Here is a 127,500-nt window from a genome sequence, read left to right on the forward strand (position 1 = left end):
ACTATACACCTGGAACTGGTGCTATTTCCTGCCCTGTTTGAAGCTTGTTGGATGATAATGACTTTTAATGACTTTTAATGACTGATGATACTTTTTAAGGTGCCCGCCCCTTTATTCTAAGGGCGGAACTTAGGTCATTGCTCTGCACCAGACCGTTCTCTGTTTTGACCACACCCCTCCGGGATCCCTGTGTCTTGGTGTGGTGGGGGTCCTGGGGGGGGGGGTGGGGGGCACATGGGTCCTGGACGCACCCCCAACTCTCAAGTGGGGGGGGGGGGCAGCTGGACAGATTACAGGCTCATAGCAGTGGAAGTGAAAGCAGGCAGGGTGATTATATGGCCAGCGTGGTGTGGTCGACTGTGACCTTGTGATAAAGTAAACCCTCCATCCATGCACGGCCATGGTTGTTGACTTCGGGGGCGTGCTGAATATTCTGATTGACTGCTCTACTTTCCGCCGTCTCTACCACACAGACTGGGGTTCTGTTCCACTGGGTTCTCTGATGGTCGACAGCACAAAGACACGCCGCACACAGACTGGGGTTCTGTTCCACTGGGTTCACTGATGGTCGGCAGCACAAAGACACACCGCACACAGACCGATTCCTCGTCTGGCTCAATAAACCTCTGTCTTTTGAAGTGAGCATAAGGGAGAGTCACAAAGGCTATGATGGAATGTCTAAGCACTGGTGTAGCGATAAATCCATGGATGAGTTTGAAAGGTTTTGTGTGAATCTTCTTATTCCGGTTTAATTAGGTTTGTTTGTCATTTGTACAGAGTACAGGTACAGTATAATGTACAAAGAAATGCCAACGTGAGCTTCTCACATAAGACAGTCAATAATAAATTAAATAAATACAAGTAGATAGGCCAATGGAGAACTATCCTTTTCCAGTGCAACTACATAGTATTTACATAGTAATTGCTAGTAGAGTTACCAAATTATTTTAGATGTCCATGCCCACATGATTGTAATCCCCCAATTTGTTTTTGAAGGCACCTTGGGGCACCACCGGTGGCTCACAGGTTAAGGCGCATACCGCAAAGGCCTGGGTTCGAATCCGGCCCGGGCCATGTGCTGCATGTCTTCCCCTCCTCTCTCTCTCTCTTGAATTTCCTGTCTATAATCTTCACTGTCCTATCTAATGAAGCAGAAATTCCATAAACAAATCTTTAAAAAAAAAAGAAAGAAAAAAAAGGCACCTTTGCAGATTGCATTCCTCTCACCAGTTAAGTTTTATATGACTGAATAATTTTCTTAAATGTTGCAGTTGTGCGTCGTATTGGTTTCATGGTATCGTTGTAGAACAATGAAGACGACGGGTCTTTCTCAGGTTGCTCTGCTCTGCAGTAGAGAGATGGCTCCGGGTCCCCAGGGCCCTCCTCCGGCCAGAGTGAGAAGCCGATGGCCCCGATGCAAATGACTTTCCAAGGTCCTTGTGATTGCTCATTAACTTTCAGCAGGCATACGTCCTAACTTTATTATTGACTGCACAGAATACACAATCCAGCGACCTCTGCCACCTGCAACTAAATCTCTTCCCGGCCGATCTATCGCACTGATTTCCTCATCGGTGCCAGAAAACCAGAGCCAGCAGTTTAGCCGGTTGTGGTGTTTACATGCACACCCCTAGCCTGAGAGCTGCTCACACAGAGGAGCTGTATACAGTACAATTCAACCATCTTCCATAAGCAGCCATTTTAACCTCAGTGGTCTCAGCTAAATTATGTAGTTATTAAACATCAGCAAGATATTCTAAAATAAATCATCGCTAGGCCTATGGAATGTATTTAATGAAGAACAAATCATGCATCTGAAGAAAATCGTGAATCGTTTGTGTGTCTTTTTCCCTATCATTATCGTATATGTGTGCATCCCTTCAGCTGAGGTCAGTGGACCAGACGGAGCATTCCAGAAGCAGGCCCTCCAGAGTGGCGTTTGGTGACACAGGAAGTGAGTTTATTTATTCCCCAGCAGTGGTCCATCCTGCTCAGCCCATACCTGTTACATCAAATATTTACTGAAAGCCGGAGGAATTTCCATCCTGCCATTAGACGTCCCCCAGACCGGCCCAGACCAGCTCACGCCTGGCCCTGCCAGCGGTTATGGAGATGAGGCGCGGTGCATCAACATATTAAAAGCAGCTGACATTTGTACTGATATATTGAATCGTTAGCGCGACAGAATCACTTAAGGCGGATCCACTAACATCAAGTTTCCTGCCGCTATTGACCCTCGCGGGCCAAGCCTGACAAGGAGAACTGCTGCAAAGTTCATTAATAATGTGAAATAAATCAATTGGTCTGGAAATAGTGTGGAAGGTGCAGACAGCAGTGAGGTGTCTCAACTGCGGCTTTAACGGTATACACTGCTCTGAAACTGTGACAGAGCCTGCAGCCGATCTGCTGGAGCCCACAGCTGATCCGTTTGAAAAAAACACACAAATCAAGTCATTTACATCATGATTGCATCATGTCAGACAGCGTATGACTCCGTCTGTGCTGATCATCCCTCAGGACACGTAGCATTAGGATGACATCACCTGTTGTGAGACACTGAAAGAGACATTTGAAACCCATTGTAGGAACAGACTGTTCTGTGTGATCACATCTTGATTGGGAGAACTCTAGAGAGCCCCTATAGACCAGGGGTCAATTGAGTTTCGATTCAGTCAATTCAGGAAATGAGATTAAGTTCAATTAAAAATTTCAAAAAATAAATAAATAAAATTGATGCCCAAAGTTTCTTCTTATCAATCTTACACAAAAGCATTTGAAATAATTACTACCTACCATATGGAATTACTACCACTTATGGAATTGTTATTTGGGTTTTGAATTGACTGAATTGAAAGTGAATTAAGCCTGACCCTGCCTCAGGCAGTGGAAAGCTCTGCTCTTTCACTGATATGATGGAGGATGAATGGACAGACTGTTAAATGGGTTAGAATGAATAACTACAGAGAGGCAGCCCGGTGAGATGTTGGTAAAAACGAGGAGCGTTCCAGAACTTAATATTTTGTGTTTCTGGGAGGTGGGGTCATTTCTCAGGACATGTGGTTTCTCTAGAGACAGAACATAAACAAAGCCTCTCACAATATGAAGACAAATAAGCCATGCTTGCCTGGCAACCCACCAAAGGGTAGTTTAGAATTCCATATATGCATCAATCATTTCCCTGTCTGGAAAGCCCAGTTATGATAACCATTCTCTCAGGAAGAACATAGAATGTATTGGTTTTTCATATATAGTAGCCTACCACTCAAGCAAACCACTTTAACAAGACTTGGTGTTAACATTCAAGCAATCAAACGACTATGAAAACAACATTTTAGTACAATAGTTTACTGTATGATTTGGTAAAGCAGTCTTTCAGCTACGGTAGCCTACTCAAGAGCATCAGACTCACTGATAAAACAAATCAAATTCCGATTCAAGCTCCAGTGTTGAGCCTCTTCTCTTAAATTAACCTGTATAATTCTATTAACCAGAGACAGATGTTCACTTTTCTAAATATCTAATCGCTTCCCTTCTTTCTGCGTTTCGGTTTGAAGTTTCATACCACCGCAAATCCGACACGTTCATTCTCTCATTCTCTCATTCTCTCCGCCTGTTCGTCTCCCTATCCTATTTCTTCATCATTCCTCGCTCCATCGATTCCTCCTCTTCATCAACTGCCTACATGGCGACCAGACCTCTCACACCTTGGTAACGATCGCCGCGGCGATGGCAGGCGGAAGTGCAGCGTCAGCCAATCGGGACGTCCTTCGAAGGCCTCTGTCACAGCCGGGGAGAAGGTCAAGCCTGCTGGCTGGGGAGAAGGGAAGAAAACTCTGAATCACCTCATTTGCCACCTGAATTAAGGACCAAACCTCAGCTTTGGCTGGGGTTCAAACGTACTGCATTGCAGTAATAAGGCAGTAATTAATCTAATATGTGATCTACTATGGGATGTCTACTATGGGATGTCTAACAGGTAGTTTCTCCACTGTGCCACCTGGTGGATTGTGACAGGTTTAAATTCCCAGACGAATGGAAAGTCTTAACCAATTAAAAACGTGAGGCCGTTATGCTATGCTATATGTGTCCGGTTCTGAAAAGGAAGTCAAAACCAAAGAGAGGTAGGAATTTCCTGGGGTGATGTATGGAGTTTCTTCTGCAGAGTTGCAGGCTCCGAGTGGCTTCCCTCTGCATTTTTCATTTGTGTGTTTTTGTCAGTCTATTATCTATTCAGTATCTATTCCCTCCAGGTTATCTGTTATTGGCCTTATTGGACTGGCTGGGTTTTAAATTCAGACCATTTCATCAATTGCATAATGGTAATTACATTATATTCAAGGTAATTTCATTGCTCTGCACAAAGAAGTGGATCATTCCAATCCTTAAGAGCTGCTGCCTCAGCTATCCTCCCTCCTAACTCTACCCCCCCCCCCCCCCCCCCAACGTTTGACTCAACTCATTTTGACCAGGCGCTACCTTGCCTGGTGCTACTCATTTGCTAATTGAAAACTGATTGACAAATCAGGGCCCATTGCTCCATGACTGGGAATACCCTCAGCCAATTAAAGCTTCCTGTAAAGGGAGGGCCCCTGGTTTATCCAGGCTCCGGGAGATGACGCGTGTCGGGTCTCTTTACGAAGGCAGCTGAATGCTTCACTGGGCGTATACCGTACATCACATTTGGATGTATGTTTCCATATATATGTCTACATTCAACTGAGCACGATCGCATGCAGGTGCCTAAGGATACGGCCATGGAAACATATGGAGGGTGGATATGCCAGCACAACTCAGATCCTCCCCAGGCTCCTCCCCCCTCGGAGATCTGATAACCAACGGACGTCTCGGTGAGACCGTTGGAGACAATAGATGGTATAAGCTTCGCTGTTTACGTTTATTTGTCATTATGGCATCCTTGACTTCTGGAGTTCTTGAAAAGTAGGTGTGAAGTCTAGGCCGGGAGTTATTTTGACTGTCCACGACAGAGTGTGAAGAGGTCCTCCGAGGACAATATGGACGGTGACAGTTTGGAATCAGTCATCCGAGCCTGGTGGACGTCAGTCCCGGAGAGAGGGAGAGCAGAGCCCCCCGGAGCTGGAGCTCAATCCCCGGTTGCAATCCCCTCAGGAGGTCTCACCCCTCCGGTTGAAATGTTTTCTGTCAGTGCCTTTGAAGGTGAGCACTAACAAATCTCCGACCTAATGGCCAGTGAATTAAGCCGCCATGCTGGATCTGGAGTCTGTTGTGAGAGTGGAGGGCCCAAAGAGAGGGATCCGATGTCCCCTCCTCCCCTCCCCCCACAAGCTTCATCCCCCCCTGTCCCGTCGCCTGTCCGAGACACCAGTCCACAATTGATGGAGACAAGCCCTTTCACAGCAGCAGGGGGGGTGCAACGACGCACCCTTCATCCCCCCCTTTCCACTATCTCTGGGGACCCCTTTACTTCCTGTCTCATAGTTGTCAGCTCTAGCAGAGGAGGAGCTCTACTTGGTTAGGGAGAGTAGATCTTAATCGCAAAACACTAGAGGAGACACAAGTCATAAGAGAGCCTATGCACTCAGGGTTGATCAGAAGACCTGGGGTCACAGCCTAAGACTTGACACAGGGAGACTTATTATAGCGCTCCAACAATATTTATACCACAACTCAGCAGAGGGAGAGAGAAAGAGAGACATAGAGAAGGAGAGCGAAAGAGAGACCAGGAGAGAGACAGAGTGAGGGAGAGAGGAGCTTTTTTGCAGGCATTATTGAATAGAATATACGGTACGGCATATAAATGGTCACAATTCATTCCACTAGATGCGCAGGATGTTCAGAAATACCCAGAATGCCGAGGGGTGAGAAAAGGTGAAAAGGCAGATAAAGAAATGTGTTCTACACTGTTTGTAGCAAGACCCTCCCCTGCATCCTAACCCTTGACCCCACCATTCAACACAGACTGGGTCTGAGGATATGACCAAACACTGCCTTCCTGGTGGCTAACGGCTGCCGTTATCTGCCTGGCATGTATGCTGCCCCCCCCCCCGCCCCCCCCCAACAATCACTCTCCCTCTACGACCGTTAATGAATCCCGACTATCGTTCCTGCGAGGTAATTGTCCCTGATTGAATGGCAGCATTTACGGTCAATTTACCAGAATGCTCTTATCAATGGACGCTTTACATAGCCTCCCCCTGATTTAAAAGGCCTAATTAGCTGGAAAATACATGACAAGTCAATTGTGAGGATGGAGCTTTGAGGCTCCAGCAGCGATGGGGTGTATGTCTGCCCGAGGCAGATACACTTGTTCTGGAGCTGCTCGCTGTCATGGTGGCTGACGACGACTAACAGCACACAGCTCAGTTAGGAATAGCCATTCAGAGCCTCTTATGCTTAAATAGCAAAAGGTGGATAGGATCGCCTTTGAATGACTGACTCTTTCCCTTCTCTTCTCAACGTCTACGTTTTTTACATTTCTCTTGGTTAAAGAGCCTTAAAGCCATGATTCAGTTGTGGTTGAAATGGAGCTTTAAGTGTATAGTACCGTACATATGCGATTCCTCTTTCATCTGTCTGACTCAGCCTCTTTCCTAGTGCTCTCATAGCTGGACTTCTCCATAGAAAACAAACGCCAGCTTGGCCATTCCTTCAAAGGGTCTTCAGATAATGAGACCCACCACGCACAGCACCAGCAGCCAGGCTCCGCCACTGCTGGGATACAGCGAGGTCCCGGTGGGAAGAAAACACAGGCGAGACCCAGGCTTCAACAGGCCCGTGTTTGTTCTAGCAGGTGCCGTGGGCCTGTGTGCTGCAGGCTGGACATCTGTTTGCCATATAAAACTGCAGGACTCTATCAACCATTTACGTACATAAATGATGTGGAAATATAAACATTCAAACTAAACACTAGCTATTTGGGGAATCAAAATTCAATCTACAACGTTGACAGGTTATGGTAAGAATTAGGTCAGTAAAAAGCTGTATAATAATGTAGGTTTAGCGTTGAAAATTTACAGTATTTCAAGTTTTAATTTTGTGCTTGTTTACTAAAATGTTACAGACGAACATAAATATAAAATGTCAATAATCAGTTCCTCTCCATCTGAATTATAGAATTATTTTAGCCAGGTAGGCTTTCCAAACTTAGCAGTTGCCTACTAGGGGTTTGTTCTGGACATAACACTGAATAAACAACAATAGACAGGGTACAAGAACAGGACCGGACAGTGCAAATAAAATAGGGTAATAAGCAAAGGGCAAATACAGTATGATGTACAATGTGTTTGTGTACAAAATACAGTATGTGTACAATATACAGTATGTGCAATGTGTTTAAGTATGTGCAGTGTGATCCTATGTTCAATATAATCAAAAAGGCATGTGCAGCAGCAGAGTCAGAGGGGGACAGGCCTTGTTGATGAGGCTGGTACTGGAAATGGTCAGGAAGAAACTGCAGAGAGGTTTTTGGTCCTGATGGACCACAGTCTCCTGCCGGAGGGGAGTGATTCAAAGAGTTTGTGTCCAGGGTGGACTGAATTAAACGACAAAACAACACAAAACAGAGCACACCAACTTGCAGACGCTACCATCGGATGCACCATCTTGGATAGGCTACCATCTGCCATTGACCAACGGACGTTCTTTCTGTTCTTTCTCTCATTTTCCTACCAACATGAGATAACATCTAAAACATTCACTCAGATGTCTGAATAGGGGGGGGGGGGGGCATGAACTGTTGCTTTTGGCAAGGTCTACAGAACCAGCCATAAACTACTGTTAGTGCTGTTTCTGCTTTCGCTTTTGGTGGCAACTGGGAATTTATGTGTCCATGGATCCATCTGCCCATCTGCCCAGAGCCGCCTACTGGCAACCATTCCAGAACATTGCAGATTGCTAATGTGGCATCGAACAATAAATGGATGAAATGCTATTCCTTCAATAATTGCTCCAACCCATCAAAGTCAGCCGCGGCATATTGTCATGTTCTCCCCAAGTTTGTGGACGGTTTACTTCGGGTTGTTTGTTTGCTAGAGGAGGGCAAGCGAAACGACTCACGAACACGCCGACGTAGGCCTACAGGTTCGTTTTACCCCCAAATAATATGAGTCTGACAGAAACCCGATACAAAGAGACACTCACTCCCGCGTCAAAAGATTTGCAGAGCAAACACGAGTAACTCTTGGATGCTTTGAAGGAAAAAGCAACAGAGGCTTGGGGCTGGGACTCCGTGCGGCCGTGCCGGCGAGGCGCCCTGCGGAGACCGTGTTTTCTCTCTACACACAGGGCTCTGTAGCGCGTCCCTGCTCTCGCAGGGCTGACGTGAGCTCACTGTGCCGCGTTTATTTTTACTGCGTCGTGTGCGGCGGCCTGAAACTTTCTTTCATCCAGCCTGGTCTCCATAGACTACTCTGGAGTTTTGGGCTTTTTCAAGGGGATGGACTCTCTGTTGAGCTATTCTCAGAGAGTTTGTTGCTGTTTCTCTATAAATGATTAAGACTCTGAATTTTGGGGGCAAAATCGGAGCAAACTTAGCTAATGCTGAGAATAGAGGGGAGATCACCTCAAAAGTTTGTAATATCACTGATAATGTGACATTTTTGCGAATGTTAGCCTATACTTCCAAAGCATAGAATTAAGAGCATTATGGTCAACTTTGTATTATGGTCAACTTTGCTCTGGTCTCTGGCCGACTTTTCTCCAGTTATTATTATTTCTTCATTTTTAGGTTGACCACATGTTTATAAAATTAGGAATGACCTTGGGGCACAAGGTTGCAAAAGAAAGTACACAATGTCAATACAATCATGTCTTCAGATGGTGAAATGAGATGATTAACAGGGCCAGCATACAGGGCTATCAAACAGCTTGGGGCCCCCATTTTCCTAGAGCATGCCCCAAATCAACATCTCTGCATGTTTTTAACTTGATCTTCACAGGTATTCTGAACATAGAGAGAATGAATGGAGCTGAGGCTTGAGCCTGAATGAACCACCTAACTGAAGTTAAACCAACATTTCCCAATACTACAACAACAACAACGACAACAACATCAGGAACCCTGAACTATTTCCAGAAAGTCTCTACCAACCTGTTGAGAAGCAGTTGAATGAGTTTTGTTATAGCTGTTGGGTTTCAGCAGCTACCTTCCAGCACTTTCCGTCAGGCCCTGCGAGCAGCCCGGCCGGACGCTGGGGACCGTGGGGTCAGGGGCTCGATCGTCATCATCCTCTACTTTGCCTAATTACAGAGAAGAGGAGAGGTTTCTGCCTGCTGCAGCAGTCTCCTGAGAGGAGTAACGTGGCAACACTTCGGATATGGAAATCTTTAATATTTAATACATCGATTAACATTAACAACCTAGGCAGAACTGTTTCAACAATTCCATTATTATTTGATATCTCTCCATAGAGCCATGATGGGAGGCCCAATGAAAGGTGGATCTCTATTTCAACCTTGAAGGGGTTGGGCGGAGTGCCAGTAATGAAGACGTATTAAACCTTAATGTAGCTTAATGTAGCAGGTGTCATATATATAATGTACGGAAGCTCTTTCTAAAGCATTATATTCATCGCTACTACCTTAAAAGCCACTAAATCTTCTGAGCTAAGTTAGTCCGGCTATGATTCTCCTCCTATTAATCGATAGAAAAATTGTTAACACACCTTAACTGGGATCCATTAGAGTGTCCAGGGGTAATAAATGTGCAGCCGTTGCAGGGGGGGGGGAGGGCAAACTGCCTTCTGCACTCGGGTTAATGGGCAAAGTTGAGCGAAGTGACCACTAAATTTGCAAGGACACCACATTCACACTGGCTGGGGCTCTATCACTGGCAAATGACCATGCCTAAGAGCTCAGCGCTAATCAATTGTCTCTGTGTGTGCGTGTGTGTGTGTGTGTGTGTGTGTGTGTGTGTGTGTGTGTGTGTGTGTGCGTGCGTGCGTGCGTGCGTGTGTGTGTGTGTGTATGTATGTGTGTGTGTGTGTGTGTGTGTGTGAGAGAGAGAGAGAGAAAGATAAAGAGAAAGAGAAAGAGAAAGAGAAAGAGAAGGAGAAAGAGAAAGAGAAAGAGAAAGAGAAAGAGAAAGAGAAAGAGAAAGAGAAAGAGAAAGAGAAAGAGAAAGAGAGAAACAGATAAAGTGAGAGAGGAGAGTTGGAGAGAGAGAAGGAGAGAGAGAAAGAGAGAGAGAAAGAGAGAGAGAGAGAAAGGTTGCCTTCTATGGGAGTAGTCAGGCTCCAAAGAGACTTGAGAGCGGGTGTCAAATATGATTCATTTAACCTCAGTGTGTATCCTTACTAAGGCGGCTTCATATAGGTTCAGGTTTGGTATTGATACAAAGCCCACTTATCACTGTCCACTGGCTGACAGAGGAGCTTTACTTTGATGTATGGGTCTAGTTCTCTGGAGATGACCTTCCAGACCTCTAGGAGAGAAAATTACAAATGTCACTGACTGTATGTACCTATCAAAGTTCATCCCCTTACAAATTATATTTCACTCTCTATCAATACGATGTATTGAAACAGAAGGATATTTGGCCCTGGCTTTTGGTACAGTATATAAGTCACAGAGAAGATAGGTGACATGCTCCCCCCCCCAAAAAAAAAAGAAAGACCAAAACAAAATGGAACCACAAACCAAACTTCATGAAAAAGTCTCTCCTCGCCCGTTTACCCATCTCCGTCGCTGTCCGTCCACCATGTTGGTTCCTGTCACTGCAGCCGGCTGTGCCCATTCCCAGCAGCCCTCGGCGTCGTCCTCATAATCACATTACGTTAACTGGCGGAGACGGGCCAGATTCTCTCCGCCCGGCCCCTCTGGCTGTTAATGCCGGGATGACTCAGCTCCGACGCATCACTCTGCAGAGAGGGCTCGGAGAATATCAATGGACACCGCTCCACTTTCAGACGCACACTTTCAGCTGCGCAAAAATTAGATCATGGAAGGGATGGGGGGGCGGAGTGGGGGAGTGGGGGGGTGGGGGGGGGGGTGACAGGGGCTAATTAAGTGCTTTGGTGTAGCCGGTCTTGACAGGAGGACAGGGAAAACGCCTGAGGTAATTGCATTTACTTCATCTTGTAATGTGGCCCATCATAACTGCTAATTCAATTGTACATTCATTCTGCCAACTCCTTGCCATTAAGCACACATTTAATTGCTTCCATAAAGCTTCTGATATGCAGCACACACCAAGCAGAGGGACGTGACATCGGCCTGGCCACCCGGTCCACACACAGATGTCCTCCCCTCCGTCACCACGGAGATAGGAGACGAGAGTTTTGGGCTGTGGTGGTGGTGTGGGGGGGGGCTGGGGTAGTGTGTGTGTGTGTGTGTGTTTGTGTGTGTGTGTGTGTATGCGTATGCATGCGTGTGCTGTGTGTGTGTGTGTGTGTGTGTGTGTGTGTGTGTGTGCGTATGCATGTGTGTGTGTGTGTGTGAGTGTCTGTGTGTGTCTGTGTTAAAGGGTGGAGGGAGGGGGTCTGTCATTGGCCAGCCCCCTCCTGTTCCTAATACATCATTATTAGAGGAGCGTTTAGGGCCCATTTCACGGTTGTAACTCAACCAGGGCCCTGGCACAGGAAGAGAGATGTCATTTAGCCCTGACAAGCTTGCTATTGTTGTATCTCCATACCCACCGCTCGTAAGGAATGTCTTATCTTGTAGCCAGGCGAGAGCTTATGGCTGCCACAGCGAGACACTCTGAGATAAGAGGACACGTAGAGAGAGAGAGAGAGGGAGGGAGGGGAGGAGAGGGGAGGAGAAGAGGGGGAGGGAGGAGAAGAAAGGAGGGGGCGGGGTGGGTGGGTGATGATATCCTTGTTCTGCCCTGTCCATCCTAGACAAGCAGAGACATTCATAAAAGCCAAACAAAGCGAGAGAGGAGACAGACCATCAATACCGCGGGATGTACACCATCATTACTGCTCAGAAACAAAGCCTCGTGTCAATTGCGCTGGTTTCATGGAGCGCCGTCCCAAATTAAAACCTTGTATCAAACCGCATATCTTGATGGCGGCAGATATTTAGAGGCCATATTTTACGGCGGGCAGCGCCAATGAAAAGCAATAACTGTTTTATTTAATGTATCTGCCGCTGGCAGCTGTGAGAGAGAGAGGGGGCCTTAATAGGAGCTGTCCATCAACGTCAGAGGGTCCCGGTTGGCCCCAACAAGGGGGCTGTCTGTAATAAACATGAGATAACACCGGCTGGGCCCCCCTGGATGATCACAGCAACGTCAGCCAGACCCCGTTTGTCATCTTAGTTTGTAACACTCATCATTTGTCACGCAGGATGGTTATCATGAGGGCTGGCTCATGTCACCCCGTCTGTCTGTCTGTCTGTCTGTCTGTCTGTCTGCCTGTCTGCCTGTCTGCCTGTCTGCCTGCATGCCTTTCTGCCTGTCTGTCTGCCTTTCTGCCTGTCTGTCTGTCTGCCTGTCTGTCTGTCTGTCTGTCTGTCTGTCTGTCTGCCTTTCTGCCTGTCTGTCTGCCTGCCTCTCTGCCTGTCTGCCTGCATGCCTGTCTGTCTGCCTGTCTGTCTATCTGCCTGTCTGCCTGCCTGCCTGTCTGTCTGCCTGTCTGCCTGCCTGTCTGTCTGCCTGCATGCCTTTCTGCCTGTCTGCCTGTTCTTTCTTTATGCACCCCCAGGTGGAGGGAGGGAGAAGGGAGTAAAAACCTGTAAATAAGTAATTGTGCCGAAGCAACAGGAAATGAGGAGGAGGACGGTTTTGGTGTGAGACACATGTTACTCTCTGTGACTAGCTATAGTGTGCAGTATGTGAGGGAGCGTATACTGTATACTATATCCATGTATATGTCTTATTTTAAGGGAAATGATGTTACTGGATGCAAAGGTGGAAATCTGTTGCATGTCAGATCTGCCGGGGGCTTTCAGGTCTTGTGTGACAGGTGTCACACCCAGGTGTGGCCCATCAGTATCACTTCCACCTTCATCCCCTCGTCACCGGGCGCCATCTTGGACAGACAGACATCCCCTCCTCACTGGGCTCCCTCTCGGACAGACAGGCATCTCACCGGGCGCCATCTCGGACAGACAGGCATCTCACCGGGTGCCATCTCGGGTCCTCTGACTTACAAACACAGGAGACCGCCTCCCATGAACACTGGTTTAGCCAGTGTAGCAGTTTAGGAGTTTATTACTATGGGAATGACTATGACTAGGTCTAATTTATTATTATACCGCGGTTATCACAAATATGAAGGAATATGTATTTAACACATTAAACAACTCGTATGGGGCACCACCCTGTTCTGTACAGGGAAACAAGATAACCTTTATCAATAGTCTAATTTATCAATCTCAGTCTGAAAGAGGAGATCTTGACTCAAGCAAGTGACCTAGAGACCAGTTGATGACTCTACAACGACGTGAATAAAGCGTTTAATATTTATTGAAGTATACTAATCAATTATCAAGACAATATGAAAACACACAATTCAATAATAGATGGAAACACAGATAGGTAAGGAAATGAATGATATCATAAGATTGCAGCCTGTCCTAATGCTCTAATCTCAAAACAGCATAGCACCACAGACCACATCAAACGAGAACGTTTGGGCATTGGACCTTACGGTTTGTGTGCGCACTGGCTGGCTCGGCTGGGCAGCACTCGTTGGAGTCTAGAAGACCCACGTGACCAGCGTTGTTGGGTTAGTCGCAGGGCGTCGCCCGCCGGCTCTTCTTTCAATGCAGCTTTGCGGTTCAGCTGTTTGGCGAACGTTGGGAGTCGCAGAGACTCAAGAGTTCAGACCCGGCGCTCCGATTTTTACAGAGTACACTACAGAGTCTATTCCGGCGCTGGATGGTGTACAGCCAACCGAAATGGTTCAGAATTAAGTTGCAAAAGTCTCAACTGCTCCACTCCCGCTCTTGCCGAGAGTTGGATCCAATGAACAGTTCGTGGATGGTTTTATTTCAGTAGATGCTCAGCGTGTCAACTCGCAGGTACCTAACAGGCTGTTTCCTTGCAATTCCACGGAGTGGGAGTGGGAGAGAGGGTGATGGGAGAGAGGGAGTGGGAGAGAGGGTGATGGGAGAGAGGGAGTGGGAGAGAGGGTGATAGGACCAGGCCCGGCTCGTAAACCGACCCACTCCAGTCCTTCGTTAAAAGGGGAGACTCTGTCTCTTTGATGGACTGGACGCCAGAATCTGTTGACACTAGCCCTCTAGAACAAAGGAGAGAGTAATCCCAGTAATCCCAATCCCCCTTAGTGGTTTCACTCAGAGGAGAGGATCAGTGTAAAAAGTCTTACAGTATCTTGGGGGTCCATCCGGCTCTGCCTCACCACAGACCAGGGAATGTGTAATGTCGGTTTTGACTGCGCATGGCCCCTCTGCTACACCAGCTACACCAGCGGAAAGACTGCTACTCCATGGCGCCATGGTGGGCGGTATTTGTAGTGAATAGGGATTTGAACCAAGTCAACTTGGTCACACTTGGAGCTCCCAGTGGTTATTTACTTTCTTCTCTTATTGCACAGCAGAGAGACTTGCAATTAAATGATCATAACAACAGACATTTCATCTGTCATTATAAACCTTCAAACACCTCTTGACCCATTGCAAATCGACCATCAACATGAATAGGATCATGGATATATATATGCGTTTGTGTGTGAGAGAGAGAGAGGTAGAGAGGTAGAGTGTGAGTGTGTACATTAACATGGGTGCATGTGTGTGTGGCATGTTTGGGTGCCTGTGTGTGCATGTGTGTGTGTGTGTGTGTGTGTGTGTGAGAGAGAGAGAGAGAGAGAGAGAGAGAGGTAGAGTGTGAGTGTGAGTGTATACATTAACATGGGTGCATGTGTGTGTGTGTGTGTGTGTGTATGTTGAAATTCTTTATTAGGAGTTACCACTTGAGATAAACTATCTCGTTTTCAAGGGGGTCCTATACATACATATACAGACTCAGAGTACATACATAGTATACATATATACATAAAACAAACACACAAACCCCAACACACACACACACACACACAAGTGCAATGAGAGCTAAGCATAATGTCTTGTATACAATACATATGTGAAATCACAGGATATACCCATGGAAGGATCATGTCAGTGATACTGAAACTTTACAGAAGCTATACATAATGAGACATTTTACCACAAATCTGAGATCAGAAGCACATACAGCTGTTTGCATAGTATGATGATAGTGCCACTTTGAACCGGTAAAAGGATATTAGAGATCTTATGTTGGCAGGCAAATTATTCCAATCGGATGGAGCTTTAATCATAAAGTATGTGCCTGTGTGTGTGTGTGTGTGTGTGTGTGTGTGTGTGTGTGTGCCTGTGTGTGTGTATGCCTGTGTGTGTGTGTTTACATGTGCTTTGTGGTGTGCAGGCTCCCTGGCTGTACAGCCTCCTTGGTCTTGATTAGAGGGAGAGTGATATGGATAATCGTGGCGGTGCGTTTCGCCTCTGCAGTTTTAATCTTTATAAAAACCTTCACCCAGGCCTCCATCCCACTGGAGGCAGATTAAATGCTTCTTCACATTAGTAATGTCAGCACAAAATGATTATCTTTTCTGAATAATTTATCCCCCCACCACAGTAATTTCCTTATCTCTCTCTTCTTGCCTGTTTCGCTGTGCAGGAGACGGTAAATGGTTGTTAGTCTCCAGAAAACCTATGGATCGCCGTTTCCATCAATCAATTAAAAAACACTTACCTCACACTCAACATGATTTATATCTTGTTAATAGAATTGTCTCACTATATCCCTATATTATTATACTCTTAATCCCATTAGCTATTTGCTTAATGCTCTTTTTAAGGCTGACCTCCAAGAAGAGAAAGATAGAGGGGGGATTAGTCCAATACTGGCCAGAGAAGAGGGACTCTTTCTGGGAACAGTGGAGGTCGGGTCAGGGCATGGAGAGAGGCTCCTGGTCAGATAGCTTGAAGCTCAGCAGCGATGTCTCTGGATGTCGTGTCCACAGAACATTATACTGTACTGTTTTTAATAATACTTTAAAAGAACCCTCTGAAAAAGTTCCCATAGGTTCCAACGGTTCCATACAGAACTGTTTACAGGTGAGGCGGAACCATTTTGGGTTCCAAACGACACTTTAATGCACCTGAAAAGTTATGGGTTGTCGTTACAAACACTTAATACACAGCACCCGTCAAACGCAGTGCTACCGTATCATTTAGTCAGACGCCCTTGACACACTTCCGTGTGAGATCCATTTTAAATATTCATCATGTGTGGCCCCGTGAAGCCATTACTGTCCTCTGTCCAGTCCCCAGGGGAGCCGGCAACACTGCCTGAAAAAGGAGGAGTTAAAAACTACCAGAGACTGTCATCAAATAATCAATCATGTGCCTCCACCCTGATTGCAGTCATCTATTACTTAAGCATGTTGCATAACATTTCAATACATTACTCAGGGAATGAATAGCGAACACATGGGGGTTTTGCTGCTTTTTGGATTTACAGGAACAGATGAAGTCAGTGGCCCCCAGCTAATGAGGATCATATCTTTGATACAACCTTTGATACCAAACATCCTGGTTCGGCAAGATCAGACACGAGGGTCTCGCTGTGCCCCTGAGGAGGAGTTGGGGGGGGGGGGGGGTGGAAGGATGGAGGGAAGGCCACAGAGAGAGAGAGAGAGAGAGAGAGAGAGAGAGAGAGAGAGAGAGAAGAGATGTGTCCTACAAGGTCAGTGTGCTAGTGTAGCCGTCAGCTTATCTGGGAGGGTCACACAGATCTGGGATGATGTGTACAGCACAGTAGCTGGTGTGGTGTCTAAACCCCAGCCCTGGCTCCAGCCCAAGCAGTCAGAGGATCCCTATACAATATCAACAGAGAGAGAGAGAGAGAGAGAAAGAGAGGGAGGGAGGGAGAGAGAGGGGGGGAGGGAGGGAGGGAGGGAGGAAGGGACAGACAGACAGCAGCACCCTGTGGTGGAGATGCTAGGGTTTCCCAGACTCCAGCCAAAGCCAGGGTCCACTTATTAAATTAGTCTAAATCTTTATGGCATGATCAATAGCAATGTGTTTATTTTCCTGTGCAGTGTTATTCATTAGAAATTCAAAGAGCCTTAAAGAGGCTCATTAGGGCCGGGGGCTGCTGGGGCTCCTGAGACGAATGGGCCCTTTGTGAGGGAGGCAAAAGGCCAGGGTGATAGGGGAGGGCAGATGGCGTTCACAGGCCGCTAAATATAGCCCTCCCCGAGAAGCCTGTGTTCAGCCTGCGTGGTGCGGAGTCCCCCTCAGGTTCTTCTGAGAAAGGAACACACGCACACACACACATACTCGCACACACATGCTAGTGCACGCACGCACTCACACACACACACACACACACACACACAGATACACATACACACACAGAAACCTACACACCCATACACACACGCATACACAATCCCACTCCCACACAAACACACATGCACACACATACAGTGCGTGCGTACACACACAGACACACACACACACATGCAGAATCAAATAATCACACGTTTATTTGAAGTGCATGTTTATTTAAATGCATGAACATGTGAAGCGGAAACATCATTTTGCAGCATTCTTTGAATTTGGTTTCATTTGTATTTTTCCCCACAATTTTTTTTCAATTTGACCTGTATTGTACCAGGGGAGCAATGGTGCCCTGGTTACAAAGCAAAGCAAAACAAAAAAACATCATACATAAATATACATAATCTACACATTAAAATTGATTGAATAAATTCAAAAACACCACACATAAAAATAACACCAAAAATTGGATTAAAATAAATAAATTGAAACAAAACTGAGGAAACTGATGAAACTGATAACATTATTTTAAAGCAAGCAAAAACCTCCACCTCCATTTTACTGTTTGAAGTCCTAAAATTATTTTTTTATATTAATGAATGTAAATCAAAATAATATCCTTTGCAAGCATTAGATTAATTAGAAACATCTGAGCATATACTTCAAACATCTTCTACTTACACTGTTTAATTTCCTGAAAGCATAGGGTGAATTTGCAAATCTACAGTAATGCAAAACAAATCTGTTCTGTCATTATCACATTATTGAGTTAGCACTATGTGGTTTACAGCAGCCCGGCCTTCCAATAAGTCAGCCTAATTGAATGACAGTGCTCCGAGCTGGTCTGACCCAGGAGATGGAACATTAATTGACATTTGCTAAAGCCAAACAAAGGACAGCAGAGCAGTCAGGGTCACTTAACCATGTTAATCCACCACCATAAATCCTCCTCTTTTTCCCCAGTAACTCTCATTGCTTTGAAAATAAGTTAAATGAGGAATCAATCTAGAAAATGAAGAATGAAGTGGATGGCTGTTCCACTGGATTTATGTGAATAAATTTTAATCAATATTCTCTATTGTATGATTGAAGCAGCACCGCATCAGGCCAAAGAGGACAGAGATGCTCTTTTCCTACAGGAGGTGGTGAGAATAGACAGACTTTCCTTTTACCTCTACCTCTCTACCTCTCTCTCTACCTCTCTACCTTTCTCTCTCTATACCTTACTCTTTACCTCTCTCTCTCTCTCTCCCTTTCCCCTGGCCCAGCAATAGATATTAAGAAATCCCACTGCTCCATCTCACCTCCGGCTGATTTTAAAGACAGTGTGATTGTGGGGGTTTGGGATGAGGGGTTAAACTGGTAAGAGCATGTTTGCTAAGCCGTTTGAGGCCCATTCTCATATGGGTGCCGGCAGTGATGGGGAATGGGGGGGGGGGGGGGCGGAGAGGGGCACGTCTTGCCTTTCCATCTCGGTGCACCTGAGTGCATTGATGGAATGACCTGGACTTGATCTTGGAGGGCAACGTGCCTGATGGTTCCTGCAGATTGATAAATTGATTCAAAACTATTACCATGGCAAAAAAGCAATAAGGTCATAAAAATTGCATCGGTCCGGCTGGCTAAGTAAATCCCAAGGTTTTTTTTTGGGGGGGGGGGGGGCTGAGTGAGAGAGAGAGAGAGAGAGAGAGAGCGGGGTGGGACAGGAGAGGAGGACAGCGGGACATGAGCAGGAATGAGAGAGCGAGAAATGACTTTGAAGAGCTCATCATCTTCAATCTATTTTTCCTGCCTGTGCTCCATGCCGCAGCATACAGGCACTTCATTACAGGGGAATAACTGTACACAGCAGGCACTGCTCCGGCCAGCCTCCCGCTCCCTCAGGACCCCCGGCGGGCCAGAGCTGGTTAATACCTCATCACTGGCTTCATTGAACGGTTTAATCTGCACTCCCGTGATCAATAGAACCCCCCTCTGTAAATTAAAAGGGCCATTCCGTGTAATCAACCCTGTTAATTCTCATTCTGAAAACCATTATTTGTGGAAGGTATTTAGGGGAAAATTGCCACAGTGACAACCCACCCCCCCATCCCCACCCCCAGACGCCACCCCGATCCTTCCAGCCCCCACCTAAACATGCTGACAAAGATTATCGGAGGACGAGGTTTTGGAGGGGATGAAACAAGGAGGTGTGTGTGTGGGCTACGGAGCGACGGAGAGGAGGAGGATGGGTGGAGAGGGGGGATGGAGAGAACGGACAGAGAGAGGAGGAGGAGGAGGAGGACAGAGGGGTTGAAAGCCTTGAGAGCGGGAGCAGGATGGAGAGAGACAGTGAGCTCGGGGAGAGAGTGGAAATGGAGTGGGATGGGGGGTATATGTGAGAAAGGATTGAGAGGAGGAGATGGAGGAGAGGAGAGATAAGTTAGGAAGGAGGGAGACGCGCCCCGCCCGCCCGCCCATGCCTCCTCGCGTACACACACACACACACACACACACCCGATGGGGAAGAAAATGAAATTTTCCAGCCTGCTATTTCTGCAGCAAATTCAATTACTGTAGGCGCTTGTACAAAGAGCTGTGACTTCCTCTGGTCGTGAGATTGGAAAAGGCTGATGGCTGAAGACAGTGAGCAGCAGCTCGTACCCTGACAGGACAGGTGGGACAGGACAGGGGACAGGGGACAGACACTCACATAGACCTGCTACGGACAGGTGAGACAGGGGACAGGGGACAGACACTCACATAGACCTGCTATGGACAGGTGGAATGAAACACAATCCAAATAGAGTCCTGAGCAAAAGAGATTAGGAAACGTTACAACTTACCCCTGATACGAAGCTGCATATGACTGAAACGTAGCCATGATAAATCACACATACTGTACTGTACTCTGGTGGTTGACAGAACCCTCTCTCCATCCCATATTAGTCATCCTCCTTCACACACCACTTAAGATAAACACAGCTCAGATGAAAAATTGAACTCAAGACAGGGCAGGATATTAACCTCACAGAACACACACACACACACACACACACACACACAACAGTACATTTCTGTATGCACACCACATACACCGGATGCACACACACATGCACACGCACACACACACACACACACACACACACACACACACACACACAAACACACACACACACACACACACACACACACACACACAAAAGCACACACACAAAAGCACACACATTTTACTAACAGAAAATGAACCAAAGTGCAACAAAGTTAACTTGACTCAAAATGTGGATGAAGTAACCACTGCATTAAAATACTGTAGTATTTGTCCCAAGCAAAGGAGTTGACTCTTTCTTATACTACATCACTGCATTCGTTCTACTGAGACTAATTCATGCAGCTTCACATCGCGCCACGGAAAACCCATTGATGTGGTCTTAGTCAGGCTTTGTCTAGCTTGGCTAGCTGCTGGAAAATGACTGGTCTGTCTGGTAATCCTGATCTCCTGCTCCTCTTCTCATTGTGCCGCTGTTTAATTTCTCTTTTTTTCTTCAACCACAAAGCCCTCGGAATTATCCAGGAGGAAGGAGGGATCTCTAGCGTTTGATTCCAATTCCAACTCCAAGCCCGGGGTGGGGGTGAGGGGGGGGGGGGGGGGGGGCTTTGAGTGCAGCAGCAGCAACAGCCTCTCATGTTTTAGATGCAGACAGACAGAGAGGTGGAGAGAGAAAAGCTATTAAAGTTGTATCTTAAAAGGTCAATAACATTCGGCGTAATGACTCTGACTATTTAATCCAAATATATGGGTCTGCGGCTGAACCCCCTCCTGACATTGATAGACTTGAGTGGCAGTGAAGGATCCCCCTCTGTCAAAACATCCCCAGCCGCCGGGGTAATGAGAAACGCCACTTGAGCGTAAACTCTCAGCGGCCCTTAAGGATACGATAGGTGTCACAAAAGACATGGTTTCTCCTTCTAATCAACGGGATTGTCTGAGCTCAAGTGGTGTGTGTGTAGTGTGTTGTGTGTGTGTGTGTGCGTGTCTGTGTCTGTATGTGTTTGTTTGTGTGTGTGTGTGTGAGTGTGAGTCTGTGTGTGTGTGTGTGTGTGTGTTTGTGTGTTCCTGTGTGTGCAAGCATTTGTGCATGCGTGTGTGTGCATGCGTGTGTGTGTGTGTGTGTGAGGGCGGGGTTGTGTTTAGGAGTTGGGCGGATATGTGCCTGGGTCTGCCCAGGGCCTTGACACAGTGTGATATCATCTCCCGGAGACCTAATGTGATATTTGCTCTTGCTGTGGCCCCGGAATCCGGTGCCAGAACATGCATCTCATCTGCAATGTAAGACAATTTCCGCACGTCTGAAAAGACACTGTCTCCAGTCAATAGACTATAAATTGCTCTTGGAAATGGGATCATCTTAACTAAAGGCTATTTGCTCTCCTCAAGAGGGGTAACCCCGCCTTTTTTTTTTTCTTTAAAAAAAATAAAATAAATTGTATGTTTAGTTGTTCGGTCAATCTCCCCCTGCACTTGTGATGCATCATCCAAGAGCCCATCAATCAGATTCGGCCCGACAGAAATCTCCTGCAACAATATTGCTGGTTATTAAAGGGTGATGGGAAGGTGGCTGTGTGTGTTGGCGGGAGCCTCTCTTCTCATCTTCCAGCCCGCGGCCCGGCGCGTAATCTACTGATCGTCCCTGCCGTCCATGTCAACAACCCAGACTCCCTGCTGATGAAACGCCCTGTTCATCTCAACCTCTGGCAGCAGCCTGCCAGGAAACCAGCTATCCAGTAAGTCCAGCCAGCCAACAAACCAGCCAACCAGTCCGCCAACCAACCAGCCAGCCATCCAGCCAACTAGCCAGCTAGCCAGCCAGCACTATTAGGTTACAGTCAAACAATTCATTCATCTGGATCAGATTCACCTTGATCTCATTAATTTTGTGACAACACAGGCCTAATCTTAAGCATAACAGCCAACATTTGCTCTTAAGATGTTCCCATATAAAGCCATTACAGAAAAATAGTCTGACACATTTTCTTAAATACAGTAGGACCACCAAACATATAGGCTTCACTAATAATACATGTGAAGAAGACAGCGTAAGGTACAGCACAAAGAAGGCAGTGATCTAAGTCAGTCTGAGTGTGCTGTTGCTTTACTGGGTGGCTGCTCCCATGTGCTGGTAGAGTCCTGATGAAATGGGATTTTACTGGCTACCATCCTGGACAGAGGTAGCCTGGGAAATAAAAATGGGCTTTTACACTACTGAATCTAAAGAAGAAGAAAAAACTACACAACACATTTCATGCTCTTTCCTATTTTCTTTTGTTACAGCTACCCTGTAAACAAGCACATCATAACACTTGACCTCTATGTATCTGAAACTCTCCAAAGCAGAGTTCACACAACAGCCAAGACCGCAAAGACGTGTTGAATCTTTAGAACTACTGTTAAAGAACACACTTTAGAACTACTGTTACAGGACAGATTTTAGAACTACTGTTACATAAGTTTTAGAACAACAAACACTTTTAAAAACTATCCTGGCTGTTGCATGTGCATGGATCTTAAGACATTAAGGGATTTGAGAGACATCTCCCTGTCGAGTGATAGATGAGTGGCAATTCACCATGATATTAATTTGTTGCGATACAAATTAGTTACATGATTTATATGATTCAATTGAAAAGCCGTGATTAGTCTTAACACGACTCTGTCATCACAGGTAAAGGGAGATGAGATGAATTGGAATCATAAATGATCCGTACGGCAATATCTTTTTAGAAGATTTATGATAGAACTTCACAAGTTTTCATTAGCTCTGTGCAAAACATTACTTTGATTAGGATTAGTCTGCACACAAAAAATAGGAAAATGAATGTCTTTATTTGAATTGAAATAAAGTGTTATCATTTGGTATTTAAATAAGACAAATGGTGACAGGGATGAAGTAATGACTGCCTTTGTGTTGGCCTCATATTGCTATTACATCTTATCTCTGCGCAGGATATTAATAATAGAATTATGCAGGAATTAATACTTTTAATCATTAAGAGTTCAGAGAAGAATGACTGGGTAGGTAAGGTAATGCCATTATAAAGGGTAAGGTTGTCATTAATAACCATCATAAAACCTGAGTTAATGAGTGATAATGACAGTAAATGGAAAATAAACAAACAGCATCTAGACATCATATGGTTTTCACATGTAGTCAAGTAGGTATGTATGTATGTATGTGTGTATGTGTATGTAATGTATGTATGTATGTATGTATGTATGTATGTATGTATGTGTGTGTGTGTATGTGTATGTATGTGTGTGTGTGTATGTATGTATGTATGTATGTATGTATGTATGTATGTATGTGTGTGTGTGTGTGTGTGTGTGTGTGTGTGTGTATGTATGTATGTATGTATATATGTATGTATGTATGTATGTATGTATGTATGTATGTATGTATGTATGTATCAAATACTGCATCAAATGAAGTAAGACGGCGTATCTCAACAACTGAAAATGTCACATGAGGCACCCAAATAAATAAAACAACAAACCTATCGATTCTATTCCTGAGGTGTTGACTATCCTCCGCCCTGAGCGACCGTCTAGTGAGCCTTCCATCCAGGCCAGAGTCCCTGATAGATTTATTAGAGAGGAGCAAAGTGAGACGATGCCACTGGCGTTCCACTGACCCCATGCATCATGACCTGTGAGAGCACATATTAAGTGCTTTTCTCATCTCCCATGCCCATTAAAAGTAAATAATCTACAAAGAATGGGGGATTTGTTAAGGAGGAGTCCTATTCCTCGCCCTTGACAGCTATCTGTTTATAGCAAGTCTGCTAGGTGTGCTGGGAGAGAGAGAGAGGGAGGGAGGGAGGGAGAGAGAGAGAGAGGGAGGGAGAGGGAGGGAGGGAGAGACAGAGAGAGGGGGGGAGAGAGACAGAGGGAGGGAGAGAGAGAGAGAGGTGGGGAGAGAGAGACAGAGAGAGAGGGGGGTAGAGAGACAGAGGGAGGAAGAGAGAGAGAGAGAGAGAGGTGGGGAGAGAGAGGTGAACAGAAGGGATGATGTACAGTAGACTGCTCAGAATAAGGGTACACATATATGTCCAACTCTCTACTCATAGCTGCTGCAGATGAAAAAGGACCAGGATGTGCTCATTCTGTTTGGGACGTACTGTAGCTGGACTGCCACATCAAGGTCACGCGCACTGTCCATGCATTTTTATTACTGTAGGTAATAACACAAAAATGAAATGGTTAGGGAAAACAGTCTCCATTCAGTATGGTATGTTGATGAGGAACTCTAGACATCACGGAAGGCTCTGGTGAAAACACCACAAGGTTTATTTCCAGCAGATGGGCCATTTTCTAGGCCATTTACTGGCAAAACCTCTGAATTACAAGCTCAAATACAAGGTAAGAGGCACAACAATATTAACTTCATTAACTTAATTATATTTTCGATAATGAGCAGAAAGAAAAGGGTACCAATAACTAATTAAGTCCCGTCATCACATTAGAATAAATGAACATTATGCAGCTACATCACTTTCATGTTGTTGCATATTTATTAGAGATAAATTAATTTCATATCCCCACATAAATCATGCAAATCTATGAACTGAAGGTTGCGTTTTATTACAACATATTCTGTCATGTTCAATGCAGGAGGTGGTGTAGAGATGAGGCAGCAGCCAAGGTTAGACCTGCTTATTTACGGCCTGCTTGTCAGCCCACTAAGCTGTCTTTTATTACATCATTATGTGTGTGAGCAGAAGCTCTGACAGGAAGATCTTCTCCGTCACTACTGGACCTGGGCCTGGATACAGACTACACTTCTAACTGTTGTACAAATTGGTAAAATAATAATCATAATACCATGTATTTGTAGGGCAACACACTTTAAGTTAAATCCACATCAACTATTATGTAACTGCAGAGCATACATGCTGTAACAACATTGTAGTTACTGCTATAAATTGATATTATAAGGCTTAAATGACACTGATTCTTGTTTTAGAAACACAAGCTTCAGCACCCCCCCCCCCCCCACACACACACACAAACACACCCTGTTCCTGTTGAGTAATAAAGTGGCAAAGTGGTACAGGTAGGCCTAATAACCTGTACCGCTACACACCATGCAATAACATAGCAGTTGTTTTGTAAGTACATCATTGTTACTACAGGTATAACTATGTAGTTACACAGTAATTACTCTAAACTTAAAATTCTTAGATAAGATTGTATATAGCCTAGGTTTGAGGTAATCAAGAGATGATGTCATGATAATATGCATGGCTTAAACAAACAGGTGTGGATAGGCTACAGTATCAGCGAAGCACTGGACTGAGAAAAACAACTCACAGGTCAAAGTATTTCCTGTGACCCATTCATGTGTGGAGGCGAGTCACCAATAAAATATGGACGCAGAGGATCTACGGACAGCCGTGTCATCTCTGAGAGAAAACACTGCTATGATATTAAATGAGCTAATGTGGAATGAAACGCACGCAATGTCGGCTGGACGGGGTTAAACGCTGAGCAAATGAAATCCTCAGGCGATCTCTGTTCTCTCTGGCTGTGTCAGGAACTTTAAACATGAAATTATTCTTAAAAACTGGGCTTAAATGACTATCCTGTTGAGCACGACCCCTGGCGCAGGTTTGGAATGGCGAACATGATTGCACCTGGTGCTCTGAGGAATATTCAAACGCGGCTTGATAAAGCCTGGAGTGAAGAGGTCGCAACACCGCGATTGTTCCTAACTAGTGTCGGTGCGGCGCGCGGGGAGGGGGGTCATTTCTCCGTCGGTAACGAAGCGCTCGCGCGTTGCCTGTACAGTGAGAGTGATCCAGACGGCGCATTCGCCGCAATTTAGCTGAAGTAATAGATGAGGGTCACGCCGGGTCACTTTCAATTTCCACTCTGAGGGGAGAAAAATGGAAACAACTCATTTGCACAAATTTGAATAATTCGCTCACTCAAAAAAATAGAGGAGAAAAAAATGAAAATACCAGGATGATGAGTGTGAAAAGAGGATAGAGGAAGAAGGAAGGAGGAGGAGGAGGGGGGGGGGTGCACTGTTGCACCTTGCACCGTAATGATTCACAGCTCCTTGGTCTGCTGGCACAAAGGCTAATGATGAATATGAAGGATATGAATCCAGATGCGGGAATAAAGCAGCCTTTTTCTCTCTGCTGTCTCAGTTGGGAGCCTCCGCTGCCTCTAGTGAGCTTTTAAACTTATCATAAATGTATTAAGATTGCACCGGGCCATGAAACAGCTGTAGACAATTAATCTTCTGCAAATCTTATCTGAGGAATTGGTTTCTGCAAAGGAACATCTGTCGCGGGGGGTGATTATTCATGAGCAACACACACCCAGCGCACTTTTATGCATGGGGCACGATCATTGCCAATGAAGTAAAAATTTATAGTTTTCCCTGTTCGGTAAAAATAACATTCTGCAGCATTAAAGCATCATCCATCAACATTGTCCAGGGGCCCAGGGCCCATCTCAGACAGAGGAATTACTAAAAACTATTCTTTTTGGCTTGGATTGCTCTGCTGAACTGATATTTGTTTTGTTGCCGTAGTAGAGAATGAAATTGGAAGAAGGCGCGGTTGTGTATCATGGCGCTGTTCACTCTCTGCTTGGAAGGAGGGTGGGCCTCACCCCCCAACCCACCAGGGACCATGGCAACCTTTATCATCAGAGAGTGCCATGTTGGGTGACATTTGGTCTGGAATGAGAGTATCTGGACTTGCCAAACATTAACTACTGCAGGAATAAAAGTGAGGTATTTCACTAGGCTATTTTACGGCAAGTGTTGTAACAGTGTAGTTGTTTAAACATGGAAGAAACCTTGTTAAAACACCTTCATATGAAACAATACTTTGTAACACCATTGCATTGTATTGGTTGTTAGTCTACTAGACAGGTTTAGGCCTACAGCAACATCAGGGGGAACTTAATTCATTCATTCATTCATGCATTAATGCATTCATTCATTCATTCAATTTATGTGTAATTGATTTAACGGCATGTTCAATACGGCCTACAGCAATCAGCGTAAAAAAGTTATTTGTTGTTGACTTTTGTTCATTTAGGTACTGTATTTTCTATGGAGTAACTGCATGGTGTTGCTCTTTAAGCTTGATGTTTATGCAGATCCCAGGACTGCGTCTTTATTTTCTCTCCATTAATTCCATTTTCGTGTCTTCGTCCCCCAACTGCCGCAGTCTCACAGATGGCAATATTATTTACAATATAGGCTGTCGGCTGGAGCCAAGCCAGATGCAATCTTAATAGGAATTTGATCATCTGCAACTTTGGCTGCCAGTCAATGAGTTTGTTTTTTAACAAAGCAAGGCAAACGATACTGCTGCCATTAATTATTTTTGGAGAATGTTTCTTTTTTACTTGTTTTGTACTTGGGGAAACTTCAATAAAGAAACCATGAAATATGAAAAACATAAAATTATATGTACAGTATCAGATAGCCTACAAGGGTATCAAGGATATATCACTATTCAGAGAGAGCAAGACAGAGAGGACGGGAAGAGATGAGAAAGACAGACAGACAGACAGACAGACAGACAGACAGACAGACAGACAGACAGACAGACAGACAGACAGACAGACAGGAGGACAGACAGGAGGACAGACGGACAGACAGACAGACAGATAGACAGACAGATAGACGGACAGATGGACAGACGGACAGACAGACAGACAGACAGACAGACAGACAGACAGACGGACGGACAGACAGACAGACAGACAGACAGACAGACAGACAGACAGACAGACGGACAGACGGACAGACGGACAGACAGACGGACAGACAGACGGACAGGCAGACGGACAGACAGACAGACAGACAGACGGCCATAGAGTCATTTAAGATTCAAGATTCCTTTATTTGTCACATGTAATGTACGGTGTACAGTCACAGTGAAATGTTCCAAGATTATGCTTAGGTTACAGATAAACTCTAACAGGCCTACTCAATTACAAATTACACATTTACAAGTTACAGGCTGTTTAATTTAACACCCCTTGCTGTGAACACAGTAAACCGCATGATGACTTTTGTCCACAAAGGCCTCTGTCCATCTATTCCACAACCAAATCATAAAAGGTAGGCCTACTAAATGATTCCCTGCAAATCACGGTGCGTCCCGCTCGCCACGCACCTCAGCACGTAGGCCTATACCTCGCCTGCGATGAGAAAGCTATCCTAGAGTTCTGTCACACTGAGACCCACAGCCTACCTGCCGCTCCGCCATTCCGGCTCCGTGGAGGAGATGATGTTTAAAACCTCAACATGTATTGTTCAATGTGACATGCTCAATTTATCATTAGTTGTGAAAAGAGAGAGAACGGATGAGTACACTTTCAATTTAGTTCCGCTGCGTCCTCCATTCATCATGTCTCTCTGATCATCCATCATTTCCCGCCTTTAGATTTGTACAAAAACACACTTTGGTAAGTGTAATGCAATTAATCACCGGGCTAAGATAATTTCATATTAATGAACCAGGGCATTGATTCGATTATTTATTTCATGAACTTGCACAGCGAGCTTCTCCGTAGGCTATGAGATCAGATCATCTCCATAGTTCACGAAGCATGAAAGTGAGCAGTTCTGAATGTGTTTCTTTTGTATTGTTTCTTCTGGAAGGTTTATGTACATGTTTCCAGAGAGCAGTCCGCCATCAGTACTCACCAGCCATGGCTTTTTATCTTCATGTAACAAGTCCTAAGAAATTGGAAAAGTTGCTGCGATAGATAGGAGGTGACCTGGAAACCAAAGCAATCAGGCCGAGGCAGCTTGAGACGGGGAACAGTGCCAGGTCCGCCATCAAGGTGAAATTATGCTACTCTGTCAATAAAAGGAGAAATACCTTTTGAGGCACAGGGCCGAGGGCAAAGTGTAGTCTGCAATTACACACCTTCATGTACCTGCCTGAAGGACATTTTTCATCTGACTCTTCGCTTCCAGTTCCCACCCGTACAAGGAACTTGCTGGTGTTTTGGTGTGTGGGGGAGAGAGAGAGAGAGAGAGAGAGAGAGAGAGAGAGAGATAGAGAGAGAGAGAGAGAGAGAGAGAGAAAGAGAGACAATTGCAATCAGGCTATGTGAACAAGGCTCTGTTCAGTAGCCTATCTGATAACTGCATAAGAACATAATTATTTCCCAAACTAAATAATCTTGAATTTAACCACAAATCAATCAACTCTCCACTTGAGGAACTTCAGACTCAATTGTAGCTCAATCAAAAAAAAAAAAAAATCAATTCGGACCAATTATAGCCTGTTTCATTAGTGTATGCAAATTAGACAAGCCTTTGACAGGACTTGTCTTATATTTCCCCCTCCTGGCCACTATATCACTGAGGATAGCTACTGGGGAACACACACACACGCACATACACACACGCACGCACGAAGTACTGAAGTGTATAGTCTTCTTATGAAAGATTCATTTTGTTCTCAAAACCAACTGACAACAAGAAAAGTCTCAACTTTCAACTGTGTTGAAGAGTAGGCTATTTTTATTCATGTTTGGTTCTGAGGTGCATGGTGTGACGCCGTGTCTGTTCACCTCAGGCTCTCTGTGAATGGCAGGGTGTAGATTGTCATAGGCTGCATATCAAAAGGGGGGAGATCGCACTCTCGAATATGTTGTAACTGCTTTTAATTCAGCAGGACGATGGCCGGAGGGTTGAAACGAGTTCGTTGTCTCTGTATATATGCATTAAAAACAGTTAAAAGGTATTCGAGAGTTCGGATTTCCCCCTTTTGGTTTTTCTCTGTGAATGGCACCATTTGATTTTGTCCTGGGAGCTCTGCGAGGTGTCAAAGCGCCGTGCTCACCCCGTGTACAGCAGAAACACTTCCGACAGAATTTAAGGATGTCATAACTTTTTAGTTATCTGCTAAACAGACAGACATCCTTTCATCCATACAGGCTGTTATTACCATGTTATTACCAAACCGATTAAAAGTGCCATTGTGTTATTATCCTTCCTCTACATCTGACTTTCTGCAATAGACATAAATTATAGATAGATAGATAGATAGATAGATAGATAGATAGATAGATAGATAGATAGATAGATAGATAGATAGATAGATAGATAGATAGATAGATAGATAGATAGATAGATAGATAGATAGATAGATAGATAGATAGATAGATAGATAGATAGATAGATAGATAGATAGATAGATAGCCTACTTTATGTGTCCCCGGTCGGAAATGTTGTGTTACTGGCACAAAACTCATCTCTTCAAAAAGTACTACCACCATCCTCTTAAGCACCTATTGCTATTTTAGATTGCTATTCTTGCCTTCAGCACTAGATTATGCTCTTAGTCACTTGTTTTAGAAAGGAGATGCACTGGCAAGTAGGCCTAGTAGCCTAGTACACTGGCTTTATAGCCTACGTTAAATGTAATTATTGTAAGTCGCTTTGGATAAAAGCGTCAGCTAAATGACTGTAATGTAATGAAACAGCATAAAGACAACAAAAACACTAAAATATAGCCCACAAAAAAGGCAATACAATAATGTGCCCCATGTGTGCCGTCTGTGTGTGTGTGTGTGTGTGTGTGTGTGTGTGTGTGTGTGTGTGTGTGTGTGTGTGTGATTAATAAAGTGATGAAACTGAACAGTGTTGTGCACCGTCTCCTCGTTCTCTCACTAACCTAGTGTGAACCGACCAGGCCACAACGGTTGGACAACATTCTAACAGTTTTGATCTGAATAATAGCGAGAAGCCCTGAGAAGGAGACGGTGTTATTTGGGGGGGGGGGGGGGGGGGGGGGGCAGCCGCAGAATCAGTCGTTTGCTAACTCAGCCCACAGTTGACGGATCTGTCCCAGAATGTCGATGTCAGAAGTGGGATTTGCAGGTGGGCGGATGAGCTGCTAGGGGGAAGGACAGTGGAGGTCAACTGATCTCACACATCCCAGAATACTCTGTCCCCCTGGTGACTGGACAGCTGCGGATGCCAGTGATGAATTTGATGTTGTAGCATCTGGCCAGAGATATAGGCTATAGTATGAACACTAAAAGCCATAATAGAGTTAGGCTACTTGACGTTTGTCATTTTAACAATAGAACAACAACTATGAAAAAGTCTTAATTTTAAACATCAGGTGCTGTGTGGAACCCTAAATAGTATTTTTGACCTGAAAATGTTGTATATTGTAGGCTATACTGTACTGTACAATATAAACGCCTGAGTTGAAATGCACAGGCTTGTATGGTGAACCTCCGGGGAGGCGGTCCCAGACATTCTTCTCAATGCTTGTATTGATTTCTGTCTGTGAGTCGCATTTTGCTTCAACATCACATACATTAGAGAGAGTTCTACTCCAGCCACATAATGGATGGCGGAACAATGTATTTAAAGGCATTATGTTGTAACTAATGGCAGGTCTCAGACAGAGCCATAGTCATTTAGTCTTGTGACTGGTCAAGCTGTTCAGTTCCAAGCAAACTGTGATTTAAAATATCCCTCATGAACTACATTCTCCCGGGCAAAATAAAAAAGATTAAATTTGGCAATTTATTCATATTTACTGAGTGTACCTGGGTGCATTACATTTGTATGGATCACTTTCCATGAGTAAAACTGAAATTGAGAAAATCTAATCAGCATATTGAGACGAACTGGGCAGTTGTATAGAGTCTGCAGTCAGGCAGGCCCTTACAGAGGTCACTCATGCCTTTTATGATGTCCCTTTGAAATCTATCTGAATCACATTAAATTGGATATAAAGATGTGCAGACACATACATCACAGTAAATGGTGTAGCGTAGCATCGCTCGCCAAGACTCCCACCTCAACAATTGGGTTATAAAATCGGCTTCAGATCCGATTAATAATTCACAATCCTGTTAGAAGAGAACAAACATTTCTGTTCAAGCAATTTAAGTCGAGGGGGTTGTTATTATAGCCTAGGTGCTTGAGTCGGCTGGGAGATGCTCTCGTTGAGGGGCAAGAGAGAAGCTGTGGAATTTAAGCGTCCAGCTCCCTTTGTGTGGAAGAATAAGTCAACGCTATTTCACAGTCTGTGCTTTCTTTATTAAAGCACCGTCACAGCAAACATGTCTTGCCCACGCTCACCTGTGCCAGCTTTTTATTTAAGATCACGCAACCCCTTCACTCTCTCCTCCAGCACCCCCCTCTCTCTCTCTCTCTCTCTCTCTTTCTCTCTCTCTCTCTCTCTCATTCTCTCTCTAACCCCCTGGTGTGCTCAGGCCACTGAGAGGCTCTGGGGATTCTGAAGGGACAGCTGGTCTGGATCTTCCCCTGGTGACGGGGTGAAGATATGTTTCCATCCGGATTGCTCTTATTAAATGAGTTTGGCACGTGGCTATCAAACAGTCAATCATTTGCCCTTAGTGACTTGGTCTGGAAATGGCTGACCCAAGTACTTTTAACTTCTTCTATGAAGTTCAATTGGAGGTTTTAAAATAGTTTTTGTTTTACAAAAACCATTTAACCTGAAACACATCCATACATTTATAAGAATATAAAAGTACATAAATGAAAATACCTCACTAGTTCCATTGTTATACATGAGTCTAATCATAATCACTCCACTGAATTAATTATGTTCTCCCAATAAAATAATAATAATTGGTCAATTTCACATTTATGTTGGCCTCTTTTTGAAGACATAGAGGTGTAAGAGAAATTGCAGCCTACATCAACTTGTGTATATGAAAATATGATGGGATTAATTTTCTCCATTGTCCATTTTTGTTTGTTAGTCTTTGATGGACAATGCAAGTGTTGCAACTTTCTTTGAAATCACAAATAAATAAAGACAATATTTTGGTAACTGTCCATAGCTGTTGAATGGTTTTGTTGTTTTACAGAAATTGTAGGCTATTTTATAAAAATGTCAAAAAGTCTTTCAAAACCTCGGTGGTTCTGGTATGGTCTGTGGTTACAATCATAACCTCACGTTTGCATGATACTGCATATAAGACTTCAAACTCTACAATAATACAAAGCGTTTGTATTTATATGCACCCAAGAACTTTCAGATTTTCCGATGATGTCTCTCCCGAGCAGTGAGATTATCAGTAGATCCATGAGGTGAGTGGAACTGCCGAAGAGGAATATAATCTATTTTTAGTTGGTAAACACTGCCCCCTAGCGGCACATAGATCATCCTACACCATATCTCCTCCATAGCTCATCAAGCATGAAAGGATGCATTTATGAAATGTGTTTTCTCTTGCATTGTTTCTTTAGGAAGGTTTAAGTAATTTTTTCCAGAGATCAATCCACTGTGAGTGCTCAGTCACCAGCAATGGATTTTTAAGTTGCTGTGATAGATAGGAGGTGACCAGGAAACAAAAGCCACACCTGAGTCTGCAATGCAACAGCCAGCCAGGATGCTAACCCTAACCCTAACCCTCCATGACCTTTAAGACATTATGGTACCGTAAGAAAACCACGATACAATCTCAGTCTGACCATGAAGAAGAACCCATTGAGGATGAGAGCGTGCCTGCGCTGGGTCTGCACTTTGACCCAAAAGCAGAAGTATAAGAAGGCATGAGTTTAAGACTATAAATCAACATAATGAGTAAAGCCGACTACAGGGTAGTTACAAGAGAAGCAGGACATGCATTCTCTATAACCTTTATGCTATATTGTGTTTCACATGGAATGTTTCATCTTTAAAACAGCTCATATCAACTCTTTCAAAAGTAAAAATTCACGAAATAAGGCGTTCTGTATCAAACAACACCTTTAAACACGGAATGGTGATGGCATCCGCAACACAGGAAAAAAATCCAGTCTGTGTGTGTTGTGGTGTGTGTCGTCCACAGTAGAACATTGCCGTCCACTGACAGGGATTGTCCAGAGATAAAAGCCGTGGTCATTGTCCATCTTGTGTCTCAGACTCCGGTGAATCGCCACCGTCATGTCCACTTATCATACTGCTGTAGATCTTCTGTTGCTGCTCTTTAAGCGTCTCCTTCACCTTGTACCTCTTCAGACTACCGTCCCTGTAGAGAGAGAGAGAGAGAGATGGACAGACAGACAGACAGACGCGCATCAACACAGAGCACAACATAGCACCATATAACACCACACATCACCTGTTTGAGACCACTGTGTAGTATTTCAGCACCTTAAATAGTGCTAGAGGTATGTGCGTCGTGTTCAGTGCACTCAATGAATACGAAAATACATGTTCTCTCTCTAGTCCCACACAATTAAATGGAACATGGGGAGAATTAAGGTGGATGCCTGAGTAGTTTCCTAGACAGGTGTATAGGAGAGACAGGCAGGTCATAGAATGAAAAGGCCTCCCTTACACAGGGGTGGCTGTAGCTCAGTTGGTAGAGCGGGTTGTTCAGTGATCGAAGGGTCAGTGGTTCGAATCCCAGTTCTGACTGTCCACATGTCGAAGTGTCCTTGAGCAAGACACCTAACCCCAAATTGCTCCCAATGAGCAGGTTAGCACCTTGCATGGCAGCTACCGTGAATGTGTGTGTGAATGGGTGAATGAGAGGCCATTGTAAAGCGCTTTGAGTGCTGCTAAGGTGGAAAAGCGTTCTATAAGTGCAGTCCATTTACACTGTTCTGGCTGGCACAAATACTTGCTAAAATGTTTTAATATGCAAGCTAAGAGCCGTTAGAGGGCTCAGGTTGTCCCCTCACCATGACAGGTCCAGGAGACCTCCTTGATGAGCAATGGCGGACTTGACTCTGTTGGCGAACTGGACGGCGTCCTCATTCTCCTGCTCCATACAGACGGCGGGAGACAAACAACGATGCGTCAGGTGACACGAAGCCATCAGGCTGGAGTTGTAATGGGTCAATGACTCATACACACATCTGATAGTTTGTGTGTGTGTAGAGATGTACGTTTCATACCATGATTATATGTTATATACAGTATAAGATATAATTATATATATATTATATATATTATATATATACAGTATCATTGTGGTATTGTTAAGTAAAGTAAGTAAGCCTTTGAGAACCAATGTTTCTCGGGCCTAGTGGCCCATAGGGCACGACCCTATCTCCTGTAGCGTGAGGCAGCTTGATGTACAAGTACACCCTCTGGACATGACACTATGCAGGGAGGCATCGAGTATACCATTTTTATAGTCTTTGGTATGACTCGGCCGGGGATTGAACTCACGACCTCCCAGTCTCAGGGCGGACACTCCAACTGCCCTGAGACTATAAAGGCCACTGAGCTGGTTAATTGTTAGATTGTTAATTGCTGGGTATTGTTAAAATGTGCTGAAAATGTTGAAAAACTACTGAAACACACTGAAACCATTTCACCAAGTTTTATATTGAAACCCACAAATAAAATTAGCAGCACTGTGCTCCTTTTGTTTGCATGAACATTAAAATAATGCATCTTGGAGACTGATCTTTGGTTGATGCTGGACAGTATTTATAGTGAGTTTTCAAAGCGTCGTAATCAAACACGGTTTTAGTGATAATTGTAATAATTGTAATCTGATTTTATCGTAGTTTATCATTATACCGGTTATCGTTACATGTTCCGTGTGTGTGTGTGTGTGAGAGAGAGAGAGAGAGAGAGAGAGTGAGGGCGTACCAGTTTGGTCATGGGGGGAAGGTACCAAACGTTGACGACGATAGCCCAGCTGGTCATCATGCGGAGCAGGTAGCTGACCATGTTGTACTTGGCACTGTTCCAGAAGGCGTCGCCAAACCGGGGATCATACTGACATTACAAACAAACACAGAGACCACACAGACTGACATTACAAACACAGAGACCACACGGACTGACATCAAACACAGAGACCACACAGACTGACATTACAAACACAGAGACCACACAGACTGACATTACAAACACAGAGACCACACAGACTGACATCAAACACAGAGACCACACTGACTGACATTACAAACACAGACCACACAGACTGACATCAAACACAGAGACCACACAGACTGATATTACAAACACAGAGACCACACAGACTGACATTACAAACACAGAGACCACACAGACTGACATCAAACACAGAGACCACACAGACTGACATCAAACACAGAGACCACACAGACTGACATTACAAACACAGAGACCACACAGACAGACATCAAACACAGAGACCACACAGACTGATATTACAAACACAGAGACCACACAGACTGACATCAAACACAGAGACCACACAGACTGACATTACAAACACAGAGACCACACAGACTGACATCAAACACAGAGACCACACTGACTGACATCAAACACAGAGACCACACAGACTGACATCAAACACAGAGACCACACAGACTGACATCAAACACAGAGACCACACAGACTGATATTACAAACACAGACCACACAGACTGACATCAAGCACAACAGACCGCACAGACTGACATTAAACACAGAGACCACACAGACTGACATCAAACACAGAGACCACACAGACTGATATTACAAACACAGAGACCACACAGACTGACATCAAACACAGAGACCACACGGACTGACATCAAACACAGAGACCACACAGACTGACATTACAAACACAGAGACCACACAGACTGACATCAAGCACAACAGACCGTACAGACTGACATTAAACAGCACCAACCAGACGGCGCACCACACGGACCGACATCATACACACAACAGACCAGACCATGTACTCTCTCAGGAAAAAGGAGTGCTAACTAGAACCGTTTTCAGGTCAAAACAGTCATTTTGTGTTCCAAAATGCATCTTTACAATGTTCTAAGGAGGAATGTAAAACCCCAAAAGGGTTCTAACTGACCTGGAAAGGGTTCTACCTGGAAGGTATTTTTCCAGAAGGTTTCCCTACACTGACAAATGCTTCAACACACAATAGCAGTCTTGTCTGAGAGTGAAGAACAAACTTTATTACCCATCAACTGACGGTCAATAGAACAACACCTAAAGACACTTCAGATTCACACAGTAGTATATCACTGCTACTTGATTAAAGGTGCCATACATCACATTTTTATGTAGACGAATCATAAAAAAAAAACTATAACAAGGCTCATGAGACAATAGTATTATGACTCTTGATCGATCCCGACAGATACCGCATGGTACCAATGATGTAATACTATTGTCTCACAAGCATTGTTAGAGGTGAGAACCAAACCTCAGACGTCTCAGAGATAAACACAACATTCATTTCAGACCTGTCAAAACTGCAAAATGATAAATTATAATCAATATCTTTTTTCTTTTCTTTTTTTTTGGCGGGGGAACTTCTAAAAGCTCTGTGGATGTTTTTTTCTCCTTTTTGATTCATATACATAAAAATGTTATCTATTTCACCTTTAAAGATTTTTTTTTTTTTAAAAGACCAATAATATAACTGACAACCACTGCTCACAGAGTTGTAACACCAATAGCAATACAATACCAACAATACCTTGATTGCAACTGGATATATTGTCCCTCCGATTTCAAAACTTCCCTTCTTGAACATCATGACTGATGTGTTGTTGATGCAAGTTCCTGTTGCAGACACAGGAAGTAGCACACACAGGTTAGCGTACACCGCCACAGTCCCCAAGACAGCATACTTCAGACTGACGACAGCTACAGAGGGACCAGGCAGGATTCAGCAGAAACTTGCCTTCTGGGAAGATCAAGATGGGCAGTTTTGTCCTGGCTGCTACATGATCTCTTAGTCTGTGAGAGAGGTAAGCAACAATGACCAAATGATATATTATTACAAAAAAAAAACAGTATAGGTGATATAAATGTGAGCTTTAACTATAAAAAATGTGTACACTGTATGTACATGTTAACGTGCGGAAGAAGATAGCTGAGTAAATGTCTTAGATGTATGAAAGAGACCAGGGCTGAGTTTCCCAGAGGCATCGTAGCGCTACGTTCATCGTAAGCTATGGCGTTCATCATAGCGCTACGATGAACGTAGCGGTACGATGCCTCTGGGAAACTCAGCCCAGTATCTCACGCTATACTGTAGCTGCTGGTGTCTTTTCCCCTAATTTCTCCGTCTCACCTACTGGTGACGGTGTGACGGTCCCTCATCTCCGACCTCTCGAACCACACGTGGGGGCAGGACCTCAGCATTGACCTCTGCATGACCCCCATCAGGCCTCCGTGGACCTGTCCCACCTGGGGGTGACGGGGAGAGGGGGGATCAGGACAACGACGCCGGACCGCTGGACGAAACGTCGGGCCTGCGTGAGGCGCCGACCGTTGTCTGCGTTCTTTACCCACCATGGCGTAGCATCCGTCGTTGGACAGGATGACGATGTCGATGGGTGATGTGTGGTTCGCTACACATATCCCACCTTTCTGGGGCTTATTCTCTCTGTGAGGAGAACAAAAGAAGACTCCCGTTTACATAAAAACGTGAAATTGGAACGACCCAAAGCGATCTACAGCATGGAATTAACTGAAATGATCTCCATAAGTCAAAAACATCATAGGTAAGTCGAAAATGAGGCCCTAGTTCAAAAATTCCAGAATATCCCTTTAATCTGATAAGAAAACACAAAACACAAAAGTGTCTAGTATTAGGAAGTATTAGGAAGCAGGAAGAGCTGGATTTGGGTGTAATGAAGCCCTTTAGAGGAACCCTGACCTGTTGTGGTAGTGGATGGTGGCAGAGAGGCCTCGGGCACAGATCCTATAGCACGTCAGATGGATCAATTCACTCAGCCAGCTCTTCCACCTTCATCAGCAAAGGTCACCACAGATCACCATTAACACTGTGTGATTTCACAATTTTAACCTTTTGTAATAAGATTGTTATTACCATGTTGTAAAACGCACTTTAAACTGAAATAAAGTGGAACTGGAAACACATCAATACGAATCACAGATCACCATCAACACACCGAGACAAACCACCACAGCCCCAGGAATCTCACGGCATGTGTATGACTGTTTCATGGTGGGTGTGCAGCTATTACCTGCTTTTAGGTAGAAACCCAACCAACGTAGTCCCAACTACCAATGTGGACATGCCAATGAGCGCCAGAGTTATCCTGTAAGACAAAGAAAACACAACGAACATAAAATATATTCGACATCTTGAAACAGGACATAGAAATTAACTGTCACTCTGTAACAAACTCTTAAAGTCGCACAGAAACGGACGTTTGAGATCATCTAACTTCCGTAGTTTGACGTATTTCCGACGCAAACAAGCTATGAGGGTGGGACATATGTTTAGAGGAATTTGATTGGAACATTGACAAGTGGACGGGTTTTAAGAACTTTAGACAGATTCGATAGAAGGATAGTGTTGATTGACGGGTGGATGTCATGAGATTATTGGCCTAAAATCTAAGGTACCTGTTGTCGTCATTGCACGTGACCTACCGTTTTCCAGGAAGTAAGAAATTATATACTTTGATATAAGATTACAACAAAAGTAGAATTTTGTATTTTTTTGGTATACATTGTTGAATAGGTGAACACTATGACCAATTATGTGAACCAAAATGGGACAGAATGCTTTTTTCATTTCAGTGCAACTTTAACAAACAAGCGAACTACTGGGCACTCGCTAATGCTGCCTGCGCCAAGTGTCCATCTGTAGTCATATTCCTCATACGTGTGTGAAAATGCACTTGGCAAATACTGACTGAGTGACTGATTCTGATTCAGAGGTAGGAGGTCAGAAGAAGGATGGTGGCGGGGGGGGGGGGGGGGTCCAGTGGTCACCACATATGGCAGGGGTTCCCAACATTTCTTCCCCAGGGCCCCCCTAACTTACACCAGATGGAATTTGTCCCCCCCCCTGCCAAATCTCTGTGAACGTCCAGTCTGTGTGTGTAAATTCCATCAGGTGTAAGTTAGGGTACAATAACGCGCTTCGCCAGTGTAGCAGTAATATTAATGTTGACACGATTCATAGTCTCAGATTAAATTGTTGAATTTATATGGTATTGTAGTGCCGTAAATACAAGGCTTTTTGACCCTTCATCAGATAAGATCATGGATTTTGTTAAAATTGTTGGGTGACGTCAATAATATGCATTATTGATCATCCTTGACAAATATTTGTCTACTGTAGCTAACATTAAGGCCTCAAATCGTCTGAGGCCTGGCCTGGCACCTGGTCCCCCCCCCCCCGCCCCCCCTGCGATCATTGCCCCCCCCGGACCCCAGGTTGGGAGACCCAGGCACACGGTACTCACCGTAAAGGGCAGAGGACACAGTAACGCATAAACACCCCCACGCCCCAGATGACGGTGAGGCGGAGGCTGATGTAGCAGAAGTTGCAGTTGGTGCGCGTCAGGAGGTTCCAGGAGGCCAGCTCCTCGGAGGAGAAGCGCTGAGTCACCTGGTCCTCCACGATGCTCTCCAGTCCCTTCCGGTAGAAGTGGAAGGCGTGGCTCAGGGTGAACTCTCTCCCCATGTCCGCCGCCATTTCCTGCTCCATGGAGCCCCCCTCCCTCTTGATCAGGCCTGGTCGGCACAACCACAGACAGACACAGACGCAGGCATGACAATCACAGGACACACAGACATGACAATCACAGGACACACAGACATGACAATCACAGGACACACAGATATGACAATCACAGGACACAGACATGACAATCACAGGACACACAGACACAGACATTACAATCACAGGATACACAGACATGACAATCACAGGACACAGACATGACAATCACAGGACACAGACATGACAATCACAGGACACACAGACATGACAATCACAGGACACAGACATGACAATCACAGGACACACAGACATGACAATCACAGGACACACAGATATGACAATCACAGGACACACAGACATGACAATCACAGGACACACAGACACAGACATTACAATCACAGGATACACAGACATGACAATCACAGGACACAGACATGACAATCACAGGACACAGACATGACAATCACAGGACACACAGACATGACAATCACAGGACACACAGACATGACAATCACAGGACACACAGATATGACAATCACAGGACACACAGACATGACAATCACAGGACACACAGACACAGACATTACAATCACAGGATACACAGACATGACAATCACAGGACACACAGACATGACAATCACAGGACACAGACATGACAATCACAGTACACAGACATGACAATCACAGGACACAGACATGACAATCACAGGACACAGACATGACAATCACAGTACACAGACATGACAATCACAGGACACACAGATATGACAATCACAGGACACACAGACATGACAATCACAGGACACACAGACACAGACATTACAATCACAGGATACACAGACATGACAATCACAGGACACACAGACATGACAATAACAGGACACAGACATGACAATCACAGTACACAGACATGACAATCACAGGACACAGACATGACAATCACAGGACACAGACATGACAATCACAGTACACAGACATGACAATCACAGGACACAGACGCAGCCATGACAATCACAGGACACACAGACGCAGACATGACAATCACAGGACACACAGACATGACAATCACAGTACACAGACATGACAATCACAGGACACAGACGCAGCCATGACAATCACAGGACACACAGACGCAGACATGACAATCACAGGACACACAGACGCAGACATGACAATCACAGGACACACAGACGCAGACATGACAATCACAGGACACACAGACATGACAATCACAGGACACAGACATGACAATCACAGGACACAGACGCAGCCATGACAATCACAGGACACACAGACACAGACATGACAATCACAGGACACACAGACACAGACATGACAATCACAGGGCACAGACACAGACATGACAATCACAGGACACACAGACATGACAATCACAGGACACACAGACATCAATCAATCAATCAATCAAAGCTTTATTTGTATAGCGCATTTCATACCCAGAGGCAACACAATGCGCTTTACAGAGAACAAGGGAGGTGGGCATACGACCCACTCTCTACATATTCCAGAGGGAAGCAAAAAAACAGTAATCACCCGGGGGCCAGATAAGTGAGCTGTAAAAATTCTTCCCTGACCCCTCTCAACAAGGCGATCGAGCAAGCTCCAGGAGTATGTTTGTCTACCGGCTAAGAACATTTATAAAGCAATACATTGACATGACAATCACAGGACACACAGCACCCGACAACCGCAGACAGCAGGGTTAGTAGCGGTGTGGGTTCCATCTTAAACTTCAAACTTACTCTTAGAATATGTACTGTAGACAAAGGGCATACAAGACAACTGATAAACAACAGGGAGCACAATAGGGTCCAAAAAGGTTATACGCAATCTAATCCGGATCTACAGTACAAAGAGCGAGGTGATGGTGGGAGGTTGATACAAGCAGAGTGAAGAAGGCCATGTTTTGATTGTGCCAGTTGAGGTTTTCACCGAGAGCAGGGAACAACGCTCTCGTGATCAGCAGGCATCACCAGGGGAACATTAGCCCCAGAGAATGGATGATGCCTGGAGATAAACGTCTGACTCGTGTCATGATTATGATCCGGGGTTTTGAATATCATCAGGTTCTTGACCAAAGTTTTATTGACTAAGGGAGGTCAGGATGTTTTGTAATGTTTGCTATTGCATAACATCACAATGATTGTTTTTTCACAGAGAGACAGGTCTGTGATATTTAAAGGCATATTTAGTAGCTTCTGTAACTTGTGCTCACAGATATTTGACTGCTTTGTCATTCATTTTAGGAAAATGGACTAAAAAGGTCGATGGTATGCTTGAGAAATAAGAATGCTATGGCTCCACAATGGCAGTTGAAATTCAAAAAGCTTGTCTGTTGTTAGAATGCATTATTCCTGACAGACAAACTCTCTCCACAGTCTAAAACTTAACCAAAACCTAAAAACAAAACACTGACAGAGTTGCCGTGGTAGATTAAGACGTCATGTGATAAATATCCTAAACTAAAAGCTTTACGTCTCTAATTCAGAATGAGTTGGATGGTGAGGATCATACAGACTGCAGTGGGCAGAGGGTCTTCATGGCCTGGTACTACAGTATATATTTCACAACCAAGCAGTTGGGGGCGTCAGTGAGGAGCGAGCGGTATTTCCCAGCATAACGGTCTAGCGTTAAACACAGACTTCTTTGGTTGAAGTTATGTAAGCTGCTATTGCATCATCAGACTGGGATGGGGCTTCTCAGCGTCCCCCGCACCAGCCTCGTGAGCTGACCAATCACGAGCCCTCACACTAACATACAACTAGTCACATGTGCAAGGTCAACCCTATCCAAGCGCTCAAATAACAGAACACTATGTTCTAAGAGAGAAACCAAGAATACAGATTCACAACTTGTGATATTTGCTCTGTAAATTCATCTATCATCTAGAGATGGGAATCAAGTATTAGAGATTGATATCAAAGAAACATGTGCTTAAAAGGATAGTGGATGGTTTCCTCTAATATAACACGATTATAACACATCATATAGCTCATGCTGTGTGGTAAATATATAGGGGAGCATGGGAAATATCACATGTGACACTCATTACATGTGATATTATTGTTGACCCACAATAAGCCACAAGGGTCACAGGGTTGTCCAAACCTCAAAATTAACCTAGTCACTGCTGAGTCATGGAGTCGTGTGGCGGATGGACTCACTAACCATTAGCTGTTAGCATTGGCTGACTGGGCTGCTCTCTGCACCCTCTCTGAATCCTGATGGTGGCCCACTGTCCAGCGAGAGAAAGAGAGAGAGAGAGAGAGAGAGAGAGAGAGTGTTTACTTTCAAATGACCTCTCACACAATGTCTGCTGCATACTGCCATCTTTCCTAATGGTCATGAGCTGTCTGCCCTAAGGGGAGCAGAGGGCAGGAAGATTAAAAACTCACCGTTACAGGAGACAGCGCATACCAAGATTATTATTTTTTATTTTTTTTATGTATTTGGTTGCAGCCTAATAATGACACACAATTAGAGTAGATGCAAATTATAGGCTATATACATCAGCTTTAAACGTTTCCTTATCCATCATAACGCATATAATTATGCATCATCTTTTGGTAGTTCAATGTTAACACCTGTTGCGGACAAACTAAGACTTTATTCCAGTACAGTTACCTCGAGGGTCTTGATCAGGATCTTGATGTAGACCGACGTCACCCCGAGCGACAAACCGAACATAGCGGGCAGCATGATGAGCCCCACCACCACAGACAGCCACACCTGGAACAGCACCAGGGCTAGACTGTCCTGGTCCCCCATCGCCTCACAGACTCTCGCAGGTCACCCAGCAGTCAGACACGCTGCAGGTCATGTCATCTACAGAGGGATATCGCTCTGGAATTTTCTATTCAGCAATTTGGGGTTATGACCGGAGAAACTGCATGAAACCTCATACACTAAAGATAATAACGCTTCACAGAAGCTGAGTGTGGTCGGACACATTTATTTTAAAATGTAATTAAATCAATCAGCAAACACATTAGTAATTTGACATGACATTCTCTTAAAATTAATGAAATCAAATAGCAAACCTGGCGACCTCCTCGCTGTCTGAGCAAGTTCCTCATACTGTTATTCTTATTACTTCCACACACAACGGTTTGGAGAAGCGGTATATTCTGTAGACCCGCCCGGTGGTCCGGCTAAAACGTCGCCTCTGTAAAACCACGCCCCCGTTGGCAAGCAACAGTATCCTCAGTCCAGTATTGGGTCCGTTGGCCAAAACGTGCTGCGCAGAAAACGTGCAGCTCCTGCGCAACCACAGCGCAGCAGCAGTCGCTTGAAGATACTGACATTGTCAACAAGAATGGCGGAGTCGAGCCCGTCTGTGCGCGTCTCTGGATATGTTTTGGGTTCATTAATGTTTCAGCATTTTAATAGTGATTCTGATGTTGTAAGTACAAATAATTCATCAAGCTAACTTGCAAGCGGCTTACTGTACCTTATTAAACCAAACTCTCTGGACAATACATAGATGGCTATCAGGAAGCTAGGCTAGCTGGCTACAATATTAGCTGCTAGCTATACTATCCGTACGAGCTTCTTATAAACTAACTAGTGCTATCAACTTTACAGGAAGGGCTCATTCTTGGGGAGAGCAAAGCTGAAGAGAGAAGCAACATCACTGATTCTCAAATCGATCAGATTCAGTTCGAACATACATTAAGTGAGTGTTAATCAATTGCTAGCATTACGGCATCCACTTGTATTACAACATCTCAGTGTTTTCAACGATTTAAACTGGTACTTGCTCCCCAGATATACAGAAACACATTACCTGTCGCAAGCTGAACAGGTAAGCACGTTTTGTTTTGCACCATCAGCTCTGTGTTAGCTATCTGGCTCCCACAGTGGTGTATTTGAACAACAGAAACGATCTTGTCATTGATTGATAACAATTACACACAATTGCACATGTAGCATGCATGCCCACTGTAGTTTTTCTCCCTTTCTCACAGTTTCTACAATGCACTAGGAGACGTGGACCGGAAGAGCATAGAGCACATTTTGTCCAACAATAAGGAGGTAGGTAGAAACAAAAAATGAACTGTACATTTACATTTTATTAATTTAGCAGACCCAAAGAAACTTGCAATAAGTACATTTCGTCAAGAGTAAGTGACTGTACATCCCACTCATCGTCAGTGCAAAGCCTTCTATAAGAACAAGTGCCACCAGCAGTGACAGGCCTAGAGAAAGGAAGAGGACTAGTCAAATAAGTCAATTGACCAGACTGTGGTGTGTGAACACAGCTGTCAAGGTGCAACTGGCAAGGTGCAGGTCAACAGGTTAGCCCTGGGAGATGAAGATGCCTGTGTGCCTTATACTTCTTTATTCATGTGTTGTGACTGTATGATTTAGTCAGTGCATCACACTGGTTACATAGTCATGCAAGCATGTCCTCTGTGTCTGACTCGCCAGGAGAATGTGATTGGTTGGTACAAACAGCGGCGGAACACAGACCAACAAATGACCTTCATAGAGCAAATAATCCACCGGAACTTGAAGAGGGTGCTGTCCAATCACGAGCTGATCTTCCTGCTACTCACACCCAGTGAGGTCACGGCATCAGGCTCCACCCATCGATTGGAATATGGCGTCTTCCGAACTCAGGGCAGGTGAGTGAGAACACTGAACATCCCAGTGTAGAACCAGGAGTAGAGCATACCCAATACTCAACTTGGACTGAAATATGAGTCAGTACTCTACAGTACTGTTATATATATATTTAGGTGTTGGAGCTCCACAGTACTTTTGATCTGAGGTGCAGGAGCTCAAGCTTCGAAAATTTGAGGTGCTGGTACTCGGCTCTGCTGAGCCTCCTGTACGAAGTGTACCCACTTAATTTCCCATGGACAGACAGTACACATACCCTCTTCTTTACCATAAACTGATGAACAATCTGCACCATTTCTGCAAATTAGGTATTGGACTTTATTCTTCAGTCACCACTACATCACTGTGTAGAAGCTAATGGTCGTGTTCGCAGCAACCAAAAACATGCAGGCGACCCAAGGCGACTGACTGATCTACAAATCATAAGGGTTGGGAAATGAGGATGCATGATGATTGGTAGATCAGTCAGGTGACCCGGGTGTATTCTGACCACTGGTGAGTGGGGGACACGCAGCTGGACTCCCAATGTGTAGAAGCCAATGTGCCGGTTGAAGCCCCGCTCTCATTCATGCCCCCCCCCCCCCCCTCCCTCCCTCCGAGAAGTCAGCTGTACAACATCCCGGTCCAGGTCAGTAACCTGGGCTTGCTGGAGCAGCAGGACTACTGGAGGGTCTCTGCCGCCTGCTCCTCCCTGGGCTACAGCCGGGCTGTGAAGAAGCACAGGTACCATACAGAACTCTGGACGAGATGTTATCGATGGGACCCGTTTATTCGCTTAACGTAAATCTAATGAGGGAAATAGACTGAGAGAACGTGTTCTCTTTTGCAGCAACGGCCTTGGAATAATATCTTAAGGTAGCATTTATATGCAGCTATACCAAGGCTATGGCACAAAATAATCTAACACAGAACAACATAAAAAAAGTGCATCAATTAGTCTCAAAGTCTGTGCATGAATAACAGTCAGTGGGAGTGGTTTAACCGCGCGCTCCATCCTGTTCATGACTTGGCCTCGTCTTTTTCCACCTGAGCAGGTCCAGGTTCTTCTCCTCAAACGGGACCCTGTCCGAGGTGGAGGAGGTCAACGACATGAACGACTCCCTGCTGGCTGAGCTGAAGGTACGGCCCAGGAGGACGCCGCCGCCGCGTCGGACGTGCTGCCGTGCTACGATACAGACGCGGGATACGGGGGGCAGGGAGAGACCGTCCTGAATGGCGTCCGCGTCCCCCGCCGTTCCCTCACTCTCTCTCTCTCTCCTCGTGGTCTTTCCATCCAGACGGCGTGCCGAGACGTGGGGGAGAGCGAGCGCCTGGTGGAGAAGCTGCTCGCAGACGTCTCTGCTCTCAGGAGGACGGTCAGAGAAACGAGACAGAAAGAAGGTAATAATAACAACAACAATAATAATAATAAACTTTATTTGTATAGCACCTTTCATACACCTTTCAAGTGCTTTACAAGTGTGTGTGCATGCATGGAGTGCTTCACATAAAAATAGACATAAAAGAAACCGAAAACAGGAAAATAAGATGGAAGATAAAAACACAATAAAAGATAAAGATAATAAATCGAGTAAAATACATTGTAAAGGTATGACATCATAATCCCATGCATTGTATTGTATCTTATTTTAACCCACCAGAGGTGTTTGTTTATTCTCACAATGTGTGATATTTCATATCATAGACGATATTAATATATTATAATAATTATGTATTATTATTACTACATCCCTCTCAGCAAAAACGTCCTCCTTGAAGATCCCGCCCCAGGAGAACGAGCTGCTCTGTGAGGCCATGAAAGCTCTGTTTCCCGGGTCAGCCCTCCTCCAATCACAGACCCTGACCCTGCAGGGCTTCCCTCTGCCCGAGTTCTGCTGCACCACAGACCACGGCATCGACATCGCCTCGACGCTGCCTCTCATCCTCACCCAGACGCTCCCCAAGGCCAGGAAGGGGAGGCGGCTGGCGAGAGGGCTCCTCCTACCCTGCAGGAAACGCCCTCTCCCGGATTCCTCTCAGGTCCCGAAGAGGAGGAGGAGGGGCAGGGTGGAGGAAACCGATGAGTCTTCACCATCACCCGCTGGGTCACAGACAGAGGAGCTGCCGGCCAATCAGAACGGTAGCGTGGATATGTCCAAGTCGCCCAGCTTCTGAGCACAGCCGGAAATCCAGCCTCTTCTGTGATGGGCCTTGGTTCTTCAGCTGTGTGGATTACAGGATATGAAGGGCAAGCCCTCCATAGTTTTTGAACTATGTAATCGAAAACGGTTTTATACACTTATTCCAAGTTGTTTGTTATTGAAATTGTAAATGATTAAATAAATTATTTTCCCTTAATGTGCAGTCTGTTTACTTCAAATCAAACTAGAAATGGTGCTCAGAGCGTAGACCTCCGCCCCAGAATGCATTTTGTGGCTCTGTGCACGGCAAAATTTAATGGGTTCTAAATTGACCTGTGCTACACCCCTCCACACCACATTCACTGAGCCCCTCTATTCAGTTTGGGGTTTGAGTTGACTCCTCAGTGTCCCTGTGTCAGGTAGAAGCCTCCTGTGTCCTGGAGGACCACCTGAGTTTCCAGGGAAGTCACACTCCTGTTCAAACACAACTGGGCATGGTGTGTTTCAGTACGATCATGACTACATACACTGTATGTGTATGTACACACACTCTCCCACACACACACACACTCTCCCGCTAGGAGAACACTGTCTCTCCATCTGTAGCAACTACTGTACCTCTCGCCCTGCGCTGTTGCTGGGGTAGAGATAATCAAACTTTATTTGTAGAGTGCATTTCATACACAGAGGCAACACAATGCGCTTTACAGAGAGCAATGGGGGGATGGACATCCTACCCCTAGATTTTCCAATTAAAATAGAAGGAACCAAACTATCTTCAAAGATTACACTTAAGGTTGTAAATACAGTAGACGGAGTGTGAGACCAATTAGGCGAGCTTTCTTTAAAACAAGAGAAAAGATTAATGAGGCAAAGTAGCTTCAGGGACGAGAAATATTTTAATAAACAATTCATATAGACAATTTACATGTGATAATTGGATTCCAGTAGATGATGCATTAATCAAGGTGCCTGATGTCACAGACGTTTGGATCTTTCATAAACTGGGGGTGCTTGTGGGTGACTGACATGAATCCTGTGAGGAAAATAAGCATTAATTAAAGGCACAATTTCACTATGCTGATAACAAAGAATTAGTGTTTGTATTCAAATGTGCTCATGGATGTCAAGACTTACCCATGGACTGAGCTTTCTTGATGGCTTTAGAGACCTCTCTCTGTTTCCTACCGCATAAACCTGACACAAGGAACAGTAACTTTACTACAAATCATTATCTGGAGTGATGGATATTACTTTTTAAAACTTGGAACAGTTCCTCACCTGTTATGTGTCTGCCGTAAATTCTACCAGTATGCGGTGATACGAACTGGGACAGCAACTGAGGAGAGATGGGTGTCAATTTCAGCAAGTTAACCTTTTACAGATGGTTATATAACACACTGTGACCCTGCAGTTGGTGTGTTACTTCTGCTGACCTGAATATTCCTGTAGTCCACTGTGATGTTGTTGAGAATGCAGCCCTTTTCTGGTTGCTTGTAAGGATTCTCCATCCGAACAGGCTAGTGGGCACAAAATATAGGCTTCAACAATCTGCGAGTTGGTTGCATATGTCTACATTTATAGATACATAACGTTAGCTAGCCGTGTACATAGTAAGTAGCAAGCACCGATTGATAACAGCTAACATCCGTGATCATCATTACCTTGTCATTGCTCTCCTGGGCTACATGTGAATGTGATGCACTTGATAGACTTCTAAGACAGTGGTCTGAAAGGAGAAAAAGGTCAGTCAATAAGCGTGTGTCTTCCACCAAATGGATAGCTTTAATCAGAGTTACACTGATCTGGCTGGCTGCTTGACGCCAGGCCCAGCTGGCTAGTCAGCTAGCTAGCTAGCTAACGTTAGCTAGCTAACCCGGTGTTAGCGTTTGCAATTTGGCAAATTGCTATGTATGTCAGTAACCGCGCAATTGTCATCGACGTATGTTTCATTATCCATAGCTAGCAAAATCGTTGAATGAAAAAAAAATCTTACTTGTAAATCCATGCTGATAAAATACGTTCCTTAAAGCTCGAATGCCACTGACAACAAGCATTTTGACCTGCCAAGCAGTGTTGGCTGACAGAAGGCACAGGATGTTGTTACGCGTCATATCCTGTGCTCGCGTGTTGGCCTGCCCTGTAGAACACGATACACTAATCCAGTTCCCTCCCCAAGAAATGTCCTCGGTTAATAATGTCTGCATTATTTGAGAATTAATTTGACTTGACAAAGTAGCATGCAATATGAATTACTGTGTGCAAAATGGCTACAGTCACAGGGTGTATCGTGGCTGGAATAATAAATTCTCTGTGATCGTGAATCATGGTGGGGAAGAGCAATACAGCCATGAGAGGGCTTTTTCCATATCTGTCCTAAGGGGGAGGACAAGGGGAGAAAGACATTGGGAGGAGGACACCTGCTCTTCATCAATGAGAGGGCGATGTGTGTGCATGCATGTACAAGTAGGCCTACTGCAAGCATGTATCAGAATCAGAATGTGTGTGTATGTGTGTGCGCGTGTTGCTATCCAAGCCTGACTATTCTTTATCGTTTGGCTGGTCCCCTCTCTGTCATCCTACAGTAATTGGTTGTTATTGATCCGCCCACACACACACACTTTTGGCAGGCTTTTGAAATAAGAAGTTATTACCCTAACCCTAGAAGATCAATACACACTGACACACTCAAGACGGATCCAAGACGAGAGGTGAAGGAAATTGGGCTTCACAATTTATTAAAGTGGACCAAAAAGCAATCAGTAAGACAAAAACAAACAAAAGTTTCAGTTTCAATTGCAAAACATCTGGAGACAGAAAATACATCTTCCTCTCGTCCCTTAGTACAAACATTCAGGCAAGGCCTGGTTCAGATACATCTCTCGCTCTCTCTGTCTGAATCTCATTTATGCTAGCACCCAATGTGTTCATACTGAAAGCTCAGTATAGCGTATAGCAGAACCTCAGAGCAGAACCAGCTTGTAGGAGAACCTCAGAGCAGAACCAGAGAAGGAGCACCTATGGGGAAGACTAGACCTGAATTTGACTCAACTCGCAATGAAGGATCTCCTCATAATCGGGGGTACGTTACAGTTACGTTAGCAGTAATTCATCCCATACTGTAGGTTTTTACCTGGTGTTTGGTTGTTGCCACTTGTCCTTAGTCTCAGTCTTATTGCTCATAGACATTGTACAGTTTCATGGTCAAAGCAAAATTTTGCATTGTAGTGTTTCTATTGTACTGTATCTTTCATACATATACTGTAGATGAATGACACTATACTATAGATGGAATAAGGCAGAGCTCCCTGCATAAAAAGACCTACAGTTAAGCATATCCACAAAACATACATTATAGTGTGTTTGTATAATAGTATGCCAACATTGAAATGTCTGGAAGTTTTACTCTTTACAATAAACCGACGTTGCACGATGTGGAACTGTCTGTTCTATCAGTTAGTCTAGGGCAGTTCTATGAAATACAATGAACTGAGGGAGGAATACTGCAGTATGAGTTTATAAGCATTCAAGCGTTCCCTAAATCTACCAAGCTTTGACACAAGGCAGGCACATACAGTAGACACCATGGGGTTGCTGAGCAACGTCAGAGACACGGTCAGTCCGTTCTATTCAATCCAACTGTAAGATGGATGGAAATAAAGGGAGACTCATTCAGAACACATTCAGGTGACACTGGCCTTCACAGCTCTCTCATGGACACTAACAGCAACGTTGACATTCACAATATCAAAGTCATACAAAAACCACAAACAGGGCTGTTCAAAATAGAGCTATCAAACCTCTTCATTTTTCATTTCATAAAAAGGAGGACACTATCTCTATCTCGGGGAAAAAACTGAAAAACATCAGTCATACACTTGAATAAAATACTTTTTTTTTTGTGCTAACAGAAATACGACCCCCCCCTTCACCCCCCCCCCCCCCCAACAAAACAAAAAAAACAGCATGCATTCATTTCTTCATCTGAAGTGCAGAGGACACCATTTGCATTTTTGTGTGGGTTGATTATGGGTGAAGTAACATGCACATTCTGAACAGGTCAGCAATACTTATAGATTGATGGATTGCATCGTGAGTAACAGGTGCCAAGATTAAGACGAACCCTGTTGATAAGGGATACCAGACAGAGCTGCAGCACTAACATCAGGTGTGATTCACTACCCTCTGACATCATAATAAAGTATTGGTGAACAACATCACCACGTTGATTATCAGTAGAAGCTGTGATTGGCTGAAAGTCTCATGGACGGATGTTGCACATGGCCAGTGTGGGCGTGTTATAGGAGACTTGGCATTAGGCAGGAGACTATGTAGTAATTTTTTAAGAAAGTGTCAGAACACCAGTGATTGGTTAAAATGATGTCTGTAGAAATCGGATATCAGTGATTGGTTAAAATGTTAATTGGACACACGTGATTGCTTAAAATGGAAGCTGGTGATTGGCAAGGAGGCAAGTTCCTGGTCCCCTAGTGTCTCTGTGATTGGCAGTGGAGTGGATGATTGGATGGCTGCTCTGCTGTTGGTGTCTAGCCTCAGCAGCTTCCATGGGGAGCAATGAGTGGATGAGTAGATGAATGGATAAATGGATGAAAGGTCTCAGCAGCTGCCCTTGGCCTGCGTTGGCATCTTACACATCATCAAGATCTGCTTCAGGGCCTTCTGGACATCCTCATCCATCTGACCCTGGAGGAGAGAGATGGAGAGATAGATAAATATGCCATCAATATGGGTGGGTGGGTGGGTGGATGGATGGATGGATGGATGGATGGATGGATGGATGGAGGCTGGATGAATGGGTGAATGGATGGATGGATTCATTCATTCATAACCTTTAATTAACACTAGGATATAAAATTAGGGCAAACCCTCATTTCCAATGTAGCAGAGTTTACATAAACGATAAAAAGGCAATACATTAACACCATAAATAAAAGCAATAATAACAATACAAACAATAAAACAATCAATAAACGCAATTACAGTTAGAACAGGAATGTTCAATAATTGAGCTCTGAACTGCCCATAGAAAGGTAGAGTGCTTTATTGGAATGTGTTTTGCAGTTCATTCCATGAGGAAGGAGCAGTAAAAAAGAAAGCTGATTTCCCAAGTTCAATGTTGGCCTAAGTACAGTATGTTCTTTGAACGGGTTGAAATAAGGACTAGAATTCCATTCCAGCATAGAGGAAATGTAAGGAGGAGGCACTCCTGAAATGGCCTTAAAGATGAATAGAAACCAATGTTTATCATGTCTCTCTGCCAAGGAGGACAAGCCTGTCCTGTCATAAAGGACACATTGGTTGGTACGAAAACTACCAGCAGTGACAGATCTAAGGCAGAGTGATAGACTGTGTCTAGACACCTTAGAGTACACAAAGCAGCAATTCTATAAATGATGTCACCATAATCCAGGACTGAGGAAAACTGCCTCAACAGTACTTTTTCTGCTACATAGAGGGAAACATGATTTGTTTTGAATGGGATGGGATGACTGAAAACGTACCTGGACTGCATATAGGAGGTGCATCCTGTAGACAGAAATAATCTCGTGGTGTTGCTTCTTAGACTCCTAGACAGACAGGAATGTGTTAGTGTGCCATCCAGCTACCACTGTCCAATCAACGATTATGTTACAACTTAACACCTTTGGGCTATGATTAGGGATGGCACAGGTAAGGAGGTTAAGCACTCTGGAGCTTTTCATAGTAGTAAAAATATATTTGCGGCTAGCTGACACCACGTTTTATAAGATAATATCCTAGGAATACTCTCTGCTAGCTGGTACCATATTCATTATGATAACAGTAGTAACACACACTGCTAGCTGGTACCATATTAATAATGATAACAGTAGTAGATCACTGATAACTGGTACCATATGTATTATGATATTTTTTATGATAAACAGTAGTTATACTCACGGCTAGCTGATACTGGAGCTGTTTGACCTGCTGCTGCACCGTCTCCAACTGTTGGTTCTGCTGTCTCTTAGGGGAGGAGCTTGAGCTGTAGGACAGCTGTGATAGGCTGTTTAAGGCATCCTTCAACTTTCCCACTTCCCTCGACAGATCATCAATCTAAGAAACAAAACAACAACAAAAACAGTGAATTCTGTGCGGTCTGCCAATAGATGAATATATAGACAGATAGATACATAGATTGGGGGGTTGACGGAAAGATTGATTGATTGGTTGATTGGTTGATTGATTGATTGTCGGCCTGACCCACCCTCTTGTTTTTCTCTCTCTCTGAGCTGACGTGGTTCTCCACCAGGTTCTTCAGCTGCGACACCCCATCCTGGGCCTCTGCCAGCCTGGAGCTCAGGACCTGCACCTCCTTCTCCCTGGCCAGGAGCTGCTCCTGCTGCACCTCCCTCTCCGCCCTCCCCTCCCTCACCTCCTGCCAGGCCGCCGCCGCCTCCAGGGCCATCTCGTCCTGCTTCCGCAGGGCCCCCTGGAGCAGCTGCGTCAGGTGGCCCACCTCGCCCTCCAGGCCCTCCCTCATCTGCTGGTGCTCCAGCCTGGAGACCGAGTCGTCGGGCGTGACCTCCTCCTCCGCGGTGAGGCGGTTCTGCAGCGCGTCCACTTGCAAGGCCTTCTGGGACAGCTGCTGCCGCAGCGCCTCCGACTGGGCCTCCAGCTCTTTGATGGCGCTGCCCAGCGACGCCACCACCTGGGTGTGGTCGGCCAGGGACACGGAGCTCTGCACCTGCAGCTCAGCCTCCTGCCTGAGGGAGGCGATCTCCCGCTGGGAGGCGGCGCTCGTCTTCTCCGCCTCGGCCAGGGAGGCCTGCAGCTCCTCTAGCCGGCTCTTGAGCGCCCCCTGGAGTTCGTCCTGGTCTGGGGTGGGCGGTGCCTGGCTGGCCCTGGCCTCCTCCAGCTGGGTACGAGTGGAGCTCAGCTCATTCCTGGTCTCACTGGGTGGGGGGAGGGGGACACACACACACACACACACACACACACACACACACACACACAGAGAGTTAATCTGTCCACATGGACTAAATAACGATCAAATGCAATCTCTTGTATATGCATCTAAGTGTCCTAAACTGCTCCATATGCACACACTAACATCATCACCATCATCATCATCATCATCGTCATCGTCAAGAGACCCACCTGTAAGAGTGTGAGAGCTCCAGCAGGCGGCGCTGTAGCCCGGTGATCACCTCGTTCAGCTCCTCCTTCATCTCCTCAAAGTCCCTGGCGGCCGCCTCCACGGGAACCGTCCCCCGCAGTGCTTCCTGTAACATCCTGATCTCCTCCTGCGCCTCCCTGTGCCGCTCCCCGAGCCCCTCCTCCAATGCCGCCGCTGCCGCCGCCTCCAGCTCCCCGACTCGCCCGTCCGCCCGCTCTCGCTCCGCGGCTGACCGGTCAAGCTGGGCCCTCAGGCTTTCCACTTCCTGTTCCAGGTCACATGTCCTCCGCCTCTGGATTTCCATCTGCTCCTCGGTCACGTCTGCCCCGCCCCCTCCTCCCCCTCCTCCTCCTCCTCCTCCTCTCCCCGGCTGTGCCCTAAGCTCCTCCAGCTCCTCGCGGACAAGGTGGTATCGCTCCTGCGTCTCGGTCAGCTTGGCCTGCAGCTCCGCCAGACTCTCCAGCACCTCCTTCTCCTCCCTGCCTCTCCCCCTCTCCTCCTCCCTGCCTCTCCCCCTCTCCTCCTCTCCCTCCCTCCCCCTCTCGTCCCCGGCCGCGGGCCTCAGGAGGGCCTGGAGTGACCGGTTCTGCTTGCGGCTCTCCAGTAGTTTGGTCTGGACGCTGTGCAGGGTCAACCTCAGCAGTCTGATCTCCTCCTCCCCTCCTGCTTCTCTCCCTCCCTCCTCCTCCTCCTCCTCCTCCTCCCCCCCCTGCTCCCTCTCGGGATCCTCCGGCTCCCGGGGTCTCGGGGGCGTGGCCTCACCCGGGAGGGGCGTGGCCTGGGCGGCGGGGGGCGGGTCGAAGCCCTCGTGGGTGGAGTGGAAGGAGGAGTTAGAGGCCATGCTGTTGGGACGCGACCCCTCCTGCTCCTCCCCTCCCTGGGGGGGTGGACGCTTCTGGAGAGAGGGAGGGAGAAAGGGAGAGAGGAGGGATGGAAGGAGAGAGGAAGGGAGAGAGGAGAGGAGGGAACGTCACACAGGAAAGTAGAAAGGAAAGAAGAAAGATGAAGAGAATGGGGGAGGTACGGAGAGAGTGAGAGAGAGAGAGAGAGAGAGATGGGGTGTTGGAGGGAGAGAGAGAGGGAGCCATGGAAAGAGAGAGAGAGAGAGAAAGATGAACTAACTCAGTTATCAGGCGTGAGAGGAAAAGCACTTCTTACCCGTGTGTACAAGCTGTTGAACAGCAGCACAAATATGAACGCCAATCGGAACACAGATACACACTCTGAGTTCGAACGAGTGAGCTCGTCGTGTTACTGTACCTTCAGGATCTGGACCAGCTGTTGGTTCTCCAGGGACAGAGCCGTGATCCTGGACTGCAGATTCTGGACCAGGGCCGAGGCCGCAGAGCCACTCACCTCTGCCTGCGTGCGCACACACACACACACACACACACACACACACACACACACACACACACACACACACACACGCACACACGCACACACACACACACACACACGCACACACGCACACAGGTCCCAGCAAATAATTACAACGGCATCAAACGAAGTAGCAATAGAACAGAAAAGAGCAAGGAGGCAATAGAACAGAACAGAACAGAACAGAACGAGGAGAACCGCTTTTTATCGGACCACCAGCCGCTAAGGAAAATGTGTTTTCTGTCTCTGTTGTCATCCCCCTCAGAGTCAGCATGTTCTGGCATGTTCTCAAGTCAACGGTGCATAGCACTGAGCTGAGTTAAACAATCTGAACACGAACACACACACACACACACACACACACAAACACACACACACACACACACACACACACACACGGTAACCAGATGTCGTGGTGCAGAGAATGGCTGCCTGCCTGTCCACTAACGTGCTTATTTACAGGCAAGTCGGTACCTGCTGCTGGAGCACCAGAGAGGGGCATGTTGTCTCAGGCCAAAGGACAGAACAGAGAGAGAGAGGGGGGCTTACATGGGTCACCGCTCTGTGTTTGTTTCTGTCCGGTCCATAACGCTACTCTGCTGGGTTCAGGTGGTGTGTGTGTGTGTGTGTGTCGTCATCTCCAGTCTACTATCACCCCACTCCGCTCTGCTGACCTCGGCCTGTGGCTCTGTCCCAATGCCCTCTCAGGGTTCCGTGTGTCCGGGTCCGCCCCCGACCCCATTCCAGCTCTACTCACCTCGGGTCACCCCTGGCGCCAGTCAGCCCGACCCCCCAGCCCCTCCCTCGGTGCTCACCCCCCCCCTCGGTGCTCACCTTGACCTGCGTCCCGGCTCCAGATCCAGATCCAGATCCAGCTTCCCCGGTCTGGTCCAGGACCTTCCTCAGGTCCTCGATGGTCTCCAGCAACATGCTCTTCTCCTCCTGCAGCCTCTCCACCTCCCCTCTGAGAGACACGCCCATTCCACTCAGCTCCTCCTCCTGGGGGGAGGGGGGGGGGGGGTTAGTGGAGAGAGGGGGAAGGGCAGAGAGGTGTTACATTTCCATGTTTGCAACATGTCCTGTGGCTGCTACGTGTTTCATATGAGCCATGAATGGCAAAAGGAAAAGCGTCGTTTCTTCTCGCAAAGAATGGCTAGAAAAGCTTTGTGAAACCTGAATCTTGTACCTCGAAATTGAGTCTCTTGGAGGCGGCGTCACCCTTGCTGGAGAGAGGGGTGCCGGTGGGGGTAAGGTAGGGGGGAGAGGCCAGACCTGATGTCTGAGAAACACAAACATCACAACATCATCATCAACAACACTTCAGCTACTGTGGGAGGAACATAGAGACACAGGGACGCTAGAACACATGGACACATTGAGACACCGAAACACTTATTCCCAGGGGTTAAATTGGGATTTGTTATGTGGGGGGGGGGGGGCTGTGTTAGCAAGAGTGCGCATGGGTGCGGGCAGTGGCAGCAGTGATGGTGACGCTTCATAAATATCGAGCCTTTAATGATCTATCTATCATTGAAATTAAAGTATTCTTGATTAAATACAATTCTAACACTTTTCTTCTCAACCCTATGCTGTGCTGTTCCACCCTGCACTGCATCACTCTGTAGCTACTGCTGGGTTTGGTGACTCAATCCTAGACTATATAAAAACACTGTACAGTTGATCAAACTCAGCCTATGATAGGCTAGATTAAGCCATGATCAGATTACTTGAAGCTAATTTAACTAGCTAAAATAAATAACTTCTACATTCCTTAAGCATCTGTAAGTTTTCTCCTTTTAACTCCACCCTGTCTTGTTGCTGTTTTAGCTTTTAAAATAATGTCACTTAAGAAATGAAAGGAAATTATACATTTCTGCGTTGCCCGAGTAGGAGCAAAACATAGAATAATTTAGCCATCTTGCTAATGGTAAACTATAGGCCTACCTACCTAGATAACGTGGCTGATGTGATAGCTTGCCATGTTAGCACTAGGCAGCTTTATTTAGCTAATGACTAATGTATATCTAGCTGGCTACCGTTAGCTAGTTTGATAGCTTACCAGCGATTCCTGGCAGACTAAAATCTCGGTGTTGTTAGAGAAAACATTGTTTAATTGGAATATATAAAAAAAAATCCAAGGTATGCTCATTCATGAAATGATCAGAGGGCTCCCTATCCCATTCCATGAGTTCACAGTGCTTCTAATCTGACAACTGACTGACAAGTGGAGCGAAAGTGAAGAGTACCCAGGCCAGTGAAAGTGATGTCGCCATCTTGAAAAAACAGTAACTAAAATTAATTGTGATTTATTTTAATGGTAGACACAAAATGGTTGCATTATATTAACAATTAAGACCAAGATTATTATTTTTTTGTAAATGTTGAAGATAGATGTGCCGGGGTTGAGCTCTGGTTGATGACGTTTGGGAACCTATGTGCCGGGGCTGAGCCCCAGATACGCCCGGCCCAATTTAACCCCTGCCTATTTCCTGATTTACATGTGAACTGGCTACTCTAGTGACCGCTGGTCACACATAGAGGAACAGAAAGAATCCAGAAAAACTCACAGGCAGGCACGCCGGAAGAGATGAGCAGAGAGACTGAGAAGGAGAGAGACCAGCAGAGAGACGTTCAGACATAGAGGTGTTGTTACAGACTCACCGAGACAGGAAGGCAGACAGACTGAAGCAATCAGATGGACAGAGACAGGCTGACAGACAGGTGGACAGAAAGACAGAGAGACGAGCAGAGAGACCAGCAGAGAGACAGGTGTGTGTTTACCTGCAGCGGGCTAATAGGAGGTGGAGGTGCTTTTCGTTTTTTGGGAGTTGTGCTTCGATCGTCACTTAGCCTAGCAGCTTGATCATGCTGGGGAGTGAGTCAGAGAGAGAGGGAGGAGAGGAGAGGAGAAGAGGAGCGAGGAGAGAAGAGGATGGAGGAGAGAAGAGGAGGCGACAGTAGGAGAGAGGAGGAGAGGAGAGAAGAAGAGGAGGGAGGAGAGGAGAGAGGGAGGAGAGGAGGGGGGGGAGTGTAGTGAAGCAGAGGGTGGAGAGAGAGGGAGGAGAGGACAGGAGGGAGGAGAGGAGAGAGGAAGGAGAGCAGAGGAGGGGAAGGAAGAGAGAAGAGAGGGAAGAGAGGAGAGGAGAGGAGTGATGGAGACAGAAGTATGAATGTGGACAGATCCAAGTGTTTTAGTTATGTTAGTGAAAGGGATGAATCAGCAACTTTTAGAGTTTCTACTCAAAGGAGCAGAGCTGAAAATATCAATAAAGATGCGTAAACGTTCTAGAAGCAACTTTCAGTGAAACAACACGACTAAGCAGAACATTCCTCATTCAAGTTAAGGTGGTATTATTCAATCAACACTGCAGTTAAGGTGCTATTGTTTGCAGCTTGAATGTCTCACCTCTACAAGGAGAAGCTGTGTGTAAGTAGCTTACCTGGGGACTTCTGGGGGATTTGCTATCTGTGAAGGAGGAGAAGAGTGGAACATGAATATTGCTTACTGGATGTCTGAACACACACACACACACACACACACACACACACACACACACACACACACACACACACACACACACACACACACACACACACACACACACACACACACACACACACACACACACACACACACACACACACACACACACACACACACACACACACACACACACACACACACACACACACACACCTAATGCAGTTTGACTGAAGCAATAGCTGAACCCTGTGACTCGTAGTTGACTCTGTACTGGCCAGCAGGGGGCAGTGTTGAACAAGGCTAGTATTAGCAAAACACTGACATGCTGCAGTTCCACGCTCGACCACACGGAGGCCTCTAACACCTCAGGATGGATTAGGAGGATTTTATAAGTAAAATAAAATAAAATAAATAAAAAAGAGTTGGGAGGGAGGGAAGAAGGGATGGAGGAGAAAGAGAGGAGGGCAGAGAGAGGAGAAAAAGAGAAGTAGAGAGAAGGAGGGGAAAATAAAAAAGGGGGGAAGGGGGTGAGGAGAAAGAAATGGAGAAGGTCTCTCCTCATACTGTAGCCTTTAGGTTCTATTGGCAGAATTAAACTGCTGGCTCTTGGCCAGGGTTCCAGCTACTCATATTAAAACAGATGATCAATCATGACGGGGCTCTGGGATGAATCCCAAACGTTTCCCTCACTGCCTCTCTCTCTCTCTCCCCCTCTCTCTCTCTCTCTCTCTCTTTCTCTCCCCCTCCCTCTCTCCCTCCCTCTCCCTCTCTCCCTCCCTCTCTCCCTCTCTCTCTCTCCCTCTCTCTCTCTACTGGGACTGTGCTTCTATATGCAAACCAGATAAGGTCAAGATGATGGGGGGCTGAATTTTAAGAGGCAGAGAATCGACTTTCAAATAAATAAATTCCATACTCCCGCACAAACCTTTTCTCTGCTTTATTCTATCAACGTTTCACAACGAAACAGCGAAATAATGTGTGTGGGTATATACTTTTTTATTTATTTTGAAGAGTCTATCTGAAGGGACCAACTCCCAGCACCATACACATATTTGAAAGTGTGCATGTTCACTTGGAGAATCAACTTTTATCTTCGGTGGAATCTCTCAATTCATCATACTGAACCGTGTGTGTGCGTATGTGTGTGTGTGCTTGCATGCATGTGCATGTGTGTGTGTGTGTGTGTGTCCTACCTGGTTCGGGGCGTTTGTGCAGCGTGGCGTTGAGCAGGGCCCTGACCTGGCTGCTCCCAGACAGCTTGGCGTAGTGGAGAACGTCGTGACCCAGAGAGTCAGCAGCCTGCAGGTCAGCCCCTCTCTGGACCAGCATCTCCACCACCGACACACTGCTGGACTCACTGGCCAGCATCACTGCTGTCCTGGAACACACACGCGCGCACACACACACACACACACACACACACACACACACGCACACACACAGGCACAAACACACACACATGCACACACACACACACGCACGCACACACGCGCGCACACACACACAAACACACACACATGCACACACGCACACATACGCACGCACACACGCGCGCACGCACACACAAACACACACACACACACGCACACACACACGCGCACACACATGCACACACACACATACACACACACTTATCATCATCATCATCATCATCATCATCATCAACATCATCATCTTATATCTGTGTGTGTGTGTGTGTGTGTGTGTGTGTGTGTGTGTGTGTGTGTGTGTGTGTGTGTGTGTGTGTGTGAGAGAGAGAGAGAGTCAGGTGAAGCCTTGCCTGCCGTTGTTGTCACACGCGTTGACGTCAGCCCCCCAGTCCAGCAGAATACTGCACACCTCCCTGGGGGCGTGTCTGGCAGACAGCAGCAAGGGGCTGAGGCCCTCCTATACATACACACACACACACACACACACACACACACACACACACACACACACACACACGCACGCAGGATTACACACAAAACCAAACCGCCCCAATGCATACAAAATGGCACACTCATTAAAATAACAAAATACCACTAAAGATCTATAGACTGCGTCAGTTAAGTGTCCAGGAGGTCCAGAGGACCTGGTCATCAGCTAACAGTGTCCAGGAGGTCCAGAGGACCTGGTCATCAGCTAACAGTGTCCAGGAGGTCCAGAGGACCTGGTCATCAGCTAACAGTGTCCAGGAGGTCCAGAGGACCTGGTCATCGGCTAACAGTGTCCAGGAGGTCCAGATGACCTGGTCATCGGCTAACAGTGTCTAGGGGGTCTGTGTTTGATCATCAATCAGCTGTGACTGTGGCGTGGTCTGGTCTGCAGCGAGAGACCAGCAGCTTTGGGATTGTGGTTACAAGAGAGCTTTTAAGACAACAGAGACCTCGGCTGGGCTGGACAGGCTCTGGCTGGCTTCACCCAGCACACTGCTAGAATACAAACAGCTCATTAGAGAGAGAGGGAGAGAGAGGGAGGGAGGGGATGGAGAGAGAGAGAGAGAGAGAGAGAGAGAGAGGGAGGGGGTGGAGAGAGAGAGACAGAAAGACGGAGAAAGAGAGAAGGATGGAGGGAAAAAGGGAAATACACACAAATGCACAATGTTACAATATGCCCTAATGCACTTCCTACTACACCCCTCCTCACACACACACACGCACACACACACACACACACACACACGCACGCACACACACGCACGCGCGCACACACACGCGCGCACACACACGCGCGCACACACACGCGCACACACAGTTCAGCTATGGGTTGTTAATCAGGCCAAGGAAACTAACACCTCATCAATATAAGAGCCAGGGTCAGCGCTGACAGGATATTACACACTGGGTGTGGAAACACACTTCCTGTCTCACTGGTGCATGATGGGATAGGTCAAACCTCTGTGACTCTGCCTCCATAAAGGGTATGGTTGTACCAGCGCGTTGACAGACTGAACTGTATTAACCAGAGGCCAGAAGGACATTCCTTCCATCCAAACCCCCGGTGTCTGCATCTCCTGAGAAACACCTCCATTAGGGCCCACATACCATAATAACCCACACGTTGACACGGTGACGTGGGAGACTGACTAGATGCTGAGTATAACCTCTTAGTGTGTGGTGAGAGTTCTGACAGACAGGTGACAGAGAGGGAGAGAGGGAGAGAGAGAGAGAGAGAGAGGGAGAGAGAGAAAGTGAGAGAGAGAGAGGAAGAGAGGGAGAGAGGGAGAGAGGGAGAGAGAGACAGGGAGAGAGAGAGAGAGAGAAAGAGAGAGAGGGAGAGAGAGACAGGGAGAGAGAGGGACAGAGAGACAGGGAGAGAGAGAGAAACCACAGGTATGGTGTTATGGTGAGGAGAGAGAGAGGGGGGAGAGGGAGGGAGAGCAGGAGGCAGAGAGGAGAAGATGGAGACAGAGAGAGAGAGAGAGAGAGAGAGAGAGAGAGAGAGAGAGAGTTGAAGATAGAGTCATCCAAACAAAATCCAATAGTATGGTCATAAATTAATCTGGTCTTATACATGGCATACACACTACTTGGGGTGTGAATGTCTGCATCTGACTGAGAAAACAGGAAGTCATCCTTTGGGAAAACGATGTTCACCGGAGCTATAACCACCAGCACTGAAAATCTGGAGGAACGTTTAATGTTTTACAGTTACCACTGTGACATGCCACACAGACACGCACGCGCACACACGCGCGCGCACACACACACACACACACACACACACACACACACGCACACACACACGCACACGCACACGCACACGCGCACACACACACGCACACACACACGCACACACACACGCACACACACACACGAGACCGCAGAGTGCAGATCTATTACATGGGTTTTTGTGGGCTGAAGTCTAATGTCTTTACCAGCCTCTTGGCTCCGGCGTGTTGTGCTGTAGAAACAGCCGCCAGACAGTAGTCCTTGTTTCCTTCTCGCTGGCACACTGAGCAGCCAGTGTGTCTGTCTTTCTGTTTGTATGGGTGTGTATCTCTCACTGTGTGCGTGTGTGTGTGTGTGTGTGTGTGTCAGAAGTGAGTGTGTGTGTGTGTGTGTGTGCGTGCGCGCGCATGTGTGTGCATGCGTTTCTGTCTGTATGCGTGTATACAGTATCTCTCACTGTGTGTGTGTGTGTACGCGCGCATGACATGCAAATTGGACAGGAGAGGAGACAAGCGCCATACCTAAATGAAGCCAAGATGACTGCTACTGATGACTACTACTCACGCCTCCGTTCATGGTTCTACTTCAAAAAGGACAGTTTGCTCCACAGTTCTTTGGAGCTTATTTACAGACACACGCTAACAACACAGACAAACTCCTCCCACAACATTAAACCAAACCAGGCTGCAATTACTGTCATGTACTGACTGTTCAGGGAGTTTGTGAGTGTGTGAGTGCCAGAGAGAAAGAGAGAGACAGAGAAAAAGAGAGGAAGAAACATATATATATATATATATATCTATCTGTAAATACGTAGAGAGAAACAGAGGCAGCCGGAGAAAGACGGAGAGTGAGAGAGATGGAGAGTGAGAGAGATGGAGAGAGAGACAGAAACCACAGGTATGGAGTGACATCCTAACAGGACACCGTAGGTCGTCGGTATAGGGGCCACAACACACAACACAGTGTGACCCTCGTAAACGCATCAAACCTCTTCATCTCACACACACACACACACGTGCGCACACCCTCACACATGCTCCCACACACAGTAGGGCAGAATGTGGTACGTACAGCGTCTCTGAGGTTGGTGGAGCTCTTGTTTTCACACAGCAGCTGGACCACCAGGACGCTCCCACTGGCGGCTGAGGAGGCAACAGGACACACAGGTCAGGTAATCATCGACTGTACCAGCACAGCCCAGCAGCACACACACTCATCTCTGACACACACACACACACACCTCTGACACACACACACACACACACACCTCTGACACACACTCACACTCACACTCACACCATCTTTCTCTGGCTGCCTGTTTCTAACTATTTACAGGTATATATATCTGTTTCTCCCTCACTGTCTCTCTCTCTCTCTCTCTCTCCCTCCCTCCCTCCCTCCCTCCCTCCCTCTCTCTCTCTCTCTCTCTCTCTCTCTGACACACGCACAAACCCTCCAGCGCTCCACCACTGCTGGTATGTTTAAGCGCCGCAGTAGGAGTGTCTCTATCGATCTCCATACCCCCCGACCCCCCTGACCCCCCAGCTACGAGGACTGCTGCAGTCAGTGAAATAATCAGAATTATGAGCTAGACACATCTGTCTGGTGGCCCCCCAGATTCAGACCAATCTCAGACAGCATGAAAGGCGGCTGTAATGGGTCGGCTGTAGCTCGGTAGAGCGGGTCGTTCAATGATCGAAGGGTCAGTGGTTCCAATCCCAGCTCCGACTGTCCACATGTCGAAGTGTCCTTGGGCAAGACACCTAACCCCAAATTGCTCCCAATGAGCAGGCTAGCACCTTGCATGGCAGCTACCGCCATTGGTGTGTGAATGTGTGTGTGAATAGGTGAATGAGAGGCCATTGTAAAGCGCTTTGAGTGCCGCTAAGGTGGAAAAGCGCTATATAAGTGCAGTCCATTTACCATTTACCATGAAAGGAAGACAAAGTCACACTGACAGAGAGAGTTCCAGGGCGTCACCGCCTGTCTCACACCCACTGACATCCCCATTCATTACCACTCCGCCGCCTGTCTCACACCCACTGACATCCCCATTCATTACCACTCCACCACCTGTCTCACACCCACTGACATCCCCATTCATTACCACTCCACCGCCTGTCTCACACCCACTGACATCCCCATTCATTACCACTCCACCGCTTGTCTCACACCCACTGACATCCCATTCATTACCACTCCACTGCCTGTCTCACACCCACTGACATCCCCATTCATTACCACTCCACCGCTTGTCTCACACCCACTGACATCCCCATTCATTACCACTCCACCGCTTGTCTCACACCCACTGACATCCCCATTCATTACCACTCCACTGCCTGTTTCACACCCACTGACAGAACGACAGAACAGACAAGCCTTTCATTTCACAAAGTAGAAAATGATACAAGGTCAGTTTCCTGCATCGTATTGATTCCCGATGACAGATATAAACGCAATCAAAGACAAATGGAAGGAGCTCAGAAAACTTGATGGACTCCACTTGAGTAGAAGCAGAAGTACCAGTCAGAGAAATTACTTGAGAAGAGTAAAAAAATAAAATAGAAGTAGCTAATTAAATAGTAAGTAAAACTGTTTTTGTACTACTTGGGGAAAATCTTGGAAAAGGCTCATCATGTATTGATACTTGAGTAAATACGTTTTCAGCTCTGAATGTAGTCCGTGGTTGTGTGATTCTTACCTGCATGGTGAAGGGCCGTCTTCCCTGTGCTGTCCACTGCGTCCACCGCACACTTAGCCTGGAGAAGAAACACACACAGGTAGACCTCACCAACATGGCTGTCCTCCTGTCTCGTTATCAGAATGGCACTTAGACCTCACAACATGGCTGTCCTGTGTCATTATCAGAAAGACAGTTCAACCTCACCAACATGGCTGTCCTGTCTCATTATCGGAAAGACAGTTAGACCTCACCAACATGGCTGTCCTTATGTCTCATGCCCATCCTTATCATAAACACAGTTTGACCTCGCCAACATGGCCGTCCTGAGCCTCTGTAGATACAAGCCGTGGCCGAGTCAGACTGTTGCTCTGACTTGCATAAACTGTCCAAATGCCGAACGAACGAACTAACTAACTAACTAACTAACCCTCCAGGCGGGACCCAGGGATACTGGCACGTGCCGACAGCTCCAACCTCACAGCACACTGGCTTAATGGGACTCAGGCTAGTGCCAGACGAGAGGGGCCTCTAATACTGTATGTATCCCGAAGGCCTGCAGCTTCCAGCCCCCCAGGGGGGGAAAATCACTAATCAGTTCACTGGGCCCCGTCTGACTAGCTAGTCCTCTGAGCAGAGCACACAGGACTGAAAGACACATCAACCAAACAGAACGTAGCGTTGGTGGAGGAATGGAATTGTTGGATTCCGGAATGTTCTGTGAGTGGTGTGTGAAATGCAGGGGGGTCAAGTAGAGGAGGAGAGGAGGAGAAGAGGAAGGAGAGAGGAGTGGGGGAGAGTAGCTGAAAAATAGGTTGTGTGTGTGTGTGTATTGGGGTGGAGAGAGAAATGGTCATGGGTTACTTCATACTTCATATTTCACAGGTCAGAAGACACAGCAGGACAGGGAGGAGGAATGTCAGCTGACTGAACACACACACACACAAACACACACACACTCTAAGTGCTGTCTCCGGTCTCCAGCTGTGTGTGGTACCGTACCTGGATCAGCTTCTTGGCGCACTCCTGCTGGTTGTTCTTGGCTGCGAGGTGTAAAGCAGTAAATCCTGTGGAGATGCATTATGGGTAAAGTAGTCCAAGTTAGATATTTTTCTGTACGGGGAAAGATGGTGATTCCTGGAAACGAGGAGGAGGTTCGGACCTGAGGCGTCAGTGATTGACAGGTCGGCTCCGTGGGCCAGGATGACAGACAGGGACTCCACCTGACCACGCATGGAAGCAACGTGGAGACTAGAGACGACAACAACAACAACAATAATGTCAACAAACACATGATCATTACATAAACAATTCAAAGTGACTGTAATGATTGAATACCTATGGTGCCCTGCTCAAAAGGGAACCCCTAACCGCGCTACGATCAATATCCAATGTTCAGACCCCCAGGGAGCAGAGCACAGAGCTGGGAACAGAACAGCGGCCATGTTGACCTGAGCCACATGTGTTTGCTTTGCCTGATAGCATTGATGCAGGTGCACATTAGTGTGTGTGTGTGTGTGTGTGTGTGTGTATGTGTGTGTGTGAGTGTGTCCATTGTTAATTGCCCTGAGTGTGTGTGTATGTGTGTGTGTATGTGTGTATGTGTGTGTGTGTATGTGTGTGTGTGTGTGTGTGTGTGTGTGTGTATATGTGTATGTGTATGTGTGTGTGTGTGTGTGTGTGTGTGTGTGTGTGTGTGTGTGTATGTATGTGTGTGTGTGTGTGTGTATCCTTGTGGGACAGCAGGGTAGGTCAGATAATGTGTCCTTTGGGTGAGAGGACATGTCTCTTTCAATGTCATCTCATCCAAAAGACAAATCTAATGTGTGCAGTATACAGTATCTGAACTCTGCTCTCCCACAATGATACATACACACACGTGTACTGTATGTGTGTGTGTGTATGTGTGTGTGTGTGTATGTGTGTGTGTGTGTGTGTGTGTGTGCGTGTGTAATGATGTGAGGCCCAGTGAGTGGATGTAGGTCAGTGGTGTAATGTTCCAGCAGTCAGAGAGAGGTCAAACAATAACACAGTCTCTCCATCTCATAGTCAGAGAGAGACAGGGAGGGAGAGAGAGAGAGAGAGAGAGAGAGAGAGAGAGAACAAACTCACATATCTGTTAGGTGAAGTATCCCAAGATTTGTGATCTGTTGCGATAAGAAAAGGGCAACTCCCCTGTAAATACAACTACCATTTATACCACACATGCACGCACACACACACACTCTCCTCCTGCCCCCCCAGACCCCCCAGACTCACGCTGACTTCCCCTCGCTGTCCAACTTGACGGCGCTGGCCCCTTTCTTGGCCAAGAGGGCGGCGACCTTGTCCACCTCGCCGTGCTCCACCGCCGCCAGGAGACGCTCATCATTCTTACTCCACTCGTGGACCTGAGGTACGGGAGGGGGGCGGTGGGTGTGTGTGTGGGGGGGGGGGGTTGCGGGGGGGAGAGGAAGAGAGAGAGGGGGAGGAGGAGGGGGGAGAAAAAAATATTGCACAGTGCCCTTGGAGCAGTCATGGTTCTTCTGCACAATCTATCAGTCTATCAATCAATTTATCAATCTATCTATCTATCTATCTAAAATGGACATTTTGGCTCCTAAGCCCAAGTCCAAATGAATGGAGGTGAATGAGTGGCCGTGTTCGGGCGGGCGTGTGGCGCCCCCCTCAGGTCAGAGCCGGCGGGGGGAGGGGGGGGTTCAGTACACTCTGGGCTCTCCCCCCGCACCCCCCCAGTCCAAACCCCATGTGGGTGGTTGGCTTCGCTCAAACTTTTGTTATGGATGTTTGACATTGCTGTGTTCTTTACATTGAGAGCTTTCGGCCAGTCCACCCCATGTCTATGTGAGCTTCCCACATACAGATATGGCTGAGGTTCACCTCACCCGGCCGACCATACAGTCTGTCTTGTATTAAATAAAAGATGAAGATACATACCATATATATTTCATGACAACCAGTGTAAGTGGTTTCTAAGGGACTCAAGCTCACATGATTGCCATTAGCAGCACCATCCAAACACAGTTAGCCACATAGTTTCAGACAACTTTCCTGTCTGGGAATTGCATACTGATGCATGATGCAAGTCTAAATGGAATACCACCATTTATTATCAGTCTATGCACTAGAATACCCAGGAAAGCTCAAATAATACTGACTTGGTCTGGGTTGGTTTTATTACACAGTTACTCAGCTTCCAGCAAAGCCTAGCCCTGTTCATCTTAGCACAGCTCAGTCTAGCCCATCCTAACACAGCCCATCCTAACACAGTCCATCCTAACACAGACCAGTCTAGCACAGCTCAGCCTAGCCCATCCTTGTACAGCCCAGCCTAACACGACCCATCCTAACACAGCCTAGCACAAACCAGCCTAGTACAGTCCATCATAGCACAACCAAGCTCATCCTAGAACAGCCAAGTTCATCCTAGAACAGCCCAGCTCATCCTAGAACAGCCCAGCTCATCCTAGAACAGCCAAGCTAATCCTAGAACAGCCCAGCTCATCATAGCACAACCAAGCTCATCCTAGAACAGCCCAGCTCATCCTAGAACAGCCCAGCTCATCCTAGAACAGCCCAGCTCATCCTAGAACAGCCCAGCTCATCCTAGAACAGCCCAGCTCATCCTAGCACAGCCCAGCTCATCCTAGCACAGCCCAGCTCATCCTAGCACAGCCCAGCTCATCCTAGCACAGCCCAGCTCATCCTAGAACAGCCCAGCTCATCCTAGAATAGCCAAGCTCATCCTAGAACAGCCAAGCTCATCCTAGCACATCCCAGCTCATCCTAGCACATCCAAGCTCTTCCTAGCCAACCAGTCCAGCTCAACCTGAGCATTTCACTGAACACGGTACCTGTATCTTCTACAAATAAACACGCTTGATTCCTGGAATCCAGCCCAGTCTTTGTGTGTGGTGCAATGACAGCCACATCACTGTCAGCCAGAGGTGAGAACATAACCTGAGAAACAGAAAGGCCCAGGGTGGCTGTAAACATACTGTAGGCTACAGTATGTAGTGGAGGTGGTTCGGAGCCATGCTGCCCAACTGCACTGCTCCACTGCTGCCATGAGCGCCAGGTTCAACCATCAGCCATCATTTTGAGAAATAAACCTCGGCGGTTCTCAAACTTTGACGCTGCCATCGAATGCTGAGCCTCGAGCAGAGCAGCTGTAGTTAATTACAATTAATTTGTTTCCTCAGCGTCCAGTGGCTGATGGTTTAGGTGATGGCTGCAGTGGAGCCGTGCAGTAAAAGTCCAAACAAGTCTCTCACATCACAAACATGTCCTCTTAGTAGGTAGTAGTAGTAGTAGTAGCAGTAGTAGTAGTAGTAGTAGTAGTAATAGTAGTAGTAGTAGTAGTGGTAGTAATAGTAGTAGTAGTAGTAGTAGTAATAGTAGCAGTAGTAGCAGTAGTAGTAGAAGTAGTAGTGGTAGTGGTAGTAGTAGTAGTAATAGTAGCAGTAGTAGTAGTAGTAGTAGTAGTAGTGGTGGTAGTAGTAGTGGTGGTAGTAGTAGTAGTAGTCGTAGTAGTAGTAGTTGTAGTAGTAATGGTGGTAGTAGTGGTAGTGGTAGTGGTAGTGGTAGTAGTAGTAGTGGTGGTAGTGGTAGTGGTAGAAGTAGTGGTGGTGGTGGTGGTAGTAGTAGTAGTAGTACTAGTAGTATGACTATAATGACTACAGCTAGATCCACCAAAATCATAGACCAACACTTGGTATTTTATTTTTGTCATCATTATCATCGTCAACCTTTATTTTACTAGGCAAGTTAATTAAGAGCAACTCTTATTTACAATAACGGCCTAGGTTAGGTATTTTGTCCCCCTATAATGTTTGAGCTCACATCTCTGAAACCACAGTCCTTAAGTGGGAAAGACTAGCGGTCTGTACTCCACTCATAAGGACAAATGGGCTCATATTTCAGAGAACCCCCCCACACACACGGAGCCGTCATCGCCACTCCAAACCCCTTCTTATAAATCCTTCCAGTAAAATGTCTGCAGACATCCACTCACACATCACAGGAGAATGAGACAGTGACTAATGTTCCTCTGCAGGGCAAACTGCCATTCTAACTCCGCAGTTTGTCTACCTGCCTGTCTGTCTGCCTGCCTGTCAACCAGGACACACTGCTATTCTAACTGCAGTCTGTCTGTCCTATTCTACCCTGGCACACTGTATCCCCCATAATAACTCATGATGGTGATAACTCATGATGGTGATATATGTACAGTATGCCTCTGGTATGGAATTAATTAACCTTTAACTATTAACCTGCGGACCTAGTGATCAGTGGTGAGAAATCTGACACGTACCGTACAAAATGGCTGCCATGGCAATTCTCTGCTGGCAGTGGACGGCATTCTCACCTGTACAACATCAGCTCTGTATCTGATGGAAAATTGCTATACATAAACCCAACAGATAACATACCTGTTTATATGGTTACTGTTATGAGCAACAGCACGCAGAGCTTAAGGGTCAAAGGTCACAGAAGCAGGAAGTGTGGCACTATTTTGGGAATGTTGTAACAGGAGAGAGCTCAGTGACAGGATAACAGATTACAGTATATGAAGCTGCCAGCTGAGTGTACCGGCTCACACACGCGCACGCACACACACACACACACACACACACACACACACACACGCACACACGCACACACGCACACACGCACACACGCACACACGCACACGTGTTAAAATAATACATGGAGTGTGTAGCTGTCCTGCAGGTGATGATGACCTGATACCTGAAAAAGATCCTATGCTTGACATGGAGAAAGGACATCTATCTCTGATTCAAACAGGGAGCATAATTACCATTGCGCTCCAATACATTTTAACCTAGATTTGGTGCGTATGACCCAAAGGAGAATATACTTGAAGGAGAGATCTCATTCAAATAGTTATCTTCATACTTCATACTTGTATTAAATGTAATTTTCTTGGGCGCACATGGGGGGGGGCAAAAACAGACATTTCGGCAACTATAGACATTCATCGGTATGTCTCTGATTCAACCAGGCACACAAAGGCATCAAATGGGTGATAACATCAAACAAGCCCAGAAATATGCTTAAAATACAGATTAGGATACTTACACTAATATGTTTTACCTTGCCTCAAAATCTATTTTATCGGCCCACTTTTTGGGGTTACAGAAACAGCTAATAACCCACAAAATAATCATATTTTACATCAAATGTATCTAAAACATATTTTATATTTCTATATTTTATTATTTATTCATTTATATTTCTATATTTATTTATATGTCTATTTTCAAGCCCTGCTCAAGCTTCCCCTGAGCTGCATATAGGAGGAGGACATGAACCTGTTGACCTGTGTGCTCACACACACGCACACGCACACGCACACACACACACACTGGGGTGGCAGAGAAAGTGGACCGGGGAGGTCAGAGGAGAGGCAGATCATATCTGACACCATGTTTGGTACGGCAGGGTAACAGGACACGACGAGCGCAGACTAAGGGTGAAGACGGAGACTGGAATAGCCGGCAGGACGCTGAGGCCAGAGCAGCGCTCTGCACCGGTCAGCACTCAACACCCAGGTCATGGAAGAAAGAGATAGATGAGGGAGAAAGGACAGAAAAACAGGAATTAATACCGGCAGGGAAGAGCAAGGAGAGAGACAGAGAGAGAGAGAGAGAGAGAGAGAGAGAGAGATGGAGAGACAGAGAGAGTAAGCACGACACAGGACAGAGTCAGGTAAAGAGAGAGAAAGAAAGGGAGAGAGAGCATAGGGACGACAGAGCAGGCAGAGAAAGATATCAGGTTAGAGAGGGGGTGGTTGATAAGAGGTCAGAGGGAGAGAGAGGTTTAGAGAGAGAGGGGGACAGAGGTTTAGATAGAGAAAGGGGGACAGAGGTTTAGATAGAGAAAGGGGGACAGAGGTTTAGATAGAGAAAGGGGGACAGAGGTTTAGATAGAGAGAGGGGGACAGAGGTTTAGACAGAGAGAGGGGGACAGAGGTTTAGAGAGAAAGGGGGACAGAGGTTTAGATAGAGAGAGGGGGACAGAGGTTTAGACAGAGAGAGGGGGACAGAAGTTTAGAGAGAGAGGGGGACAGAGGTTTAGAGAGAGAGAGGGGGACAGAGGTTTAGAGAGAGAGAGGGACAGAGGTTTAGAGAGAGAGAGGGGGACAGAGGTTTAGACAGAGAGAGGGGGAGAGAGGTTTAGACAGAGAGGGGGACAGAGGTTTAGAGAGAGAGGGGGACAGAGGTTTAGAGAGAGAGAGGGGGGCAGAGGTTTAGAGAGAGAGGGGGACAGAGGTTTAGAGAGAGAGGGGGACAGAGGTTTAGAGAGAGAGGGGGGCAGAGGTTTAGAGAGAGAGGGGGCAGAGGTTTAGAGAGAGAGGGGGCAGAGGTTTAGAGAGAGAGGGGGACAGAGGTTTAGAGAGAGAGGGGGACAGAGGTTTAGAGAGAGAGGGGGACAGAGGTTTAGAGAGAGAGGGGGACAGAGGTTTAGAGAGAGAGGGGGACAGAGGTTTAGAGAGAGAGAGGGACAGAGGTTTAGAGAGAGAGGGGGACAGAGGTTTAGACAGAGAGAGGGGGACAGAGGTTTAGACAGAGAGGGGGTAGACACAGAAGGTGAGAGGCGACTGGAGCGGGGGTTAGAGAGATACCCTTTAAATATGTTCGTAAGTGTTACATTTCGAGGTTTGTGTGGGGGGCGGGGGATGGGGGGGGGTAGAGCTAGAGAGAGAGAGAGAGAGAGAGAGAGAGAGAGAAAGAGAGAGAGAGAGAGAGTACGATGGAAAGGGATTAGGCAGCAGGCAGGCCCAGCACCCAGGGTAGATAATGTGTTCACAGGCCAGGTGTTGAGTACGCAGATTAGCAGCACAGATCCATCCCAGCTACCGTGAGACCTCCCTGCCTGCCTGTCTCCCTGCCTGCCAGTCTCCCTGCCTGCCAGTCTCCCTGCCTGCCAGTCTCCCTGCCTGCCAGTCTCCCTGCCTGCCAGTCTCCCTGCCTGCCAGTCTCCCTGCCTGCCAGTCTCCCTGCCTGCCAGTCTCCCTGCCTGCCTGTCTCCCTGCCTGCCTGTCTCCCTGCCTGCCTGTCTCCCTGCCTGCCTGTCTCCCTGTCTGCCTGTCTCCCTGCCTGTCTGTCTCCCTGCCTGTCTGTCTCCCTGCCTGTCTGTCTCCCTGCCTGCCTGTCTCCCTGCCTGCCTGTCTCCCTGCCTGCCTGTCTCCCTGCCTGTCTGCCACGTAGCCTAAAGACGGACGAGGACAGCAACCTGGCATCCTCATCCTTCATTCCAATCTCCATTAGCCTGCGCAGCAGCGGTTGCTAGTCTTCCTGGGGTCCACAAAAATGGTAAAACACAGACATACAAACATCGACTGACACCCAGTTTAGACAAAAACTACGTAGTTAAAAGACAGAATAAAATCCGATAACCTCTGTACATGCAGTGTTTATGTTATCAAAACAAACAAATGAGTTTGAGCTTTCCATCTCTGTCATGTGGCCTCCCTGTGTATCAAGTATGTATATTAGGCATGAATAGCTCCACTCAAATCAATAGACATCTGTCACACTACACTAGCTAGCATGGACACCCTGCAGTAGAATAGCTCCACTCAAATCAATATGTGACCGCCGCTGGTAATTTGGTCCTCAACTAGGCAAAGGTCATTTATCAGTTTTTTACAGATTATGAAAGTGCAGATTGTAAGCTTTCAAATGAGGTCTCATACATTGAAATCTGAACATAGTTTAAGAAGATATCCCTCTATCACATTACACTAGCTAGCATGGACACCCTGCAGTAGAATAGCTCCACTCAAATCAATATACATCCCTCTATCACATTACAGTAGCTAGCTAGCCCAGCTAACCCACACATCCTTGTTACACTACGCTCGCTAATTTACCAATGGAAGATTGTTTGTTTTGTGTTCTATGCGGACCACAGGAAGAGTAGCTCTTTTGTAGGAACTAACGGGATCCACATAAAACAACAGCAGACCCAGCGAGTGTCACAGCCCTAGACCACCCTGACCCTGCTACGCCATCCCACTCTCCTGTCATGTCACATGACGTGCTAGTACAGTAGAGATACAGTAGAGCCTATTACAGGGCAGGGCTGAGTTTCCCAGAAGCATCGTAGCGCTACGTTCATCGTAAGCTATGGCGTTCATCGTAGCGCTACGATGCCTCTGGGAAACTCAGCCCAGGACATTAGCTTGTATTAGTGGACAGGTTTAAGTGGAGCGGAATGCCATGCCGCTCCAGTTTCAAAGAGGGCAGGACACGGAGCAGGAGAGGGTCAGATTCACAGCTACTGTCATCGCATGGCTTGATGAACAGGTCTGAGTTGAAGAAATGTTGGCTCGCTGGATAAATCTGTGGGCCAACAGTCATGCACCCAGGCTAATTATGTTAAGTACTAGGCAGGCAGCCTTAGCCCGCACAGGGCTTAGTGCCTGTTTATGGGCAGACCAGACCAGATCAGACCAGACCCACTAACACTCTATAAAACAAATGTGTTCCACTGGCTAATCCAGATGAAGTAACCCGGAATCCCAGCCAGGGTACCACAAACGGATCAAATCAGGGATGAAACTAGGATTATGATATCTAATCTACACTATAATCATGACAGAATAGGAGGAGGTACATGTGACACGTACAATGGCTTCAATTACAACGCTACCTGCTAGCTAGCCACAGAAAGCCTGCCATTAGCATTCTAGATTACTGTATGAATAAAGAAAGGTCAAAATACCTAACAAACAGAATATGTTTGATAATTGAAATACTACATTACAGTGATTCGTCCGTGAGCCAGGACCCCAAATTTGGGCCACCATTGCCATCTGGGGAGAATAATTCTTATAGTGATTTTTTGGCAAGGAATACAGTACATCCCTAGTGCTAGAAAATATGTGGTAGCATTGCAGCTGTGGTAGCTTTCTGTGAATCATCACGCTTTCTCTTTGAAAATTGGTGGGAATAAAACTCACACTATGTTTTTTCTGAAAAGTTGTTAAAATTAGCATCTCTACAAATGCTATCTATTACTGGCATTGACAGTTAAGATGTACTTGTGTTTTCATGAAAGATGTAACACAAAGGTTTCCTCTGTACATAACCTAGAGAATAAATACCATGTTCACAAACAGAGATTTGAAGGAAATGTATTACGTAATTCAATATGCATAACTTGTGTATCACTACCTGGGCTACATCTACACACAAATACATTTTTGTTTTAAAACCGCACTGAGAGGGAGGTTTGGAGGGCCAAGTCAATCAATTTCAACAAGATCATAGATCAGACTTCATATCAGATCAGTCATTTCACAGGAGATCACTGTGATTCCCTGGCCATTCCATCCATGTGATGTGAGTGAAAGGTAGTGCTCCTATCTCCATACCAAATCAACCAGCGTGGCTTCTTGTTGGACTGCTCATTGGAAACCCTGGCACCAAGACTCAAACACAGAGGGTCACCTCTCTGGTTCACTCATAGTCATGACATCATATATGCTGCGGCATTTAGTCAACATAACATTCTGGGGCGGCTGTAGCTCAGTTGGTAGAGCGGGTCGTTCAATGATCGAAGGGTCGGTGGTTCGAATCCCAGCTCCGACTGTCCACATGTCGAAGTGTCCTTGAGCAAGACACCTAACCCCAAATTGCCCCCAATGAGCAGGTTAGCACCTTGCATGGCAGCTACCGCCATTGGTGTGTGAGTGTGTGTGTGAATGGGTGAATGAGAGGCCATTGTAAAGCACTAAGGTGGAAAAGCGGCATATAAGTGCAGTCCATTTACCATAAACCACGAAAGCACCTTCTACTTCCGTATGCAGTAAGAACACTGATGGGTTCTGTGTCTCCAAAATCTAGCAACAACCTCCAGAGAGCTGTACTGTACTTCAGCCTCCAGTCTCATTTCTTCCCCAATCTTGCCAGAGTCCCTCCACGCCTCCGCCCTGATACTCCTAGACCGGTCAGCTGTGTTTGACACAGTAGACCACCAGATCCTCCTCTCCGCTCTTGAGGAGAAAGGTGTCACAGGCTCTGCACTCTCCCTGTTTGCATCCTAACTGACGGAACCATGTAGTCTGACTATGGGAGTTCAAGGGTCAGTCCTGGGTACTTCTCTTCTCTGGGTTCTGTAATTTCCTCGCATGGCATCTCCTATCACTGCTATGCCGATGACACCCAGCTGGTCCTGTCATTTCCCCCTTCTGACACACAAGTGGGGACACGCATAGCTGGGTGCTTGGCTGACATCTCGGAGTGGATGGCGACAGACCACCTCAAGCTCAACCAGGACAAGACTGAGCTGCTGTTCCTCCCGGGTAAGGGCTGCCCGCACCAATGACGACACAGTGGTGATGTCAACTTGTACTATGAGGAATATGGGTGTGACCCGGGATGACCAACTGTCGTTCTCGGCACACACCACATCCGTTACACGGATCTTGCAGATTCCTGCTATATAACATCAGGAGGATTCGCCCTTTCCTCTCTGACGAAACTGCGCAGGTGCTCATCCAATCTTGTTATCTCCCGCCTGGACTACTGCCAAGTCCCTCTTTGCTGGGATCCCGGTGTCAGCTATTAAACCTCTGGAGTTTGTCCAGAAAGCCACCCCAAGTTCTCTCAGACAACTTCCCTTTTGCGTTCTCTACACTGGCTCCCAGTAGCAGCTCGCATCCAGTCTAGAACTCTGGTACTAGCCTACAGGGCAATGAAAGGAACAGCTCCCTCCTACCTCCAGCCCATGGTCAAATCCAACACCCAGCCTTAGGCCTACTTATCTCTAACTTGCTTATCTCTCTCTCAGGTCACTGCCCTTGTCTGCCTGCTGATCTTTCTCCTCCTCTGGTCTTTCCCCTGCCCTAGAGTTTCTCCCCCTAGTCTCTTTAGTTCAAACATCCCCCTCCTGTCTCTCTCCCATATCCTTGTGAGACCATCCTGATCTCACGAGCTCACTTTCAGTTTCTCTCCGGAGATCAGTCTGGACTTCCCTCTATCTACAACGATTTCCAGAGATTGCATTTGCAACAGGGCCAATCAGGGACTACGTCCTAACTGCTGTTCTGCCCCCCAGTGGGGACGCAGTCCCTGATTGGTTCCCGTAGTTGATGAATTGATATACAAGCCGTTGGCAGAATAACAGGCTACTGGCGTCTCCTGAGGCAACGAGCGGTAACATTAGCAGAATAAACACAGCCAGAAGTACAGTTATTGCAGAAATAGACTCAATAACAACAATTAAACAACAAGAGTATGCACTTAGCAGAGTTTCTCGGCGGAAAATACATTTTTGCCTTCCCGACTGGATTCGGCATACGTTCCGCTACGCTGGTTGACAGAAGGAGTTTGTCTGTCAGGGCAAGCATTCCCACCCACTGAAATCTAGATCGGGGGGGGGGGGGGGGGGGGGGTCCAGACTGATCTGCTGAGAGACACTGAAAGTGAGCTCAAGAGATCAGGATGGTCTCACGAGGCCCTCTCCCCTTGGTCTCCCTCTTCTCTCACCCCCCCCCCCCCCCCCCACCACACACACACACCCCTCCCCTGGGTCTCTCTAGGGTCAGAGCTAGCTCCTGAACAAACAGGAAGACATGACTATTATCTAGCAGGCTTTGTGTATTAATAAGTGAAAGAGTGGAGGGAGCGAGACAGCAAACGAACACACACACACACACACACACACACACTCCACCCTGCTGGCTAAGTAAACACCCAGGCCTTATCTACAACCAGCCTTCTTCTGGGAGAGAGGGAGAGATGGAGGACGAGGGGGAGACAGAAGGAGAGTAAAGGAGAATTAGGGAGAGAGAGGGGGGGGGGGAGAAGACAGAAGAGAGAGATGGAGAGAGGGAGGGAGAGCAGGAGGAAGAGAGGATAGGAAGAGAAGTAGAGAAAGAGAGAGAGAGAGGGAATGAAGAAGAGGGAGAGAGAGAAGGAGATGGAGAGAGGGAGAGAGAGAGAGGGAAGGAGAGATAAAGGGGGAGAGAGAGATGGAGAGAGAGAGGGAGAGCAGGAGGAAAAGAGGATAGAAAGAATAGAGAAAGAGAGAGAGAGACAGGATGAAGAAGAGGGAGAGAGAGGGAAGGAGAGATAGAGGGAGAGAGAGGGAAGGAGGGAGAGATAGAGGGAGAGAGAGAGGGAGAGAGAGAGAGGGAGACGGAGAGAGAGAGAGAGAGGGAGATTGATAGACGGTGAGAGATCAATGCCTCTCAATCTGATGTGGATGGTGACATAATGATTCATGAACTATAATGAAATAGTTCTCAAACAAACAGAATCTGATCCTATCAGTTTGAAAAACATGGCAGATCCCTACGCCTCCTACAAGACTGGAAGGCTCCAGAGCACAGCATTGCAAATAAGCGGAGCAATGCTAATGGCCTGAAGGGGAACGACCCAAAAAGAAAAGACATTAATCAGGGTGAACCTAAAAGCTCTCCTCTGCTGTTGCTAAACCATTTCTGAACGTTTCCTGCCCTCTGAAGTCCCACATCCCGCACAAGAACAAATACACACATCGGATGGTTCTCTTTCCTACAGCTACTCTGTGTTTGCTTAATTTAAACACAGTGAGGATACTGTGTGTGTGTGTGTGGGGAGGGGGGGGGGGGGGGGTGTTTGTGTTTGGACCATCACATCCTCGCTCAAAAAGTAAACATACTTAATGAGTATGGTCGGCTGATACTCAAATACCATACGTATGGTCACGTTATTAACCAGGAGTCCTGAGTCCAAATACTACAGTATTTGAAATAATCTGTAATAATAATTTAAACTTGAGGCCATAGACGGATCATGAAAAAATGGGCCCCTGGGCCTGGAAATGTAGAGGGCCCCCCTCTCTACCAGCTCCCCCCACCCCCCTACAGCCTCCGCCACAACACTGTTGTTTTCATCGTTTGTTTTCTTTAAAACATGGAAATGCGAGGAACCTGCTGTAAAGCATCTTACTGCCTCGACTCTTTTTCTTTTCTGATCTTTCGTTTTGCTGCTCCGCTTATGACGGTGCTCCATTTTACATGTACGGTTCTTTGTCAAGATCAAACGGATTGAACCAATTGACCTTGTGACCTGCACCTGTGTGATCTGTCTCGAGTTCACAAACTTTAATAGTGCCCTCTATAGAGTAGTTTTATAGCCTACTCATTTATCTATGGAAAGGTAGCCTACATTCCCTCCCATTAGATTAACGAGTAGGCTATAGAAAATATGTAGCCCACACAAGCTTCTCTCTTTTTAAAAAAAGACGTGGGCCCCTATAAATTGTTCAAAATATTAATGTTTTTTTAATGTTTGTGTAAGGAATCTCACCCTAAATTTCTATTGGTGTCCCTGCAACAAGAAATGCAAAGGGCCCTTTGAGGTCTTGGGCCCACAGGCCTAGTAGGCCCTTTCGGTAATACGGTATGTCTTTGCTTGAGTCTGCCTGGAGTGTCAGGTGGGTTGGGTTTCTATATTTGGGAACAGCCCACTGGTTTTTGAGCCAGACAGACAGACAGACAGACAGATAACTACATATAACGGCTACAGTCTATGATAACTACATATATCATGGCTACAGTCAAATCAAAGGTGTCAACACAAGTGAGTAGTATTGGTTATGTAGATTGTACTGTAATATCATGATGGTGTATTGTTTTTATAGGCATATATAGGTTTTTATAGTCATGATGGTGTATTGTTTGATAGGCATGCATGTTATACTACTAAAGTTTGTAATGATGTTGAAATGTTATGATGTTATGTAATGTAATGTGTATTTTAAATTGTATGGCTTAATCCATCAGCCCAGGGACTACGGGTGTAATTTAGCAGCTGCTAATTCTGGTGCAATTGCCTTTTAATTGTGCGCTGTCACTGTTAAACAAAACAAAAAAATTAAAATGAAATAACGTGCCTTCAGTCCAGCTACAGAGGACTTTGTGAACATGTACTTATCCAACAACACATACAGTATCACATGTCGACTAGTGGCACGGTGACTAAAAGCCATCATAAGTCAGGCTGACAGTAGGGGCAGCGGGGTTTCAGGGGACTGGGGGGGTCTGTTGTGTTTTAGTCTGGGTGGGGGGAGGGGGCAGTTTGCAGAGCTCCACACTGGAAACCATTTCCTGACAGTGTGAAAGCCCACAGAAGGCGTACTTGGTCCAAATCTCATAAATAGATTTGCTTCAGCTCAGCAAATGGATACATTCCACACAACAAGTAGGGGTGGTTGAGAAAGATAGGCTACGCATGTGTGTGTGTGTGTGTGTGTGTGTGTGTGTGCGTCTGTGTGTGTGTGTGTGTGTGCGTGCGTGCGTGCGTGCGTGTGTGTGCTTGCGTGTGTGTGTGTGTGTATTTGAGCATGCTTGTGTGTGTGTGTGCGTGTGTACTTGCGTATGTCTGTGAGTGTGTGCTGGTGTGTGTGTGTGTGTGTGTGTGTGTGTGTGTGTGTGTGTGTGTGCGTGCTTGTGTGTGTGTGTGCGTGCTTGTGTGGGTGTGCGCGTGTGTGGTTTCTGGTATTCTCACTATCCTGTACTGTGCCAACTCTACAGGAATGCTTCTCTCTCCTGCAGGCTGATCTGGAGTCTGTTGAAGTCATCAGACTAAAGGTAGAACTGGGAACATGCGTAACACACACACACTCCGACAGTAGAAAAGTCGCTTGACGATTTTGCAGGATGCAAAATTCCGGATTGATGAAGGGCCCTGGTGCAGTTAGTGATTCATATGTCTTATAGTCTGATTCACACACACACACACACACACACACACACGCACACACACACTAATGTGCACCTGCATCAATGCTATCAGGCAAAGCAAACACATATGGCTCAGGTCAACATGGCCGCTGTTCTGTTCCCAGCCCAGCTGTGTTCTGCTCTTTTTACACAATATTATATGAATTATCTAAAAAGGATCAACAGAAATGTAGAAAAGAGAGTGTGAGAAGTGTGTGTGTGGGCGCACCTCCCGCAGTGAACTCTCAGTGAATGTGTAATCTAGTTGGGGATTACCTGGATGAGCTAATTAAAGGATAGCCTAGATATACAGTAGATAGACATGGAGAGTGCTATGTTGACACACAGTGGCTCCATGCCTTCCTATGAGAATAGCGCACCTCTGCACACAAACATGAAGCCTACAAACCTCCATCTTAGTCTCATGAGGTAGTGTGGCAGCACATATCAGGGTTTTTCCTGGCTCAGAATGGGTCTTTGGGGGTTGATGCACACGCAACTTTTTTGGGAAACCTCTGTTTTATGCCGAGTAGCCTACCAGCATATTTAGGCCTATATTTTTCGCTGTCATTCTGACTAAGCTCACTTTTCACAATCGCGGGAAATCTCCCGACATGATACAAAATGGATATGAAGCCAAAATGTTTAAGATACTGATAACCTGTCTATTCATTATCTAGATTACTAGTGGTCCAAACCATGGACAATGCAAGAGAGAGAGTTGGGCTGCACTTGAAACAAGCTATCAAACACATTTGGAGATGATTTGAATTGCTATTTTTATAGTCAATTTTTAGCATTTTGGCACTGGTGATTTTCCTTTGTCTCTGGCTAAAATCTCTTTTGGGGGGCGCCAAAAAATCCTCTATGCAGGAAAAACCCTGCACAATACAAGTTTACTCCCAATCCCTCACCCTGCAATGAAAACACAGTACGATGCACTCAAATGTCACCACACAATGCCTCCATTCTGCCTGACAACAGCTGAATCTGCTTAGGCCTCCTCAAGCAGACTGCTGTTTATACATGCCTCTGGAACACAGCGTAATGAGGGACTAGGAGTCACAGAGCTCTGGGTTAGAGGAGGAGCACATGGTTTAGATCAGATAGACCTGGAGATGCTGAGCTACAACACAACACAGGACAGCATAGGACGGCACAACACAACACAACACAACACAACACAAGACAGGACAGCACAACACAGGACAGGACAGGACAGGACAGGACAGGACAGGACAGCACAGCACAGCACAGCACAGCACAGCACAGCACAGGACAGCACAGCACAACACAGCATAACACAACACAACGCAGCACAGCACAACACAACACAACACAGGACAGCATAGCTGTCTCTATGGGTCTACAGTACCACCATCTGGACCAGGGATGAGACAGTATGGATTTCTGCATTACAGTACGGTACGGTATCTAGTTACACGGTACGGTTTAGGGTATTTCATGGTATACGGCATTTCACCTCCCCAACACACATAAAAAAACAAGTATTTTACTTTGAAGGAACTACAGTGCAACACATGATGGAAAATACACACTATTGTAATTAAGCTCAGTTTATTAATAGCAAACTTATATTAAATTACAAAATGAACTGTTGCAAGCAACTTGAAATGTGAAGTTTCAGCAGCGCATTATTGTGTAATACCGTAAACGTAATACCGTAAACACAGGGAATGTCACGGTTCTAATACCGTGGACATTTTATACCGCGGTTCACGGTTTTACCGTATACCGTCTCATCCCTAATCTGGACCCGACCCAAACAATCCCTCTTCAGAGGGCGGCGGTGTTCTGACCTGTCAGACAGCAGGGTCAGGAGGATACAGGAACTGCTCGTGTTTGAGGCCCTCGGTATAAATAGCCTCAGTTTCTACACTCTGTCTGACACAAATAGACTTTCCTGTCCTATAAATAACAAACACAGGTCCTGGACGGCTTCCAGTAGGAGTGACACTGAGGGTCTGTTCACGAAACCCCAGCAGGGGAAAGAAACGTTCCAGTCCCTCACAGACGCACACTACACACCTGTATACTCCGATACAGCCCAGGCCTAGCATGATCCTCATAAGGTCTTTCTATGTTTAACCATAGAGTGAAAAGAGAGAGCAGAGAGAGGGGGAGAGAGAGAGATAGAGAGAGAGAGAGAGAGAGAGAGAGAGAGCTGAGTGACCAGTCAGAGCTGTTGAGCTAGATCAGTCGTGCCCAGTATGTATCCAATCTCACAGTTCGTGCCAAGTCAAATAACACAGCTGAACCCGAGCCAGCTCTTAGGAGTTAGAACTTGTCCTCCCTTCCAGGGGTAGAACTTTTAAGTTTCTCTCCCTTCCCGTCTCACTCCCCCCCCCCCCCCCCCCACCCCCCCTCCATCTGCCTCCCTATCTCTCCCTGACCCCTCCCTTGCTCTCCTCTCTGGCTCCTTGATCTTTATCAGTCATCAGAGGAGCATAGCAGCAATACCCCAGTCTGCCCTGCACCAAATCACCAGACCATACAAGTCCAGACGCGACCATACAAGTCCAGTCGAGTCCAGACCATACCGGTTCAGACCAGTTCAGACCAGTCCAGACTCCACACCAGTCTAGACCTGACCATACCAGACAATACCATACCAGACCAGTTCTGACAATGCCAGGCTAGACCATACCAGTCCAGACCTGAACATACCCTATCAGACTATAGTATACCAGTCCAGACCTGACCAGGCCAGGCCAGACCAGGCCATACCATACCATACCATACCAGGCCAGACCAAGAAAGGCCAGATCAAGGTAGACCAGACCAAGAGATAGGGGAATAGTAGATCTATCCCATGAACAGTATGTTCCACACACATGCTATACATTGTGGTCCTCAAACACAGAAGAAGATAATGCAATACACAGTCATTCCATAAACACTCTTATCCAGACCTTAACAAACCATGCGTTCAACTTAAGTAGGTGAAACAACCATAATCTTCTCAAGTGAAATCCTCTTAAATAGAGCAGTGCTAACAGTACAATGGAATTAAAAACATCATGTAAGTCTGTGGCATTCGGCCTCAGTGTAACTGTTCTGATGAGGAGTAGCTTTTCCTGGTCTCACTCTCATTGTCTCTGTGTATCTCAGTGTCTCTGTGTATCTCAGTGTCTCTGTGTATCTCAGTGTCTCTGTGTATCTCACTGTCTCTGTGTATCTCACTGTCTCTGTGTATCTCACTGTCTCTGTGTATCTCAGTGTCTCTGTGTATCTCAGTGTCTCTGTGTATCTCACTGTCTCTGTGTATCTCACTGTCTCTGTGTATCAGTGTCTCTGTGCAGCTCAGTGTCTCTGTGCAGCTCAGTGTCTCTGTGCAGCTCAGTGTCTCTGTGCAGCTCAGTGTCTCTGTGCAGCTCAGTGTCTCTGTGCAGCTCAGTGTCTCTGTGCAGCTCAGTGTCTCTGTGCAGCTCAGTGTCTCTGTGCAGCTCAGTGTCTCTGTGCAGCTCAGTGTCTCTGTGCAGCTCAGTGTCTCTGTCTCTGTGTATCTCATGTATTCCAGTGTAGCAGAGTCTCAGCAAGACATGTCCCAGTGTTAAGGCTGCCCTAGGACCCCGACCCCCCCCCCCCCCACACACACACACACACACACACACCCGCCATCCCTCACTCCCAACACTAGTCTTCAACCACACTGGACCAATCAGAAATGTTCAGCACTGCAAGTCTGCCCACCAAGGTTCCTGCACTTTGAAATGTACTATCCCCCAAGCAGGGCCTTTTTGGGGGGTAGGTTACATTTTTTGGGAGATTAATTTAGACCCTGCTCTCAAAAGCAGTTCCACAAAAGGTTTCTAGTTCCTGGGGAAGGTTCCTGCAGTCGAAAAGCATCTATAAGAGCGTGTCGGTCCCAGCCAGGGCTGCCAGCCAGAGACAGAGATAGAGAGATGGAAGAAATAGAAAGAGAGAGAAAGGCAGAGAAAGAGAAGTGAAGATAGATAGAGATTTCTTGTCATGCCAATAAAGCATCAACATTTAATTGAGACAGAGAGAGAGAGATAGAGAGAGACTACATATATCCATTTGAGAGAGAGAGAGAGAGAAAGACAGAGACAGAGAGACTACATATATCTATTTGAGAGAGAGAGATTGAGAGAGAGAGAGAGAAAGATTGAGAGAGAGAGAGATAGGGAGAGAGAGAGAGAGAGACACAGTGTTGTCTGTGTGGGGGGCACCCTGTAAGCCATTAAGACAGCTGTGTGTTTGGGGAGTGGAGGATGGATAATCCACCACACACATGAATTAGACACAGTCTGGAGCCAGGGGGCAGGGTGTGTGTGTGTGTGTGTGTGTGTGTGTGTGTGCGTGAGTGTTTATAGGGGGTATGTAGGGACAAGCCCTACTGTATCTAATCCCCCTGAGCAGGGCAGCTGGGTCATAGAATTACAGTACAGTCGAGATAATAGAATGGAAGAGGACAGTAGTAGAACAGAGCTAATAGAATGATCGCATAGAATGGAGGTTAGAGGAACAGTAAGATTATAGGTTAGTGGAACACGGTTGTAAGTAGGGTATTGCGTCTGAATGGGGCTGTAGACAGGTCGGAAACACTTTATTTGTAGGGGCGTGCACAAGACTGACATGACGCCATCATGACCATCTCTGTAAAGCGCATTGTGTTGCCTCTGTGTATGAAATGCGCTATACAAATAAAGTTTGATTTGATTTGATTTGATGACACGAAGAATCTTTGTCATTAAGTGTCATACGGCCAATTATGTTATTATAATGCAACGTTGCCATTATTTGAGATGTCTTTGTTATGATAACTTAACATAAACCAAGATAGCATAAACGTGACCTAGCAGGCCAAATCACAGCATCATGTCAGTCTTATGCACACCACTTTGATTAATATCAAGCTGTCATAACAAAGACAACTCAAACAACCCAAACATGTCAACTTTGCATTAAAAATGACACAATTGACCGAATGACACTTAATAACAACAGTCATAAACATTCATAAAGACTCAGATGTGTCATGTCATTGTTATGACAGAGTCATGAGTCATCAAGACATCAGTCTTACGCACACCCCTTCAAAATGAAGTGTTACCGACAGGTCATACTGGGACCAGTATGTGTGACTGGGACTAGGGTTGGGTTGAGTAAGATGGTGCAAGACAATTTCTGCTTGATGACTACAGAGCAGACTGTACAAGAAGACTTCTGATTGGTCAGGATCCAGCCTGACTGCTTCTTGTCACAGGACAGACTGTAATCTAGTTGTGTAATCTGGTTTTCTGATTGTGACTACAGAGCAGACGGCAGACAAAGGCTTGTGATTGGTGAGCATGGCTGAATCTGACTGCTGACCACAGGGCAGACTGTGTAATCTGGTTTCTGGGAATGTTCTTGGCTACCAGCCACAGATGGAGAGGCTGAGGCACAAGACTCTCTCTTCTCTTCCACACTCTCTTCCCTTCTCTCCATCTCTTCTCTTCATCTCGTCTCTTCTCTCCCTCGCTCACTTTTTTCCTTAGCTCCCTCTCTCTCTCTCTCTCTCTCTCTCTCTCTCTCTCTCTCTCTCTCTCTCTCTCTCTCAATCTCTCTCAATCTCTCTCTCAAATAGATATATGTAGTCTCTCTCTCTCTCTCTCTCTCTCTCTCATGCACTGGTTTTGCCAAATATGCTTACTTCACAATGAAAAAAATGTGCTGTAGTGGTCAATGACCTTGCTTAGTTATTTTCTGTTTATCTCAACAACAACTCTGGCACTGTTGTTACCTTGGCAACAACAGGGCCTGCTTTTTAAACTATATTAATTGTCTTCTGCTCTTCTATCTCAACCATCAGCATGGTCGGCACACCTGGATGTTATGAGCTAGCGTTGGAGTTAGGTGCCTTGCTCAAGAGCACAACTGTAGGCAGCCCTCCAGGTTAAGATCCCACTTGGTCACTGGCCTGATGCTCTAACCACTCAGCTACCTACCGGTCACCCACCTCCATGGGTCTACATGGTAACTCACCTCCCTAGGTCTACAGGGCCCTCTCTCGTTGTTCCCATTTTATGGAACAGCTGATTGGTTCCATTGTGCCAGACAAAAGCAATCACGCACAGATAAGATAATTTTCAAATAGTATTTCAACGAGCCGGGTCCAGGCCCATCACCCCAGCCCCTGACCCTGTCAAGTACCCTATGCTATAAATGTCCAGCTCCTATTTGTGTCTGCTGATCCGGTCAGTGCGATCCTAAATAACGGGTTGCTTCTGGGTTCTCATCCCGTCCTCTACCGATACTGCTGGAGCTAACCTGACTAGGAGAGACAGTTACTCATTAGACCTTTAAGAACTTGCTCAGCTCGTTTCTGAACAAGGAACTAAAACAGGCTACAGTGGTGTTTGAGCTGTAAAGTATAGATGACATTCTACATAAGGCTTTGCTATCTGAGATCAGTTAGCACCTTTCCACAGACTGGTGCCACTCCACTGATTGTCTGTCTGCCTACCTGTCTGTTTTCCAAGCTGTCTGCCTATCGCCTCTCTGACTGTCTGTCTGTAGCCATGTTTCCATCCACTTGTCAATCGAATTATGTGAGGATCGCTAAAAATATGAATGCGAATAAAGCCGGTGAATGTGTGTTTCCATCTAGATCTTTAAATTGGATAAAGTATTTATCACAAAAGCCTTTTATCGAATAAGAGAAAATCCGATGAGATCGACAGTACAAACATTTTCATGACTTTTAATCAAATTCTATTTATATAATTCGATATAACTTAATTCGCATAAAACGTGTCGATGGAAACATGGCTTGTGTCTGCCTGCCGGCATGTCTGTCTGAGCATGAGAATAATTTAATCGGTGGATGCTCCAGTCATTCCGTGTGTGTGTGTGTGTGTATGTGTGTGTGTATGTTTCAGCGTTGCTACCTCCATGCACCGTGTGATGTGTTCACTGCATGACAATAAAAAAGTTAAAAAGATGTTTGGTGTTTTTGTTTCATGTCTGTCTGTCTGTCTGTCTGTCTGTCTGCCTGCCTGCCTGTCTGTCTGTCTGTCTGCCTGCCTGCCTGCCTGCCTGCCTGCCTGTCAGTCAGGCTGGTGATTAAGGTGTGAAGCTGACCTGAGGTCAAGCCCTTAGGGGATTACTGTCTGAGAAACATGTGAGAGTGAGGGAGAGAGAGGGAGAGAGAGGGAGAGAGAGGAAGGAAGATGAGAGGAGAGAGAGAGAGAACGAGTGTGATGGAAGAGATGCGATGGTCACGGAATGAAGAAGGTGTGAGAGTCTAGGTATGTAGCGGAGGTGGGTCTAACCCTAACCCCAGACCTTGTCCTCTTGGTCTAATGGTAGACGATTGAACTTGATATCATGGAGGACCGGGGTTCAATCTCTATGCTGTTTAACATGCAGACTCCCCATGACATAGTCTAGATGAGCGGAGGCTAGGAGGGAGTCCTGAGAGTGAAACATAGAGCAGACTAGACTTAGAAAACGTAAATGTCTCATGAAAGGAAATTTGTGATTTGACACTACACTCAACATCGCAGTCCTCCTCCTAGCAAAATAGCTCTTACATTACACGGGCTGTTTGGCCAGCGCCTGACTTCATAAAACTATTTATACTGGCATTCCACATCTCCTGTTTCTTAAAAGAATGAGACTCTGGCACTGGGGCAAATTCCAGCCCAATCGACCGCTGACACACAAAGCCTAAAATAGAACGAGGATATTTTTCTTTCTTTCGCTCTTGATTACTTTAGAAAAAGCAAAGTGATACTGTAGCCTAGGACTGAGACAACAGCTGGGACAAGAACAGCCGTCTGTTCTGACTCCATGAGGAGAATTGATCCATTGGAACCCTGACGATTTTATTGGAAAATGGACCTCTGTTGTTTTCGAACGACCCTGTGATCAATACCCATGACACACAGGGTCGGTGATTGATTAGCCAGACTGAGAGTCAGTCATCTCAGGACCCGCTCAGCGGTTGCCAGGATGAGTAACTAGACTGGTCTATATGGTTAATGTACATGACCATGACCTCCCACAGTCAACCAGGGAACCTACATAATGAAGTATAACGAAGTCAGGTATGATTTGTATAACTGAGTCACAGTTCATTAGAATGAATATGGCAATTTACTCTAGTTAAAACCATTGGTGAAAACTCCAGAGGAGACAGATAAAAACGAATAAGTGTCCGTGTGTGCGTGTGTGAAAACGCGCACACGTTTTCTAACAGTAGATGGTTACAGATGGAGAGTGTTCCTAGGCAACTGTAGACAAGAGCTCCCACAGTGCTGCCTCCCAGGGATGAGTTGCTTCCAGCAGCAAGACAGAATAATGGCTCCACATGCCTCTAATCACACTGCAAACGCATTCATTTCCTTTCAACCCTCTCTTATCGGTGCTCTTCTAGGGCCACCGGTACCAATAACTGTAATCATAACGGCTGGACGCCAGGAAACAGTCTCCGTCACTGTCCATTTCAACAGAAAGTGTAGAATATGGGGGTGACATTTTTGACAGCAAATAGGCCGTGCTGTTTGAACAGATTTTTACATCTCCCTCATGTAATAAATCACGGAATGTCCAGACGACTTTGGTTTTCTTTGAACTTTATCTAGGAACTTCCGTAGTTCATACTCAACAGCAGACAGCAGCGTCAACTAGTTCACCGTCGTAAACTCCAGCTTAGAGTATTAGCTACGTTACGTCAGTATCGTACTGCAGAGTACCGTAATTACTCTAATACTCTGACACCTCCCTCCATCCAGCTGAGGTTCAACTCGTCTGAACTTACTCCCGGCAGACGGAAGGGACCTGAAGCCGGCTAATGATCGATACGGACATGTGGTCTCCATTAGGGCTGGGTTTAAAAAATAGATTCATCGATTCGGAATCAAATGATTCAGAATCGATTCATGAATCCCAAAATCGATCTTTTATTTAATGAATGAATGAATGAATAAATGAAGGAATGAATAGTTCATTCATTCATTCAATGATTCATTCATTCATTCATTTTTGGAAATAAGTATCGATACCCAGCCCTAGTATTGATGTGTTGGCAGTCATGTAATTAAGGTTATAGCTAAAAACAGGTTTTAGTAACACTAACCGAATCGATATTAAATCGAATCGAATTGAATCGTGATAATCGATTCTGAACCTTGTGAATCGGAATCGAATCGATTCTTGAAATTCGAATCGATACCCAGCCCTAGTCTCCATCGCCCGTTAACGGATGCGTCCCACAGAGAAAGCATTGGGACTGACGGACAGGGCCAAACCCAAGGGACCGGTGAGGCCTGGGCCTCACATCTCAAACCACACGCAGGCTGACGGCCAGTCTGCCGGAGGCAAGTGGCCTGTCTGTACAGTAGGTAGCCTCGAAGGTCAGGGGTCGGGAGGTCAGAGGACGTTCTGCTCTGTAGTATATTAAGAGGCAGAGCTGAGGCCGACGATATCAGAGAAAGACTGAGAACAGCTCAGGCATGAAGCCTGCGATGTCACCCTAACCTGAACCAAGCAACAGGACATCTTCCTCAACCTGGGAGAAGACACAGAAACTCTTCCTCTTCCTATTTCTTCATCACACTCTTCCTCTTAACACAGTTCTCCTCTGAGTCTTCACCATGGGGCGGCTGTGGCTCAGAAGGTAGAGCAGGTCGTCCGATGATCGTAGGGTCGGCGGTTCGAATCCCGGCTCCTCCTGTCCACATGTCGAAGTGTCCTTGGGCGAAGACACCGAACCCCAAATTGCTCCCAATGAGCAGACTAGCACCTTGCATGGCAGCTGCCGCCATTGGTGTGTGAATGGGTGAATGAGAGGCCATTGTAAAGCGCTTTGGATAAAAGCGCTATAGTCGCTAGTCTCCTCTTCCTCTCACTCTCTTCTTCCTCAGGCTGAGCGAGTGAGTCTAAATCTTCATCGTGACTCACCACACTCTTCCTCTCTGCCACTGCAGCTGTCTGATTATGGTCACCATAATGACTGATGAGTCACACTCACTCAGACCAGGCGTGTCATTTCCTGTGGTGGGTCTGTCTGCCCCGACTCCCGGCTTGGAAAATTCCCGCCCATGTGATTCAGTTCCAACTAGTTCCAGTCTTCCTCATTGACTCGGAGGCACTCAACTCTGACTCGCTCAGCTCCTGACTCCCAAATGACTCTTAAATATTCAGTCTCCAAAGAAACAGCTCCTATAGCCAACAAAGCCAGTCAGTGTTCCCATAATGTAGCGGGGACAATTCTTCAGTGTTTGTTCTCAAGATTGAATGAATGAATGAATGAATGAATGAATGAATGAATGAATGAATGAATGAATGGGCCCCATCCCTACCCCATCCCCTAGCACAAAAATATCCCACCTTACCAGCCCCCCACGCCCCAACACACGGACACCCCCGCCATCACCATCACCGCCAACCCCACTGCTCAAAACATGGTAGAAGTTACTTACATCAGTCTTTCTAAACTTGGCTTTGAGGCTCTTCATGATTTCCTTGGTCCATGCAGAAGAGCCTTAGACACAAAACAGACACAACTCTCATCAAAAATCTCCCAACAACCACAACAAAAACTACAAAGCATTCTAGACCTGCTCCGAGTACAATGTTTGCTAGCCTATACAATTGTTATAAGACAATGATTCTTGGATGAGGGCAATTGCCATAGTCTAAGAAATCGTTTATACACGTTTAGGTCAGTTGTGATTCTACTGTGGCCCTGTTTGGGTTATACTTTTTCTTTTGCATCTTAAAGTGTTAATATTGAAACCAACATAAGCTAAAGACAAGTGGAACTTATTAGGCTATTTGCGCCTAGATTGTAGCCGCGTGATGACGGGGTAAACCCCCGTATAGTTCCTCAAACTGTACTGTTTTAACTAATATAGCAACTTAAAAGCGTCTGAAGTTGTCCCAGATCGACTGTCACAATGTAACAACCACCATGAGCGCGCACAGTTCCACATTTCAAGAGATAATTGCAGTAGGCTACGCTGCCGGACGATACAATAGTGTTGGATCGTTGGAACAATGCACGGATTTAAGCAGCGGTGGGCTATTTCAATTCCATCGGTTGTATTGAATATTTTCAGTTTTGCTTACTATAACAATGAATGCGACTGCTCAGAGTGACAATAGCGCGAATCCAGTCATCAATTTTGCCGACATCAACTTTCTGAATATGACCGCATATGAACACTTACCCTATAAAAGTATAGCCTGAGATTGATTGGTACCAAACCGAGTTGGCGAAATTGTCCGCCGGTTTTTGAAAACTATTGCAAAAGGGAGTGAATGCGGAGAAATGTGCGTCTCGGTGTATAGGCTGCTGGCCTGATCCCGGCCTGAATACATTAAAAGTTGGGCTATTCAAGTGCTTGTCGCTAGCTCGGGATCTCGCTCTCGGATAGTTCCCCTGGCTGAAAGGGTGACGTCATCCATCCAATGCCCCCGTGACCGCACTCCGCTTTCTCCTCGTTCCCATTCATGTTGTGTCTAAAGGTGCATTTCACACAAAATCACCACTGTATATGAGCATTTTACATGGATGTTATGCTATGGATGCTCACTGTGAAATGTCTGGTGACCCCAGGCCTTTATGACAAGACTCGAACATAAACATTTTGATTTGACTTGACTTGACTGTGTGGCCCCATACTAGGCTACAACCAGTGCTTGACTTGGGGAGGAGCTCACTGGAGCTGGGTTCTGGCACCTGCTCTACTGCTTGAGCTCCTTCACCATAGAATATTAGATTGTGGTATAAAAGTATTGTGGAGCTCTAACACCTACTGTAGTATAAACAGTAATGTTGAGTAACGGTATTTCAGTCCAAGTTGTATTCAAGCACAGAATACAATACTACTATCACAGACACTCTAAAACCGCATCTCCTGTCAGAGCAATATCAGCCTCATCCCAGATCATGTACAGTTTTCAGAAGTGATTTTATTACATGAAATAATCCTCCACTGCGTGTGTCAAGTGTCCTCAGCCTGCATGTGGTTGGTTAGATCAAGCTACAGTACAGTGCGCTGACTTCACAACTTCCTCTGACGGCGCTCATCTCTACAAGCTGGGGCCTGCGTGGTGGCTGGGGCTGAGGCTGAGGCTGGGGCTGGGGTTGAGGCTGGGACTGGGGTTGGGGCTGGGACTGGGGTTGAGGCTGGGGCTGGGACTGGGACTGGGGTTGAGGCTGGGACTGAGGTTGAGGCTGGGGCTGAGGGTGGGGCTGAGGCTGGGGCTGGGGTTGGGGTTGGGGTTAAGGCTGGGGCTGGGGCTGAGGCTGGAGCTAGAACTGGAGCCGGGGCTGAGGCCGGGGGCGGGGCTGGAGCGTGTGGTTGTGTAATCTCAGGTCTCTCTGTACAGCTGGTGATGATTCATGTTTTTGCTCACGGCAGACTCGTCTCTAATGATCAGGAGCGTCTTTCAGTTTCCCCTCAGACTGGTGACCTCAGAACCAGAGGCACTGATGATACTGGATATAAAGATGTAAAAGTTGCATTGGCTAGTGTTTTATTACATGCATTTATACAAGTAGGGAAATTAATAACTATTTCTAATTTGTAATGATGATCAGTGCAAAGAAGGGGAATAACTGTATGAATTGACTCTCTCTCTCTCAAGACTCTTGAGAAGACATGTCCATATAAAGGTCCAGAAAAATGATTATTCTACAAAGGAGGAGCGCAATTGTCTAAATTATTTGATGTGTATTAATTTATGTTGTATGTACTTTTGTTGTGCATTTATATGGTCAATGTGATGCTTTGGGTGAGCAACTGTATTTGATTAAACATTATTTCTCATGAACATACATGTTCAGCCCTGCTCAACAATGGATGCTAGCTAGTTTGAGAAATTTAATGACTGTTTATTCTAAAACCTCTTTTTATTCCTTTATTTTCACAGAGAGTATTTGTGTGCGTGAGAGAAAATAACCCTTTGAAAGGCATCTGTATGATGCGTAGCCATTATCCAATTGGACCTGTGTAGCTACAACCTGTATGACTGAGTCTCATCAACACTACCCCCTGGATGGAGACGGGAGTGGGCGGAGCCTTGCTTCTCTCTGACACACAGGCCTGAAGCCTCACAATACTGTGGTCTGCCAGTCAGGCAGTCTGTAATCCAGGTCACCAGGGCGTGTCCACCTGCATTGTCCGTAGTTGTCCCCCCCAAAAAAATAAAAGCTGTATATTGTTGAAGGCACTTGATGATTCAAACATGATCACCACAGTGCTGCCAGCCCAAGCAGCAGAACCCGGTGTGTTGAACATTGAGCTATGGTGTGACTGAGTCTCTACAACTTCCTGCAGAAGTCCCCAGACGACTCTGTTATTGTTGGATGTGTGTAATAAGAGAAGGACAGTAGGAAAAACACAAAAGCCTAGTAGAGGACTTCATTGGATGGTGTGTGCAGAATCACCTGCAGTTCGAGGTGGGGAAGACCAGCGAGTTTGTGGTTGACTTCTGGAGGAAGAAGGCTTCGCTGACCTCTGTTTCCACTGATGTGGTCCATACAAGTACCTACGGTGTAGGGGTGCACTTGGACAACAGACTGAATGGGGGCCCAAGCAGACTCTACTTCCTGAGGAGACCCAGGTCCTTTGATGTGTAGAATAATGCTCAACATGGACAGTACCAGTATGTTGTAGCGAGTAAATGATAAATGGACTGCACTTGTATAGAGCTTTTATCCAAAGCGCTTTACAATGAAAGCCTTTCATTCACCCACTCACACACACATACACACACCAATGGTGGCAGCTGCCATGTAAGGTGCTAGCCCGCTCATTGGGAGCAACGGGGTTCAGTGTCTTGCCCAAGGACACTTCGACATGGCACCAGGAGGAGCCGGGATTCGAGCCACCTACCCTACCATTGGATGACCCGCTCTACTTCGAGAGTTACAGCCACCCCTATGAGTGTCGTCTTCTTTGCGGCTGTGTGCTTGGGCAGCGGTAAGGCAGTAGACGCCCACAGGGTGAACAAACCGATCTGGAGGTCTGTACTGGGGTTACAGCCCCTGGACTCAGCAACAATAGGTGCAAAGAGAAGAACGAAGGCCAAACTGCAGGCCATCATGGAGAATGTCTCCCACCCTCTACGTCAGGGTTTCCCAACCTGGGGTCCGGGCCCCCCTTAGGGTGGCGCCAACAATTGCAGGGGCGGGCTCCAGGCCTCAAACAATTTGAGGCCTTAATATTAGCTAGACAAATATTTGTCAAAGAATCATGTTATTGACGTCACACAGCAATTTTAACAAGATACACAAAATGCGCAAATTCCATCAGGTGTAAGTGGGGGGCTCTGGGGAAGAAAGGTTGGGAACCCCTGCTCTACGTGACACTGGTCAGGCAGAGGAGCACCCTCAGCTGCAGACTGGTTCTACAGCGGTGCTCAACGGAGCGCTTCCTCCCGGGTCCTACCTCCCAGCTGCCATCAGGGGGTTCGACGCATCCCCTGACCGGCTGGACCTGAGACAGCTTGGAGGGAGACAGTTTTGGTGCCCAAACGTTTTGAATTGACAGCTTACAGTTCACTTATTATTTATCAACATGGCATACTCCTTATTTGATTTGACTGACACTGTGATATTGCACACTCGTGTACAGTTTGAGATTATAGACTTTGTTGTGGGTTGTAACTGTGGGACTTTATAGACAGGTGTGTGTGCCATTCCCAATCATGTCCAATCAATTGAATTGACTACAGGTGGACTCCAATCTAGTTGTACAACATCTCAAGGTTGATGAGTAGAAACAGGACGCACCTGAGCTCAATTTTGAGTGGTATAGGGCTTGGGAAAATGTAGTCCCAGACACGACCATCTTGTTTCTACACAGGTGTATCTATTTGTCTGATTGGCTCTACTGCATAGAATCCTATGCAATCAGGATACACCTGTGTAGAAACAAGATGGTGTGGGACTACATTTTCCCAAGCCCTATAGGAAAGGGAGTGAATACTTATGATATTTTAGTATTTTTAATACAATTGCAAACATATCATTAGGGGTATTGTGTGTAGATTGATGAGAAAAAAAGAATGCAATCAATTTTGTTATAAGGCTGTAACATAACAAAATGTGAACAAAGTGAAGGGGTGTGAGTACTGGGCTTTCCGGATGCGCTGTAAATTAGACCCTGATTGTGCCATTTTGTTGTCCTTACTGCTGTAACACAACCGTTTCTCTCCGGGGATAAATAAAGTAGCACCAGCACCAGCCTCTGCTAGGTCGGAGCTGCAGCCTCTGTCATGGTGCCAGAGGGGCGGTGTATGAAGTATGGGAGTCGCAGCGAGGCACTGGATGCCCCCTGCTGTGTTGCTGCCACTATCAGCCCAGCCCAAAATAGCAACGTATTTCATCACGTTGGAAATGTTCTGTCTGTTCTCTTTACGGCTCTTGAGTGTTTAAAACTTGATGTGGGCACGATATGTGCAATCACAGTCATTTATTCACATCGTGCATTCGTTCCAGGCTCTGTTGAAGTGTCAGACGCTCTCTGGGATTCTCTCTCTCTTTCCAGTAGAGGGCGCTAGTGCTCCGTACCTCCACACTGTCCTTTCATTGATCTCCATCAGTTCTGGAAAGATCAAATAGATATCTCAGAGCTGTGTGTGTGTGTAGGTGTTTGTGTGTTTATCTGTGTGTGTCTCAGTGAGATATAAACGCCTTTCTTTCACTACTCTCCAGACCTCTGGCCATGGCCCCTAGCACTCAGCTCGACTGAACTCCCAACAGTGAAGTCACGCACACACACACGCACACACACACGCACACACACACACACACACACACACACACACACACACATAAACACACCAAGTCCCACACTGCATATTCCTCACATACACACATAAAAACAATCCACACACCAAAGTCACACAGGGCAAGGCTCTCTCTCTCTCTCACACACACAGACAGACAGACACACACACACACACACATACTCACGCACGCACGCACACACATCAAGTCCCACACCGCATATTCCTCAAATACACACATAAAAACAATCCAAACAAGTCACACAGGGCAAGGCTCTCTCTCTCTCTCACACACACACACACACACCAAGTCCCTCCCACACAAACACAAATAAACACACACCTCACAGGAAGAAGGTCTGGGCCTTTCTGTGTGGAGTTTGCATGTTCTCCCCGTGTTTGCAAGGGTTTCCTCCCCAAGAACCCAATACAGAAAGCATGCAGAAGAACAAAGGCTTATCTGGCCACCCTCTGGAATATCTGTCTGCAGACCATACAGGCTCTTATCAGTACCACTTCAGTAAGGCAGGAAAATTAGGAGCAACTCAAGTGATAGAGAGAAAGAGAGAACAAAGGAAGAGAAGTCTCTCCACTCTTGTAGCCCTCCAGTCCTCATCAGAAACCCCTCCCACTCCTAGCAAGCTGAGATCACATTTGATTGGCTGAGGTTTCAAGGTTTTCTTTTTACCTAATTCATATCTCCTTTCATTTTCTGTTGAAATGTGCTGTTGAAATTACCCAGTGTAATTTTGAAGGGAACATTACATTTTACTGTAAAATAATGTTAAGGCCTTTAGGTTTCTAAATTCAAGGACTGAGAATGGCGGTGGTGTGTTTGTATGTGTGTGCCTGTTGATTGTCCATAGAACCATACATTCAATCACAAGATCAGATTTATGTGATGTAGAATGGTGTCTTTAGTAGATATCTTATCAGTCAGTGCTACAATCTGTTATTATAATTGATAGAAGTGTGTGTGTGTGTGTGTGTGTGTGTGTGTGTGTGTGTGTGTGTGTGTGCGCGCGTATCAGTGGTGGTAAACTGGCTAGCTGCAGGGCAGTGCATTAATCACACACACAAACACAAAAACACACACACAGGAAATTACATTGTTTAACGAGATTAACAGAGATACTGTAGATACAAACATTCAAAACAATCGTTGCGTTCACTCTTCACTTTTGAAATTAGAGGCAGAAAGAAACATTTCTACAAAGCAAGCTGTGAACCTACAGGCTAGTTCAGGGTCATGTTTGTATTTCATACCAGGGGGGTTCGACCAGCCCTGGATCAACTACACTGATCAATTAACCAATCACCATAGACCAAGCATCAAGAAAAATAAATCAAGTTCACCTTGAGTAAATAAAAGGCTACTTAATCTCTGTCTGGAGGGTGCAGCAGAGCAGATTCCACATTACATTAAGTGCACCCCAGGTCTGGATGATCTACAGTCGGCTGTGTGCTCTTTGACCAGCTGGTGGATGGTACACAGTAGGCTCCGCGTTACATTAGAAAAGATAAATCAAGCGCACTCCAAATCTGCATGGAACAGACTCAACATTATAGGAACGGTTAATCAAGCCCGTCCAACGTCTGGATGGAACACAGTCAGCTCCATGCACTAAATAATATAACGTTAGGGGATGTAAACCAAGTGCACCCCAGGTTTGGATAAAGCACAGTAGGCTCGACATTACTTTAGGAAAGATAAGTCCCACTAAAGATTTGGAAAGATAAATCACATTACATCAAGATGCGTTAAGTGCGCCCCAGGTCTGGGTGGCAGTCGGCATTACATCAGAAAAGTTTACCGAGTGTGTCCAAGATCTGGAGGAGCTACAGTCAGCTCTGTGCTCTTTGACCAGCCGAGACTCTGCGTTACATTAGCAGAGATACTGTAAATCAAGTGCCCTCGCCCATTACAGTATGATGACACCGCTGGTTCCCGTGGTTTGGCCCTTGAGGGTCTTGTGGACCCAGGAGAGGTGTCGCTTGGAGAGGAGCGTGTAAACGCCGGGCTTCTTAGGGTCTCCACAGCCTTTGCCGCCAGAGACCACGCCCACCAGGGCTTTACCACACTCCAGCGGCCCGCCGGAGTCCCCCTGGAGATGACATACACACACACACACACATAAATACACACGCACACACACACGCACATAAATACACACGCACACACACACGCACACATAAATACACACGCACACACACATAAATACACACGCACACACACACATAAATACACACGCATACACACACAGGTACACACATTAATACACATAAATACACACACACATACACACATAAATACAGTACACATAAATACACATGCACACCACACACACACACACACACACACACACACAGGCACACATAGCTGATGTAAATCCTACAGGAGATACGATATCAGGCCAATGAGGCGTGGTCAGTTTTGTCTGGTTTACCATACAGGCGTCCGCCTGCGTCTTCTTGTTCGCAGCACAGAGCATGTCCTCAGTGATGACAGGCTTGTTGTTGTAGTAGCAGCTACACAACTCTCTGTCCACCACCTCACAGAAAAAACACACACCGTTATTAATTAATTATTAATCTGAAGTGTCACAAAATGATGTCCTCAGATGACTCTCTATTTAACTTTCATGTAACCAGGAAGGGGAATTAATTGAAAACACATTATTACAGTAGGGGAGCCCATTAAGATCAAAGTCTGATTTACAATGTTTCCCTGGTTACAAATTAACAAGTGTGGTGGTTGTAGACGCAGCTACAAAACTCCTCCACCCCACAGCAAAAGCATACCTGTCTGACAGATAACACCTGTAACAGCTGTGCATTGGTGAATTTAATGGAAACTTACACAGTTGTAACAAGCATAACAAACATGCACTGTTACACCTCTGCTACCAGTTACATGCTGTTATAACCACAACACTTGTTACATTCTACTGTAATTAAACATGTGAATGTACTGTAACAGGTGTTGTGTAATAGAATGCTGTATTTGGGGGGTATTGTGCCATGTGTCTATCCCAGTAATGTATGTGTGAGCTTCCGTTTAATGTGTTTCTGGCATCACAGGAAGGAACTCCATGCAAATGGACAATACATTATTTCATATATTGTTACGTGCATTTCACGGAAATGTCCTGAGGAGATTGCATCTATTGTGTTCAACATTCAGTTTAAGAGTACAAAACAACACAGTATAAACTCACCTCCACCACCGCTTCTCTCAGAACATCTGATCCGTTTTTGTCGGTGGCTTTTATCGCGCCCCACCCCGTCACCTGACACTCGGTGCCGCTGCGCAAGTCTTTGCCAGGCTTCTTAGGGACCTCTTTGACTCGGATGGTCTTTTTGTCGGCCTTGACCTTGCGAATCAGCTGAGGGGAGGAACGCAGACGGGTTAAGATTAGAGGTTTACTGTAACATAGCTCCGGGTTTGGGGGCCTCAGACTAGGCCTGCCGCGCTGGAAGCTCGAGAAACTGGTCGAGCGGCAGAGAGGTTTGGGTTACCGTTCAGAAGGCTGGCGGTTCAAACCCCGTTTTGTTACATTAGGTACGCTACCGCTGGGCATGGGATTTAACACTCTGAGGGGCGAATTCACTAAAGCGGAATTGCGGCCGTTAATTGGGGAAACATAGGACCCAGGGAACATAGAACCCTTTTTCAGGGGGAACATAGGACCCGGGGAGCATAGAACCTGGGGAATATAGGACCCGGGGAACATAGAACCCTTTTTGGGGGGGAACATAGGACCTGGGGAACATAGGACCCGGGGAATATAGGGATGAACCCAATGCGATGAGGAAGGCAACGCAGTTAACACCGTATTTCCCCCTTTGCGAGGGCTTTGTGAATAGCAAAGGTTATTTTTGACTTATTTGCACAGGTTTTGCGTCAGGAAAAGCTGCGCAATCCTTTAGTGAATTCGCCCCTGAATGTTCATGTGAAAGTGGGCAAAATGGACACTGCCGTCAGTTGAAGAGCCAGTGAATATTCTGCATATTCATGTCAACAAGTTCAGGGTATTGAGATCTCAATCGCCTCATCATCTTCACAAATCTTTATTTCTTCGACTAGCCTGGAAAGGGGACGTGTAAAATACATAGGCTATATATTTTAGGAAATTACAAATTACAAATGCACCTTGATCAGCATGATGTCATCGGTTAGTTTGACGTTGTCGAAGGTCGAAGGTATGAACCAGCGCTCTACGGCCACACGCCTGGTCCCCTCCTTCTTCAGAGAGTGGGCCCCCAGCAGCACAGTCACAGCCGTTACATCGCCCCCTAGTGACCTGGCCCAGACAACACAGAGTTCTCTCAGAGCTAGTGGGTTCCACCTCTTGCAGTGTGAGGCGGTTAGATCTCAGGGTTAGAACTCAGGGGTCTAGTGCAGAGTAGTTCTCTGAGACACCCACCTCTGGCAGTGTGCAGCCGTGAGAACCCACTGTTCATTGATCAGGGTTCCACCACAGACATGCTGCTTATTGGCCTGCAGGGATGCCATCCAGGGCCTGGAGTGAGGCTTGACCACATGACCTCCCACAATCGACACCGCTGAGCATGCTGGGACAGAGGACAGAAAACATGACCTTTCGGGTTACCATGGCTATAGTCCCATCAGAATTATAATAGCCATGAACACATGCTCTTCCGTCACCACATACTTCTCTTACACATTTTCACATTTCACATTTTTTGTCGTTTAGCAGACACTTTTATCCAAAACAACTTGGTGTTGGCACTATATTATGCTCTCAGTCACTTGTTTAGGCAGGAGATGAGTTATTGCAAGTAGTAGTACACTGACTTCCTATTGTACATTAAATGCAATTATTGTAAGTCGCTCTGGATAAAAGCATCTGCTAAATAGCTGTAATGAAATGTACTGTAATGTACATATAATATACAGAGTAATTAACAGCAACAACTACTGTCAAAAAAAAGACTGCTATAGAATAATCCAGAACAATTATGTAAAACTTTTCAGGTGTGTATGGTTCCAGGTAGGACCCTCTTCAGGTCAAAAAGAGCCGTAAGGGTTCCAAACAGCACCTTAAAGAGTTAAATCTGGAAGCCTTTTCAGATGCTTCTTCTATGGTTTTAAATTGCCTAGTTTTCAAGTGTAGCTTTGTGTGGGGAGAGTCTAGGATGTCATAACCTGTTCTATGAACGCATGCAGACAGCCAAGTGGAAACACAAAGAGATCATTGTTACCTGATAACTTCAAAATACCGGAGATTAAGAGGGCACTGTTTACTAGAGCTCCCAGCAACTGCATATCTTCTCGGGACGTCTACTCAGGCTCGCTCCTTCTGATTCAACAAGCTACAGGAAACCAGCCTGCATAAGAACAAACCTGTATAGCCTAGTACATGTTCAGAGGGTAGGCAGGAAGTGTGTGTGGGGGGTCGTTTTAGTTGTTTGTTTGTTTTTTTGTGGTTTGGAGATGTCCTGTGAATGTCATCCACCCTGACAGCACCTTGGGTTTCACATCTTTGCAAAAATGAAAGATGTTTTGTGGTTGTTCTTCCCTTCCTAACTGTCAGTTAGAACCTCTTTACAAGGTGCAAGTTTGAGAAGGAGAGAGACGGATCCTTTTTTTTTATAATATCAGCTGAAAATCGATCTCAGCTTTACAGTAAGACAGCCTAAGCTCTGAGTCAGTCTTCTCCTTTTCCTTTCATCCAGAAAATGCTGATTTGCAAATGATTTTAGCTGGTCAAAATAAATATCATGCTAAATAGCTACAGTACTATGTACAATATACAGGAACTGAAAGCAGTAAAATCTATTGAGATGATATGCAAATGTACTTCACGATAAGCAGTTAAAAGAAAAAGGTTGTTTTTAAATAAATAAATAAAAAAGCCCCTATGCTAAATACTATCTAGAATATAGAGGAACTGCACACAGTATAATTTATTGAAATTATATGCAAATTATCACAAGCGGTTACATAAAAGAAAATATAATATGCAAATCAGCTACACAATAAGCAGTTAACAGAAAACATGACATGCAAATGAGCTACACAGTAGGGAAACATTTAAAAAGAAATATAATGCTACATATTGTGTAAAATATGCAAAAAAAAGTAAGTGGTAAAATGAATGGAAACAATCAACATTAAATTGCACAAAAGCCATCAAACCCATGGAATAAGATGTGTACGATGTAGACTAGGGAATAATAATACATGATTCGTATGATTCTTCATCTGTCAAATCACAGCTGGGGAGCATCCTAAATGGGCCTTAGCTCATGAATGTGTAGGGCAGAAAAACAGCTGGAGAGAGATAGAGAGAGAGAGAGGGACAGAGAGAGAGAGAGATAGAGAGAGAGAGATAGAAAGAGAGAGAGAGACCAGCCTAGATTTACCAAAATGAGAAAAACATCAGTTGGAAGCCCTGCATGCAAAATTGTGCAAAAACATACTAAAGGTTCACAGAGACACAGTCAATAATGCATGCAGATCAGAACTTGGACAATACCCTTAAATTATAAAAATTCAAAAGACAGCCATCAAATTTTACAAACATCAAGTGACCCCCACTCCTACCACTACTACAAAGCCCTCCATTACCAAGAGTTAAACAAACATAAGAGTCCCCTCTGCCAGCTGGTCCTGAAGCTCTGCCCACAAACATCAGGGCTTCAGGACAAACACCAATCAATCTGGCCCAACCAAATCATCTCAAAACAAAAAGAAAATTATATCAAATATTAGAACAAAACCACCAAATCACAAAATAAACTAGAAAGTACATTTCCTGGAGAAAATGTGAGGTGGGCTAGCTGCTGCAGCTGTATGTAACAGCTACTGCTAGTACTACTATGGACCAGACAATCTCCATGCACCCACCGGCGAAGACCGTGTGTCTCTAGCCCACTCAGGGGCTGAATTGTGGCGTCCGTGGCGTGGTGGCGAGACTCCGCCCCCTCAGGTCAGAGCTGGTCGGGGACAGTGTACCCCTCTCCGGGCCACCTACCCACCCGCACCGGTGAAAACCGTGTCTCTAGCCCACTCAGGGGCTGAGTTGTGGGGCCTGTGGCGTGGAGAGTGGCGTGGTGGTGAGACTCCACCCCCTCAGGTCAGAGCTGGTCGGGGGCAGTGCAATGACCTCTGGGCAATCTCTATGCACCCACCGGCGAAGACCGTGTGTCTCTAGCCCACTCAGAGGCTGAGTTGTGGGGCCTGTGGCGCGGATAGTGGTGTGGTGGTGAGACTGATTCACTTCAATGTAAAGGAATGCCGGATTCAGACAGTTTTCTCTCAAAAAGTATAAATGTTACAGCTTAGATATTGACAGAGTAGGAATCCTGGGAACTTGCTGAACATTTTCATGTATAATAATCTGTATAGCTTAAAAACTGTAGCCATGGCGACAAGTTAGAACCGGGCCAGGTCGAGCCTGGCTTATGTGTGTTGGCTAGCTTGTTTCTGTGCGGGACTGGTAGGACGGTAATGTCTGATAAATAAAGATGGGTCTTGTGACCTGGACACATCAGTTCCAATGCTTCCAATGCTAATCCAGCACAATGAGAGCAGGATAGCCAGTAAGCTCATGGGCTCACAACAACTAGCAGCAGATTCCATAACATTAATGGTAGTGGTCAGTGGCTAAAGCAGTTACACTGATGATTCCTGTAATGTTAGCTATTTTGCTGCAATGGGTTCAACTTTTGTTTCTGGATAAAGGTCATGACTTGCTGTTCACTTCCCTTTAGGTGGTGAATAAGTAGACCCAGGACACAGTGGGTTATTTGGACATAACTCTAACTACTAGGATCTTGATATTATATTGATATAAAGATATGAAAGTCTATTTTAACAAATGCTGGGTTTTGAAGCCTCGGCGCTACCAATAAATAACTTATTTAGACGCGTCCGCGTCCGACGCGTCTGTCCGAGTGAAATTATTTTTCCGAGGTAATCTTCTTCTGTGGTGGTGGCGGTGCTTTGAAGCTTCAACCCAGCATTTGTTAAAATAGACACTTTTGCTTAGGTAAGTGAAGTTTCATGTTTATCTGACACTTGTAAATATGAGCGCCTCTCCTAACTAGGCCGACACCAATTTATTTTGACGGCAAAGTGAATCGACCAGCAAAGGACTGTTTTGCATGAGCGAGCGGAATGCGACAACGGGACTGAGAAGGGCTACATTTCAACCAGACATTCCAGTGAAACCAGGTAGTCAAAATAACTTACCTGATATAAAATGGCCACTCTAAAAACATCAAGTTACTGAACATTCCACCAGCAGCTTCAATGGCACAACAATTACTATTAAAAGTTAAATGACTAAAAAACTATTTAAAAAAATATAAAAAATCTGAATAAGTCCAGGAAACAGCTAAACATCATGAACATTTTAAAGTTTGAATGAAGTTTCTAGCACAAAGTATGAAGAAAAAACTGGGGAGAACAATAAGTAAGAAAGAAAGAAATAGTGGGAATATTACAACTTGGGCTAGCTTCTACAAGCTAACCTAGCAACCTAATTAGAATCCTATGAGACCCTAAACAGAGAGTATACAGTGGCAAGATACCTGACTGCTGTGACTGATAGAAAACTGCAAAAAACGAGGCTCATAACAAATTCCTTATGAAGGCTGTTGCCATGCATTATTTTTCTTAAATGCACGGCAACAGCCTTCATAAGGAATTTGTTAAGAGCCTTGGAGTGACGGGGCAACCACTTGGCCCGGGGTAGCAGAGCATAGTGGTCGGGAACGGGTGGTGGTCTTGACCATGGCCTGGAGGTAGGAGGGAGCTGTCCCTTTCATTGCCCTCTAGGCTAGTACCTGCGTTTTAAACTGGATGTGAGCTGCTACAGGGAGCCAGTGTAGCGAACGCCTCGATGTGACACACACTCTCTCCTCGGTCTCATTGTAGCCGTTTTACATCGGACTCAGCGGGCGTCGATGTGGTGGGGTACCTCAGACTTTTGGGGCACTCGACGAGGTGCCGGCATACGGTCAGACAGACAGAGAGAGTAGAAAAGAGGGATGAGAGAAAGAGATGAGAGTAGAGGAGAGATGGGATAGAGAGAATGCAAAGTGAGAAGAGAAAGAGAGAGAAGGGAGGGAGGGGAAGACAAACAGAGAGATGACACGGACAAACAGAGAGATGAGCATGTCTCTTCCCGCCGACCCCTCCAACCCCCTCCTCACCCCAACTGCTCAGACGGATGGTGCAGATGAGGTAGCCCCGCCCTCGCCTTCCTGTATCAGCTCCTCACACCTCGTTTGTTTGTTCGAGTCCCCCCGCCACAACGCCTCTGCAGAACAGAGGGTGAGCCCACCACTTCCTGTCAACACTGTGTGAGAGAAACGCTGCTGGTCCGTCTCCCCGGAGGTGTTCATAAAACCCCTAAATGTCAGACAGAATAAATGTCAGAAAGATTACGCTGTTTCTCTGTGAGACGATGCTGTTATTTTGAATGTAGTAGAGTGGTGCAGAAACAGGTGATGTACAGTACGAAGCAAGGAGGGAGGAGGCTAGGGGAAGAGAGAGGAGAGGAGGCAAGGAGAGAGGAGGCTAGGAGAGAAGAGGAGAGCAGGCTGTGATGAAGCTATAGGAAGCAAGGGGAGGAGACAAGGATTTGAGAGCATACTTGAACCTCAGAGCCTCATCCTGTTGATAGAAGCTCTCCCCTCAGTCCTCATTACTGTAAGACAATGTTATACATGTAAGGTGCCCCCGAGTGGTGAGAGCAAGTCTTTATCAAACCCAAAAAACGTCTCTCATCTCTCTAGGGGATGATATTTCTAACACTAGTTTCCTTTCTCTAGGCTATTCCTCCCAGGGCCAAACCTGTAGCAAGGAGAGACCTGTAGCGCTATCATGCGCCGGTTTCTCCAATAGCTGAGCTCCACTTCCAACGAGCTCGGCACCAGCACAGGATCTAGATGGTTATAATAAATGGAATAGATTTTGTGAGGGCATCTCCAAGTCTTACGAGACTGTGGGTCGCCCTCTATCTGGGGCTGTTTGGGCACACTCTACGAGGGGCGTGGCCACGTCAGTTGCCCTGTTCAATGGAGTAGCCTCGCATCACCAGTCTCTCCTCGGGGAGAAGAGCCTGGTATCTATTTACTTCACAGCCTTAAGCCCGCCCCATCATCCGGCTCGAGCCTGTAGAGCCCGCCTCCAACATCCGCTTGCTTTATTTTTCCTTAACCAGTAGTTCTCCTCGCCTCTTCTTTTACAATTTTCGGCGGTGTTATGCCTGGTGATGCCATCGCGAATGTTATCTACTCGAAATTTCACCATGTGCAGCCTACAGTAAAAACATTACAACAACTGTTTCTCAACTCTTCCGGTCCAGACTGGATGATTATGCGATGCGTCATCACACTTCCGCTCTAGACCGGCGAAACAACACCGAACGAGAAAGACCCCAGACTATCAATGGAGTGTCTGTGGTGGACAATTGTGCGGCGGCGACTTGGTCGTCACCGTCTCTTTTTGTCCGCTATTATCTTTTATCCATGTCGTCTGTCTCTGTGGCGTCGTCTGTGCTGGGCACAGCTGCCAGCGGGAATCCACGTTAGACATGATGGTCTAGGGCGGGGCCGCTGGGTGAGTGGCGGTCTGCTCTTGTCCCTTTGGGGCTGGGAGAGACTCGGACGGTGTAACCGCTCTCCCCTCACACGTCTTTCCTTGCCCTCAGCTGTGATAAGCTAAGTGCGGCAGGTAAGGGCCAGTGCTTGGGTTGGGCCAACATTTGGTATGGTCTCACCTTGGAGCCCTGGCTTGTGTCCTGGCTGGCCAGTTCTTATGGGTCCAGCAAGAGTGTATGATGCGGTCGTGAAGCTCCGCTTATTCAAATAGGAACTTGCCCTGTGGGGCGGAGCTCCACGAGATAGAGCAACGGTTACATATTGTAACTCTAGTTCCATGAGTGGAGCGGAGCCCCACAGGGCGCAGACTTTGCTGAGCCCACAGTCTGCTCGCTGAAAGTTTCAGCTAGCAGCAGATGTGCAGAAGCCCGCTTATACAGTGGTGCACCAGACCTGGTTGGGCACAGGTGCGTGTATGTTTTTTTTTCTTCAGTCATTCTAGCTGTAGGGTTTCTCAAGTCAATAGGAGTTTGCCCTCTCGGGCTTCTCTCCACTCATAGAACTAGGGTTACAATACGTAACCGTTGTTCCGGTCCAGTCTGGCTCCAGTCACGATTCTAGCAGCACAGTTGTGGACGAATTGAAGGTTATTGAGGGCAATGTTAGTGCAGCTGGATCAAAGTGTGCTGCAGTAATCCAAATCTGAACGTGACCAAGGCAAGGATCAGTATCCTGTGGTGACAGGAGGTGAGACAGGCGGTTCTCTCTCCATCAGGTCTCTCTCTGCCTCTCTGCAGCTGAATAGTAGGGGCACTCTGAGCATGGGGGGCTCAAAATGGGTTTGATCAGAGTAGCTGGAGTGGTTTGCTACTCTTTGATCTCAGCATTACCTCTACTGTACCTTCACTTTCTCATCTCCTCTCGGTGCGTCCATAGAGGTAAAAAATAGAGATACACAAAAAAAAAAAAATTGTTTGATTAGAGTGAAATTGGAGAACATCTGCAGGTTCTCTCTCCCTCCCGTGTTATCTCTCTGTCTCTCTCTCTCTCTTTCTCTCTCTCTCTCTCTCTTTCTCTCTCTCTCTATCCATTTGGACCTCATCCTGACTGAAACAAATTTACATATACTCCATTCTAGTGGGGATTGATATCCGTATCCTCTCAACCAAATTAGATAAAAGACCAGGCTACTTACATACATTATTAGCTGACAGCCATGCTGAAGTATACTGGAGGCCCACATTCATCTGTTTGGCTACCGCTGGAGAGCAGAAGGCTCATCTTCAAACAGCCGTAGTGGCTGATTCATCATCTGTTCCAGCACACACCAACATGCACGCACGCACGCACACACACACACACACACACACACACACACACACACACACACACACACACACACACTGTGTGTCTGTGTTTATTTGTGTGTGTGTGTGTGTGTGTGTGTATGTGTGTGTATGTGTGTGTGTGTGTCGGGGGGGGGATTACCGAGTTTGTGGGTGTTCTTTTCAGTCAATTCAAAAGGCCTTGGGGAAGAGAGCTGCTATAGGATGTGTACTGTATGTGTGTATGCCTCCATATGTGTGTGTGTGTGTGTGTGCGTGCCTGTTCGAAATTGTTCACGCATGCTTGCGCATGCATGAGCATAGCAGTATGGCTTTTAGAATACAATAGAATATCCCGTTTATTTGCCATATTTAACCAGTACCGGTACAGGAATTCTTGTCATCGCTTGTCCTTACATTATCGTATTCCTCATCTGTCAGTATCATCCTCATCTACTTATCCCATCCAATCATGCATGACTGTGTCTGTGTCCATGATATAGGCAGTGTAATCCAAGTCTACGTGTCAAGTGATCAGCTACTGGTCCAGAGGGAGGGGTGATAGGTCAACGGGGATTGGGGAGAGGTGTCAGCGAGGGCAGGGGAGTGGGATTGAGAGACTGGTCCATTAGAATAGAACAGTCGCAGGGTGGGGGAGGGTTAACTCCCCCAGACAGAGAGGGGTGGTGGGCACATCTGTCCCAGGGGTGTCTTCAGTGTCAGTCTACTGCAGCTGTTGCGCTGGTGGACTACGTCAAGAAAGAAGCTGTTGTGGAACCTTTACTTCGCGAGCCTGATGCTCAGCCATCTTCCGTTTCTCCGGCGAGATGGTGCGAACAGGTGGTAGAGGGGGCGGTTGGTGTTTTCGTGATGGAAATGTCCTTCCTGCGGCAGCATTGTTTGTAGAGATCCTCATTAGCTGGGAGCTACACACCGATGACCCTCTGCCCTGTCGTCATCTCCAGTCAGGACGTTTTCGATGATGCTGCGGTAGAAGTTCGTGTTTGTGTGCTCATGTGTTTGCGTGCTCATGTGTTTGCGTGCTCATGTTTTTGCGTGCTCATGTGTTTGCGTGCTCATGTGTTTGCGTGCTTATGTGTTTGCGTGCTCATGTGTTTGCGTGCTCATGCCCCAGCTCCGCGGATCACCTCTGTGTTGTGTGTCCAGGTCAAGTCATTAGAGATCTGTATCCCTAGGAATTTAAAGTGGCTCTTCCTCTCCACTTCCTCCCTGTTGATGATTTGTAATTTGTAATCCCTTTTTATTATTATGTATGTATAGGGCATTGTATTCTTTATTATTTGATTTATTCATTATAATTAATTTAGTAAATATAGTTTTATCAAAGTTCCAGAGCCAATCGTTCCAAGTGCTGTAGGCTATAGTTGTACATTGATCTCCCAGGGCTCAGTATTTCAAAACATAATCTGGATACAGATTTTGTAATCCCTTTTTTTGCTATCCCAGATGATCTTGTAGGTTTTATCCTGGTTTTTCAAAGAATTTCCAGATATGATCCTTTTAATCTAGATACCACAAGAGCAGGATAACATAATCTAGATTTGCAGTCTGCGTTGGTCAATGTAATACAACATTTCATTGACACAGACACGTGAACATTTTGGAAAGTGTAAATCGTCATATTATTCACATTCATTTAGCTGCATTAATACACAATACATACAGTAGGCGAGAATTGCATAATTTGGGTCTGGTCATAACCATCTGTCTGGTCTAACTATTCTACCCTACAAAGGCAGAAGAATTTTTGGTTGAAAATGTGGACAAATATCTTGAGTCAATTGTGTTATTTTTTGGGGGAGAAAATAGTGGGTTGTCTTTCCCATAACCTCCAAGAGCGCAACAGAACCAAGGCAGAAGGCCTTAACATCAGTTAAATGTCTTTGTCTTGGCTTCACGGCGCTCTGAGTTGAGTTACTGTATGGTACTCTGCCTTTCTTTTGCTGTGCATCATATATTAAACTTATGTTCATATTACATTAAGCCTAATTGTGCCATGATTGCTAGATGTTATGAAGATGTTATCATTATTATTATACTGATTCAAGAGTCAAGATAGCTATGGGGCTCTGGAGAGGAAAGAAACTGAGAGAGCAGAGAAACATCTCTCTAGCTGAGGAGCAGATTAAACTGATCTTGCTTCAACAGAGGGAAACAAAACTTTGCATTTGCCTCTTAGAAGAGAGGCTGAAAGATGATGGCATTGCAGTTTCAGATGAAGATTTAGAAAATATTTTATCGGTTAATTATTTAATGGATGAATTAATATTATTGTTTTGGCATGGTCTATGGAAGGCTACTTTAATATGCAATCATTCTCACTCACCTCCTGGAGTCTGATAGATACCCCCGTGTCTGCTGTGGATGTCGTAGCATGTCCGTAGGATGTCCTCTCTCCTATGATGCTTTTTTAGCCTCTCTTACTCTGAAATGAAATTTAATGTAATGTATTGCTTTATAAATGTTCTTAGCCGGTAGACAAACATACTCCTGGAGCTTGCTCGATCGCCTTGTTGAGAGGGGTCAGGGAAGAATTTTTACAGCTCACTTATCTGGCCCCCGGGTGATTACTGTTTTTTTGCTTCCCTCTGGAATATGTAGAGAGTGGGTCGTATGCTCACCTCCCTTGTTCTCTGTAAAGTGCATTGTGTTGCCTCTGGGTATGAAATGCGCTATACAAATAAAGCTTTGATTGATTGATTGATTGATTGATTGATTGATTGATTGATTGATTGATCATTGAATAAAAGAATGATTAAATATGTTCCATGTATCCTACATGTCTCTACATCCACCTTGAATCCTTGCTTGATCCAACCTTCCAGAGAGATCAGAATAATCTTGATTTTTAGCATCAAAGCTATCCTAATCTCCACCTTAGAATATTGAAATACCCAGGAACAACATTTGTTCAGGATTCTGGGTAGGATTGTATTACCAAATCCATATCCCAATTTAGGAGGATCAGGATCACATATCCTGGTTTGAAATACCCAATTTTGAGATGTAATCCCATTCTGATCATTCTGATCCAGATTGAATGTTTTTAAATACTGGGCCCAGACGTCTACACTGTCCTAGGTGTTTTAAAGGAGAGTTGAAGCCTGGAGAATAACAGCAAATAAAATACACTTTTATTTCAACCAGCATGATAACACCAATGAAGTCCCAAAAGTTCCAAATCTGACGTGAATTAGGAACAGGGCAAAATGTACTTTATTTAAACTAGCTCTGATACCCATTGGAGCACTATGGACATCAACTAAAGTAAACTGTACATCTGCTATCTCTCCAGCTTAGTCCTTCCAATTAACCTATCTGCTAGTCTTGATAACCGCAGCAATCAGTAACTGACCATTTAGTCCATTATATGCCCATTTCCCCCCCAGAACATAGTGGACATGTGTTTGGCAAGTCCCGTCTGGCACGAGGTGATAGTTCAGTGTTTGTATCAGGGCAGCCACACTAATTTTTGGCAAAGCTGCAGCTCCTTGATGAGCAGGCTAGATAATTCTAGAGTAGGCAGCTGGGACGCTGGGGGCGGGGTTCTATTCGGAGCAGTATTTCTATTGGCTGGCAGTATTTTATGTTACTGTAAAATTAGCCAAAACTTAAATTGATTTAAAAATCTGACCGTATCATGGTCTGTCCGGGACCCCTACGAATACCCGGGCCAAATATGAATGCTGTCAGGCCGACGGTGTCCAAGGAAAGTCCGGATAGAGGGACGGACAGACAGACAGACAGACAGACAGACAGACAGACAGACAGACAGACAGACAGACAGACAGACAGACAGACAGGCCGAGGATAGCTCATTAATGTGTTGTTGATGGTTGTCTGGAAAGGCGAAGCTGTACAGAGTTGGATGAGACAGCCGACTGACCCTTTTTGTGAGGGATGGCCTTTCAGCACCTTGGGGAATAGCCTCCATTCATACTGTTCATTGGTGGAAAAATAGAAAGATTCAAAATAATTGGGTCTACAGGGCTGGTGAGGGTGTCAGGGTGTCTCTTCTCCTCAGATCTCTTCTCTGCCTCCCCTCTCCGTTCATGTCTTCTCTTCTCTCCCTTCCTCTATTATTCTCACCTTTTGGCCTCTACCCTCTTCCCTCCTTCTCTCCCTCATCCCGTCTCCTCTTCCCTTCTCCAGACCTCTCAGGTCGTCTGGCACAGGCCTGCTTTCTGTCCCCAGAGTCAAAACAAAACATGGAGAAGCAGCGTTCAGTGTTTATGCTCCACATATCTGGAACAAACTTCCAGAAAACTGCAGGTCTGTTGTGACTCTCAGTTCTTTCAAATCAAGACTGAAGACTTTTTTTTGCTTCTGCTTTTTATTAAATTAAATAATTATTCATTCATACACTGCACTGTGACTTTTATTCCTGTATTTTATTTTTCCTGCATTTTGTTTTAAATGTCCCTTTTTACATTTCGTTTTATATGACCTTTTATGTGTTTCTTGCACTTTGTCTCGATGGTTTTAATGTTTCATGTAAAGCACTTTGAATTGCCTTGTTGCTGAAATGTGCTATACAAATACATTTGCCTTGCCTAAATTTGCCTTGCCTTCTCCTCTCCCCTCTTCCCTTCTCCTCTCCTCTTTGCTCACCTTCTCTCCTCCCCTGCTTTCTCCTCTCCACCTCTTCTCCTCTCTTTTACACCTCTCCTCAGCAGCGGTTCAGAAGTAGCAGTGACAGTATTAAACCTGTTACTGCCCCCTGGAGGCTGCACACACAAACAGCAGCCAGATGAAATTAAACAGGAGTTCACTGACTATAGCTATCTAATATGTGTGTGTGTGTGTGTGTGTTTGTGTGTGTGTGTGTGTGTGTGTGTGTGTGTGTGCGTGCATGCGCTTACCTGTGTGCCTCTGTGTGTCCATGCATGTATACATGCCTGCTTGCATGCAACCACATGAGTCCATGAGTGCGTAACAAAAAACAAATATGGAGGATAAAGTACACAAGGTACCAAATACAATCCATTTTATATTTTATTTCTGGTTTATTTGGCCGGGATAATGCACCAGAATTACTCAAGAAGGCTAGTCTTCATCCGTAGTCAGCTTTAAAAAGGAAAAAACAGGCATTGATCATGACATTACATTGCATTACATACACATGGTTAGCACATCAACATTAAAACAATATACATTTAATAAAAGGCATCTTCATAGAAACAGTAGCCTATAGGCCTACAGTTAATAAAGGCATCAGCAGAACTCTGTGCTGTGATGGCTCTTGGCTGGCCTCTAATCCGGACTCTGATCCTAGGGGCTGTGGCTCTGCATTCTGAGTGTGGATTCAGGGGATCTGAGTCTGGGCAAAAGAGATGGGGGGATGAGTACTAGAGGGCAAGAGAGATGGGGGATGAGTACTAGAGGGAAAGAGAGATGGGGGATGAGTACTAGAGGGCAAGAGCGATGGGGGATGAGTACTAGAGGGCAAGAGAGATGGGGGGATGAGGACTAGAGGGAAAGAGAGATGGGGGATGAGTACTAGAGGGCAAGAGCGATGGGGGATGAGTACTAGAGGGCAAGAGAGATGGGGGGATGAGGACTAGAGGGAAAGAGAGATGGGGGGATGAGGACTAGAGGGCAAGAGAGATGGGGGGATAAGGACTAGAGGGCAAGAGAGATGGGGGGATGAGGACTAGAGGGAAAGAGAGATGGGGGGATAAGGACTAGAGGGCAAGAGAGATGGGGGGATGAGGACTAGAGGGCAAGAGAGATGGGGGGATGAGGACTAGAGGGCAAGAGAGATGGGGGGATGAGGACTAGAGGGAAAGAGAGATGGGGGGGATTAGGACTAGAGGGCAAGAAAGATGGGGGGATGAGGACTAGAGGGCAAGAGAGATGGGGGGATGAGGACTAGAGGTCATGCTTGACTGCAATAAAAGTCTGTGGCTCTGCCCACTGCCTATGAAACTAGATTGCTTTACTTTGCATGTGTGTGTGTGTGTGTGTGTGTGTGTGTGTGTGTGCGCACGTGCGTGCGTGTGTGTGTGTGCGTGTGTGTTAGTGATATAAAGAGGGTAATCTAGATCCCTGGAGAAAAGGACAATCTGACCGTCTTTGCTGCTGTGTGGATGAATTGCAATAAGCAGATCAGCTTCAAGCACAGTGGTCACAGCCCACTCCTCTTCAGGCTGTTCACAAAATCACCACGATAATTAAACACTGACAAGATGTCCATCACAGACACACGGCTACTCATAATGGACGCTGTACAGAGGCGCTCAACAGAGGAACTCTGAAAGAGACTCCACAGGCCTGTAAGGCTCAATATAGACTCCTTTTCAGGTCAGAAAGAACGCTTTTGTGTTCCAAACAGCACCTCCTGGAGATGACACAGGTAATGTAGGGATGTTTTGGAACCATAGGGTTCTATATGGAACCTTTTTCCTGAGGGTTCTTCTGTTAGATCTGCTCTATGTTGTATACAGTAGAACCCGTACACAGCTGAAGCACTGACCATAAGCCTCTGCTCCACCCTCGTAAGGCGAGGCAAGGCAAGTTTAAGGAAAAGAGAGGAGAAGAGAGGAGGAGAGAGGAGGAGAGGTGGAGAGGAGAAAGGAGGGGAGGAGAGGAGAAAGGAGGGGAGGAGAGGAGGTGAGCAAAGAGGAGAGGAGACGGGTTTATTTATAGCACATTTCAGCAACAAGGCAATTCAAAGTGCTTTACATGAGACATTAAAAGCACCAAGACAAAGTGCAACACATAAAAGGTCATATAAAACGAAATGCAAAAAAAGGACATTCAAAACAAAATGCAGGAAAAATAAAATCGAGGAATAAAAGTAAGCATGGATAGGATTCCCTCTCTTGTATCTCTGGGCATTAATGACACATTGTACATTCTGTTCCCACTCAAAACAATCTTGAATAAATCAAAAGAATCTTAAAGAAAAAATGAATATGATTTCACAGAGCTCAGACTTTGCACCTAAACACTTATGGTGGAGTCTGCAGCATTCTAATTCCTATCGGCACCAGGAGCCTACTGCAAACACAAAGATGATGGTGTTATTATGCATTTCACAGAGCTCAGACCTCACACCTAAACACTAATGGTGGTAATAAGCTGGTGTTATATTTGTATGCCTTAGTCAAATTGTTAGTATAGTGTGAACTATATACATGGCTAATAAACAGATCTTGAATCTTGAATCTGTACCACTTTAATTCCTGTGCCACCTTCAAGAGCACGAGCAAGCTGCAAATTAAAAAATGACGGTGCTGTTAGGGACCTAACACGAGTGTGTGTGTGTGTGTGTGTGTGTGTGTGTGTGTGTATTGTTTTGATGCTAAAAATCAGGATTATCCTGATCCCACTGGAAGGGTGGATCAAGCATGGATTTCAGGTGGATATACTGTAGATATGATACATGGCACATATTTAATCATTCTTTTATTCAATGTTTGCATATTAAAGTAGCCTAACACAGACCATGGCAAAACAATATCCATTCTAAATTTAAAAATTGATAATACAATATTTTCAATCAACTTAAAAACATTTTTTTTAAACTCTACGCCTGTAAAAAATAGGTAGGTGCAAGTACAAGAATGTCATACATCTTCATCCGAAACTGCAATACCATCATCTTTCAGCAGCTCTTCTAAGAGGCGAATGAGAAGTTTTGTTTCCCTCTGTTGAAGCAAGGTCAGTTTAATCTGCTCCTCAGTGAGATCTGTTTCTCTGCTCTCTCAGTTTTTTGCCTCACTAGATCCCCATAGCCATCTTGACTCTTGAATCCGTACATGATAATAATAATAACATCTACATAAAATCGTGTAGGCTTAATGTAATATGAACATAAATATAATATATGATACACTGCAAAAGTAAGGCAGAGTACCATAACTCAACTCTAATGTTTCAGAGTGCAGTGAAGCCAAGACACAGAACCTTAACTGATGTTAGGGCCTTCTGCCTTGGTTCTGTTGTGCTTAACCAACACAACACAATTGACTTAAGATATTTGTCCACATTTTCGACCAAAAATGAAGTTAAGGTTTTTTGCCTTTATATAGTAGGCCTATACAAACTACTGTACTACTACTATAAACTGTATAGTACTAATAGTTAGACTAGACATATGGTTATGACCAGACTCAAATTATGCATTTCTGACCTATATATTGTGTACTAATGCAGCTAAATGAATATGAATATGATTTACAGTTCCCAATATTTTCACGTCTGTGTCAATGAAATGTGGTATTACTTTTACCAAGAGGACTATCCAAGGACTGCAAATCAGGATTCAGTGATCTTGTGGTATCTGTACATTATTTGAAAAACCAGGACAAAACCTACAAGATCAATTTGATCTGGGATAGCAAAAAAGGGATTCAAATGTGGATCATTCTGATCTAGATTAAATGTTTTGAAATACTGGGCCCTGGAGATCAACGTAGCCTACAACTAATTTGCCTACAGCACTTGGAACGACTGGCTCTGGAAATAAAACTAGATTTACTAAACTAATTATAACGAATAAATCAAATAATAAAGAATATAATTCCCCTATGAATACACACACAGTCTTACTCTTTTCTATTATTTTCCGCACACACCGCCACAACAGAGAGCAGCGGTGGCCGCAGGCTAGGAGACAGATATAGGGTGTCTCTCTAAATTATTAAATCAACACTGCAGACCTTGGACACTTGAAGCGCGCTCTGCGTAATGGCTCGTCTGTCCAATCCAGGCGCACGCAGCAGAAGGATAAGGAAAGCTCGAGACTGCTCCCGTCAACTCACTTCAGTGTTCAGTCGGGAGGGGAGTAAATGTTGGTCGCCGAGATCCATGTGGCATTACGCATGGAACTTTTCTTCATAAACGGCTGAATTGTTTGAAATCTTGGTTTCAAACTGGACTGCTGTGTGCTCGGCTCCATTTGAACGTGGATTTGTTCAGCCGATTGTAGGCCTGCCGGTGTCAGTGAGCATGGACTGATGAGACACCGAGGCTGCCCCAGCGTCCTCGTACCTAGGATGTTCCCAACAGTTGGAGCAACCGGCTGACCTCGCGATGGATTTCCTGGCCGGCAGTGGAACGGAGCTGAGGTCGGAGATACCCGGGGAGCCCTCTGACCCTGTCGAGGGATCCGGAGGATTCTTCCAGGTTACTGCTTTTAACTTCACTGACACGTTTAATAAAACAAATCGCTCATCTGGCGATTACTTTCAGCTTGCAGACTTTGATAAGGTTTCGTGGGATTTCGGGGGAGATGGATCAGCCGTCCTGAGAATTATCAGCTCTATCATCTACTCCGTGGTCTGCGCGCTGGGGTTGATTGGAAATGTCCTGGTCTTGTACCTCATGAAGTCCAAACAAGTATGGAAGAAATCCTCCATCAACCTGTTCGTGACCAGTTTGGCTGTAACGGATTTACAGTTCGTCCTGACTTTGCCCTTTTGGGCTGTGGAGAATGCTTTGGACTTCACTTGGCTGTTTGGCAACGCGATGTGTAAAATAGTGTCCTATGTCACGGCTATGAACATGTATGCTAGTGTGTTTTTCCTTACCGCGATGAGTGTGGCGCGCTACTGGTCACTTGCATCCGCGCTCAAGAGCAAGCGGCGACGTCCCTGCTGCTCCGCGCGTTCCGTTAGCGTTGTCATCTGGTTCGCAGCGATATCTGCCGCTTTGCCGAATGCAGTCTTCTCTACAACGTCAACCGTATCCAACGAAGAACTGTGTCTTGTCAGATTCCCGGACAACACCAGAGTGTTTTGGCTAGGGCTTTACCATGCGCAAAAAGTCCTGATCGGGTTCGTGATTCCGTTGGCGATCATATCAGTGTGCTACCTTCTACTCCTGCGTTTCATCACATCCAATAATGTCAACAAGACCAGCGCCAAGAGACGATCCAAGGTGACCAAATCCGTGGCCATCGTGGTGCTCACCTTCTTCCTCTGCTGGCTTCCCAACCAGGCGCTGACCGCCTGGGGCATCCTCATCAAACTCAACGTGGTCCATTTTAGTTACGAGTACTACACCACACAGGCGTACATCTTCCCGATGACGGTGTGCCTGGCGCACTCCAATAGTTGCCTCAACCCCATCCTGTATTGCCTGATGCGTCGCGAGTTCAGAAAGGGGCTGAAGAAACTGTTCTGGAAGATGACCTCGCCCTCGGTGACCAACATGAGACCGTTCACCGCGTCCACCAAGCCCGAGCAGGACGAGCAGGGGCACGCGCTGGTGGCCCCGGTCACACAGTCCGCGGCGGAGCCGGTGGTGTTCTATCCTCCCGGTGTTGTCGTTTACAACGGCAGGAACGATCTGCTCCCGAACAGCACGTAGTGTTGGCTCGCGCCCTCGCTGTGCCAAATCAATGTATGAATATGTATTTCAATATATATATATAATATATATATTTTCAATATATATATATATATAATATATATTATTAATATGTGTTTATCTATCCATAGTTGCCATCAATCAGATTATTCAAATCATACTTTTGCAATAGTGGTTGTTTGACTTCTTTCGTTGGTTTTGTATCGGTGAGTGAGGGCATTTCTCGGACTGGTGCACAACATGTTTTAAATGTATTTTCGTGCTCAGCCTCTCATATGATAAAGTATTTATAGACACTCTGTATTAATGAAGCCTACAGACGGATAACCATATAAGTAACATTTACAGGTGTGTTACTGTTTTGTACTCAGTGTTTTCTGACATTTACATCAGGAGAGGGTTAAATGCATATCATTACATACAGTAGAAGATATTGTGTAATTGCAAGTGATGTATATCATTCACAGAAAACATTATTAGGATGGCCTGTACATCTGTTACTGATCAAGCTCTCTCCAAAAAAGCCAAACAGACATATAATAGGCCTAAAATATGTAATGTAAAAAAAAGTCTCATCACTGTTATCTGCTGTAGCCTACTGTGTTCGCTTTGATGTGGACATGCCAACCCAATAAAATTGTATCTCATTTCTAAGGAGGCAACTTAATCAAGATGAATGTTGATCTTTGAACTGACCTTTCAGATCACAGAACTGATATTGTCAGATATAGCTGATATAGTCTTGTATATAGATCACACTGTGCATGTGTTTCTTAACGACCGTGAATATCAGTCCACTCTGCCATGGAGATGACAGTTAATCTAACACAAACAGAGAAGAGCCAACTTAATCATCCTGTTATTACAGGAGATGAACCGGTTATGGCTCCCAGTATGGTACCACTGCCCACGCCTGTCTACCTATAGACTCCAGATGTCCTAGTGTCTTGGAGAGGGACTGTGCGTGTGCGTGTGTGTGTGTGTGTGTGTGTGTGTGTGTCAGTGTGTGTGTCTGTGTGAGTATGTGCGTGTGTGTGTTTGTGTGTGTGTGTGAGGGAGAGAGAGAGAGAGAGAGTGGGTGTGTGTGTGTGTGTGTGTATGTGTATGTGTGTGACAAGCTATTGATTTAGATTCCTCAAATGACGTGCACACACCAGCAGTGACATCATCCGTGACAATGTCTGTAGAATTAGAATTAGTTTATTGCCATGCAGTTTTTCAACGTGCTAGGAATTTGCTTTCGGTCGTGGTGCATAACATTGAGACATCATTGGACAGGGTGCTGGGACGAGTCAGGACAGTGCAAAGAGCGAGTACAAAATGCTAGTGCAAAAAAGGATAAGCTAAGAAAAAGAACAACATACAAAAAGTAGTGCAGTCAGTGTATATACAGTGAGTATCCAGAGTGTAATGTGTAAGCGAGTGTGTGTGTGTGTGTACAGTATAGTGTGTGCGGCGTGATATGTGAGTGCGGTGCGTCCTACACAGAACATTCCGGTCATGTGCAAGCGTCTTATCAACAGTGGTGGAGTCTTTGGGGGGGGGGGGGGCTGGTCAGAGGGGGACCCCAAGAGGCTGATGGCCGTGGGGAAGAAGCTGCCTCTGTGGCGTGCAGACATGGTGAACCGCAGCCTCCTGCCTGAGGGGAGGGGCACGAAGAGATTATGGCCGGGGTGGGAGGGGTCGGCCGCAGTCTTCCTGGCCTCCTGCAGGGTCCTGGAGTTGTGCAGGACCAGGAGGGAGGGCTGTTTGCAGGTTGATCACCTTCTCGGCGGATTGGATGATGCACTGCAGTTTGGCCCTTGGTCTTAATGTCAGGCTTAACGCATCGAGGAAAGTGTGTGTGTGTGTGTGTGTGTGTGTGTGTGTGTGTGTGTGTGTGTGTGTGTGTGTGTGTGTGTGTGTGTGTGTGTGTGACAGAGAGAGGGAGAAAGAGAGAAAGAGTGAGGGAGAAAGAGAGAGAGAGCGAGTGAAGAGAGAAAGAATGGGCAATTTCACTGCCATAGAAAGCCCTTCAACGTGTGTTCACGTGGACACACACACACACACACACGCACGGGTACGAGTTGACAGGCGAGTTGAAAAGGAATCAATGTTCAAAATCCCTGCCACGACTCAAGCACAAATAAACAAATCTGTTTCATCCAATTTCAGAATTATGAAGAATTATGAAGATGGTATTTTCTGAATTATTAATTATGAAGATGGTCTTTTCTGCAGGCTGTTGGTCCCTTAGCCCTGGGGTGTCTGGCTCGCCTTCTCTTTTTTGGCTTGGTATGAGGGGCTCTCGGAGACCAACCAGGCCAAACTGCGGAGGGTGATCACCCTGGGGTCCGCGCTCTGCAGGGTGCAGTGCTCAGCCCTCCAGCTGCTCTACGACCAGAGGGCGCTGAAGAAAGCAAGTAAGATCGCAAGAGACTCAACTCACAACCCTAGCACCTGCTTCCAGATCCTGCCCTCTGGTAGGAGGTATTTAAAACAAACAGGGGCAGGGCCAGTTTCACCCCCTCTGCGATAAGGCTCCTGAACAAACAGAATACTTCCTCTCCTACACCCCCCCCCCATGATTAGATGAACTGGCCAACGCCAGCCACCCCTCCCCTATGCGGACACACACATGCACACAATGCACAAGCACTTCAGCACAAAATTATTTTTAAAGACCCTACCTCTTCCCTTTTTATTGTGATGTGATGTTGTACTGTGATGGGTTTTATGTGTCTGACTGAAGCAAAATGAATTTCCCTTGTGGACAATACAGACATCTAATTTAATCTGCTTGTCCGTCTCTCCCCCCTGGCCTGTATTAGTCTGAGTCCATTCAAATGGAGGCAGCCTGTCAGGCGTATTAGTCCGTGGTGTCCAGTCTGCCTCCCTGAAGAGATCCTGTAGCTGATAAAACACAACCAAGGGTGTTATTGAGTGAGACAGATTGGGTTCACACTTGGTTCTGGGTTCTGGACTGGATTCAAAGTCTTGTTGCTGGTGGGATGATTCCAAACTAAAACATTTTATCACTAGACCAAAGAGGAAAAGTATCTTCCCTCTGGGTTTTGAATTCTAGCAGCCTGATCAGTGGTGAGTGCATGTTGTTTGAAGTACAGTAGACCAGCATAGCTACCGTACTGTAACAGGTGTTGATGCCGTGGGCTGCAAAAACCTTGTTAGTGCTCTGGTAGAGTTGAAACCTTGTGAGACCATCCTGATCTCACAAGCTTACAGTCTCTCCACAGATCTTTTCTCTTTAATTAATGACACATACATAGAAATACACATAGAAATACACGTAGCCTCCCCAAACACCTTGCTCCCCTAGGCCTAACTAGAATAGAATACTGAAAAGCATGGGAGGAGCTATGGTGGGATGTATCAAAATTATGCCTGTTTCCTAGGTTCTCACTTGAGCCACGAAGAGGCCTCGGGTAGCCATAATAGTACCAAACTGTAGCTATACTGCCTAAGGAACCAATCTCCCATGCATCAGAATATATTTGCTCTTGAGCCCCCGCTTTGAATACTCTGAGAAATATCCCTAGAGAGAATTAGGCTGTTATATTAAAACACTAGAATGCTTCGCCCATTCTTAGAAAAATAAATAAATCAACGCACCGTGTGTAATTTATTCCACACAACACAGGCTGACAATTTCACTCTTCGGTGTGTGTATTTTTTTCCTCAGTAGCTCTATGTCCATGTCCCTCTCAGTGGGGACACTAACGACAGCGGAAGCCACGGTAAGTGCAGCACAAGCGGAGGCAGCAGCATGAGGAGCTAATTCAACAGGTAACACTGCGGCTGAAGTGACACCCTTCTTAGCACTATGTCTGTCAAGGATCATGTCTTCCTCTTCTCTCACTTCATGGAGCAGTTCAGTAATGCTGGGGAGTGGTCTTAGTCTCGCGAGCCAGATGAGTCGACTTCCGGCCTGGACTGTCAACTACGTCCGGTATTCAGACGCAGAAATTTTGATGAAGGACGTTGGGGAAAAAACGGGCGAATATCCCGTCAAAATTCCGTAGAGAGTAGTAGACAGTCCGGACCGAAAGTGGTGAGTTTTTTTAAGAAGGGCCACAAGGTTGTAAGACAAAGCCTCTCTCACTACTTGCTCAATACGAGCATGGTTCATACCAGACCGATCAATTCCACCTTTACAGAACACAGAGTGCAGCAATTGGTCCAGTCTTAACAGATATGTAGAGAGCTTCTCTCCTTCAAGCTGGACTGTATTACGGAACCTCACCATGAGATCGGAAGCACTCTCAGTTGTTCCAAACATATTCTCCAGAGCTTTGAAGTAGTCATTGGCAGTCGGATTAGGATTACTGACTCTCAAGGACCTAATGATATCTGCAGCAGGCCCTTTAAGACTCTCAGCTACTCTCTGTTTCTTCACAGTATCAGAACATTGGCACTCCTCAAGCATATTGGTGGTCTGTTCAGCCCAGGCATCGTATTCCTCTTCTTCGCTAGGAGTGGGCTTCACCCCAGAGAGCATAGTTTACGATAGCTCTGCATCTCAGCAGGTGCAACTTGACACTTTTCAACCATGTCCAAATCAGGAGCAGTAGGCACAGAGGTAACAGGAGTAAACAGGCCTTTCACCTCATCTAAAGTCTTCCCTTCGTGACTTAGAAATTCCATCAGCTTTGACTGGAAGTCTTCTTCCTCTGTGGAGACTGACAGTGGCTGTGCCTCCACGATATGGACGGGCCAGGGGCCTAACTCATCTTGGAGCCCTACCTGCTCTGGTACTTTGATTTGGGTCATGTCATTTGTGGTGTCAAATAAAAAGGGAGTGGCTTTTACCTGTTGTATCTAGACCATGCCCCTTTATTTTAGGTCGACCCAACAGCATCTAAAGCCTTGTAAATTTCCTCATCAGATATTTCAGCAGAGACCTTATTGAGTACAAATGCATGTTTTACCTCAAGGTCCTTCTCTTTACACCAGGTAAGAATCTGACTTGCCTCCATCCCCAGATAGCAAGCGGATGTGTAATAATTCTGGGCCATATATGGGCCGGAACTAAGCTACAAGGGCCAGATCTGGCCTGTATATGGCCCAGATCCACTTGCTATCTGGGTCTTGCATGAGATTTACTAGCAATAAACCATAAAACACCAGTAAATACAACAAAAACAGGAAATACATCAGAGTACAATGGTTAATTCACACACCACGCATTTACCCAGATGCAAAAAAAATAGAATCGCTTTCAATTTTGCAAATGTGTTCCCCAACACAGTAAACAGATCCCAGACGAGCCCCCACTTGTAGCCTCCCCAGCCACCTTGCTCACTTAGGCCTAACTAGAATAGAATACTGAAAAGCATGGGAATTGTATCAAAATTATGCCCATTATCTAGGTTCTCACTTGAGCCACAAAGAGGCCTCGGATAGCCACAGTAGTACCAAAGTGTAGCTATACTGCCTAAGGAACCAATCTCCCATGCAGCAGAATATATTTGGTCTTGAGCCCCCACTCTGAATACTCAGAGATATATCCCTAGAGAGAATGAGTCTATGTTATATTAAACAGCAAGAATGCTTTACCCATTCTTAGAAAAATAATCAATCCATCGTGTGTAATTTATTCCACACAACACACATGCGTAAAAATAGCAACTGCAATCCCAATAAATTAAAATAGAAATGAAATGAAATACCCTGGTTTTTTTTTTTCTTTAGGTCATATAGTCTATGGTACCATCATTGGCGTGCTTGTTGGAGCTCTTATGGATCAAAAGACGATCATTTTATTACTCACAGTCTCGGTCTGTAGTGAAGCAAAGAACCTACTCCACGGTTGTAATCCTCCGACCAAAAAAACAAACAGGCAACCCAACGTTATCCTCTCTGACGATGTCCCCTGCTTTGCTGGCTAACCCCGTTTCTCTCCTGCAGCAAACAGGAGCAATCCAACGTCCACTTGCAGAGAACGATACCTTAACGCCGCTTAAACACAATACAATTTCCTACACTTTGGAACTATGAAAACAAAAAAATTATAATTAAGGACTCAGTGGCGAATCAGACGGCACTAAACTGGTCTTCAAGTGTCCATGTGCTGTCTCAATGTACTGTAGGCTAGCCTAACTGTATAACTTGGCCAACATCGACCCAAATATTTTCTGGGTCAGTCTGCTCAATATATCCAAATGATGTCCATGCTCTTTTTCCCCCCCGTATCAGGATAACAATTTACCACACTACTAACATTAAACTCGATTCACAATTGATATCAACAGTCAAACTTTCCTTTTATTATCTCTCTCGGATTCTAGAAATTTTGCACTCTTGCTCCTCATTGACCTTCCCACCTGACCTTCCAGTCCCGCCCTCTCATACATGTGATTGGACCAGAACTCTTATGAGGTTGTACCAATCTCATAATAGGCATAACATAATGAACTACATGTTCCACCCTTTATACTCAGTAGCCTATACTCAAATACTTATGTAAACACAGTTTCCTTCATTGTAAATCCTCAATTTGACATCACAAAAAAACTTGTGACATACTTTCAAGGGCACTACACACATGAATGGGTAGTAGGATATTTATTATTAAAAGAGATAATTATTCAGTATTCATTATTCCACGTATCTAATAAAAACAGCAATGAACAAGCATCCAAGCAGAGACATCATTGAGGCGGAGAGGACCACCACGATGACGCTTCCAGCCATGTTGACCAGGGCGCCTAGCCCCGCCCCCACGAATATCTGGGCCAGCTGGACCATACAGGTGAGAGCAGCGCAGTCAACACCCGTCCCCCGACCCTGACGTTCCGCCTCCTCGGAACCCAGCTTCATCTGCATTGGGGGGGGGGGGGGAGGGGCATCAGAAACATCGCTTAGATGTAGAAGCTATTTACAATTACAACTTCTC

The 127,500-nt window shown here is 45.9% G+C and overlaps 7 protein-coding genes across 8 annotated transcripts in view; 2 read left to right on the forward strand and 5 right to left on the reverse strand.

The window, feature by feature from the left end:
* Window positions 1–31,998: 31,998 nt before the first annotated feature.
* gpat3 (glycerol-3-phosphate acyltransferase 3) lies at window positions 31,999–44,887 on the reverse strand. The gene is made up of 13 exons (XM_084442173.1): window positions 44,785–44,887; window positions 44,369–44,569; window positions 43,913–43,979; window positions 40,464–40,734; window positions 39,231–39,305; window positions 38,900–38,989; window positions 38,533–38,626; window positions 38,312–38,427; window positions 37,919–37,974; window positions 37,712–37,797; window positions 35,881–36,009; window positions 34,959–35,038; window positions 31,999–34,300 (listed from the first exon to the last, which is right to left on the reverse strand). Exons 2-13 carry the CDS (start codon window positions 44,510–44,512, stop codon window positions 34,171–34,173), a joined length of 1,338 nt encoding a protein of 445 aa, XP_084298299.1. The 5' UTR covers window positions 44,513–44,569; window positions 44,785–44,887; the 3' UTR covers window positions 31,999–34,170.
* Window positions 44,888–45,047: 160 nt separating this feature from the next.
* On the forward strand, window positions 45,048–48,631 carry abraxas1 (abraxas 1, BRCA1 A complex subunit). The gene is made up of 9 exons (XM_084442141.1): window positions 45,048–45,146; window positions 45,329–45,419; window positions 45,512–45,548; window positions 45,712–45,778; window positions 46,175–46,371; window positions 46,973–47,092; window positions 47,404–47,488; window positions 47,647–47,749; window positions 48,108–48,631. Exons 1-9 carry the CDS (start codon window positions 45,060–45,062, stop codon window positions 48,521–48,523), a joined length of 1,203 nt encoding a protein of 400 aa, XP_084298267.1. The 5' UTR covers window positions 45,048–45,059; the 3' UTR covers window positions 48,524–48,631.
* A 752-nt stretch (window positions 48,632–49,383) lies between these two features.
* Window positions 49,384–50,584, reverse strand: mrps18c (mitochondrial ribosomal protein S18C). 2 transcript variants are annotated; one of them, XM_084442271.1, is made up of 6 exons: window positions 50,486–50,564; window positions 50,154–50,218; window positions 49,926–50,009; window positions 49,771–49,828; window positions 49,627–49,686; window positions 49,384–49,525 (listed from the first exon to the last, which is right to left on the reverse strand). In XM_084442271.1, the coding sequence occupies exons 1-6, from the start codon at window positions 50,544–50,546 to the stop codon at window positions 49,449–49,451; spliced, it is 405 nt and encodes a 134-aa protein (XP_084298397.1). In that variant the 5' UTR covers window positions 50,547–50,564; the 3' UTR covers window positions 49,384–49,448. The 2 variants fall into 2 exon arrangements, with proteins under 2 accessions (XP_084298397.1, XP_084298398.1); XM_084442272.1 differs by lacking the exon at window positions 50,154–50,218 and having other exon boundaries at window positions 50,486–50,584.
* Window positions 50,585–52,567: 1,983 nt separating this feature from the next.
* Window positions 52,568–93,083, reverse strand: rai14 (retinoic acid induced 14; the record flags this gene model as incomplete). The annotated part of the gene is made up of 19 exons (XM_084442535.1): window positions 52,568–53,193; window positions 54,012–54,077; window positions 54,430–54,585; window positions 54,737–55,424; window positions 55,630–55,940; window positions 55,995–56,543; window positions 56,909–57,010; window positions 57,863–58,027; window positions 58,215–58,307; window positions 59,810–59,896; window positions 60,469–60,494; window positions 61,706–61,890; window positions 62,293–62,399; window positions 65,240–65,310; window positions 66,873–66,930; window positions 67,854–67,918; window positions 68,014–68,102; window positions 69,111–69,241; window positions 93,048–93,083. 19 exons carry the CDS (start codon window positions 93,081–93,083, stop codon window positions 53,107–53,109), a joined length of 3,072 nt encoding a protein of 1,023 aa, XP_084298661.1. The 3' UTR covers window positions 52,568–53,106.
* A 7,017-nt stretch (window positions 93,084–100,100) lies between these two features.
* Window positions 100,101–103,056, reverse strand: LOC311312575 (granzyme K-like; the record flags this gene model as incomplete). Its single annotated transcript, XM_084442536.1, has 6 exons — window positions 100,101–100,472; window positions 100,815–100,919; window positions 101,586–101,753; window positions 102,521–102,671; window positions 102,795–102,942; window positions 103,044–103,056. The coding sequence occupies 6 exons, from the start codon at window positions 103,054–103,056 to the stop codon at window positions 100,290–100,292; spliced, it is 768 nt and encodes a 255-aa protein (XP_084298662.1). The 3' UTR covers window positions 100,101–100,289.
* A 16,274-nt stretch (window positions 103,057–119,330) lies between these two features.
* On the forward strand, window positions 119,331–120,608 carry rxfp3 (relaxin family peptide receptor 3; the record flags this gene model as incomplete). Its single annotated transcript, XM_084442537.1, has 1 exon — window positions 119,331–120,608. One exon carries the CDS (start codon window positions 119,331–119,333, stop codon window positions 120,606–120,608), a length of 1,278 nt encoding a protein of 425 aa, XP_084298663.1.
* A 6,594-nt stretch (window positions 120,609–127,202) lies between these two features.
* slc45a2 (solute carrier family 45 member 2) overlaps window positions 127,203–127,500 on the reverse strand; it is a gene marked incomplete at both ends in the record, with an annotated part of 31,524 nt that continues 31,226 nt past the window's right edge. The window contains one exon of the mRNA XM_084441737.1: window positions 127,203–127,424. Coding sequence (XP_084297863.1) covers window positions 127,203–127,424 — 222 coding nt within the window. The remainder of the gene's footprint in view (window positions 127,425–127,500) is intronic.

The sequence above is a fragment of the Borostomias antarcticus genome, assembly GCF_949987555.1.
Source record: "Borostomias antarcticus genome assembly, chromosome: 8".
Classification (NCBI taxonomy): Eukaryota; Metazoa; Chordata; class Actinopteri; order Stomiiformes; family Stomiidae; genus Borostomias; species Borostomias antarcticus.

Bases quoted from the DNA above. Each gene is read 5' to 3' on its own strand.
- gpat3 (XM_084442173.1), bottom strand. From the start codon at position 44,512: ATGGGGGACCAGGACAGTCTAGCCCTGGTGCTGTTCCAGGTGTGGCTG. The intron at 37,975-38,311 runs GTGAGACGGAGA...CCTCTCTCACAG, and splicing joins CGTCACACCGTCACCAGTAG to ACTAAGAGATCATGTAGCAG. The intron at 37,798-37,918 runs GCAAGTTTCTGC...TGTCTGCAACAG, and splicing joins CATCTTGATCTTCCCAGAAG to GAACTTGCATCAACAACACA.
- abraxas1 (XM_084442141.1), top strand. From the start codon at position 45,060: ATGGCGGAGTCGAGCCCGTCTGTGCGCGTCTCTGGATATGTTTTGGGT. The intron at 45,147-45,328 runs GTAAGTACAAAT...TCAACTTTACAG, and splicing joins TTAATAGTGATTCTGATGTT to GAAGGGCTCATTCTTGGGGA. The intron at 45,549-45,711 runs GTAAGCACGTTT...CCTTTCTCACAG, and splicing joins ACCTGTCGCAAGCTGAACAG to TTTCTACAATGCACTAGGAG.
- mrps18c (XM_084442271.1), bottom strand. From the start codon at position 50,546: ATGCTTGTTGTCAGTGGCATTCGAGCTTTAAGGAACGTATTTTATCAG. The intron at 50,219-50,485 runs GTAAGATTTTTT...TTCTCCTTTCAG, and splicing joins TTATCAGCATGGATTTACAA to ACCACTGTCTTAGAAGTCTA. The intron at 49,526-49,626 runs GTAAGTCTTGAC...TTTTCCTCACAG, and splicing joins CAAGAAAGCTCAGTCCATGG to GATTCATGTCAGTCACCCAC.